Source organism: Pelecanus crispus, chromosome 6 (assembly GCF_030463565.1).
Source record: "Pelecanus crispus isolate bPelCri1 chromosome 6, bPelCri1.pri, whole genome shotgun sequence".
NCBI classification, from domain to species: domain Eukaryota; kingdom Metazoa; phylum Chordata; class Aves; order Pelecaniformes; family Pelecanidae; genus Pelecanus; species Pelecanus crispus.
This window is the reverse complement of record NC_134648.1, coordinates 56,916,372-57,060,550: the sequence shown is the minus strand read 5'-3', so window position 1 is coordinate 57,060,550 and position 144,179 is coordinate 56,916,372. Positions and strand designations below refer to the sequence as shown.

The window sequence follows — 144,179 nt, the reverse complement described above, 5'->3', positions numbered from 1 at the left end:
AAAGCAAGAATGAGAGTAAATAGGAAAATGTTCATATTACCTCATTTTTTCCCTCCCCCTCTGCCCACTTCTGGAAAATGAAAATAAGAAATAATCTCAGTATTTTTGCTTAGTTGTAAATATTGAATATCTGAAATAGAAACCTTTGTAAAAATTGTTGAATCTTTTCTTATCAGAACTGTGAGATTTTCTTATGGAAAACAGTGCAAGTCCGCTTGGTGCCCTGTGGGTTAAAAGCAGTTATTTGAGGGTGGAAATATTATTTCAGCTGAGAGGCTGTTTCCCAGCAATGCTTTTGTAACTTCCCTACAACTGCAAATAAGAACAACCACTCAAAAAAGATTTAAGAGGCAGGCCAGTGATTTCTCAAATAAGCAGTTAAGTTCAAAGTCTTTGTTGAAGATTTATATAGGTTTTGGAAAGGGGCTTAAAGAGTTGGAAGAAAGCTGGAGTGTTGAGCTGATTTGCTCAGGAATGTTAGCTCCATGATGGAACTAGTGGGAGTATTGCAAGAACATGATGATTTAACAGAAAAAGTGAAAACTTTACAGATGTTCAGAAAGCCTGCCATAAAACCAAAGGCAACACAGTGGCCCAGCGGTAGACATCCTGAATCACCCTTGGCTGAAACTGAAATCCTATCAAGAGGAAAACATATCACCCCAGGCCAAGATAACACCAGCAAACTGCAGAACCTTCACATTTTTGGGAGCAACATGGAAAGAAGAGGAGTGGGAGAGTAAAATCTCTCTGAAGAGGACAAGGAACCCTTGGCCACACTTCAACATCCTGATGCTCCTCGTACTTAAGGCATACTGACCCAAGGGAGAGAAAACTTGGAGCCAGCACACGGAATGGACTGCTGATGAGCTGTGCCCCTGCGTTAGCAGGGGATGACTAGCCTTGCCTCATCCTCCACCAGCACAGTACCTGCAGGTAATTAGCTGAAAAACAAGGATGTGGATTTTGATCCTTGATGACTTCCCTTGTCAACCAAAACAGTAGCATCTCCCCTTACTATACAGGAGTATTGGGCGTGCAAAGTATCTGCAAGTACAATGAGGGATAAAACTAGACTGCATTAACTTTACAATGTTTTACCTCCATTTTGCATAGATTTTAACAGACAGGTTTCTCTGTGCCTTCATTAATCACCTATCTTTGCTACTTTTGGTGTAAGTCCCTATCTGAGAAAACAGGCATTACTGAAGTGCTCAGAGATAGCAATGCTGTTGCCAGAGTCAGAAGGAGCCTGACCTGGCACTGCCTACAGTCAGCCGACAGTGGGGATGGAGATTATCTGAGCAGTGGTCATGCTTTTTATTTCCAAACAGTCTGACCTGGCATCCAGCAAAATTAAGGTTTATGAGCAGCAGTAGGGAGCAAACTGGCACATTTGAAAAGTAACATATTGCACTTCAAAGTTACTGTGAACTCTCTCAATTTCTCTGAAATGCACATATTGGAATAATAACCATAAATAACCACCAAATCAGAAAGGGTCAGAAAAAAAAACCCCATGATTTGCCCTTGGCTAACATAAAATTGTATATTAAAAATGTACTACAACAGCTTGTTACATTGGAGTCTTTTTCTGTTCTAGGTCTTTTCAAGTCCCCCTTTTCTATAGGGTTACAGAACCTTTCAGTTTACTAAGGTATCACCTTTACAACTGCCTTGCAAGGAAGGGAATGCATCTGGGGATCTCAGGTCCACATGGGTTAAATGAATTCCTTAAGACTGTGGAGAAGGTCAATGCACCCACCTTGGAGAACCAGGCAATGGGACCCCACCTGGCATGAGTTATTTCTAGCAACACTTGGACCTCCTTGGTGGTTGAGAATTTGAGCAGAGAATTTGAGCAAAGAATTTCTCATGAGCCCTTGGGAAAACTGCTGGCTTAGCCAATAGCTATTCTATGCACAGTTAAGTGGATTTTCTTGACCGCTGTATTTCTTTAAAGATGTGACAGTACAGGAAATGCTGGTGCAGCTTGTAACAAAGGGGCATCATCAGGGTTTTAGTCTTTTAAAACTGTAACTGTTGCTAGCTCTGTTAATGCTTTCCATGAAACTTATTAGTCCTCATTTTTAAATCTGTAAGTCTTTAGGCAAGTACATCACATTTACACCAAAATTTTGCATGCCTGCATGCTGTGTGGAAGTCAATGGGAGCTGTAGATATGTATCGACTGTCTGTACTGCAGGTGGAATTGATTTTAGCATTTAAATATGGCACTGAAAAAGGAAATGGAAACCCACAACTTCCGTCTAATTAAGGAATACAGCCATTCTTTCCAAACCTCTGTGGGGTCTGTGACATTCATTGCATGCACAATGCCTTTGCACCGCTCTTTGTTCAAGTCTCATTCAAGAACAAATTGCCCAAAACTGAGCACTATCTATTCTGTTCTGTGATAGACAGTTTGCAACCCTGGACATTCATCTTAAAACCTAAAAATATCAATAGCTGAAGTGTTGTGACTGTTCAGAAAGTGGTCAAGCTGACCCTTGTGAAGCAGTTTACATGGAAGAAACACATCCCTCCCCAAAATAACAGATGGCATGAGACCAAGCTTGAGATGCTGGTTCCCCAAATGTCCCTGCTCCCCCCTATACAGCCCTGCTGAGGCCCACATGTGCACATGGATGGAAAAGGGAGAAAGCAGCATCAGGATTCACTCTCCCTGGCAGGATCAGTTTTGAACAATTTCATTTCCCATCTTGCAGGATGCTTGGTGTAAGGATGTTTGGTAGTCCATAAGAGTTGTAGACAAGGGGTGAGTCCTGTGAAAGTCCTCCTGTAACTTTTAAATTAGTTGGATAATATCAACAATTCTAAACTAAAAAAACAGTATCTTAAATAAAAACTTTGAGTGCCTGTCACTTTCCCAGCTAGGTCCCTATCTCCTGCATTCCCCATGCTATTACAGAAGGAAAACCACTTAGATATAAGCTAAACATGAGCCAGCCCTCTGGCTCAGCCATTGAACCACATGCTGTAAGGGTTCAGGGGAAGAATTCTCAGTTGCACCAAGGAAACAGAGGGTTTATTCATTTCTATACGTTTCTAAAAATGAAACAGTTTGATCTGGAACTGATCTGAAACACATGCAAGAACCTCAGCATAACAACAGAAACAACTTAGAAAAACAATTTAGAAAACTAGCTTTACTAAAACTGCAGATTTAAAGAAAATCAGTTTCCATTCATTTCACATATTTGCCTTTCACCAGGAATATTACTAGCTAGTAAAACTTTCAGAGCATCAGTAATTATGGTTACTGCTTGGTGAATCCAGGCATCTGGTTACAGGGTAGATATGCCATTGCAGAAATAAGATTCCTGTGGTCAAAAAAAAATTAATTAACTATCTAAACAGAGATTCATTGGATATTTCCTAATGATTTCTCTTCTGCTTCTTTCAGCTTCATTTTCCACTGTTTCTCAAAAGCCTCATGAACAAAGAATTTCATTCTAAAATGACCCGGGATCATGTTTGGTTTTTCCTGATGGCAAAATATCAGTTAAAGCCCAAATGAGGACCAAACTGAGTAAAAATTATAGTGAGCCTCATGAGCACTGAGTGGCTGCCTGCCTGGGTGGTGAAATCCCATAGACATAGTAAATATCTTGTTGTTTATTTTACAGAAAGGAAAATGAAAGAGGCATAGAAGGCCCATTGGAATGAAATGCTATATAAACACAGAAAAAAATTCATTGGAGTACAAATTTTTATCAGTTGCTATGTTTACATACACTTGAGGCCAGAACAGGCCAGAAACCTATGCCTTGACAATGGAAGTGTAGTTTGGTCTCTTGCTTTTCGTACAGTACTAATGGGGCAGTGCATTTCTCAGTCTCCTTGGAAAAAACTCTTTTGCCTCTAAAGATCTTCTTTCTGAGCCCTTTTGCCTCTAAAGGTCTACTCTAGAAGGGAGAAGTGCTCCTTCCCTAGTTTTACTCAGAGCTGGGTGGCCTATATGGGATGGAGGCTTTTTCTTCCAAGGATATTCCTCCCCATGGGCTGCAACATCAAGGTTTGCAGTTCCCTCACAGGTGATAATTTCAGTGTCTGGCACAGCTGGTGGGAAGGGGCAGGGGCAATCATTCCTTTAGCATTTTCCCCAGATCAGTCATGTTGAAGGAGCCATCATGCCCCAACTAAAATAAGACTATTTCCCTCTCTTCATACTGGATCAGAGCCTGCATACTCCTACTCCAGTACGGAAAACTATAAACCCCCCTACTTAACTCCTTCAACACTGTAAGGACCAGTCTCTTGGTGAAATAGTAGTGTTTGGGGGTTCTGTGTTCAAGGGAGACTTTTAAGGAGTGATTAGAGAGATTATCTTAAAATAGGTTTGTGGATCAGTGGATAGGGAGTGAAAAATAAAGTATTTGTTTGGCAGTACAAATGCAAATTATCATAAAGGGCAAATCGGAAATGGGAGTTGACCTCTTCATACTGAACGGGAGATGATAGAAAAGGTGGAGTTTGCAAAGAGCTTGGAAACAAAAGAGAAGCAATTACCAATGCAGTAATAACAAAGAAAACCCAGTGAAATCTTCTAAGGGTCAAAGCCATGGGTCTGAGAGGAGCAAATATGTAGTTGTGAAGCCCAGAGAAAATAAATGTGTGCCCCTCACGTTGTGTTGATTTATTCATTTTCACAACAGCTTGGTTGCTGGCTCCAGGTGGCAATGCCAGCTCAGGCTCCAACTGGGTTGACACAGACACACAGAGGGTATCAAACCAGCAAGCGTATTAACATCGTGGTCAGGCTTGGAAACCATAAAGGCTGTGTGAGGGTAGACACTAACCCAAGCACGATTTAGGTTACATTTTTAATACAGCTGAATTCACAATCATTCATGCACGTGGACACCAAGGTTTCCCAGTCACATACTGAGCTCACTGTAATTAACAACTCTGTGTTCCTCTAACTGAGTATCCGATATAAAGCTCTTTAAAATGACCTGTGTTCTTAACCAGTAAGTACCATCCTGGCTAACAGTTAACATGCCTACTCCTCTGGACTGGTCTTCCTAGACTGGACTCCAAGAGTTTTTACCAAAACTTGCACATAGTTTTACTTTCTGTGAACTCTGGGCTATTTCCTTGAGCTATTCATCATGCTGAGCCCTATGTGATACAGGGATCAAAATTCTTAGGGCTGTTTTAGAGAGGGCACAGTCAGACTAAGTAACTCTAGCAATATCGAGGGTACTAACCATCTTCATTTGTCAATTTACCACTTAAAGACTTCCTACTTAGCCTTAACTGAAGGACAGCTCCTCATGATACCATGTTGCTAACTTTGGTCTAAAGGCTTAATTAATCCTAAAGCCGTAAACTAGGGAAAGTTGTTCAAACACCCAGATAGGAAAGAAAATAAAATAGGCATGATTTGATAAATGTGATCAGCTTCATGTCTGTCATTAAGTTTATTCAAAGAACCACATAAAATATAGTTGGCTTCTACTTTTACTGTAATTATGATTTTAATTAATCTTAAGATTTCTCTAGATTTTGAAATGTAACTGTTTGGGAGGTAAATAATTTTCCATTCTTTGACTGAAATATTACCTCTTTCTAGCAACCAGACACAGGACAGAGAATAAAAGTGACACTTATCTTCAAACAAAGAGGTTGATTTTTCAAGTGTGGGATGCAATTTAGAAAAGATGTCTCAGGAGAAAATGTTGCATCTGTCACATGCAACTAGCACTATGACTTATCAGGATTTCCAGGATTTATTAAGAAAGCAGCTTCACTTGGTATGTCTGAATTTGGAGCCATACTGTTGTTGGCTTTGCTCTGAAGACTCTGAATCAAAAAAGGAGGGGAAGAAGACTATTTACTATAGCCGCTGTCCAAGAGAAGCTGTATGAATACCCCATCACCCTTCATTTCTGGCATGAACCTTTGGAGGCAGCAAGAAACAGCAGAACCATTGGGACCCAGGAGTGCTCAGTAAGTGCTGCTTTTGCTTTCTTGTCCTGACATGCATCATATATTTATCTGTGTCCAGAAGAGCAGTGTTGTCACTGCTTGCTCTACAGCTACTATAATAACTTTATTTGCTCTGTTTAATGTATAACAGTGTGCTCACTGTTTAAGCCTGTTCAAACAATATAAAAACAGTGCAAAAAGCAGTAAAGGTCAGATGCATATGATGGGGTCCTTCTGAAAGTGCTGCAGATACTGTTAGATTTTAGTAGCTAGGAACATTAAGCTCACATTAGCTATCTGCATCATAGATTAACTCATTCAATAGATTAATTCATTCGTGTACACCTGATGCAGCTGACGATGGCAAAGACAATCTACCCTGCACAAAGAAGCTCTTCTTTAGCTAGTTAAGAAGGCAGATGGGGTTTTTTTTCACTGTTGGGAAAATGATTTTTGAATGAAACTTTTAAAGAATCAGCAATGGGGAAAACATGGATCACTGAGCACAAATTAAAGAAAGCTGCAGGATTTTTAGGAAGGACTAGTTCTCGTCATTAATAGATAACTATTATAGGGTATAATAGGGTATCTATTTCTTTGGTACAGAGATGACGGCTCCCTGTACTTCAGCACATAGACACTGTCAGAGCAGAGGTTCCCATAGGCAGAAATAGATTCAGGGTGTCTCACAGCAGAAAACCTGCAGAGAGAATCAGGAAACTCAAAAGCAAATCTGCAGTTTCATATGAATGGACCCCAAAGCAGATATCCTACCTCTGGCTGTTGGTGGGGTGGGAGAGGAGGGATCTGAGTGACATGAAAGGATTGGTGCCAATGTGGAGAAGGATGCTTGGGGCCTTTTCTGTGCAGGTGACTGAGCAGTGGGGAGGGACTGGGGGGAAGAAGGAGGATAGGGTAAATAGACCAGTAAGAAGATAAGAAGGAAGTGGTGATGAAAGCATGCTGAGGATGACAACACAGGGCAACAGAAGGACTTGGCCATTTTGAAAATACACAGGCAGATTCTCATATCCGATGTTATTTACATTATCCAGAGAAGCGAATGGTCCCAGAAGAAAGTGAGCACAATCCTTTTTTGGGGTGTGCTGCTGACCAGACCCCATGCTGCAGCCCCATGTCAGCTCCTATCTGACCACCACAGGGAACAGAAAGAGCAATGTTCCCCAAATGGAGGTGGGGCTGGCATGAAAACCTGGCTTATCCCAAGCAGCCCCCAGCAACAATGACTTTGCATTACATTCTAAAAGCATGCCTTGGCAGAGGCAGGTGACAATGCCATTTTCTTCTCTCCGTTGAGACTCTCCACGGTCTTTGCAATGCTCTCTCAGGGACCAAAATGGCCACATGGAGTCAGTTACACAAAGGTTGGAGGAGCAAGAGATTCATGGAGGTTTTCAGTGTCTCCTCCGGCTACTGAATGACTGTGACAGCAGTTGATGACCAAGCATCACTGCTCCACAAGCTTCTGGATGACGCCCAGAGGTTGTGTGATGCTAACACTATTTCTAGAAACTTCCAGAAAACTTCAGAGGCTGAAAATCAAATCCATGATTACCTGGAGATTAAAAAAAAAAAAAAAAAAAGGCAAATTTTGAAAGAGTACTGAGATGGAAACATTTAAGGGAAAGAGATGCTTTGCCACCTCTGAGAGCATGTAACCCTTCCCAGGAAGACCATCTGACACTGCAGGGGCAGCTCAGGAAAGGGAGGAGAGAGTTTCACTCCCTGGTACACCTTCCCAATATTTCTGCTACAGCTAAGGACTCCTGCCACAGTGCAGCTTTCACCCACTGCCTACCTGCCTAAAAACACACACTGATGCACACATTGTTGTTCTTAATGGTCTTTTTACATGTTTTTTGTGTTCAGGCCCACCAGCCAAATCAATCTTCCTTCTGACCACATCTCTCAGCTCCCTTCTTTCTCATGTCTAGTTCAGAAGTATCCATCCTAAAGCACTTTCCTCTTCACGATGAAAAAGGAAAACTGCTTAGCAAGAACTGCACTTTTCTGGAAGAATTTTGCATATATACATTCACTTTCCACTCCCTCCATTTCTTTCTTCATATACTGTCTGAATTTAGGATCACTAGCTGAGAAGAATTGAGAGTATACAGCACACTTGACTGTATATACACTCGATACATACAGGACACTGCCAAGACAAAAGTCCCAGGAGATTCTATGATTGTGCATGGGGACAGTGCTGGTAGCTGCTTCCTTTGCTATTGTTAACTGATCATCTATAAGTAGCTTTCCATTTTGGGTGACTCCACGTAACACTTCTACTGCAGTAACAATTAGCTGCATTTGGACCCAGAGACCTTCACTCCAAGATGATCACCTTTGCCTAAAGCAGCTCCTATTCCCAACACCTGTGCAATGGTATGCTGACTGGTCAAAACATGCATGGAAGATCCGAGTAGCTTATCTGCAAATATTAAAGAACAGAGAGAAAATAGGAAAGAACAGAGAGAGGCCTCGCTGATGTCACAACGTGCTGGAATAAACACATGGAAATTCATGCTGGAGTTCAAGGTGAAAAGGTTGACTTTGTGGTATCCTCAATACTTGTAAATGCTACTAAGATGTCGCACTCAGCAGTTATTCCTTACATCTTGAGCTTCTGGCAGGGGACCGAGTCGGAGTGAGCAAACAGCACCTACAGGAGGAAGAGGGTTTTGTAACAGAGGCAGCCCTGTGACCCCAAGCCAGAGCAACGTGGTCACCCTGGGATGGCTGGAAGTGAGTCCAAGAATTATGAAACTACTCAGGGAAACAAGCTCTTCTCTTAGACAGAACCAGGAATGAAAAGGAAATTAGGTCCTCCCAAAAGATTCTAGTGCAGGTTTCCAGAAGGCTTTCTGGGGAAATCCTGAGGACCAGAGACCTAAGAAGCTATAGAGGGATTTGAAGGGACAGTTCATTTCCTTATTTCAAATGCTTGTTATTAATCATTTCAGATAACAGTCACTTCTGAGGCAATGAAGGATATCCCTACCTGGTGTCAATGAGCTGCCACTTGGAACAACAGCTCACTAAAAGCGCCTTCTTTCGATTCTGAAACCCTTGTGGCCCACCACCCTTGATTTAAGAGGAAAAAAAAAAAGACATGCTGTGCTCAGCCTTTCTCTTCACTGTCTGTGGTAGTAAAATTGGATTTGCCCATTTTCTTTCAGTGGAAAAGATCCACCAGCCATTGCCCATCGCTTCCCTTCATCTTCCTCCCTGCTGCTGCATGGACTGACACGCACAGCAGCACGGGGAATAGGGATGTGCAGCAGCCACTGCAGGTGTTCATCCACTGAGATGCTCTAGACAATGTTACCATCTGTAACTCAGTCCCTGTGCCTCACAGTTTGCTTTATGCATAGGCAAAAATAGAAAACAGTATAAGATGGCTAAATAGCATCACCAGTAGACATCTATGCTTCTATCTCTACTAATTGTGATAAATGCCTGGCCACTTTTCATTTTCTTTGGCTATTTGGTTGCCAGGTAAGAAGGTACCAGGGGTCCAACATGCTTTTGCTACAAGGGCAAGGCAGCGCTGCATGAACTACAGTCCCACTGGTTCTTCCCTCTCTGTATTGCTCACAACTCACCAACTGCAGGAACAGTACCAGCTGGTAACTACCAGGGATGAGTTGGGATCTTTAACAAAGTGTTACGTTTCAGGTCTAAGGACAAAAGAGGCTATAAATGACATACTTTAGACACCTGCAGATTCCACATTGCAGTTCTTCATCTCATGGGCTATCTGTGGTTTCTTTTTGGTTTTCTTCCACTTCTATTTTACTGGACATTTCCCTTCTTGATCCTGGCCAGAACCACAGCCTTCTTTCTGCAATGTTTTTGCAAATGTGAATGCAATTTATTGAGCAAATAACTGCAAATTTCACCTTGCTAGATCACCCTCCTCTGCTTATACTACTTGAGTCCAAAAGACACAGGGCCTCCTCTGACTGACTGAGGTGATTGATTTCCATCTCAGACCTGGGACCAGCTGCTCTCTCACACCCATCAATATTGTTCTTCTCAAACACACCTGAAGAAAGTAGAAAAAAAGCAAAACTCAAAACAGGTTTCTTAAGAATAATGCTATTAATAATATCTCATAGTAATTGATTATTACCGGAATTTTTCATGCATCATTTCTGTCATGTATTCCTTGTGCTTTCATGGCATCTAGGAGTTTCAGTCACCAGAAGCAGGACTCAGCTGCTGCTGAAGTGAGTGTGCGTGGGATGGGAGCCTTTCCACTTGGAGGCAGGCTGGTGCCTGTTCATAGTCCTCCACACCCTTCCCTAATCCCCACCAGTCTCATCCCCAGATCTTCCCCAAGTGAATCAAACACCATGCCAGAGCAGTGCTAACAACCAGTTTCAAATCTGCTCTTTGAATGAAAAACATTGTCAGAAAACCACTTCTCATTTTCTCAGTAGATGAGCCGAAAGGTTCTCCAAGCAATCAGCATGTTTTGTCTGACCCCAGCTGAAAAGATGCACATTAGTGAGCTGGGGGAGGAATTATAAGAGTCAGATTTGAAAGAAGCTTTTTTAAATACTTTTCCAGTTCAGAACTGTCAAAACTAAATACTTTAGATTTTCATCTAAAAACTATTTGGGGAGAAACTATTCAGTAGATTCAGCAAAAGCTTCAGGAGTTGCTCTGGGCAACCCGACACAACATGTTTGGATGAAGACGAGTTTTGACAGGAGGATTTCACCCTGTCGTAGGCCCTTCTCTCTTCACCGAGCACCTGAGCTCCTTTAGGTGGAAAGTCCCTCAGCATTTGTGGAAAAAAAAAAAAACACAGGCAGTAACTACATTATTTGCTGTTCCTCAGGAATGATTATCTGTCTTTGGTCTGGTTAATGTTTATGATATAGTCTGGGTTTATAACACTGTTCAACAGCAGAAGGAACATGAAGAACAGGACAGACTCAAAGAGCTCTGCTGCTCTGACCTTCTCCCTGTGCATTGGAAATAATTGCAGGCATAAATGTCTGCAATAAATGGCCAAATTTAGAAACAGCTACTGAGCACCAGATCTTCCACAAACTGAAACCTTCAGGAGCCCAAAGGGGCCACCAGTAGTGATGCCCAGCTGTTCCTTTTAGTCTGCCATCTCCAGTCACCTCCATGGCCACCATTCTCCTGAGTGAGTTTCTGAGCTGTTGCAAAGAAAGGTAGAAAGTATAGAGCCAGGAGGCTGAATAAAACCACACAAGTCTTCTCAATATAAGCAAGACAAGGCTAACGACTAAAGTAGGCATGAAAACGCATTTTTACTGAATAAGAGATATCTCAGGCCATTCCTCTTCACCAGAAGACATAGGGTAACTCTTGCCTGGTAATATCAGCACACACTGGTGTTGAGGTTTAGCCTGTGTCGGCAACCAAGCACCACACAGACGCTCACTCACCCTCCCCCCTTGGTGGGATAAGGGAGAGAATCGGAAGGGCAAATGTAAGAAAACTCGTGGGTTGAGATAAGAACAGTTTACTAATTGAAATATAATAATAGTAATAATAATAGTAATAAAAATTGTAATCAAAAGGAGAACAATGAGAGAGAGAAAAAAACCCCAAAACCTAGGGGAAAAAAAAACCCAAGTGATGCAACTGCTCACCACCCACTGACTGATGCCCAGCCAGTCCCCAAGCAGTGATCGCTGCCCCCCAGCCAACTCCCCCCAGCTTATATACTGAGCATCATGTCATATGGTACGGAATAGCCCTTTGGTCAGTTTGCATCAACTATTTTGGCTGTGCCCCCTCCCAGCTTCTTGTGCACCTGGCAGAGCATGGGAAGCTGAAAAGTCTTTGGCTAGTGTCAGTACTACTTAGCAACAACTAAAACATGAGTGTGTTATCAGCATTATCCTCAAACTAAATTGAAATCACAGCATTCTGCCAGCTACTAGGAAGAAAATTAACTCTATCCCAGCCAAAACCAGGACAACTGGGCATTCTTTGGCCATGCTGGATATTGCTTATCTCAAGTATATGAGTATCTGTGGTTGGAAGTGAGACTGAGTTCTCAGAGTGGGTTTTTTTCCAGCTTGTACTCATACCATTTATAGTCACAACTTAGAGTCATGCTGGAAAAACAAAAGTCACGGGTTGTTCAGGCAGCTGATAATGTGGCAGAGGAATATACAGATGGCAGGACGAGCTGAACAGAAATGTAAGAAACATTTTCCCTCAGGACTAGAAAGGCACCTAGACAAAAGCACCCCCCTAGTAAACTAGATTGGGGTGAATTCTACTGGGTGAAGTCCCAGTAGAAAAACAGCATTCATGCTTGTGTAACCCTCCCACATACAACAGTGCAATCTCCAAATGTAGTCCAGATGCCAATAAAAATACCAGGTGACAAGCAAAAAAGATTTAAGTTCAACCATTCTTTTCAGAAAAACCTATATAATTACATCAAAATGTATATTTTTAATGGCTATGGGTATAAACTAACAAAAACTTCACTCAGGCAAATCAAAACAAAATGTTTTCTCTGGTATCAGCTGGCGGCATGTTTCTGCATCCATTTGACCAAGTGCAGTGCATCCCATGACCTGTGGTACCCAGATGAGCTCTTTCTCCCCCTGCACCCCACTGCCAGGGCAGAGTGGTTTCCCTTGGCCCTTCCTGAGGCCGGGTTATCTCTGGGCATCAGGATGCACCACAGACTAGCCAAAACATGGATGGAGAGTAATGGTCTCCCAGGGAGCTGTGAACAGCTCACGCTGAAATGAAGACTTGCCTGGTCTGTGCAAAGCAAAACTCAATTTCCTGTTCTGGGAAAGATTAAATGGCTTTTTTCAGCACACACTGCTAAAACAAAATATGCATTTCCTGACTCTTCTTTCAGTTTTCATTGTAGAAAGAAAGTGTGAAAATGTGATATTTTGTTCTCTTTGGAGACTAAGACAAACATGTAAATACTGAAAACATAAGCTTCTATCTTCTAGCTCCAAATGCTAGAAGCCAACTGAAGAAAAGCTTTGCTGAACTCCCTGAGCAAGAGGATTTTCCTGCAGATCACCAATGTTCGTACTGAATCTTTTCCATACTAAGTTTCACTGAAATTATTTACACGTCTTTCAGACTGAACCTTGCTATTTTTCTCCCCATTCTCTCCCATGTGTGCTTCCATACTTTTCTGTGGGTTTAACAGATCACCACAGTATATTTTAAGCTTGAAGTTGAGGGTAGGGAACTAATAACTTTCACTGCACAGCATTTCTAGAGCAGATGGGTGATTATGTAGTGTGTGTAAGCTGATACTGGTTTACGCATGCCATAAACACAAGGAAATGAAACTAAACTTGTGCCAAAATCTTCACTTGGTTATCCTAATTATGCATACAACTGCCAGATACTGCCACCAGTCTCCTTATCAATACAAACAGCAACTTTTAGTGGTCATGAATAAAGGAAAATGAATGGGACCAAGTATTCATCAAAGCAGCCCAGGCTTGTTGGGAATTACTGGGAAGTGAAACTGCTTTTCCAAGCAGGTGAGCAATGCCTGGATGTACCTCTGGTTACGTCCCATACACACTTTAGGAAGGGTCTGCTTACCTACAAGACATTTCATCAGCCCAGACCCAAGCAATTCCTTCTTGTTTTGATGAAAAATAAGTTAATAATGCACCATTCCTAGCTAAGAACCTTCATATGCTCCAGGGACAACTGCGACCTCTCTCTCTGTGCCTGCTTGGTGTGAGTGTCAACACCAACTCCCACCCCAGCCCTACGCGCAGCTCAACAAGGCAATTCCTGCTGCTGTGCCCATGCAATCCACAGCGCCATCTCTTGGGTTGCTTGGATTAGACCAAGGACAGACTGCCAGAATGAGATTTATTTTAATTTACTTTTTTTTAATTAAAGATGAGAGCAAACCACTATGCCTAAGTTATCCAGCTGTTGGGACAGTGGATGCACAGGACAGGCCTGCCAGTCTGCTTGGACCTCCTGATGGTGCATGGTCTTTCCACCATCTTTCCACAACAGTACTGGGAGAGGTTTTCCTGTGCCAAGAATGCCAGAACAGTCCTGTTTGCTCAGTGAAAAGTGTCCATGATTTGTCTGTTCAGGGGACAATGCTCTTACAAACAGTTCATATCTACAAGTACTTCCTCATAAACCCATTCAAACATTCAAAAGGTGAGGATTACTTCTCATTATTTCACTGCAAGCTGTTCCTAAGACTGTGCTCCACATGGGAGAGATGATGGTTGCTGCAGGAGACACTCACATACATGCAGGAGCAGGATCGGTTCCCCCTTTGGTACAGCTTGTCATCCTCCGCCTCTCTGTTGATAGGCCAACCTGCAGCACTCTAGATCTGGGGTAAACAGTAAATCCTTCAGAAAACTCTATACTTGGCAGTACAATACATACTGTTTACCTTTGATTCATTGATTAAAGTGGGTCAGTAAAGCATGTTCACATCAACAACAGAAGGTGGCTATTAAGGTGTATTTCCACGGTGGTTAATCTGTTACTAATTAAAAACCTTCAGTTGGGGTGGTTAACACTGCCAGCATTGATTATAATGAGTTCTACATAAACACAACTTTGTCCTTACCCTTGTGTGTAATTCCTACTCAAGCAGTAGTCTGGGGAACTGAAGAGAAAAAGTGTGTTTGTGGGGGTCACTCTCACATACATCTCCTTCCATTTACAGCTTTCCCCAGCTCCCCACCTCAGTTACGGACACCCCGTAGCCCCTCTGAGGTCCCCAGATCCTTTCCAGCCCCTGCGAAGGGGCAGAGTAGACTTTGTGCTTCTAAGTGAAAGCAAGACAACATTAAAAAAAAAGAAAAGAGCAATAAATTTTCAGCGTATTTGAAAAGGATAAAAACTATCTTTCTTTTTTAAAAAAAAGAAAAAAAGACTTAGGGAATTATAGGTCACTCAGCCCAACTCCAGTTCTTGGAAAAATGCTGGAATTATTAGTAAAGGATCTAGAAAATAACAAGATGATAAATAGCAAGAAAAAAAACAAGATGACAAAATGAAAATGGTTTTGTCAAAAACAAACCACATCAGACCAACCTAATACCCTCCAATGGCAGAGTAACAAGCCTTGTCATTAGGAAATAGTTGAGCTAAAGTACAGCTTAGCTAAGCAATAGCTAGGTTATATTTAGGTTTAGCAAGACATTATTGTCTTACATGACATATTCTTACATAAGGTACAGAAATATGCACTACAAGATTGGTGCAAGACTGGAAACCATTTTCAAAGGTTTTAGAGATCCAGCATTAAGGAGAATTTGGGCTTTCCCAAGGGTGTGCTCTGGGTGTAGGCTGATTCAATATTTTCATTAACACTGGTATAAAGACACCAGGTGTGACAAGAGGAGGAGGCAGAACACTGCTCAGGGACTGCAGGATGCAGCAGCTGGGTACAGGAACAGAGGGGCTCCAGTTTTGCCTCTGGAGAAATGTAACGTCAAATCAGCATCAACTGAGCAGGATTCCAGCAGTCCCATCTCTGGCCAAAAAACACAGCACAGCCACCTTCATCCTGGCATTTCCTGACTGCAGGAATTTCCACCTTATGTGTCCCACCAAGGTGGCTGGCATGTGACAGCCCATCCAAGAGTCCCAGATTCCATCACATGCAGTATGCTAAGTATGTGATAATCACTACAGACGGTGGATGTGACAAAAAAAAGAGATTCTGGTGAAAGAGAAGACAATGCAAATGCTAGAGCAATCAACCTAACACACAGGTGATGGTAGACTTGGGGGGGTTTAAATCAAGCCAAAGAATAAGCTAGTTTTCAGTCTGCTGGGACAGGTATTTCTGTCTCCAATTTCCCAGCCATTTCAGGGAGAGCTAAAGATGTCCTGGCAGAGGTGATGTGTGTTTTAAGGAGGGATTTGAAAGAAGAAAGTGTTGCCACAGAGCGTGTGCAGAAGTTGGCACCACCTGGGCAGCTTCCAGGGTTTAGATCTTATCTCTTATGGATCACCTGTCTCACAGCGCGGGGCAAGAGGCGTGCAAATATTTTAAACCTGTAGAAACCTAGGGATTTTCTTTGGTGAAAGAACCAAGTGTTATCAAAATAAAGATCTAACACTGAGTATGTTCAGACCACATAATTTTAGAGCATAGAAGCAACAGGTTCACTGAATCTTCCTTTTCTCTACAGTTCTCCAGAGGGAACAATTGCAAACAGACACAGAGAAGAATGAAATTTGCCCAGATAAAAGGTAGACAACTGTCAACATTTGTTCTCAGACCCACTCACTTACATTGTTTATTCATGGCACAAGAAAGCAGAACACAAGTCTACTCAGATAATAAAAAAATGTAAATGTACAAACCAAATTAGCACGCATTTGAACATTTTCCAAACTTTGTTCTTCTGTGCTAAAGGATTTTGTCAATAATCAGAGACAGCTCTCCCCACTGCAATCACACAAGTTCATCTTTGGAGATGCTTTATCTTGTCCTGAGGCTAGAGAGCAAAGAATTGGACCTGTTGAGACACCTGCAGTCAAGCTTCTTGCATCTCTAAGGAAGCAAATGGAGTTAAATCTCACCTGCTTGAATGCCCTACTAAGGACACATCTGAAAAATTGCTATCTTAATGGAGATATGTGAAGGAAAATGACAGTATCAAGTGTTTCTTTGGCAGTAAATTACTTATAATTTTGAAATAGCCCCTTCAAGTTTGCCAGTTTCAAGGTTCACCATTTTCCTTCTCCCCTCCCACATAGGCTTTTAAAAAGGCTATCATTAGCAGGTCTTAATTACAGGCAGATCTAGAGAAATCAAGGCACCTACATGGATCCCTACTGAGAGAGAAAAGTTTTCTTTCTCCTCTGGGGACAAAAGCACAGTCCTGTGCAGTGCTGCAAGCCTGAGCCCAGGTGGCATCACGGAGGGGTACGTGCCAGCTGCCGCCGCTGTGGCGTGCTGGGTGCATGGCAGATGGTCCACCAGATTTGTTTGTTCCCAGTGTGCATACTGTGTGCTGCGCTCTGGCAGAGCCTGCGTCTGGGCAGCCAGGAGGGAGGCTGTCTGCTTGCCTTGTGTTGGCTCTGCTGGGGCATGCCAGAAGATGAGGGAGATGACACCTTGCCAGGGGGCTGAGTGTTTCATGGAAAAGCCTCTGGAGTCATGCAGTGAAAAGCAGAGGGAGGTTTCTCTGCAGGGTGAGGTGCAAACTTGCAGTGCAAGTGAAGATAGGGACTCCTGAGAGCACGGTTTCACAGTCATTCTTTATTAGAAAAGTAGAATAATTCAGGTTGTAAGGCACCTCTGGAGGTCGTCCAATCCCACCACCTGCTCACAGCATCACCAGCCTGGAATCTAGTTCAGGTTGCTCAGGGCTGTGTCCAGCCAGGTTTTGGGTGCCTCCAATTAGAGCAATTCCTCAGCCTCACAGGATTACCTGCCCTTGTGTTTCACCTTCCTGTGGACATTACTTTCCTTATATTTGCATTTACCTTGCTGCAGCTTGCATCCCCTGCCTTGCACACTACCGCTGTGCACCTCTGGCTCCATCTTCTCTCTAATGAGCCCATTATGTAGGGGAGGACAGCAGATACAGCCTTCCCTTTTGCCTTCTCTTCTCCAGGCTGAACAAGCCCAGGTCTCCCAGCCTCTCCCCACTTGTCCTGGGCTCCAGCCACCGACCATCCTGAAGAGATGCGAGGGACGCAGGAAGATGTGACATCTCTGGCAGCAGCGTCCTGCACTTTGGTCAGGTTAAAGCAGTTGTAAAACCACAGCCTGAGAAAAGGAGGAAGAGGACTCAAAGCCAAATTTCAGAAGTGATGGAAAGTAAGAGTCTCCTTGGGACCCAGAAGGTCTTTACTACATTGCAGAAAGAAACTGATGCTAGAGTGAAAGCAAGGGTAGGGACTCACTGTGGTGGCTTGGGGGCCAGTGGTACATGTGCATTCCCTTATCGGGGCTGGAATTAACATCTGAGCAAGACACTCCCCCTTGGAGCGAGCCCGGACCTACTGTGTGTCCTACTGGGACAAGACTAGTGTACAGCATGAAATCAAGGAAGAAGCAATATCTTTGCTTGGAAGGACTGGAGCAGACACTTGACACAGTTGTACCTGATCTGTATTGGTGTTGTGGGTAACTTGTTCCAGCAGGTCACTGCTGAACTGTTTATGTAACCACAAGTGCATTTCCCCTTGAAACACAGCAAGAGACAGAGCTCCACAAATTAAACATAGCCTAGCAGCGGAGAGAAAGATACAGCCTTCACCAGCTCCACTCTATTTAATCTCAGCACTATTGCAGGAGGGACTTATGTGCTCTCTGTGCTCCAGAGGTCATCATCAGGACACCAACAACCCATCATGTTTTAAAGTGGCTTTCAGGGTAATTAGTTAAATATTTAAAAAAGATGAAAGTGTTTCTTTGCCAGAGAAGCAAGCATACAGTTCTTCTAATTTAAATAATTAATTCTTTTTGGACTACAGCCAGCCAGTTTCCAAGGGAATTCATGCTGGATGAGTCTTGTTAATGTTGCTGATTTACTGAAAATGAAATAGCATTAAGATCGTGCAATAATAATAATAATTTAAAACCCCCAAAGTAACTTGGGGTTCAAAGTAATGAGACATCTAATGTTCCAGACCAAGAGGAGTGAATGGAAGGATTTCTAACAGCATTGTTGCTAACGAGCTGTCTTTTAAAATATCAGAGAAGTGGCTACATAAGCCCACTGCCTGCACAAAAAGAGAGCTGCAAGTTCATATGCAACATATTCTGCTATCAAATTTTGAAATAGAATCTCCACAAATTTCGGGATATTTTATATGATTGGATGAAACTGTTGTATACATGAGGGAAAAGAAATTGGGTATCACATTGCATGTAACACTGGAGACTGGCATGGATTAGATTTTATTTCATTCATTTTCCCTCTTGCACTCCAATAGAAACTTCAGCAGGTAAAGGGCGTTCACAATTGCAAGACTAAACTGCTCTTAAATGATGTCATGTTAAGCCAATTGGGGTTTTTTTACACTTTTCTCAGTAACTTTGCTCACAGCTGCACTTTTTTTCCTTAATTATGTTCTCATTTGTCTCTTGGTGTACATATTATTCATCTTCAGTCTGCACATGTTCTAGGTAAGGCTCTGTAACTTCAGAGGCTGTTTTTATTCGTTACTTTAAAGAGAAACAGGCTGTATGTGTCCAGCTGCTATTTTACCAGCTGGTAAACAATTCAAACACATGTTCTAGCAGCCTGGATCAAAACTCATACTGACTGCTCTGCTTACCTTTGCAAGGAGAAAGAGAGGAGAAGCCAGGAAAGAAAGGATTTGCAGCAGCTCCAGCAGCCTTACGTGCATGGAACCCTTGATGCTGCACCTACTGGTAGTTTCACATGTGCAAGGACACATGCTGGTAAACAGAGGAAAATAAATGCTTCTATTTGCTCCTAACCCCTGAGGAATGGTCCAGAGGAAAAGCCCACCAAAACAGTTATCCCATTATTGTAAAGCTTTTCTTTCTGAAAGATTCTTCCCTTGAAGTACACTACAAGAAAAGACATTTTCACTACAAGAAAGATCGGGACTGTGTCCAAAGAGCAAAAAAACTGGTGAAGGGTCTAGAACACAAGACTCATGAGGAATGGCTGAGGAAACTGGAGTTGTTTAGTCTGGAGAAGAGGAGGCTTAGGGGAGACCTTATTGCTCTCTACAGTTACCTGAAAGGAGGTTGTAACAAGGTGAGTGTTGGTCTCTTTTCCCAGGTTACAAGCAATAGGACAAGACAAAATGGCCTCAAGTTGTGCCAGGGGAAGTTTAGATTGGCTATTAGGAAAAATTTCTTCACAGAAAGGATTGTCAAGCACTGGAACAGGCTGCCCAGGGAAGTGGTTGTCCCCCTCCCTGGAGGTATTTAAAAGGCATGTAGATGTAACGCTTAGGGACATGGCTTAGTGGTGGACTTGGCAGTCTTAGGTTAACAGTTGGACTTGATGAACTTAAAGGTCTTTTCCAAACTAAATGATTCTATGAAGTATAGCACCTTTTCTCCTTCAATCCCCTACCTCCCAAGGGGATGCTCCTCCTGGGTGAACGGTGTTCAGCTGGGCACTGACCTGTAAGCTTTTTCCAGTCCCTCAGTTATACCCACATTAGTGCAGCCCCTGTGGTTGCCCATCCAAGGGTGCTGCAGGAACACAGCCTCCTGCATGGAGTTTGGCTTTAAGGAGGGATCATGTAAAACAGGTGGTCCAACCACATGGGCCCACCTCTGTGTGAAAGCATGCTCTGATGTACCAACCTGACACTTCCTTGCTTGTATTTTGGCAGTTCCTGCACTTTGTGCCAGCCCACACTCGTGGAGCACAGGGTAACAGTTTGTCCTTCAATGCATTGCTGCATGAGGTGCCGAGTGACACCAATCTAGCTGGGGTACGCTGCGTACCAGGGGCTCCTGAGTGCCCATCTCTGCCGTCATGTCGCCATCCCTATAGCAACCCTCAGACACTACAAACACCGGTACTACTGCTTTGATTTTAAGTTTATTAATGATGTCCCCAGGAATTGGCCCTTATTAATGGCAATGTAGATAATTAAGAAATAGTGGATCATTTAAAACAAATGTGCCAAATAAAAGCTATTAAAAGTCTGGTGTAGAGGAAGCAAAATATCTCTGTGCATAATACTAAGAAGAAATCTGGCTGCAGCATGCATCCAGCTGTCTTTTCCTTAGGCTCTTGTCTATCATTATGTATGTGTTTAATTTTACTCATTTCAATATTTCTACTGTATGAATTCATGAAGTTTACAGAAGTTAATGACGCATGTGAAGTATTTGCTAGAGTGAGAGGCTGGACTACCAGCAGGAGGATCTGCAGAAATGCAGGAGGACTCTTATGACTGTTGTAAGCAAAGGCAGGGTTTGGCCATGCATATACAGCAAAAATCATGTGCCTCCCCCCAAAATCGTCTTCACTGTTTACTCTGCACCACTCCTAAAGTAATAACATTTGTCTGTCCTGGTTAATGTTTTCTAGAGGACGCTTTGCTTTCATAATGCTATTTAACAGTATAAATAAGAGAGGGAGCTGCAGGATAGTCCTAGTGAAGACAGCAGGATCCTTGGAAGCTTCTGTAAGTAGTGATTTTTTTTTGTTTCGTATAAAGACTTCAAAAGCATATCCTGTTGTTGCATGCAATTGATTTTAAGTCTTTCCTAGGGTTGTATCTTATATTGAAGTCTGTCTTAGCAATTGTTCCAGTGATAAAGAGGCTTTTATTGGGTCAGCTGGATATAAAGGACATAGTCATCACAATTTAGGCATGGAGTTGCCTGCACGTTGTCAGGTGGCTGGCAGGAGGAGTAAGAATCTAAAAGCCAGAGTGGGGTGTCTAGTTGCCTTGCAGGGAAGCAAGGTGGTCTCTGGAGCCAGCAAATCCTAAGTACCTAAAAGCATGTCTTTCCCACATGTGCCTCCTGCTAGAGGAAATAGGCTCTGCTCCATCAAAAGCCTGAGGATGGGTGCTTAGAGCTTTTTTTTTAATGTATTGGTGACTTTTTTTAAGTAATTCTGCTGATTTTTTTATATTCAAGATCTACAAGAAATATCTTTGATTAGGGAATGGGATATCTAAGGTCTGCTTCCCTTTTAGATAAGACTTACTATTGCTCTAATCATTGGATTACAGGATCATTGAGAGGGAAGGAGAGAAAATGGTGTTCTCCACATGCTCAGGGGAGCTAAGATCACAGTGAGGCAAGCATGTTCATGGAGCCAGAGACCAGGCAGTGGTCAGATGCACACTGGAAAGTAGAAAATGGAAACCTGGTCTGATCTGTTCTTGGGACTGCTGCTGCTTTGCAGGGAGAAGAAAATCTCCTCTGCCCCAACTGACTGCCCTAACCACTGCAGTGGTTCTTTTTAATCTTCTTTTTTATCCTCTGGCCTCAGTGATGCTTCATCCTTGAGTACGTGCAGTAACTCAGGTTCAACAGCACATACTGACAGTGGCCTGGTAGAAGAGTGAGAGCTTAAGTTCACCTGTTTCCAGGTAACACAAGGCCTAGAAGTGGGTGATGCCACTCTTGGAGGGTGTGCTTCCCAGGTGAGCTCTCCAATGATAAGCTGTCTTACAGAAGACAGATGACACTGGGAACAGCCCTGTGAAGAGTCACATACATTTCTAAAAGATAGTGTAAACTTGTCTTCCATGTCCCTGCTGCAAAAGGAATTACTTTTAATTAAATACAGTGGTTGGATTCTCTGTAGAGTCCAATGCCCGTGGTTCTTGCTTGCAATCTTCTCAGGGGCCTCAGGCACAGAAGCATCAGAACTCTGAATCACAAGAGAAGTAAACGTCTAGCTGATCAGTCTGAAAAAGTCCCTGATCATGTCCAGGCATATACAATGAGGTACGCAGGGAGCTTTCAGGCCAGCCAGGAAAACATGTGAGCTTGTGGTGCTCCTGTGGGTAGGCGGTCCCGGAGAGTAGGTTTCTGAGGTCTTTTTCTCACACACAGATGTGACTAGTCAAGTCTTTCTTTTGTGACTTTCTTGTGTGCTTGGGTGATTTTTATTGGATATGGCCCTAAGCAGCTGAGATTAGTTCAGCAGACACCACTGATGTTGGGGCCATGTCTTGATGTGCCTGGTGCCCTCACAGTGCAGCTCTCAAGAAACAGATTTCTCAGATTTCTTCCTTTAGAAGCAATCAGGAGGGAAGCAGCACCATCTGGTGAGCAAACAGCTTTTCTATTTCATGCCTGCATATGTTTTTGAGCACTGCAAATTTTCATGTTGTCTAAAATGAGATTATCGGTGAGGACTGCTTATAGGAGTAGCATGGGATGAATATTCATCTTCTGGACTATTACATGGGACTCTAAAGGCAGAAAATTGTCTTCAGAATTGTCTCTCCAAATCACAGAGATAAAAATAAGCCCTAAAGTGTACAAATTAGCTATATCCACAAAGCAGCAAGTTCTGTCAGTCAGAAAACTTAGTCCAGCTCACTTCCAGGTCTTCTGGTGGAATTATTCTAGGGTGACTTCAGCTAATTCCAGTTTTCTCCATTTTCTTTCTAGGATATACTGTCCAAAATAAGTACTGCTGTTCTGGCTTGCATGGTAGGGAAGACTCTGTGATAGGGTAGAGGTAATATATTCAACAAGTGTTATCACCAAATCTATTACAGGTAAATTGCTTAAAGGAACACTGTACTCCAGGTGTTGGCATGCTCTTATGCCATTGTCTGATTTGATTGAAAGCTCTGCATGAAAGCAACCTTTTCTTGAATACCACAAATGGATTGTCATTGTGTAACATAGCCAAAGAGAAGAAAAGAGGCAGAGAGGTAAACAGGTTTCCTTCCAGGCTATTTAACAAAGTGTAGATTTGGAATTAAAATTGAAGAGCTTTTCACTTGTACTCCCATGTTTATGGAAAAACTGTTTTTCTGGAGATTATATGAGGAAAGGTCTTAAGATAGGAAGCTTCCTGCAAAATTAGCTCCTTCAGATAGGGGGCTAATTCCCTAAGGGCTCTTTAGCACAGGTTCTCAGGTCTGTTTTTTGATAAATTGTTAGCAAGTATGCTTGGTGGGAAAATGCCTCAATCATTAAGACCATATGAGAATCTGCATCTTCTTCATACTGAAAGGGTCTCTGTTGTCAGTTTATCACTGGCTGATCACTTGCTAACCTAGAAGCCACAATAATACCAAATGGAATAGTAGATATCAAGTATGAAGTAACAATTCCCAATGATATTCTAAAGGTTTACAGGATGCAAATTCTATTATAAAAGTGCCTTTACATTTCAAAGAAGGGCCTAATAGAGTGGGCCATTTGCATCTTCAAGGCTTAAACAACAAAAAAGACCTCTACAAACTGCAGCTTCTGAGTCTTTTATAATCTTATGATTTTAAAATCAACCATTATCAAGATTTTTGTGAGGGCTGACTCATGCATCTTGACTGTTTGTGATTGGCCAGTACTGAGTAACAGATGGATGATTCAGATTCAGATTGTATTTAATTATCTGTGAATTCAGAGCTGTAATAAAATGAAATTAATTCCATGAAAGCACACACATTAACTACAAAATGCAAACATATCATAGCTACATAGAGCAATAATATCAGGATGGGAAAAAACCTTCAGAATACTGTAACCAATATTTTACAGTACCCTCACAGCAAAACCATGCTATACCCATTAGCCATAATTTTGGGGCCAGGTCAGTTAAATTCCATGTCTACTTTGCATTCCAAATAAATAGAAATTGGCAGTTCAATGTGTTTATAGAAAAGACCATCTATCTGCTGTGTTTTGTAATAAATATTAAATGTGATGAGATAGGGAACAGGTGGTGACTTACGTTTAAAATGAAATGTTTCATTCTTTGGTATTCATTATTCTTAATAAATTATGACTGCAGCTGAGTAAATAGTTCACAGTGAATAATTTATCCAGAGGCAGCTTCTGAATCGGCCTGCTGGATATGTGAAAATAGATTAGGCTTAGCTCTGATGCTTTTATTTGGGAGCTGATTTCTTTTCAAAGACTGACTAATACATTGGCTCACTGATAGCTGGTTTTAAATATTCAGAACTGGAGCTCTTACATTGAGTTACAAGTAGGTAGATATATTGAGAAGTATCATTTCAATGTCAAAATCAGAGGAGGAGGCCAAACTATAATTTAAAACTACTGTGCACAGTAATTGAAAATGTAGTTACCAAGCACTCTTATGGTTCTTCCATTTGTCAGTAACAGAGTAGCTGTTTATTTAGAAATACTTGTATCGAACACCTAAATGTTTGAATATTTAACTATAACTCAAAAATGTTTCATCATTCTTATGCAGGTCTAACTGTAACTGGATATTCAACTACTAATACATATTGCTTCCTCTGATGTTATGGAGAACACAGGACTGTGAGCATAGCACTTTCTGACGACAGTCTCTCCAGTTGAATTATTCCAGAACAGAAAGGTGCAATTGGGTTAATATGCCTCTCCTTGCAGAGGTTTTAGCAAATCTGGCTCGTTAGCTCCCCAAATCCTTTGCAAGTCTCTCACCATTTCTTTGCCCTAGATTCCTCCTCAGAAATGAGGCCCACAGGAACATTCATATCTACATTTCCAGGGTCCCTTCATAAAAATTTATACAGTGCCGAGTGTCAGCTCTGCAAATGAATGTAGATACCACAGCCAAGCATAACAGGTTAAGATAAATGTATTGCCCTTTGACCAGTAGAGAATCTGATAAAAATAAGGTCTTGTTTTTGTTAATGACATTGACTCCTTCTGCTGTGCTGAAAATTAACCCACTCCAAAGGTTTGGTTTGTCTATTAAGAGATAACACATTACTTCAGGTTCTTATTTAAAGTGTTACATCATTTTTATTCAGAAAGAAAGAGCACCTATTCCTTAGAGACATAGGGCTTTATATTCAGTTTGCTACTGAAAAACAGCTGCTGCCATTTGTGCTCTCTTGAAATAGGGTCCCTTATCAATCTGACCAAAAGTTTATTTAAAGATCTCCTTCATGCCTGTTTGCTCAAATTCTGTTTGTATGTAGCTATTGATTGCTGTCCACTTGCATGAATTTCCTCTTTCTTCCTTTACTCACAAAACATCCAGACTTCTTCTGTGATGCTCTTTCCAGGAATTATCTTAGTCCATTAGTGTCAAAAGTACAGTGGTACCGCAGCCCTCCAGTGATTAGCCTGTGTGTTTTCTGATGGGATATGCTCCATTCTCTGGCCTGCTGAGGGTGCTGTGTATTCAGCTAATCCATGCTGAATTTTGTCTTTGCAGGTATTTAGGGTGAAGGTGGCAGAAAGAGTTGGTGGAGACTTGCCAGGAGGCCTGGGAAAATAAAAAAAATCTGGCAAGAGTTGGAGAACATGCAAACTGAGGACAAAAGAAAGACATAAGATTTCTTATTTAGTGAGAATGACAGAATAACTATTTCCACTTAATTAATTTACTTAGCTTAGTAATAGCTTCTCCTTTTTTCCATAGGACTCTAATACAAGAAGATGAAGACCACATTCTACATAAGTTTGCTACTGGCTGGGCTTCATTCTATTGCCCATGGTCAGCTCCCACCCAACCACCACACCGGACATGATCCAAATGAACCTAAATACCACATGCATCATGGAGGTGAAGCGATCGCTTGCCTCAAACTAGTGCCAAACAATGCTGACTTTGCATTTAAATTTTTTAAAGAGATTACATTGGAGGCACCTAATAAGAACATTTTCTTCTCTCCTGTAAGCATCTCCACTGCATTTGCGATGCTGGCCCTTGGGGCTAGATCAACCACTCAGACTCAGATCCTGGAAGGACTCATGTTCAACCTTACAGAGATTCAGGAGAAAGAGATACATGAAGGCTTCCACAATCTTATCCACATGTTGACACATCCCGAGAGTAGGGTCCAGCTCAACATGTGTAATGTCGTCTTTCTAACAGAGAAGATGAAACCTCTGAAAAAGTTTTTAGAGGATGCCAAAGCTCTATATCAGCTGGAGGCTTTTACCACTGACTTTAACAATCCCATGGAGGCTGAGAAGCAGATCAATGATTACACAGAGAGGAAAACACATGGGAAAATTACTAATTTGGTCAAGGACGTGGATCCACAGACTGTAATGCTTCTGGCTAGCTATGTTTTCTTTAAAGGTAAGTCCTCTAGGATGTGCATTCACATTATTCGTTCTTATCAATGGATCTAATGTCAGCTACCTCATTTGGAAATTGCTCTGGGAGAAATTTCAAATGCTCTTTGCTGGGCCAGAAGAGCTCGTAAGGACATACTGAAGGTGGTGAAGAGGTGTCAGGATGCTGCTCAGCACAGGGAGGCAGCCGGGGGCCACACAGGCTTGGTTCTCTCTGTGGCAGCCATGGGAGCTCTGATCCAAGCCTCAGCCTCCCATGCAGCCTGAGCTGGCTTTCATGGGTTTACCCGTAGCTCCGATTGCCCCGTGTTCTTCTAATTTTCAGTGAAGGCACTGAGAAGCACACATGACCTAAACCTTTTCAAGCTTCTCTTTAAAAGTATGCATGATTCAATGGCCTAATTTACTACATACTCTGGTTTTTTTTCCTATAAGAGTCCTTTATGTATATATATTAACATATTTATATGTGGAAGAAGCTAGTGATGAACAGGGGAGGACATTTTAAGGAACAAAGTGGAAACATGATGCATTTCTGATGTGGGTTAGATGATGTGTTCTTAAGCCTGACACAACAGCATTCAGATATCAGATGCGACATTAATTTTATCTACAAATGGAAATTTATGATTAGAGTCAATAGAAATGAAATGCATACCGTATATGAGTACACAGATGATGTCAGGTAAGCCCTTAAATGACAACTTACAGAAAGGCCACTTAGATCACCTGAACAGAAAAGTAATGGTAGGTACAAAGAAAATGCCTAATTAGTTCATTACTGGCATCTGAAAAATAAAGTGAAAATGGAATCTAACACACTCTTTTGACCAGGTAAAAGATTCTTGCCTTACTGTGATACACATTTTAAAATGCTATGTTTGAAAATTCTGAATTTAACAAATGGAGGAACAGGTGAATATTATTACTAGTTATATAAAATTCAATTTATGATGGGATGGGACATGGGATACTCAGTTGCATTATCCTTCTCTGTATCAGGCAACTGGGAAAAGCCTTTTAAACCAGAGCATACTGAAGAAAGGGAGTTCTTTGTGGATGCTGAAACTACCGTGAAAGTCCCTATGATGCACCGGATGGGCAGATTCGACTTCTATTTTCATAAGGAGCTGTCATGCACCGTGGTACGGCTTCATTATAATGGGAGTGCTACTGCATTTCTGGTTCTGCCAGCAAAAGGGAAAATGAAGCAGTTAGAGCAAACTCTGGTCAAGGAAACCATCCAGGAATGGTCAGACCATCTCTTCCAGAGGTAATCTTCTGCCAGCCAGCTGCAGGGGCACCTAGATTTATAGTCTTTTTTCTTTTTTGGGAACGCAAACACTATGAACTTGCTGATTCTGGGAACTGAGTGGGTTATTTTTGGCTTGTGTGCCCTAGCTGTAAAAATCTTGCAGCTGGTTGGTATTTAACTATTCTCTTGTTGATGCCTGAGTGGCTTGCTGCTCCCCTCACCAGAGTGGAGACCATCCTGATGGGCTCCCAGGAGTCCCGAATAGCAAGCCTAGATTGGCGTTTCTAAAACAGTCCATTGACTGAGTGGGAAGGTGGCAATTCTAAGGCAAATCTCCTATACTGAAGTTTCAGCTAGTGTGCTTTACCTCCCATATGTCACTGACACACTGTGACTCAGACGTACGTCTAAACCTTAAATAAACCGTAACTTAAACAGTTTGTAGTAATGCTTACCTATATAATATGTCCTACACAAATATCTTCCTTACAAGTACCATTGCAGCATGCAGTGGTTGTTAGAACAGGCTAGTGATTAATTGTGGGTGTCCTGATTTTCTGGCATTTTGTTTTTGAAACTATAAATGGGTAGCTCCTACCATTGACACTAACATCAGCTAACACGTTTTACAACCCTGTTTGTCTGGGAGGAAAGAGCCTTAGCACCAGTAGATGAGTAATATCAAGTTAATACATCCCTAATTTACAAAGCTCTGCCCTGATTCACAACTAATAAGGCTGTGCGGTTCACACCCATGATTCTTGGTGCATCATTATAGAAATGCCAGCACAGTTAATAAAAACATAATGGGTAGCAAATTGGATATGAGCTAATAATGTGATACCTTAAATATGAAAAATAAAAATGCATAATTCTCAGCTGCAAAATCAGGAAAATCCTTATGTAAATGCATTCTTGGTGCAAGTTCCTTGAAGATCAACACAGGAATAAGTTCTTTATGGGAGAGGCTGTGAGAACCGAATGGCAATTTCAGTTCTACTGTTATGTTGATGCCAGTGCTCATACACTTGGTTCCTTCATCTTCTAGTTCACTTGACAGTATCACATGAAGGCTGCAGCAGTGGGGTTTGGATCCTGTCCATTTTGCTGTTCAACCCAAGCTATCTCTGGGCAAGACAGCGAAAGGCTTGAGCTACTACCTCAAGGGTCATCACTACACTAGGTGACTTGGAGGCTCCAAGGATACCTATACAGTGCATGAAGAGAAATGTAACAGAACGTGTACTAAGCAGGAGCTGCCCTACAGATAGCTCACAGTCAAAGGCAAACTCCATCACGGCCAGCCCACGGGAGGAAGATGATTAGAGGATAAGGTGTCCAAAGGTGCAGACAGCTGGGCACAGACCTTCCCTGGAGCCATGCCAAATGCCACAGCTATGCCAAAACACTGCTTTGCTTTGAAGTGCTCGGGTTTGCCACACTTTCTCCCAGCGGACTCTGTCTGTGCTGCACTTCAGGTCTGTACCTGTTTGAGTGACATAGGCTGCCACCTCTGCACCTCATCTTCTCTGGCTGTAAAGACAGGCTCTCATTACTGTCCTCCTTTGCAGAGTGCTCTCAGATTGCTGAAGCAAAACACCAGATAGATATTGCTACTATTATGATGATGATGATGAATGATAGAGCCTGTATCACCAGAAGAAGCACCACAATTGAATTAGTGCTCATTGTACACTCAGGGCTGGTCCAGCCCCCTAGGGTTTGACACTCATGGGAACTACACAGCTTTCTCACCATCATTTACCTCAGAGAAAGATCCTTCTCACCACCTTCTGTGTTTCTCTTCTACCTAACAGCCTGGCGAGCCTCTACGTCCCCAAATTTTCTATTTCTGGGAGCTATGAAATAATGAACACCCTTAGCAAGATGGGAATTGTGGATGTGTTCACCGACCAAGCAGATCTCTCTGGCATCACTGGCGCCCCACAGCTGAAGGTTTCTAAAGTAAGTCTGTGGCTGTCAGCCCTTTCCTTTCTTTCACAAACATGCAGGAAAACCGCCTGTGGTAGCATCCAGAAACACCAGCTAAATACAGCTCCCAGCTTTCCAGCTTGCCTGCAGCTGGGCTCGCTCTGGCCTCAGCCTGCAAGCTTACAAGAGGAATTTGGCCCTCGGTGACAGTGGAGATCAGATTAGTTTGCTGCACATCTGTTTTTTCCAAGACTGGTATCATCTGAGATCTCTTGGGAGGGGGGCGTATCTGGAACACAGGAGGAACACCCCTGGCTTCTTGAGGGGAGCCATTAACGCTCCCAGGCACACCACAGCTTGTCCTCCCAGCCAGGAGACTCAGTTTTGGAGGTGCAGACAAGCTCTTAGAGGTGGAGCCTCCATCCTTCATCCAATCTTTGGGACAGAGGAAAATTTGTCTGGGACTTTTTTTTTCTTTTTTTTTTTTTTGAGGAGATTTCCGTGGCTCCGTCCTGGTCCTCACTCAAAACAGCCACAACTACAACAGCACAGCTCACATCTCTGCTGCCCTTACTCACTTCTCAGTGGATCCTCCAAAGCAAGGTTGCTTTAAAAGGGTTCATCTCTCAGGTGGCTGTTGTCTGCCCAGAATGACTGTTTTCTTTCTTCCTAGGTTGTTCATAAAGCTGCTCTGGATGTTGATGAGAGAGGTACTGAGGCAGCAGGAGCAACTGCTGCTGAAATAATGACAATGTCTGTTCCTCCAACCATTGAATTCAACCGTCCTTTCCTCATGCTGATTTTCGATAGAGATACAAACTGTACGCTCTTCATGGGAAAAATAGTTAACCCGACTATTACTAGCTGAAGTGACATATGAATTCTGGTTGCTATTACTGATTAAAGAAGATGTGAAACTGTATAACATGATTTATTTCCATTTGTACCAGCTTAGTATATGTTTCCTTTTTAGCAAGGGTTTTCATTCTACACCATTATCAAAAACTGTTGGTATTGACCATGACACTTTGCTTAAGAGGAAGCAACGAAAATGTTTTAAATTCAGCTAGCAAAGAATGCCTTTTTTATTTGACTGAAAGCCAAGGAAAGACCTAAGATTTGCCAGCATTCAGAGAGAGACATTTGTATTACAATGGAAGACTCCTGCTTAATAGGTGGTTGTCAGCCAGAATAGCAGATAAAATGATTAACACTCTTGCAAACAAAGCAGAAGTGGTTGTAATTTACCATGAGTAAGTAAACAAGAGATGGGAAGAGTAGGATCAACAATACAGGGTCATGGGAGACTGAAGCTTCTAACAGAGGCAGCACTGGGAATGTGAAAAGCTGTCTTCAACAGAGAAAGAAGTCTCCTTTCTCCACCAGAAACCTTGTATCATTTTTAGCATTAATCTAGCAGCAAATCTTCCTGAGTTTCTTGCAGCAGAAAACAGAGGGGGAGGATCAAATCTGCTCTTGAACCTGAAGACTTTCAACCACGTATTGCCAATTCAACAGACTGAGATAGCCTGTGCAAGTAGCTGACTTCTCACATGTGTATCCATCAGTGGTCAGAAGGAGGATGTAGCTGGATGGGCAGGTGAGGTATATGGATGGCAACTGCACAAGCATACTGTCAGCTGAGATTTGTGGAAAACGTATAGAGGGTCTAGAAAATTGTAGGTATTTCACGTGCTGTCCTTTTACAGCCAACAAAGTAGATAGGGAGCACCCAACAAGCAGATCGCCTGACCCAGGGTGTGGTGGCAGGCACACGGGTAGGACATAGGGCAGCTTGAGGGCTGGTTGGTAACCACTTTCAACAGATCTGCCTTGGCAACAGGTACCAGAAAGAGCATAGTTGCCCCTTTCTTCTCTACAGTTGTGGTTTTTGGAAGGAGATCAAATGGTGTCACAGCATCAGGAATTGCAACAGGAACAGTCAAATGGCTTCAGAAGCTAACGCAGCCTCAGCAAGGTCTTTTATGCCCTCTGTGAAATTAAGAGCAAGTGTAATTTTATCAGTCTGGTGCAAAGCACTGTCTCCCCTTTAACAGTCAAAAGGAAAGCCTCGTTTCTGCTCTATGTTCCTAGTAAAAAGCTCCTGTTAACTCTCATACATTGTGTGTGATGGTGTTTTTTGACTAAATAGACACAGTCTCTGTATAGAGAATTGTATGAACAACTCACAAGCATCAATGGTAGGACTCCCAGCGAAAGGGATGCATGTGCGCTACATCATCTTCCTGGCTCCTTCCTGCACTCACCTCCATCTGTTTATGTGGCTTCGTGGCCTGACATCCACACAGTGATAATTCATAAGGCACCCTTTCTGACTCTACAGGTTTCTTGTCTTCCTGAAATATGACTGCATGGTGCAGCTTCAACAGGGTCAGTCTTAGCCGTTATCACTCCTACTGTTAACTGCTATTAAAGAATGGGCGTTCAGCAAAGCAACCGTAAAACCTTTAGGGATGAGAGAGCTCAAACAGGTGAGATCCTTACCTATATATTGAATCATAGAATCATAGAATCGTTTAGGTTGGAAAAGACCTTTAAGATCATCCAGTCCAACCATTAACCTACACTACCAAGTCCACTCTAAGCCAATCAAGGGTAGACTAGACTAAACCATGTCCCAAAGTGCCACATCTACCCGTTTTTTGAACACTTCCAGGGATGGTGACTCCACCACCTCTCTGGACAGCCTGTTCCAATTCTCGACCACCCTTTCCATAAAGAAATTTTTCCTAATTTCCAACTTAAACCTCCCCTGGCGCAGCTTAAGCCCATTTCCTCTCGTCCTATCGCTAACTACATGGGAGAAGAGACCAACACCCGCCTCACTACAACCTCATTCCAGGTAGTTGTAGAGAGCTATAAGGTCTCCCCTCAGCCTCCTCTTCTCTAAGCTAAACAACCCCAGTTCCCTCAGCCGCTCCTCACAAGGCCTGTTCTCTAGACCCTTCACCAGCCTTGTTGCCCTTCTCTGGACACGCTCCAGCACCTCAATGTCTTTCTTGTATTGAGGGGCCCAAAACTGGACACAGTATTCCAGGTGTGGCCTCACCAGCGCCGAGTGCAGGGGAACAATCACCTCCCTGCTCCTGCTGGCCACACTATTCCTGATACAAGACAGGATGCTGTTGGCCTTCTTGGCCACCTGGGCACACTGCTGGCTCATGTTCAGCTGGCTGTCTACCAACACCCCCACGTCCTTTTCCGCCAGGCAGCTTTCCAGCCATTCCTCCCCAAGCCTGTAGCGCTGCATGGGGTTGTTGTGCCTGAAGTGCAGGACCTGGCACTTGGCCTTGTTGAACCTCATACAGCTGGCCTCGGCCCATCGCTCCAGCCTGTCCAGGTCTCTCTGCAGGGCCATCCTACCCTCCAGCAGATCGACACTCCCACCCAGTTTAGTGTCATCTGCAAACTTACTGAGGGTGCACTCAATCCCCTCATCCAGATCATCAATAAAGATATTAAACAAGGCTGGCCTCAAAACAGAGCCCTGGGGAACACCGCTCGTGACCGGCTGCCAACTGGACTTAACTCCATTTACAACTACTCTCTGGGCTCGGCCACCCAACCAGTTTTTTACCCAGCGAAGACTATGCCCGTCCAAGCCATGAGCTGCCAGCTTCCCAAGGAGAATATTGTGGGAGACGGTGTCAAAAGCATTGCTAAAGTCCACGTAAATGACATCCACCATTCCATCAACCACCTTTCCATCATCTACCAGGCGGGTCACCAGGTCATAAAAGAAGATCAGGTTGGTCAAGCAGGACCTGCCTTTTATGAACCCATGCTGGCTGGGCCTGATCCCCTGGTTGACCTGCACTTGCCTGTTGAGTTCACTCAAGATGAACCTCTCCATAATCTTTCCCAGCACCGAGGTCAGGCTGACAGGCCTGTAGTTTCCTGGGTCCTCCTTCTGGCCCTTCTTGTAGATGGGCGTCACATTGGGAAGCCTCCAGTCATCAGGGACCTCCCCTGTTAACCAGGACTGCTGATAGATGATGGAAAGTGGCTTGGCAAGCTCCTCTGCCAGCATCCTCAGTACTCTCGGGTGGATCCCATCTGGCCCCATAAACTTGTGAATGCCCTAGAGTCGCACCGATTTGCACCAGTTGAAAAACTGACATAATTGATTTTAGTAGAGTGATCCTCAGTTTACATCAAGAAATGTGGAACAAACAGAGGTCCCAGATGCACAGTTACCTGTGGCAGCTGAAAAACTAAATATTGCTCACTTCCTTGTAAACCATTTTGGAGTGGATGGAGACATATACATAAAAATACAGCATAGTAGGAGGAAGGTTGTCCCCATGTGGTTCTGGGATAAATTTGAAGATCAAGAGAATTCCTCACATCAGCTTTTGCAGGCTTTTAATCCATAGTTTGGGAAGTAGACTCCTTTCTTTCCTACCCTCAGTATCTTGGTGCTCTCACAGACATGTGCCCATTCAGAAGCAGGATGTGGGAATTCTGTTTTCCTCCCATATTCCAGGAAAATAAGCCCACAAGGCTGTAGGAGGGCGGTGCAGTGGCAAATGTGCTGCCACACAGAACTGTCACTCTGCAGCTTGTGCTTCCCCTCTTGCTGCATCTCCTATATGATCTCTCTGTGTTTGTAAAATGTGTTGGGGAGGTTGCAGGCACAGCAGGTGAGTTGGTACCTGTGTGCCAGCCACAGAAAAAGTGAGCAGAGGCGATGAGGGGTGTCTGCCATTCCCACAGGGCATTTCCTGCCAATGCCAAGATCGGCGTCCAGGAGTCGTCTGCCAGGCTTGCTTCATCAGGCAGTAGCTCCTGGTGTATTGACTTCGTGCTGTGATTTTCCACTGCAGGATTTGCCAGAGACAGTGTTGAAGAAGAGGCAGGCACCACACTTAGCACAAAAGAGCAGCAGACAGCTTGCTCCCTGCCTACGTCCGTGCTGTGCTGCACCATTTGTTATATGGCCCATTCTCATTTCTCCCTGCCCCCAACCACCAAGTCCTACTCTGCTAAGCCTGCTCTCGTCGCCGCAAGCAATACCAAACAGATTTTCCCTATTACACTCACTCTTCGCGTTTCCTCTCCGCACCAGATCTTTTTCACAGCCTCCCACTCTCCCTCCTGCAGACTAACATTTTATCCCTCCCACCCACCAGCACCGTTTGTTCATGCGGGAGGTGGATGCTGCTGGCTTGGCTGTAGCGTCTGCTCCTCCAGCAGGTCCTGCTCTCCTCCTTCCCAAGAAATAGAGGGCAGGAGGCAACAGGGCTCCTTGCCTCCCACAGACAACCTCGAGGGCACTCATGGCAGAGCAGGAAAGGCTGGGCAGAAAGGCAGGGCTTCAGGCCACTGAGCTATTCCCATTCAGTGCAATGGGCAATGTGTGGATATAAATGAGCCAGAGGCGCATCTCAGGAGCAATTAATGACCAGGTTCATTAGCTGTTGACACAGCTAATGGGTGTGGAGACAGGACTCACAGCTGCTCTTGTGGTGATCCCAGGTTTGGGTGACCTGGTTGTGCCCTGGCCAGGCAGAAAGCCTGCACCATTGACTGCATTGACTGCACCAGGGCCATGCCACCGACTGTAGCCCAACAGCCTCCAAGTGCTCCAAGTACCACATCCCAAGACTGCAACAGCCTCCCCGTCTCACACACTGTTTCTGGAAGGAGGTGTTTGGGATATATTTTGCTCTTTTCTCACCATCGTCCAAGGCTGTACCTGGAAGAAGGGAACTGAAACACCCCTCACTTCAGACCCCATGTCCTTCAGCCGTCCTACAAAGAAGAGTCAAGGAAGAAACTCCCCATTTACACTTCAGGCAGGTGTAATCTGATAGCCCGTGTTCAGCATGAAGAAAGACATGGGTCAACATAACCTTTAGCCTTCCAAATACAGCAGTGTTGCTGTTTGTAACACAGCTACCTTCTTTGTGTTAAACTAACAGTGCAGGCCTCGGGTCTCTGCACTTGTCAGACTTTGCTCGGACTTGTCCTGGCCTGCCTGGGGTTTTGTTTTAGCTTCTTTGTTTGTAACAGTAATTATCCAGCAATCAGGTGCTATTACTTAATTTTTTTAGATTTTTCCTTAGCTTTGTATGGTTGTATGGTATAACATTTACATATTGTTACAAATATAGATACTTCTCTAACTAGGAGATATTAAGAACAAATACTTATTCCACATAGAGTGCAGTGTCTATGGCCCTAGAATGAAAAATGAAGGAGTACAGGTATGGCAGAATGATAGCAGGGGACTTGGGAGTACAGGCACAGGATGACACTGGAGGCCTCAGGGCTATAAAGAGCTCACCAGCGCTCAGTTCCTGGTCATCAAAGGATTGCAGCCTTGGGACCTGGGTAGAATCATAGAATCATTCAGGTTGGAAAAGACCTTTAAGATCATCCAGTCCAACCATTAACCTACACTACCAAGTCTACTCTAAACCAATCAAGGGTAGACTAGACTAAACCATGTCCCGAAGTGCCACATCTACCCGTTTTTTGAACACCAGTTTGGGGGATGACTAGGAGAACAGAGACTGAGTGCCCAGTGTGTGTAAAACACAGCACAGATAGTAAACTCAGGTGTAATGTGGACCTGTGAACCAATGAAGAAAGAGCAAGGGGTAGAGCATGTAAGCAAATGTATCAAAATGACCCCAAGCAGACCCCAGAGCTCAGAGGTTGCACCCACCACCTTCGTACTCCTGCTTGCAAGGATGCAGGATGTGGCCATCCTGTTGTCCCTTTCCCTTTGGGCTGAAGCCACTGACCTGAGGAACCAGTGGGGCAGAGAAAGGGTGAGCATAACAGCAGAGAATGGGGAAAACACTAAACAGTTTGTGTAAATTAATTTTAACTATACATAATCTGAACTGTAATTCTTATTATTTTAACCAGACTAATAATTCTTCGGTAAAACTGTTATAATTTTAAATATACTACTGATAACTTCTCATCTTTGCATACAAGGCATGAGGTTTTTTCACCATAATAGGATTTTGAGTATAAGAAATTGGTGGGAATTCAAGCCACCTACACTGTTACTTAGATGCAAAACAATTGGTAGTATCAGTGAGACCCCTGCACACCTGGGTAAAGCCAAAGGGCAGAACAGCCTTATTCCTTTCTTTCTTCCTATATGCAATGTGAAAGTACCCCATATAGTGCAAGGTAATCTCTGAAATGAGTGGATTGGGAGGAGGAGCGTGACCTGAGCCCTGCCCTTTTGAGAAGAGACACTGCTACCAGAAAGCATAGCACTAGCCTGACTGAGACTCAAGGTGGGGGTTGTTGCAGGCCACAGACATGAACAAGGATGACTCATATCGCACTTGCTCTCTGTCATCATAATTACGGCAGGATGTTCAAGATACCAAGCAAGACCCCAGGGTTCAGGAAAATGGGAGCTTGCAATGCGGAGGCACCAGCACCCGCTACCCCATAACTGTCTACAGTTTCTCTTCCCTCTGCCAAGCAACACCTGAAGGGCTGACATGCCGCAGGCAATGATGTATCAGTGACAAGAGACCTGTCCAACTAGTCTCTTTGGCAAAAGAGGAAGACAGCAGGTGAGCAGCCCCAGGGCGCACCGAGGCTGCGGCACCACAATTCCCATTTCAGCAGTAAGTCAGAGGATGCCGGCACCCATAGGGAAACAAAGAACGTGGTGCACGCAGTGCCCCAGCCATGGGAGGATGATCCCAGAGGTTACCGAAAAGGGAAGGGGAGCAGAAACCCATGAAATACACAACAGACTCACATGTTGCCACACGCTGGCTCCAGTAAGGGAATGGTAAAGCTGCCCTGGATGCCAGCTTTTGTGGTATTTGTAGCAGGAGCAGGAGTACATCATGGGTTTACCCAGAAGGCAGTGTTTTAGCACAAGATCAGCTACACAGAGTGATACCAGTGTCCCAGAGGTCCCTTCTCCCAGTGCCTAGGTGATGGCACATAAAGAACTGATGTTTTGGAAAGAAAATATCCCCCGCAAAAGCACCGCTTTGCAGTCAATCAGTGAGCTCTGCCAGCTGCTGAGTGCTGAAAACCTTGTGGACCAATATGATGCAAGAGGAGGAAGAGGGGTTAGAGGCAAGGAGACAGCCCTGAGCGGCAGCCAGGTCTCCGTCCTCCTCCAAGGACCTTTGCCTGGCCTGCCCTCCCATCGAGCCCCCTGCCAGGTGTCGGACCACAGGACTTCCAGCTCTTGCCCAGAGCTGGGCAGCAAGACCATAGGGGAAGGCTGGCATGGAGCTGGCCACGTCATGGAGGGATGAGCTCTGGGCAGTCATGGGGAGGAGACCCTGACCGCCCCCACTCGCTCTGGGTGCAAGGGGACAACCCCAGGCAGGAGGCTGTGACCCGCAGCCCAGGGACCTTCTGGGTGACCACTCCAGGACTAACAGGCTCCCCTCCACTCTTTTGAGGTGGTCAGGGGAGACCTGTCCCATGGACAGTATTTCAAACTGCTTCATTAATCTGGAAACTGAGGAAGGCAGTACAACAGGCATCAGTACAACTCCTTTTTCCTTGCCTCCTTATCTTATCTAATACACTGATACTGTTATTCTGTCACTAGATATTTAGCAACTTGACCAAAAGCACCTTTTTTTTTATCCTGAATAGCCATAAGAAATAAGATTTCATCATTATTTGTTCTGTCTTATCTTCAGTAACTGAGCCAGTCAGCTACAGGTTAGTGGAAGGCGTCAGCATGCCTCTACTCACTGGCACGGGACAGCAGCTCACTGAGAGGAGGTGGAATCACAGCTAAAAACTCTAGCAGGTTGCTTTCTTCATGCTTACGTGGAAAAACTATTTAAAAACAAATCTTCCCAGCTGTAAATGACTGCAGCTGTCCCTCTGTGACAGCTACACAGAAGTTGTTGTGGCACAACCCCTGTGTGGTCTTTCACCTGTGTCAAAATCACTTCTCCCAGAGTGCCCAGCCTCTAACCAGAACTGACGTTGAAACATGCAGTCCCCATTGCTGTCAGGGCATTGATGACAGCCAGCATTTTTAAGGACAGTTTGTTGCAGGCCAGGTGTGAATGTGGTTGTGTGGGTTATTGGTTGTAGGAGACCAGCATGAGAATCTGGTTGTGTTTGTGATCGCTCTCCAGGCAGTCTGAAGACATGAATTTGAAGTATTTGTGTTACAGCTTGTTCTAGTTCTATACATTATTTTATACCCCTGGGTCTGCTGTGTTTTTTTTTTACACAGAGAAGCTATTTTTGCTTGCTAAATGATGCAGCTGAGAGATTATTAGACTACCTAGTGTGTTGAAATAGCTGGCTTCAAAGCAAGTGAGATAACTGTGTAACTAACGTAACATGTTTGGCCACAGGTAAAAGTCTATCATGACTTAATGTTAGTATAACATCCAAAACTTTAACAAAAGCTTTAGCAATATATACTAGAGGGATTTATTTTTCATATATTCTAAAAATATATCCTGAGTTCCTCATACAGTAGTGGGCAAAAGATACACTTCTGGAGTGGCTTTGCGGTGGAAATGAGCTCAGCCTGTCACGCTGGGCAGCAAGGGTAATGCCGTCCCATGTAGCCCACCAGCATCAGTCAGGGAAGCCTGGCTGACTCAGCAGTCTTCCCAAACAGACAGGTCTCATATGCATTTTTCATCATGAAGTTGGCTTCCTCTGGCCACAGAAGAAAAACTTTCTAATGGTTCCAGACTTTAGTGAAATACAAACGCAAAGTTCAAGAAACAAAGGGTGTGCTTAATCTGGCAGCTACAGAAAAGCTCAGCCTCCCTGGTTAGCATGGGAGGTTAGCTTCGTCTGCTTCTGCCCACGGCCACCAGAACTGGCAGTGCTGGGGCCGAGCCTGGCTACGTGTGAGGCCACTTGCGTTGAGAAACCAGGAGTATCCCTACGGTGAGGGCTGAGCCTAAACAAGAGTGGGTGGAAGGAGCCATGGGGTTGTGGCTGCCAGCCTCACTGCCAAGCTGACAGCCACTGACTGTGATGCAAGAGCGAAGCCCCAGTGTCACCTGCCCTATGCCCCTGCCTGTGCTGTCCTTCCCCGGCTAGCACAGATGGGGACGGCAGGGGAAAGAAGAGACTTCCATGAAGCTGGAAGTCTGAAGTCAGGAGTATAAGTGTTTGCTGCCACATTCAGAGGCGCAATCTCCCCGCAGAGAAATACCAGCTTCCAAATGTCCCCTTTAACCTGATATGAGCAAACCCCACATTTTTAGGGTATGACAACTGGGATTAACATATCATTGCAGAATCAAAAATACACACTTCAAGGCAGCCAGCACATTTTGTTTCAGCTTAGTTCTGCCTACCATGTGTACCATACTGTAACCAATGCAGGTTACATTTACCAACACAGGGCATATCTCAATGGCTCGTTAAGTGCTTCAAGAAGAGGTGAGCCCCACACCCCATGCAGACAGGGAAGTGAGCAAGACCATACAACAAGGTAGCACAAAATCTGGACATTTTTGAGATTACTGGGAGACTGTGATGACAGCAGTTTATAACAGAGGTTTCTCCTGAGCTCAAATGCATCACACTTGAGATACAGAAGGAATGGTGGTTTGTAGGACTCTGCTCCCTCCTGCCTGCTCCCCTCACCTTTGAGCAGTGCTGATGCTGCTTGACATGCCAGCAGGGCCTCCCTGAGTGGAGTGTGCCCCACGAAGGCATGCTTTCTTCTCAGCGTCCTTCCCCAGCTCTGCTCTCAGATTGACTGCAGTTTGCCACCATTCCTGAGCAAAACCTAACAGGCAAAGGGAAGCAGCCCAGGTCCTGCCAGCTCTACGCCTGTTTGCTTGATGTCCTGGCATTTAGCTATGTTCATTGTCATTGTATTTCTTTCCTACAGATGCATTCACACACAAATGTGCATACACGTGCACATGCACACACAGAGTCATCTTTTTTGTATGTTTTGGGGTCACAAAAGTGTTAACCGCTGTTGTTATAATTAAACCAAATGACTATAGGAGATTGTGGCTAAGACACCTTCAATGCACAGTGGAGATTCTATGAGAAAATGCTTTGCTAGCTTACATCTTTGTTTTCCAGTCTCTCAGGGTAAATTTAAGATAACCCTCATGTTTGCATTGCAGCTAGCATGCTGACTTTGCATACTTCTGCCACCCCCCATGCCCTATTGCTTGATTTTAAGCTAGGAGATAAAACTCTGGGCAAAGACTCCATTGCACAGCTTATTTTTCTTTTCAGCAGGACTGAAAACGAGAAGAGACATTGACATTTCATAACTACTTAGGACCAAATTTCCAGTCTGGCTTCAACTGTTAGAGCTTGTTTGCTTGCAGGCTTTCAGTATCATGCTGCAGACTGGCCTCAACACCTGCATGTATCCCATCTACTTGAACTAGATGTACTGTACCAACATAAACTGCAGCATGTGCATAATTAATTACTAAACTGGTCCTTGCCTGCGCAAGGACAGTTAAACCCACAGCCTGCTCAGTGAAGTAATACAGTTATGTCATTACACAACTGCTTTATATGGAGACTGTTTATGCCACTTCCCCTGAGCAGCACAAGCTGTAGTGCTGTAAGCACAGCTGTACCAGTATAATTGATCCTACAGGGAGTGTCTCACTGGTTCAGCTCTCAGTGAGAACTCAAAACCCATCACACCATGGCACTTCTGGGCACACCTAGGGTAAGAGCTGCTCTGTAAGTCAGGTAAGTATGGGTCACACAGACATGGGGAGGGAAGCAATACATCTGCTCCTGCGGTGCTAGCTAGCAGTGGAAGCCATGAGTTTTGAAAGGCTTCACATGTTGAATTTTGGTCAAAAAGGCAGAAACAGTTGCATTGATTTCCAAAAATCATATTTGATTAATAATTCCACCTTCAAATTAAAATTGTATGCACACAAGAGCAAGGTTCTGCTATGATCTAAAGGATTGATTTAAAGCAATATAGTTCTAGAGTGCAAATTTTCTGTACAGAAACTTTTGTTCTGGTATAAGAAACCCTTTTAAATTTGTCACCTGGCAAAGAGTTTAAGCTCAACCAAGAAGTCACTCTTATACCAGAATGAAAGTCCACACAAGGATTTAGGGTAGTAACATTTTCCCATTACAGTTCCACTGCATTATTTCCTCATGTAGACAGCCCTATGTCAGTTAAATTTTACTGCAACAATGACAAAACAATCCACACAGAAAAGACTGTTAATTTTCCTCTCTTTATTATTGTAATGGTCTGTATCTTATACGTTTCTTTCTTCAGATGAAAAACATCAGTTCTGTGTTTTTCATGTTCTCTCTAGTGCTTGTGATGTGTCTGCTAGCAGACGTCCACTTCTGTAGCCCATCATGTAACACATTACCTGGGAAGAACAATTGGATCTGGTACACAACAGCTGGAGTGTGAGCATCTGAGCGCATTGTCCATACGGTCCACATTACCCTTATACAAGTCTAAGAAGGAGCTGAGACCTGATGTCTGGAGCATGTTAGAAGCAAAGACATTAGCCTATACAGTCCAACCTATATGGAGTACAGACAAGGTGGATTATCACTGGGTCTGACCTACCACAAGTATCAAAGTAGGTCCAATGACTTATTCTTACTATAGAAAGGGACTGCAGAACATCTTTGTGTCCAAGCTTAGATCCTCCAATGCATATTATGGATATGATGTGCCTAAGCTATAACTATGGTCAAGCTGAAGATACGAGTTTGGGTGGTGAGTGTATGAACCATGATGCTAAAGACTAAAGTCTGTTCTCGAGCGCTCTCTTGATACAGAGTCCTTAATTTCATGCTATTTGTGGCATTCACAAGAGCACTTGTTTTCTTGTTGGTCAGAGAGAGCAGTCTTGTTAAATATAGCCACTCGCTCAATAAAATGTAGTTGAAATATCATATTCACCCTACGTTTATCTTCTACTAAATAGAAATGTTGGCTGACAAGAAGTCTGACCACAGGACTGGCTGTCCTTTAGAAGGACAATGACTCGAACTTGAAGACACCACTGCTCACTGAAGAAGAATGGGCGGTGAATTGTAATTTAAACCTCCTGTCAATGCAAATGCTTCCATGCTTTTTACAATGCCAAAAAGAAAAATGAATACCCCCATCAAAGGCAAATTATATGATGCAGAAATCTCACATTCATTCTATAATCAGATGCTGACCAAGGTTACTATCATTCACTATGGAGCGACTTCAGTGGGATCCAAAAACTGTTTCATTATATAGGGAGCAAAATAGGTGCTTTCAATCAAAAATTACTAAGAAGGAACAACTGAAGATGCTAGATGAGGCCTTCTGGGAGGTAAGAAGGGTGTCTTGGATGTCTTCAGTGACTTATTCTGATCTGGCCACAGACCCAGGAAGCGTCTGAAGTAAGACTGCTCCCACGCTGGAGACACCGCTCTCTTTAAAGGAATATATAATACAGTGTATTACAGGCTTTTAAGTACTTCAGTTTGGCACAAAATCCTGACTGTAGGAGACCGGGAATCTTTCCAAGAAAAGGCATATAGAGCTGTGCTGATATTGTGCTTATGGCTGTAGCACAGAAAAGCAAGACTAACCTACAGCTGAATCTTCAGAGTGGTCCTGACGGTGAAGGTGCTTTAAGTTGGCCCATGGTCCAAGTCCTGAAACACAACTTTCTACTCCAGGTGAGTCAGTGTCCAAAGGGACTGCATTGCCAGCACCAACTACATAGCAAAATGCTGTCACTAGCCAAGGAACAGTCCTTTAAAGGCCAGTTATGCTTCATGGACTGATGAAATCTTGGGCCAGGTTTTGAGTGTCTCCAAGGATGGTTACTATTTCTGAGCTCGGTTCAACAAAGTCTCAGCTTCCTGCTACCTTGACTGTCTTCCTTTTCTTCTCGTGTCGTTCCAGCTGTCCTATCACCCTCTAGGTGTAGATACTTATATAAAAACTGCTCAGCATGAACATATCACACTACTGTTCATATATATGTTCATTTAATATCCAGCAAGTGAATATTAAGGTTGCACCTCCAACACACTGATGGGCCTAACTTACCAGCATAAGGATAAATATCCAAAAGCAAACCCATGCACTATTTTTTGTGTATATAAACAGTTATCTGGCCTACAAAATCAGTGAAAACTGGTTTCCACAGCCGCTCGGGTGTGGATTCTCTGATGCCTAGCGAAGACAAGCTCATCAGCTCCTCCCACAATGCAGGCTGTAAAAGTGTCTCTGTCCTACATCAGGTCATTCAACGTCATGAATTTGGTATGAATTTGGTATGTTTCAGACCTTTACATTTTGTCAGATTGGATGCAAAAAAGGAATACTTTCAAAATATATAAAATGGAATGGAGAGAAGGCAAGAGAGAGAATGAGACAGAGAACGTATAACCTGAATTTCCTTAAAAAAATAAGCTGAAAATTCACTGAGTCACATTAGCAAAGGTGGATGGCACGTTAGCCAGAAAATGTCAGGAACTGGGAAGAGCAACCAGTGCTGTAGTGCTCTAAGGAAGCCTCTCAAAAGAACTATAAACTTTTCACCTGGTTCCCATCAGAATTGAAAGACATTCATGCATTTCCTCCATCTCCCAAATCATTTTTCTAATATGTTATTCTCACTAGCAATGTATGTGCATCCTTAAAAAATTCCATTTCAAAAGTGGGTAATGTTGCTAAGTGACATTAGCGCTTAGATCAAGGAAATGAATAATTAACACCTCACATCTGGCACTGCCCACATATTAAATGCAATATTCTTATGAAATATAAATAAAAACGTATTTGAGTCCCCACATAGCTCATAGACAGGGGTTGCTGTCCATTTAACTATTTCACTGTCTAAATATTTTTCCTTATGGGAAGGAAACAACAGAAATATTAGTTACAAATCTTCAACTGATAGTGGATTGTTAGTATAATATGTCTGTTTCTTGAAAATTAATATTATATATGAGATTGAGTGGTAGACACAAGTATCCAATGTCTCTGGTCTTACATTTGAGACTGATCATTATGGATGTCTCTTGTATGTAGCAGTGTGTAATTTATTATCCTTTTAACTCAAACTCACAAGAACTATGCTGTTGCCATATGACAGCTTCATATGGTATTTGAAGAAAATGTTCATGTCTTCTTAAAGATTTGTTAATCTGCCCTTGCTTCTCCACTTTAGTTTTATTGTTTTCAGATAAACTCAGATATTGTCTTTAAAAATCTCAAGAATGGACTGGTCCCAAGACCAGCATGCAGAAACGAATAGAAGCATGTGGATACTGACTTGTCTTGTTGAAGACCAGGTAGAGTAAAGTGCTGAAGCAGTTTAAACAAAGACACCAAGTCCTGTACGAAAACTAACCCCGGCTTAAATAGTTTGTGAAAGCACAGCCAGGTAGATACGTACTTTCTGTAGGAAGAAGAGTTGCTTTTGAATACCCACCACGTACAGCCTACAGGAAGCCCACACTCAAGCCATGAGAGCTGGTACCAGACCTGTAGCAGGTTACTGTATTGATATCCATGTTTAAAAGGAAAAAACAAACAAACAAAACCACCCCACCTCACAATGCAGAGCTCTTTGCCAGCCACTCTGGGCAATGTGGATAACATTAACTTGCACTCATTTAGTACTTAGTAAACCTCAGCACATTCCACAAGTGCAGGCAAGCATCTTTTGCTTGTCTTTTACAGAGGCCAAAGTGCAGAGATTTCTTCATTACATCATGTAACTGCTTCAGGACAAACAGTCAAAGCGTGCAAGTCACAGGAACTTGATTATCACAGCAGTAAGGAGATGCATGCACAGTGCATGTAAACATGGAATTTGGTTAAGGAATAGTGGGAAAATACATCACCAAGTTCAGGTGATCAGAAGTCACTGATATCACTATTTTCTGCCAATTTGAAGATGCAATAATAACTTTTTTCCCCCTTAGATATACCAATCTCTTAAACACTTTGTAATTCCTGAATTTAAAGTTGATTTTTTTCAGGAATTTAAAATAGAAATGCATTTGCATTTCACATCTACTGAGGAAACTTTGAGATGCCCTCCCATGAGAACAGAAGTGTCTTCCAGTGCCAGTTGTTTGTGTCTCCTGCCTGATTAAGTCCTGCCTCACAATACAAACTTAGTAAGGCCCAGAGGACAGATGTCCAAACACAAAATTATCCTTCTTCCCATCAGAGAAGTAAAGGTTCTGATGACACCTGCTGGCTTCACGGGGACTAGGCAAACACCACCCACCCCCTGCTGCAGCTCTTGAATTCTTTTATGTACAAACGCAGGTCAAATAAATCAGTGAGAATGCAAATGTTCCTTTGCTGTGAGTCAGAGACTCACAGGAAACGAGGCTGGGAGTGATTTCAAAAGGTCATATACTCCATCCCCTTGAATAAGGCAGGATTCATGCTACTTCCATCATACCTCACGGATGATTGTCTTACCTGTTACTGAAAATTGATAGTACTTCTCTGGACACACTATTACAGTATTTCATCATTTTTGCATTCCCTTTGAAAGCTTCCATAGTAAGATGTCCTGTTAATAGACAATTATAATTTTACTTGTGTGTTCAAGGACAATTAGGCAGTGCTTGACTGTGAAGTTGAAAATATAAAGGAGATACTTCAGCCCTATGTTAAAATATACTAGAGCTTTACTGCTTTGTCCATCTGGTAGAGTAAGGCACCCAACCCACCCCAAGTAAGACGCAGGAATACATACCTTGCAAAGATGCTTTCACTACAGGAATACTCCCATATGAACAATTGTATAGGTCTAGTTCTCTACAAAAAGGGTCAGTCTTATAAACAGTGTAGGTATGGAGGCATCAGGGTGTTTGCATCCAGCTGATTTCAATTATAATGCTCACTCTTTAAGTGGGAGAAGCAGTAGCCACCTTGATGAATCATCTTGTTGACAAACTAAGTATGTTCAAGAAACTGTATAAAGAGCTGTTTTATAACTGTTGGAGCATGTTAGTTTACGTGTTATGAGTAATTTCACTGTGAGACTTCAGAAGAAATACAGATCCTTGAAAATCATCTCTGCATATCTCCTGCACTACTCCTGGTGCGCTGATATTTTGTTTAGTCTAAGAAACATAGAAGAGGTTAGATCACATTCAGCCCAAATATTTTCCTAAATTAACACTTTTTACCTTAATTTTTCTCATCAGACTCCAGCCTGGACAGTGTTTCTGACTGATCTCAACTAGCTCCATCAAGACGGGGGTAAATACCCTGCATCTACCCTTGAGAAACCAAAAGGGTAGCCACTAGCTGGGGACAGAAATTTGCGGGGCCTTGAGTGAATCGTATCTATTTGGTTACTACCTTGGTTGAGCAAGGCAAGAAACTCAGTTCCAAAAGATCTCTTAGTGGGTGCCTGGTACCGATACACTTAATTAAATTACCAGTTTCCTTCACAGAACCTGATCTCTTGGTACTGCAAGCATGCCCATCATACCTCATAGCCCATTTTGAAGCTCAGCTGTGGTCGAGTTACAAACACTGCTAAAATGGGGCACAGCCTATGAAACAGAAGCATTACCTAAGTAAGCGCTATTGCTGTACCAAGGAGCTTGTAATTGGAAGGAACCACAGTTAGCACGGGGAACCTAAGCCCAAAACAAACCAAATATTTAGATGACTGGTTGCTCCATGGTCACTGAAGGTTTCCTAAACCAGACTGGGGAAAGTAAGAGGAAAAGCAGCCACTGAAGCAGAGGAGTTGCCAGCCCCACAAGAAGAACTGCAAAAGGATGAAAGGAGCTTATAACAGAAATCCTCTGAATATTTGGAACAAGCAGCTGAGCCTGCCTCTGCAGTATCTACCCCCAGGTACCTAAGAGTCACAGGGCCTTTGACAAACAGATTGGTGAGAACCTGGACTACATAATCACTGCCAAGTTTTGCAAAGTTATATATGCATCAAAAAAACCTTTCTATTAGAGAACAGACGGTCTTTAGCTCAACTGCTGACATACCAGTTGCCTATTGCCCAGCCTCAGCACTGTGCTGGCACAAGCTCCGAGCAGAGACGCAACTGGGCAGCAGTACACGTGTATTGCCCTTGCTTGTTCTGGTCTCAGGGGTGGTTTTGTCTTAAACTGTGGAAAAGTGCAATTTTTCCCATGTGACACACCAGCAATCCTCTCCCAGTAAATCACTCTGCAAATATGTATAGTTTGGCAGAGTGTTACCCATATGTTGTGTAGTGTTTTACTGCTCAGAAAGCTCTGTTGAATCCAAGGGGCAACTGACAATATAAATAGTAGTTGGTGGGAGGAATACGTTACTCCCAATAGTGTGTGGAGGATACTCTCAGCAAGGTGTTACCCATCACGAAAAACTAACAAGGGCTTCATGAGTAACTAGAGAGGAAGACAATTCCCTCAGATCTCTGTACACAGCCAATACATCTCATAGCAGCCTTCTTTTTCTTCCAGATAAAATAGGATTGATGTGGGTTTTGTGGTCCAGAAAAGATTTAACTGAGAGATTCAAAGACTTTAAGATATATTCAAACCCTTCCTTTCACTACCATCTACAAACAAGACTTCAGCTTTTGAATATTAAATATCAATATTGTTGCATCTTAACTTAGGCAGGGCTTCCAGTGGTGACCATGCATGTCAGGGTCCTGGTGCGAGGGCTAGGAGGAGGCTTGGTTGCTATTATCATTGCTAATAACAATGCTAATTTGGCCAAGCACAAAAGCTGGATATGGTTTTGTGTGCATCGGGTTTTCCTTGTATTGTCTTCTTGGGCCACAACTATAGTACAGTAGTCTCCAGAAGATGCACAGGTTCAGAGGCATATCACAGTAATGCAGCTTTGTTCGACTGTATCAGATGCAAATTTCTTCCATGTAATGAGAAGATATTTGAATTCAAATCCAGCTGAACTAACCAAAAATAAATATAGGAAGTCAAAAAAAAAATGTCCAGTCATCTGGACAGAGAACTGAAGTTCTGGAGTCACTGGGGCATTCGCAATGGAGCTTTTTATGTTTAGGGAATAGACAGCATGATGTTAGGGCAGGACCTTCATTCAGTAACCCCGTCTTATGTTCCTGTGTTCTTTAATACAAGGCCTATACTTGGGGCCTATTATGACCAGGATTGTTTCTAAAAGGAAGAATATTTTAAAAGAATTTAAACCATGGAAGAATTTAGGTACCTAGAGCCTGCGACCCTTCATGACCCCTCTGTTAAACTTCTTAAGTGCATTAACACCCACAAGTGCCCTCCAGTAATGTGTCCTTGCAATGTGGATACAAACCTGGTGAGACCATGGAGGGGCTACGTTTAGGTCTTAAGTACTTCCTAATCAAACCTTGCACTTTGTAAGCAAACACTGTTGTCACTTTCATAGAAGTAATACTCATCAGCAACAAACAAGAGCCTTTTTGCATTGAGTCCTAGATGCCCAAGTCCTTTATGGGCTTTCTAAAATTTCATCCTTTTCTCTGGCAACACTTCCACTTAGACTGCATATAATAATTTTTTTCACAGAATAGAGACTAGTCCCCTTATCTCAAATTTTAAGGCCAAATTCTTTTTCTTTTACAATCCAAATCAGAATGAAATGTTCTGTTTCATTTGGGAGTATTTTAAAAAGTAATTTAGGAGCATGAGGGGAAGATAGGGAGTTCCACATTTATATTTTATTTGGAATCTGGCCAATGATCAAAATAGTGAAGAGTTTAGATCATGCCCACACTACAGAAATTGCTGAGTAAACTGTATGTCTTAAAGAATGTGCTTTGCCCAACTAATAATGCTCAAGACCCAAAACTGGCCTGTGAAATCTGTCCAAGCAAGACCAATTGAAAATTCAAAAAGTTTATTCTTACTTCCCATAGCTCTGTACAACTTTTGCAGGAATATCAGCTTCCCCCATTTTGTGTTTTATAGGAGAAACATCACTCAGTTCTTTTCAGTCAGTTAATTTTGGCATACTGATATGTTACTGAATAGCTGGCATGCTCTGGAAACAGAGAGTGAAGTCCTGGTCTCTCCCCTAAAAGGAATGCCTGAATTGCAGGGTGAGGAAGCTGACAACACCCCTACAAATGTTCTGTACCTGCTCCCTGCCTCTCTTTTGTTCCCCCCGCCTTGGTGAACAGTGACATATTCTTTTACGAAAGGGGGTATTTTAAGCAGGATTGGATACTGCTTCCACCACCGAGTAGCTCAGAGCCTGCTTGTAAAATAATTCTCATGGGCAATTGGATGTGCGGGGCCAAATCCTGCCGGGGTGCCGAAGGGCTGGATGCAAAGAGTTTACTGTTCTCTTGTTTCTCATGAAAGATACAGTGTATTTACTGGAATATAACCCTCCCTCATTATGCCATTTATGGGAAACACAATACTTGGTGTTTATAAAGCAGTTAATTTATAACTGACAAGACCAGATTATCACTCTTTGGAAGAGCAAATATTTGTTGAAAAACTTCTATATGGGACAGACATCTTCATCTGGCTTTTAAACCTAGTTGATTGAGAAAAGTAACAGAGGAGCTACCTAATAGGTAAGACAAGTTTTATATGAAGCATTTAGATTGTAAAGGGAAGGATTATTACCTTTTTTATATATATATATACACATAATTATATATATTTATCAGCTATTCTCTAAATGTGATGTTTTAAATGGTTCTAAATCTTAATTAGCATTCTAATATATTTGATTTTTCTCTTGCTCCAATGCCTTCAGAAGAAAAATGCGTTTGAGCAAGAAACTTATTTGATATCTGAGACTACTAGAAACAAGTATTTCTTAAAATGGAAAGAATATTAACTTTGCTCTACCAATTATATGTTTATTAATTAACTGTCTACTCTGCATAAAGTGGATTCTCTAAAATTAGCAATAAGCTTCACTCAGGTCTAAAAATACAAGCCTATAATGTGCAAATATACCATTTTATTGTTGCCAGAACTGTCTTTCCTAGTCCTAGAGGACATGCTCTATTTCTGTTACTAAAGGTGTGCAACAAAGCTGCTGTAATAACTTTAAATTGTTGCAATCTTAAACTTGCAGTGAATGCTTAGTGCAGTTGTGAGGTCTGTACTCCTGTGATGTTCCTAACAGCCAAATCAGTAGCATTTATGTATGCCTGAGGATGCAGGACTCTTTTCTTCAGTGTTGAATGGTCTGGGACGTGGCTGTAAACAAGTGCTTCTGCTTTTGCCCTGTCCTTTCAGTCTGCAACCCATTTGTGTTCGGAAGGCAGAGCCCTCTGGAAGGCAGCTCACCGCTTTCCCCATTCAGTCCCTTCACATCTCCTGGTGGGATCTGGTGGCCGTCGTGAGCCAAGTGCTGTCCTAGAGAGTCTCTCAGAGACAGACGTAACAGTGACGTCTGACCCTGTCACATGTTGCACAGGAATTGCACTATCCCCAGAAAAGACGGGGAAGAGCTGGTGCTCTGCAATGTCTAGTGAGCAGTTAGGCCTGCTGCTCTTTTAGAGGTACTGCTGCTGTTGCAGAAAGCCCTTTCTCTGTGACTGAATATGATCAAAAGCAAAATTTTCCAATCCCTGTCTCTATGCTAGAGCTGACTCGGCAGTGTCCAAGGACACCTCTTTGAAGTAGGGATGACTCCCAGGAGAAAGGACCTCCTTTTTTGCTGCCAGGGTAGGCATAGCATTGTGGCAGGAACAGTAATACCTCAGTGCTTATGTTACTTCCCACAGAAGTGGGTCACTACCTAAGGAGCAGAAATGCCTTGCAGTTACTGTAATAGCTCTTAACAGCACTGCTTGCAGTCTGTCAGGGGAGAGTAAGTATCCCAACCCTGTAGAAGACACAGGCACCATTTGTCCAGCAAGGCAGCAGCTGAAGTCAAGTCATTCCCTTCCCTATTCCAGTTCTGCAGAATCCAGACACCGGGAATCTCATTGAAAATAAAGCATGAGTTAATGGGCAAGAAAAATAAAGAAAAAATATTCACAACTACAGTACGCTGCATATTTTACTCCATTCCCTGGCTGCCATGCTCTCAAGAGGAGGCATAGCATTCAGGGATTTCACTGCATCCCGATTAAGTCATTACAGCCCATCTGTGTTGCACCAAGTACAGAACGTGACCTATTATCTCAAAAGAAAATAGCACACCACCTGACTGCCAAAAGCACCCTGTGACTTGGCACCCAAATGTCTCAGTACTCACATCAACATACCTTTTCAGAACTAACTCCCACAGCCTGAATCAGGCAACTGTGAAATTCAGCTGAACTCTGAATAAATGGCAATCAAATAAAACCAGCTTTCCCATATGCCAAATCACAAATTATACAATGACCGTAATTTGATGTTATAGATCCTTAACTTAAAAGGAGTAGTTAATAGTTTCCATGTGTTTTCTAGATTGTGGAATCACTTACTACTTTAATGATGGGCCATATAATCCATCTTTTCATCTCATTTACCCATTGCATGCCACTGCTATACAAAAGGATTCTGTGCAGGCTTGGTGGTCTTGAACATCCTGTTTAATTTACAATGGGAAAATGTGTCTCCAAAGATTGTGACCGTTCAAGATTTCTCCATAAGGTGCAATTCGACACTGCTGTATGGGAGAGAAATTCATATAACGCTTTGATGGAAAGATGAATGATAAGTGTATTTGCATTTTATGCTTGAAAAGTGCGTTTGCACATGCAAAGTTACACAAGCAATGTCTGATGTTAAAGTTTGCCTGAGGCCTTCTGTAAGATGTGTCTAGTTCTCACCAAACATTTTGTTGGACAGATGAGAAACCCTGTATTAACTTTGCTCAGAAATCACAACTTGTGCAAAATACAAGTTTTTTAAGCATAGAACAACTGCATTTTTAAGCACAGAACAACTGTTTCATCCTTGTGCTATTTGACATTGAAACATGGTATTTTCAGGGAGGAGACGCCACTGACAAACCTGCTTCAGCATTTGCTGGACAGTGAAGTATAAAAGAACAGGAAATCCTATGGCATGTGATCAGGAGAATGGCCTGAATGGAGTAATAAACAACCTATAGCAGAAGGATGAAAAGTGAAATGCAATGATGAAAGGCAAGCATTCCTCACAATGACATTGTATGTTCAGTCCTGGGCCCCATAATCTTTTCAGGGCTTGGTAAGTATGGGCAGCAACACAGAAATTGCACATTGACTTACTAGAAACAACAGTACACACCAGGCTCTCAACAGAAGCACACACTATAGTAGCTGCAACACTTTGCTCTGTACAGATACTGAGGTTAGAACTTCAACCCTGTTCTCCTGCTGAGCTAGAGGCTGGCCCTCTTGATGCAGCCATATATTAGGGTGTTATCCCTAGGGATACAAAGGCAGTAGCCGTGATGTCTCCTTGACCACTGCTATGTATGTTGCATACAAAACCTGGTATGTCTTAACAATACCTATCTAGGTTTTCACAAAACTTTGACTTACTTTCTGAGGTTGCTTTTGGCAGTGGAGTGCTGATCGGGTTCACTGGCAAAAATTTCCTATGTCTAAACCATTCCTGATTCTCCAGGGTCACATCAGTACAGTCCTTCACGTTTGTAGAAATGCTTCACCTATTGCTTCTATACTAAGCTCCAGATGTTTTATCAATACTAAAAATGAACTAGACAGAAGGGTTTTTATACTTGTCATAAGAGCATCTGAAGCCCTGCTCTCCAACAATCGACAAGCAGAACATATCAAGGGAAGAGCTGACTGGGCAAGAAGTATAATTACAGATGCCATTAAAATCTGCACTGTGTCTTATTTTTTTCCCAAATGAACATTTCTGGTAAATAAGTGAATCAAAGAGCAAGATACAGTATAAAAGCACTTAACTATGGGTGTCTTTGAGCACAACAACCTTTCAATAATAGTCAGTATCCCTGAAAGAATGTTTGCTTGACAAAGAGCTAGTAGTGCCACATTAAATTAGGATCTTTGTTTCCCTTCACATCTGTGAAAACAGCTCACCTTCACCAGGTGTCATTACTTTGTAGTTCCCTGTTACGCTATGGCTACCTATTTCAAGACTGTGTTTTTTACTTGTTTAGATGAGTGAATGGGTAAAAGTCCCATAGGCACAGATTCTGCCTTGTCTTAGACCAGCTTTGTGCAATCTATATGTCAGCAGAGTTAATCCTGATTTATTCTGATGAGTTTGGCTTAAGGCAGTCTCTAAAAGACAGACTGGTTTTGTCTGATTTTAATTTTCTACATAACCAGAAAAATACACCCTTCTAAAAAAATTTTCTGAGAAAACAAGGCACAAGTCACATGGCAAAACTCTGTTTTTCAAAGTTTGTAAAAGTAATTTGCATTGCAGAACTCCAGCATTCTCTGAGTTACATCTGAAATATTTCAAAAATATTTACATAAATAAATAGTCTTCTGTGTGGTTCTTGGAAGTTACCATTTCTGGAACAAAACCTAGTGGCTGTAGTTTGATTTTTGTGTATAACATACAGGTATTTAAGTGTCTGTTTTAAAAAGACAATTTTTAATACAATATTCTCTAACTCTCAAGACCAGACTGTTTTCTGGGTTGGCATTTATCATACCAGAAAAATCGGACACTTTTTGTGCTTCTCAAGTGTTTTTTTTTTTTTCCCCTAAGGAGTTGAATCTTGTTGATACAGCATGCCACTAATATAAAACACGTCAGGTAACAAATATCAAGGGTCAGCATTTCTACAGAAGGGATGGTAACTGTCAGGCCACTACCATTATCCAGGAAAAGATGGATCCAATAGGAATGGCAACCATGATTAAGACACAAACCACGGAGAACACAATCACACCTGCCAGTGCCAATGAAGTGCAGAAAGGGAGTTACAGGTCTCTCAGCTTTCAGTGGGTTGCCATCCAAATTTTCTAGAATTAGTCAGAGCTCTCCAGGAAAAATGTCATTTCCACCACACGCTGCCTAGAATTCTTGTGCTTATAGATGACATCAACTTCACAGGAGCGAAAGCTGCAGCACAGGCCCAACAAGCTGATTTTTCATCTTTGAGCTGCATATTGTACTTGAAATCTGGGTTTGATTTTGCAAAGGAATTACAAGTTAGCAAGGGAAAAATCAGTGAAATACTTCTGACATGAACCACCAATACCAGAAGATCATGGTATTTCTTCTGGATTCACTTAATGATGTTGGAAACTTCTCACTTTTGCTGATCTAAATTTGACCTTTCAGATAGGAACCAGATCTTAGGTTTAGAGTATATACACTGGAAACACAGAAAGACCAGCTTACTACATCTATGACCTTTTGCATTGTGAATAGAACAACAAACTAAAACTTTTTTTTTTTCCCCCCTCCATTTTCTTTACTAGAAAAAGAAGAGCTCATTTCTGGATGTCAACATGAAAACAGGAATTTACCTACTTCTCTTAAGCGAAATATGTGTTGAAATCAGCACAGCTGGCATCAAACCTAAAACTCCAAAGAAGGAAAAAGAGAATTTCTTGGAAAGAAAGAAAAATGTCAATATTTCTGAAGAGTGGCATCATCATAAAAATATCTCTAAGCCTTTTGAAGAACAAGGTCTCGAAGAGTTCACTCTTTACAACTTCACTGAAAAGACTGCAAATTTTGGATTTAACCTCTACAGAAAAATTGCAGTGACACATGATAACAATGTAATCATCTCTCCCCTTTCTGTAGCAGCTCTCATGACTGCATATATGCTGGCAGCCAAAGGGGAAACACAGAGACAAATAGTAAAAGGTCTAAACTTCCATGCTTTGAAGGACAGAGTGGATCACCATCATTTACCAGCTTTGTTTAAACAACTGAAAGATAACATCACAATGAATGAAGAACTTCTCCTTGTGCAAGGTACTCTTTCTTTTATCCAAAAGGACTTAAGACTCAAGGAGTCTTTCCTCAACTTATCTAAGCAGTACTTTGATATGGAATTCCTGAGAGTGAACTTTCAAAACTTTACACAGGCAAAATTTGTCATAAATCAAAATATTAACAAAAGGACCAAAGGAAAAATCCCAGAGTTTTTGGAAGAGCTTGACCGCCACAATAAACTGCTACTTGTGGACTACATCATCTTTAAAGGTAACTTGTTTTTATTTTGCAAAATTATTATATGTTAGAAGAATCAGAACTCTAACTTCAGCTACATTAGGGGAAGTTTAAATGAATTCAGATGTCCTGTTTTCTCTACATTTCTATCTATATTTACTTTCTTCTATTAGATTTATTTAATGTGAAATGGTTTTTCATGATAGGGACCCAAAATTCTTCTAGGCAATTCTTCCAGGCAATTCTTCCATACAACCGAGTCTCAAAGAGAACAAAAAGACTTGTATTAAACTATCTCAATCCATCTCTGCATCATCCTTCTTTATGACTAAAAAGGATATTTAATTTTCACTCACCAATTAAAATGAAAAAGATTTAATCATTATAGTCTTTTGAATGCTGGATACTGGGCATATAATCATTGTCTGATTTTACATAGTACACAAAATCACGAAAACAAAAGTAATTTTCTATTTCAGTCAAGAATCTTTTTCCCCAGAGGAACCAAAGTGGTGAAGTACCCCATTATACTACCTTACAGGGTGAGGGAAAGAAATGGCTGTGATGCGCAAAGACTTCTGTGTAGAGGTCCTCTACTGCCAAATATCTTACGCTCGTTTTCCTGCTTTTGAGGTCTTTCTGACCACTGGCTTGGAAGATAGATAAGGGACTCCAAAAGGGGGTCCTGGCAATGACAGGGAGCCATAGCCCACCCTTTCCTCTGAAACAGCCATACAGAAGCCAGAGACACACAGTTAGGTAAAAAGCAAAGACAAAGAGCTAGGGCGACAAAGGGCGCGAGACGAATGCTGTGAAGAGAAACCACAGTCACAGGCACTACTCCAGGCCAAAGCACTCAGCAGATGCCATCCACAGAAACCCCACTAAAATAAATGCACACACGAGAACAAAGAAAATTACCCCTCAGCCATACAGCCTCCCTACAGACTAAGTTTATTTTTTCCTATTTACAAAAGTGCAGTTTGTCCAATGCCAAGGTTACTTTCCCTGGCAGAAAATAAGAAAAAAAGACAAAAATAGCTGTGGCTATGTTTAAAGCAATGGGAGAGCTCAGAATCATTAGTATAGGTCACATTCCAGTGCACCTTACAAGTAAGTGCACTGCTGAATCCCCATCCAAAAGATTGTATAATTAATTTAAAAACAGGATGTTGAACAGCTGGTAGAGAATTTCACAGAAGGTGATGTTAATAAAAGACAGATGCTCACATGGCATTCAGTAAACAAAAAAGATATCAGTTCTGTACTTGACTGGCAACTAATCAACCTTAGAAAAAAATTTCCCTTCTTTCCCTGCAAAAGAAGGGGTTTATTTTGTGGATTACTTCCTTTTCCTGCTGTAAAAAATTTTGAAGCGCATACACTAAATATGCTGCAATTGCCATCCACTTATCCCAGACACAACTGAAATCCACTTCAACTAGATACAGAAAATATCCTATACTGGTTTTTAAGGGTTCCTGAACATTTTTCTGAACAAGTCTGAATGCACATAATTATTTAATTTTTTTCTGTCCTCAGGAAAGTGGGTCTATCCATTTAATTCCAAATTCACAGAAATGGAGACCTTCCACATAAACAAATACAGAAGTGTACAGGTACCCATGATGTTCAAGTCAGATACAGTTAATTCAACTTTTGATGACAACTTAAGATGCACTGTGATAAAGCTACCCTACAGAGGGAAAGCCCACATGCTGATTGTCATCCCAGAAAAGGAGGGAGATTACATTTCACTTGAAGACCATTTGACTATGGAGCTTGTGGAATCCTGGCTTGGAAACATGAAAACCAGGTATTGCTTTGACACCCATTGGCCTTATGTCTTTTATGTTTATTGCAACAAAGCAACAAAGCACAAAAAGGATTAGCTGGTCTTCCTAACCCTTTTCACATGCTGGTGTCTGTGTGGCATTAGGTATCTACAGAGTAGAGATCCTTTAATGGCCTACCCACAGCCCAAGTGGCATGTGCAAGCTTCTACTCTAAGGTGACAAGTCTGTGGCTTGTCTCATTTAGAAATGCCTGTCTCTCTGAGGGCACAGTCAACCAAGACTTTCCAAATTCTTCCGTAGGCCTTCCCTTCTCTCTCCTTCAATTTAGCACTGCCAGGCTAAGTGCACAATAAATCTAAATAAGCAGTATATTTATGAAACCCTTCCTATCCCTTTCCTATCAGGAAACCCAGAGTAATGGATAAATTTGAATATGAAAATGTAAACCCAAGTTATTCCTGTGAAATGTGATTCCTGAAGTGACAATTCTTTTCACTGGTCAATAAATTAGTGTGTCACCTTAGCACCAGGGCACTGTAAGTACTGGTAGAAGTATTTCATACAGAGAAGGAAATGATTTCTAGCATCTTCGGCAGAGAACAGGTCAGAGATGATATTCTGCCAACCTAAATTCCAGCAGAGACTCTTTAGTTTTTGCCACTTCTTTTTCTGTGCAAAGCTTAAATCCTGAGTAGCGTGCATTTCAGCAGTCAAGTGATCTACTGTATAGTCCAAGTTTGCATTGAACTTTTTTTTTCCAAACAGAAAAGTGGATATTTCATTTCCAAAGTTCAAACTAGAGCAAAAATACAAAATGAAGAAACTGCTTCATGCTCTTGGAATTAAAAATCTCTTTACACGTATGGCAGATCTTAGTCATCTCACAGATCAAGGATACGTAGCAGTTTCACAGGTAAGCCTTCTAAAATTATTTGCTATTTGGATTATAATAGTATATGACATAGTCTTTTGGCTGGGCCATTTATATATGCTTACAGGGATACTAATAGGAAAGGACCTCATCCGCCAAGTATATGCAATCTGCACACCTTAATCAGTATGGATCCCACTTCAAGTATGAGGTGTGTAGAAGTAAGGGGCGGTTACATTTCATACGTGCTCAACACCTTCCAAAGCTAACCCATCACAGGAGGAAAGCTCTGCCTCACAAAGAATATAGTTGGTAGGGAAGGAATACAATTAAACAAAAACTGTGAACATGAAAGACACTGTAAATGACAGTCAAATGGCAAAAGCCAAGGCAAAAAGGGAACCCAAAGAGGGAATCCTTCAACACACAGTCCAGAAACAGGTATTCTTCTTAACAAATAAAGAACTTCAGAAATTTCAAATAATAAAATCTCAAAAAGGTCACAGTGAGAAAGAAGTCGAAGCAGTCCTGCCTTTCCTTCTGCATACCTTGGCAGAGAAAAAAACAGAACCTCACAGCAAAGCATCAGCACAACACAATCATATTCCAACCCATTCCAATGTTCCATTTCATACACCAAAACTTTTAAAGATCAACACTTAAACAGGCAAAGGCAAGGGTGGTGAATGGCCAAGAGGAACACAGCTCCACTGAAAAAGAGGAGGAGAAGATAACTCAGTACCACTATTTAAGGGAGAGCAAAGATGAATTTCAAAAGAGTGATAGAAAAGAGAGGCAGAAAAGAATGGAAGAGAAAGGACTTGACAGTCACACCAATATCAAGAAGGGAACAGGTCTATGCGACCAGAGATGTCTCATTAAGAAGAAACAGCTAGTCTATAGAAAGACAATTTGGTGATGATAGAAAATGAAGAGGCATGGTCAAACAAAGAAGATAAGAGAGATACCACACAGAGAAACTGGTGACCTCAAGAACGAGAGTGTCTGGAACAAGATGAAATGCAATTAATGCTAAGTACAATTTCATACATTAAAGTAACAAAATTTCTGCAACAAGCTGAATTTATAAACAGTTGAGGAAAACAAGACTCAAATGAGATTAATTTGACATAGGATTTAAAAGCATAGCTTTATAAACCTATGTAAGGAATTTGTATAACGCAACTGCTTCTAGTTGTATAGGCTTGTATAGCGTTGATAACCTAGGACCATAACTCTGGGAGAGACTTCACAGAACCACAGAATGGTTGAGGTTGGAAGGGACCTCTGGAGGTCATCTGGTCCAATCCCCCTGATCAAGCAGGGCCACCTAGAGCCGGTTGCTGAGGACCATGTCCAAGTGGCTTTTGAATATCTCCGAGGAAGGAGACTCCACGACCTCTCTGAGCAACCTGTGCCAGTGCTTGGTCACCCTCACAGTGAAAAAGTGATTCCTGATGTTCAGAGGGAACCTCCTGTGTTTCAGTTTATGCCCACTACCTCTGGTCCTGCCACTGGGCACCACTGAAAAAAGCCTGACTCCATCTTCATCGCACCCTCCCTCCAAGTATTTCGATCCCATCAGAAAGAATCCTTCTAAGCTACTGGTGCTGCTGTTACATGTCTCCCTACACCAACTCTTTACAGAAGCCTTTGTGATTTGCCAAAACTGTTAACAGGTGGTGTGATAAACACTTCTATACAAGTTTCAAAAACTCTAGGCCCTGAACTACAGTTTTCAAAATTGTGCTGACTTAACAAAATAACCCTTCTGGGAAAATGTAACATCCTAAGAATAAATATTTAACAGATAACATTGCACTGATTTTCATTTTGGCATAAACTATTTCATTTTGGGGAAATACAATGGCAATCTGCAGCACTTCTCTCCCTTCGTTTTGATCATATACCTATGCCATGCTGATTCTCAGAAGTTAACTCTACTGCTATGAAAAAATTACACTTGAATAGTAGCTGCTAACTGATATTAAAAGCAATATGTGCATCAGCTACAAAGTGCCAGAGGAGCATCCTGTCCCTGTGAATCATGATTCATTATTAGAAGCTTCATTACTTAAGAATGTTTAGCAGAGACCTCAACACTGCTGAACTCCTTCAACCATCTTCAGGTAAATTATTCCTAGAATTAGGAGTTCGGAAGTTGGGAATGCACTAGCTGAGTAAGCAGTTCACCAATATAGACCCAAATACAGGGGAAGCACTCAGAGCTACATGCAGGCTGAAAGAACAAAAAAGGAAAAGAATCAGATCCTGGCAGGCTGTGATTTCAGTGGGAAGGGAAGGTCCTCAAACCAATCCAGGATTGTACCTCGTTGCTGTACATGTTTACTCTCTGCTACCAAGTGTACAAATTAGAAATATACAGGAAAAAAAACAGGGTTGGTGCATTTGCCTAAGCTCTCACAAAATCAGCTGTGAATGACGTATCCATCCAGTCAGTGTTTGTGACTGATGAAAACACACCTCCCTCTTTGAGAAACTCTCCCTTGTACAGTCAGGTGTCAAAGAGGAGCACTATACAAATGCAATGGTTGCTTCATGCTACCAGCTGCAAGAACAAAATATCTAAGTGAGGCCTATACTCAGAAACATGGAAAAGCACAATGACACCTGAACTAGTGTCCACACTGTAAGTATTGTGGTCACGGTGACTGTACCAACTTGTCTGCTGCTGAAGTAAACAGTGTATGGGTCTACCAGTCTAACAGACAGAGCTAGATTGCACAGACTGACTCATTTTAATCCTTAATAGAAGCCTACTTCAACTGAATGCCTTGCACTTTGCAAAACATTCTTCATGTTAATATTTATTTGTCACATTTTATTTCTGTCACATTATACTTCTACATTGCATTTCAGGTTGTCCAAAAGGCAGTAATTGAAGTGGATGAAGAAGGAACTGAGGCCACAGCAGCCAGTGGGTCAGAAATAATTGCATTCACAGTGCCTCCTGTCATCAAGGTGGACCGACCGTTCCTTTTTATGATTTTTGAAGAAACTTTTAAAACATTACTGTTCATTGGTAGGGTGGCTGATCCAACAGAAATGTGAATAAAGGTAACAGTTTCTATTCTGGGGTATGTAAGAGGCTTTATTTCTATTTTATTAATTTACATTAGAATAAAAAGACAGTGAAATATGAAAATGTGAAAACCTGTTTTGTCTCTCCAGCTAGCAGTAGGTCATCCTATAAATATTTTATTAATGCCCAAGTGACAAGCTAAATTCACTAAGGCACAAAGTGACAAAAATGTGTTTTGTAAAACCTACTATGCAAATTAAAAAATCCCCAGAGAAGTGAATTTTAAAAATTCAACATTTTAGTGATAAGTCTGAATGAAAACCAAAGATTCAAATATTCAGGAAGCTCATTCCCAAACATTGGAGCTTGATATTCCTCAATGTTATCTTCGGTTCTGATGAGACTTAAGAGCCTACTGACCTCAATGTTAGCAGAATATTGCCAAAATGTTTCAGAAAAATATTTCCATGATGTAAATACAATTCACCTTAACCAAGTAGTGCAGTGATTTCAACAGAACAGCAAAATCTTTAACAGTTAGTAAATTTTAATTAGCAGCAGAGTCCTATATATAAAGTTTGAAACAACGCAAAAAGCTACTTCTAGCTATATATAACAGATCTAAGCATTACTCTACTTGCTTATACAGCCTTCACAAAATAGCTGCCCAAAAGGGGGCAGAAGAGTTTTCAAAATCATTTGGCATAGAAGCCTCAAAGGTGTCTATCGGAACACACACATAGATAGATGCATCTGCAGGAGAAGATAAAAAAAGATACATTACAGGGTAAAGCTGGCAAACATCTCTAAAAATCACCTTGCTTACCATTAAGTGTTTACCCACAGCAACCCCGACACTGGTGTAAGCTGCTCACAAAAGGATTTAGCAGGCAGACTGTGGTATCTGACTAGACTACGAAGGTGCATCTAACCTAACTCCACATTGCAGTATGAATGTACCCAGAAAGAAAGAGAATCACTCCTTCGTGCCTCCGAATGATTAATAGGAGGAATGCTGCTATAGAGAACCACCCAATTACTGCTGTATACTTGACCTCCAGCTGTTATTCTGAGTTGCAGGTAAAAACAATGCTGCAAAGGGTTCAAAAGTATTGGTGCTGTCCAACAGAAGCAACCCAGAAGTAAGCAGCCCCAAAAAAGATTGCTGGGATGGAGGTCTGTAGTGTGAAGGACTGATGAAAATATACAAAAGCAGGAGTTTTGTACAAGGAAGATGTGCAGACCAAAAAATGTCTAAACAGAGCATTTAAAGATTACATAGCAGGAATTTAATACATGTAGGGTTATTGAGTGGAGCATGTGTTATCAGCATTAAATAAATTAACCAGTTAAAAATGACAGACAAATGACAGCCAATAAGAAAAAAATGACAGACTGTATACGGAACTCATTACATGCTTATTAACGGGAGAAATAGCTTGGATTCAAGTTTCTGACCTTACTGGCTGTTCTGCATTGCTCTTGTAAAGGCATCTGAGGGTCAAACAGTTTTGAGTCCTGTCCTGCAGCTGGGTACTGCAGATCTGAGTTTGGTCCCTGGCAGAATTCAGACTGAGAATGGCTGAGCAGTCTCCTGCGGCCTGTGGGTGAGCACCTGTAGCTGGCAGGTTGAGTTAGTTGTCCCTGGGGACCTGGGAGTGTCTGCTTTCATTAAAGACAAAAGCAGAAACTGGGAGGAGCCAGCATAGGTCATCTGTATATCTGCATCAACATTGCAGATTGAACATCGTAATACTTGAAGAAGCTTTTAAAGAAATCCGCAGTTTACAAGATCTTACACCAGGCTGCAGAACAAACTGAAAACTTGAATGTTTCCACAGAATCCAAACAATGTCTGTGACTAAAGACAGAGAATACACCTAAATCTAACTGCGGTGTAAGAAGCTTAAGAATTCAGACAGTAAAACACTGCTAAATCCAAAGACACATTTTGTACTTCACACAAAGCAGCATACATCCAGCATTATTACTATTTAAAATAAATACCTTCTATAGGTAAATGCTTTTATTTATTTTAATTATAAAAGATGCCCTGAGAATTTTTTTTTCAAGAACATGCATGTACAGCATTGTCCTAGGTTTTATTTTGAGTAAATCATCATTCATATTTTTACATTATAAAAAGTAACCACACACGCATATGCATTCACAGATCAGATCATCTTTATCATATACCAATAAATTTTAAAAAACACATATTTCTGATATCAATATATTTATGCTGCTTCCATTTTGAAATAGAGAAGCTGACAATAGCTTCATAGGCTGTCTCTCAAGTATTGGCATAAATAGAACTTTTTAAAATAGAATCGCATGTTTCTCCACAAACAAATCTTGATAAAAACATTAGCATTAATACAAACAAATGCAGATGACATCACTGAAGCATGATAGCTTGCAATAGCAGCTGATTAAAAACTAGATTCATCATTATAAATTATTCAAGTGAAAATACAATCTGAAATACTAAAAATTAAAACAAGTATTTATACAACAAAACTTAGGAAATAAAACTTTTTTTTTTAATATCATCTGGAGACATCTGCTTTTAGATTGTTTTGAAACTTACAGAGGATTTTTAGGAACTTTACTTAGTACTTGCACTAGTACTAGTACTTAGTACATTACCTCCAAATTCACAGCACAATGCTACTGAAGTTTATGTTTTTTATAGACTGATCAACGGTTCTGGACTTTGGTCTTAAATTATGTTTGAAGTTTCTTTAAAATGTGGGATTACTTTTTCATATTCATAACAATTCCTCCTCTTTCTTGCATAAAACATGGGTGCTAAGACTTGCTAAAATTGTAAATAAGCCAATTAAGTAATGGATATGTGCATTCTGAATCCAAGAATTTGAACTACAAAGGCATAATTGAAGAAAACAAAATCCCCTCTTTAGCTGCAGCAGTTAAGAGCACAGAGCTGAAGTTGTATTTCATAACATTTCACTACAACATGAGAATTCTGCAACCATTACATTACTTATCGGAACATATTTTACAGCTTGGGATTTTATTTAAACGATAAAAAGTTTTAACATTGCAAGATGCATTTTATTCATTCCAGGCATTAGAGTCCCATCTGCTGCTCCCACCTTATCGCACCAGCACGCTGCTTCCACCAGTCTCTGGTTCCCTTCTTTTTCTGTCAGAAGATCTAAGAGTTTGATTTTCTGTTTTTTCTTCATACAAAAGAAGAAACACACATAATATGTTGTTGCTATATTATTAAATAACGTAACATAATAAACTGCTATTGCATGCAACTTTTTAATATAACTCTTAGCTGCTGTACTTCAAAAATTACAAGCTGCTCTACTGCACCCACTGAAAAAGCCAGATAGACACATTCTGAGGGCATTCTTCACAAGAAGGGTGTATTTCTCCACTAAGTTTTCTACAGCAGGTCCTGTAGAGATCCCTGTAAGTGAGATGGTAAAGGTAGTACAAGCAGTCTACTCATGGCTACAAATAATTGCAGAGGTCTCCAGCTCAACCCATGACAAAATCTGGGGAAAGTGGAGACAGGGAAGAGAGAGAAGCTTAGTGCTCTTTACAATGTTATTTCTAAGTCTTCTGTTGACCATGTTACTTGGGAAATTTCTGCACTTTTCATAGCCTTAATTTTTTAATCTTTAAATATAGTGTTCTTCAGCTTCACAGAGTTGTAGCTATGTCAATTAACAACTGTTTGTAATGGTCAGAGATCTTTGGAAGAACAGGGCTTAATTTTTAGAACTCTGTGGAAATGTTTGCATCCATATTTTACAATATCATTTACAAACAAATCAAGATACTCTGTTTCACCCCTCCAAAATTGCTGATGGAATCTTTCACGGTAATACACCAGTGTTAGGATATCTACTAGCTTCGTCTTAGAAATGGCACCTAAATCACATGCCAGCCCCACTGGACCTCAGAACTCTTACCAGCTTAAACAGCGGAAGGAAAACATGATTAGAAGCTGTAAGTAATCACTCAAAGTGTAGTAGATCAGTGGCAGAACTACTTAATCTTGCACTCAACTTCCTAAAGAATTATATGACTGGATGAAAGACACCACTTTAAGATACTTATGCATATAATTGTTACAACATGGTCACACACCCAGTGTGAATGTCTTAAAGGTCAGTTGTGGACATCTTATAAAATACTGATGTCAATTTATTATTAAGAAATTGATTTCTATGCAACAACAAATCTACTCCCACTTTTTACAGGATGGAAAACCTGTACCCCTCATTCTTGAATTAGGTTTTAATTGAAAGTGTAATAAAAACAGGCACTATCTGTATGTCTATAGGCAAGATGCAAAATTCTTAAATGCTATTTATAAAGCTGGATATTTTTATTGATGGAAGTTCTGGAAAGTATCTGGTTTTAACCAATTGCATATTGAAATCAGTCATATTACAGTAATGTAAACTCAAGCAAAACAGCAATTCTCATCCTAAAAGAAAATATCTTTATCTCATAAAAATGAAAACATTTAAAATAAGACAATAAAGCTACATAGCATAGTAATACAAGATTGGACTACTTGATGGAATGCAGTGTTTATGAATCATGTCAATTTCTGCACTAGGATGATTCATGATCTAACTGGCAACTCTTCAACAGAAAATCATAAAAGCACACTTGCTCTGCAAATTGACTTAAGTAAGGTCTCTTGTGGGATGAAATACTCAACCAGTGCCTACTCCATAAGGTGCTTAACATCAGGTACTCATCTCTTCTGTGATTCAACCATTAAGTTATACAGGTGCATCTTCAGCATAATTCTTGCATTTTCTATTGTCTGAGTATTACCTAAGGTCTAGCAAATGACACCAAAGCTAATGGTCATGTTCTTGTCACTTGCTTGTAAGCACTGGATCAGGATTTACTGAGATTTTCTTTTTCTTGCATCTACATTATTTTTAAAAAAGAGGGACTATTTTAATTGGCATAACTATCTCTGAAATGGGACAAACAAAATGTTTGAAGTCATGAGTGTGGTAAGTAAAGACCTCAGTTCTGCACCAAAGTAACTTTGGGTTTTGAAAACTTCCTGGAACAACATGAATATATGAAATCAGAAATTCCTCATCCCTGCAAACTGCACTATATTGTCAAAAGTGAACATTTGCCAATATTCAGTAGAGCAGTTTTATGGAAAAGATTACACTTAAGCAATTAAATAATATTTTGTCCAAACATACATCACTTTGAAGTAAGACTCATTAATTATATCTGTTGATATTTTAATTATTAAACAACATATTACTGCCCAATCTTCCATTCTTCACAAATGCACATAATTACTTAGAAAAAGAAACATATTAGAAGTTACCTTACTCATGTTGCAAAGCCAATAAACTAAAAGCTAGGCTTGCCAGAATTAAGACAGACAGTGCAATGTTTAATCAGCACATATGTAAATTCACATGACAATATAGTCTAAAGATATACTAAATTATTATTTTCTCACAAGTTTCCTGCCTCAGTGAGTGCATAGATGGTGACATTCATGAGCATCTATTCAATTGCAACTCTCATTGTACAATTTTCAAATTCTTCTCTCAGAGTCATTTCTGTCAACTGCTTATATATTTGGATATTAAATTTTTCCATCATTTAAGTCCGAAAATAATGTTTCCTTGGAACTGACTTTTTTGTATTTTAGTATGTGTATGTTTAGCACCAGGACTGACTTTCTGAACAGAAGAAAGATAAAAGAGGTACACCTAAACATCTCTGTGGTCAACAAGGTTATGCAGATGACCGCTTTACCACCAGCCATTCCTGTATCTGTATCTCTTAATATCTCCTGATAGAGCTGCTCCATTTTTTTATTAAAACAATTAAGTATTGGGCTAGATTACAACAGAGAAATTGAATCTACAGTGCAGCACATGTTATACCAACTTGAGAGAGATGTGTTTTCCCATAAGACCACAGAACATTAAAACTCTTATTCTAAGCTAAATGTAGGTCATCCTAAGCCTGCTCTTCTTTCTCCAAAAATGTTTTTCTTCCCCTAGTATATCCTCTTGGCTTCTGACACTATGCAGTTTAGGGACTTTATGAACGAGACAGAGCATCCAGATCACTGTGTTGGATCAGATACCTACTTTCAAATAGTCTGCTGTTAAGGTATTCACTTGGGAATGGTACATCAAGACTTGAAGCTGAGTCTCTTACATTCCACTTTCCTGTCTAAAGACAAAGGTACACACTGCTGTGCGGGTCTTTTTCTGTCCCTTTGTATGCAAACAAAAGGTATCAGTTTTATTTGAAGTGACAGATAGAAAAACCTTTGAAATTTGGAAATATTTTATGCGATGTAAAAAATACGTCTAACTAATCTTTGCATCTACCTGCTTCATGAATATTAATCCATTTATTTTCCCCAAATCCTTGTGAAACAGATGAGTAATTGGAATTTCCACAATGGTTGCTGAAATAAATTTACAACATTTGAACTAATTTTCTGGTTTTAAAGAGAGGGAACAGAGGTATACAGTGATGAGAGTGAAAGCACATGGTTTTTGAGCACACCTAATTTTTGAAAGTATGTAGCACTGTATGTCAGTTTATGTACTCAAGATACATGTCCCATTTACTTTGCATGTCCCATTTACTTTGCAGACAGCTGAAAATGTCAGCAAGTCTACTAATCTAACTGTTGAGTTTGAAATCATGCACTTTGAAATAAGTGACCACCTAATGATCACCTATAAAAAATCTGAAGTAAGTACTGTGGGTAATATTTAAGAAAATGCATTAGACTCTGGCAAGTCAGGGATAGAGTGCAATTTGACTTGCCACCTAAGGTACTTCTGCTGTGAAACCACTGACTCAACATGAACAGTCCACCTTCATTCACTAATCTTCCAACCTTTTCTACAAAGAAAATGCAGTTTTGAAAACAATATATCATTATGCAAGCTTGATTTTATTCCATAACAACTTTATCTTGTACAGTGAAGGTGGTAAAATTCCAATAGAAAAAAACCTATGTGATCACACAGCAAGAGACTGTATCATAATATAATGTATACAAGTATACAAGTAGCTGAATGCAAGCTGTTCAGAGAACTCTTTTTTACATTTGTTAAACTTTTGAGCTTTTTATTTTACAATTTAGGAACTTTATTAACTTGTATCTGTGAGTAAAGGTCGGTGGGTTGTTTTGGTTTGTTTTTTAAAGGAACCTGAAAATATTGGAAGTGGAAAATGAGAGTTCATACAGATACTTAAGTAAACAGAAAGAACCACTCAAGAGCTATCACTACCATTATTGTTTCCTCTTTATACTTGGCAAACCAGTGTAGGGCGTTTCCTCTTTCCTGTCTGGTGTGGGCTCCATATCTCAGCTCCATTATCTTTGACCAGCAAGTCATAGCCTCACGTTCTGGACAATCCTTTCATTCTTGGTCTCTCACACCTATTCAAACTTCCAAGGCCCAGCTTGCATTTCCCCCAGCTTTTCAGCTTCTAGTTCTAGTTGCTATTACACTTAAGCCTACTTTCCTAAACAACCTCCTTCTCTTGCTATTGCTGGCTCCTTTCCTTTCTCCACTCTGCCTCAGCTAAGAAAGCAAATCTCTGAGAGTACAGAAAAATCTCAGTTTGAGCACCCAAAATTACAGCTAGTCCAATGATAGTAATTTAGAACTACAAGTTATAGTGTAAAAGGAATCTGCAGGGAATTAGCTGCTAGAGTCTATAGAGATTTGGCCAAGTAAGTACACATCACAGCAATTTTCTAAGACTGTTACACTTTTATCACAAGAGAAAACAAATTCATCTTTGATCTTGTTCTTGCAAAACATTGAACAGTTTAGGCTGATGTTTAAAGAAAACCGGCCTGAGGGAGATGCCTAGCGTTGAATTTTTTTTATCTAAATGGTTAAGGTAAGGCAAAGAAGGCAGTCTTAATAACAAGTAGCAGGACCAGTTCATCGTACCTCTCAAAATTCATCATGCAATTGTTACATAATAATACATAAACATATATAAGCACATAAAAAGAAGGAAAAGGAAAAATTAAATCATCTAACAATACATACATCCAATTTCTCCAACTACAGGCAGCAAAGCCACTGTGACTGTAGTTATTATATATCAAATGCACTAACCTTCACTTTGTCCCATTCCACCCTCCTCCTAATGTACCATCTGAACGCAAACACGTGCAGGAGAAACAATGTGAAAGACTAATTAAAAGGGAATGGAATCTTAAAAACACTTGTAATTGCACACATCACATTTCTACCTTAGTATTTCAGTATTTCAAAATCTGGGCGTAGAAGTATCATAAATATAGCCTTAATTTTACACGGCTCTCTGGAGTACCCTTTGAAAATGTTACCTATAAGCTTGACTTAACCTCTTGTCAACCACTTACATGCTCATTTTTCGGGACTGACTCTCCTTATTTCCATTGTTCTTTTGGTCAGCTGAGTTAAATAAGTTGCGAGAAGAACTGGAAGGGAAGGAGGCATTCCCACTATTACCAGTAGAATGAGTCCGGAATGAATCATCTGAAATAAAGAGTTGCACTTTAGACATAGAATTTTGTCTGAAAAAAACCCCAAACAAACAAAAAAACCAAAAAAAATCCCCACAAAGAGTGAACAGAATGAGCTGTTTTTCCTGTGGCAATAGTGGCATATTTCCTATGGCAATAATCCAAAAGTTTAACTTCCTGTAAGGGAATGGTTTCAACTTAACAATTCTTCAAGTATTTTTATGAAAGAATGCTAAATAAAAATAATTAGAAGACACATCTTGGAAGAGAAGATTAATACTTTTACTATATGAAAATAGTGGGATTTAACTGGCCAATCTTTAGTGGCTTAAAATTTAGCTGTTTCATCTAAACTAACTGTCTAGTGTCTATTGGTAGTGAATGGAAAAATACAGGTTCCTCTAGGAAGCAATTAATCTCATTCTAATCTTTAATGATCATCCAAACTCTTCAACAGTAAATGGAGAGAGGGGCATTTCCTGACAGCAGTTTCTCTCCCCAGTTCAGTAGAAGTTATACATAATATCCTTTACCTCACGCAAAATAGGTGGAGTCAAATTGCAAAACCAACCTTTTTATGACATCCAAAATGCCAACCAAGAAATGCCAAACTCATTTTACTTTTACTACTTTTAAATGTAAATTTAAATGAACGTGTAACAAAAAAAAAAAAATCTGAAAAATAGACTAGCAATTAAGTGCTCAAACATATTGCATATCTACTATTCTACATTCTTTAGGAGTATGATATCTTACAGTATGCCTGTTTAATGGGGCCCACAGATTCAGCATCCAGACAAAAAAACTAATGTAAAATATAATAACCTACTTACCACTAAAGGATAACATGCAACTCTTTCCCATTCCTGATACTGAAGATGTATACCCTGTAGCAGAGCTTTTACTTAAAAAACAAACAAAACAAAACCAAATTGCTTATTACAGAAAAGTGTTCTCAATTTTATCATCCTGCTGTTTAATAATATTTGAGGTTATTTCTTAGTTTATACGAAAAAATTAAATGAGAAAGTTATGCTGAAATTTCTTTAAGAAATGTATGAATTTAGATTTAGCAGTTCATATTGAAAAGTATTTTTAATATATGATAAAAGGTGACACACATTAACTTAAAAGCAATTAATAAGAATTTGTAGGCCTCAGCATGCCTTAAAATGGTATTTCTTCCCTCAGTTCAAAACCGCATACCTTAATCAATTAAACAGAAAGCTGAAAATTTAGGTCACAATTCAGTGAGCACGTCACTACTTTTATAGATTCATGTGCATATAATTACATAACAGTTGTCTATTAGGTAAACAGTTGCCTATGAGGTAAGCAATGAAGATAATAAAGGTACTTAGGACACTTGTCTATGTTGCTGTATTTCGGATGTAGTGCTTGAGTACTGAAAGACTGGCTTCGAACCAACTTGGATTTCTTGTCTTCTTTGCCTAAAATTAGAAGTGGCAAAAAATTTTGACATGGATATCATTGCATTTCCTCAGTAACTAAGAAGGCTTTTCAATATAAGTTTCTGTCAACCTGTGCTAGCTGAAGGAACTGATTTCTATACTTCAATAACAACAAATAAACCTTATGTCACCTATTTATGTACTAAAGAATAAAATAATACTAAAAAACATAGAAAACGCATTCAGTTCTAGGAATGGAATCTTTTCCTATGTGTGGTAGATGAAACTCTGGCCCACAAATGCGAACAGCAGCTTTGCTGTGTTTTAACCTGCTGATGTGAGATGAAAGCATTCTAGAAGAGTTTGTAAGGAGTTCTTACCTGCTGATGTACCAGAAGAGCTTCCAGGAACAGAGAGAGTGATACTTTTTGCCAACACTGATGATGTTTTACTGTCTCTACCTAAAGAAAAAGTCTAGTATAAGTACTTCTCTCTTAGAGCTTAACTTTAAATAAAGAAAGAGAACATAACATATCACAGTCCTGGGGTAAACAGTAATAATATCTAATCCAGTGCTAGTAACACTTCAGAAATACCACAGACAAGTACTTACATTACAACCCAAAATGAAAAATACCAGAGAACTAAAAGTGTCATGTATTTTATTAATAAAGCCAAAAGTCTTCATTCTAAAAGTCTTCATTCTAAAATAACGAGGCCATTTTTCATAAATATCTTTAGAAATATTAAAAAGTATTGCCACTTTCTAAAAATCTGCTATTTACTGTATAAAGTGTCTCTTTTCCGCTCCCTTCTCTTCTACCTTTGTAGAAGAATAATGCATGCACAAACAATACACAAATAAACAAACTTACGCTTCTTTTCAAACATTTTATCATTAATATTTGTAGATCTTCCTTCATTTTGCTGCTTCTCTTTTTCTAATTGCTCCTAAAAAAAAAAGAATAATTTTCTTAGGTATTACTCAGAAATAAATAAATAAACTGTGTTTCAGTTAGGGATTTCCTCCAAATCACCAAAATACCAGTTAATTTCTTCTCTCCTGCTATTAGTACAACCCCTAGTGAGTGTCCAGAGAACCAATTAAATAGTACAGAATGAAATCAGGGTACATATCCTATATAAAAATAACACCAAAAAATGTTGACTTGAATTATGAAGCAATCTCAGAGTTGAAGTTCGCATTTATAAATTATAAAAATTATGCCTGGCCTTCTTTTTTTTTAGTTAAAAAGATACAGAAATCGGCAGCTGACAATGTAAAATTTTCGTGCTACACAGATTCTCTGATAATAGAACTGGCAATATTTTTAATTCAAACATACAATTCAATGAAAATTTTTTTCTCAAATGGTAAGGTGCGTCACATATGCTTACACTTTTTAAAGGTCTAAAATTAACATCTACAGTTGATAAGCCTTTATGCAAAACAAAACCAAGTATTACAATTCTTCAAGCTTATGGAATTTATTTGCATTTCCATAATATTAGGTAGCCTTAGAATACCTTTTGAGAGCACATCCACAGACAGAAGACAGTGTTAACACAGCTACATCAATAATTTCAAAAGACAATACATGCTTCAGGATTCTTGGTGAACAGATATCACTCCAACTCCAATACAATATTAGCTTATTTTCCGTACTACGTTCATAATAAAAAGTGTCAAGTGAACCGTAATTGTTCTACTCTATTTTCTCATTTCACTCTAATTACTACCCAAGTTTAAAAAAAAAAAAAAAAAAAAAGAAAAAAAAGAAAAAGAAAAAAAAAGAGGTAATTAATTCAGGTCAAGGTTGGTGGAATATAGTTTCTACTAAGTCAATTACTAAAATTAAGGACACATTAACATATTAAAATCTGTAGCAGTCAGAGACATTTAACTGGGTTCAATGGCTCCTTATCTATTTGGGACTGCAGCATGTCACAATTTACTGTGTACATCTCCAGTTCCTCAAAAGCACGCCTCTCAGAGACAATGCTTAATGAGACCTTTGTGATACAGAAGGTATGCCCATGTCAATGGGATATATCATAAAAATACAGGTGCTCTTCCAAAGTCTAGCTGTGGAAACAGGGTAAAAATTAATGTCACCATACAATACACGATAACACAGAACGCACTGGAAGCTATTTTACCACAGCTCCAAATGCTTTCACTATAAAAACATTAATTGTATCTACCTAAAAACTGCTAAAGCTAAGTTGGAGTCTTTGAATATGTGTATGCAGGTCCTGACAACAAAGCTTGAACCTTTGACTCGAGCTAATGGGAAGTGGCAAGAAGTACATGAGACAGGTATCACAAACTGAGAAAATCAACTGCCCAAGAGAAGGCCTGCAGTACCTATTGACATCAAAGTGGGCCACAAACATAGACTCTGTAGCAGTCCCAAAGAGGAAAAAGTGACATTTTTTGGACAGTCTTGAACCTGTTCTGGTTCTCTACAGAGGAGTTAAATTCCTACAAGTCAGAGGAACTGTGCTAATGAAATTCGGCCTCTTCTAAATCCCATCAGCTTCTTAGCTTCTCCCACCTCAGGCAGGAGAGGAGGCAGCAGAACAGAGGACTGCAGTAATCTAATCTAGGCTTTGTGAAGATGTAGTAGGCTATGTGGTGAAGTGCCTGCTGCAGCTTTTGCTTACACCCATGACTGAAGATAAATAGGTTTATAAGTTGGAAAAGCATTCTGCAGACTTCTCTTCCAAATCCTAAGTAACTTGTAGCTCCTTTTACTCTATACAACCTGCATTATATCTCCCTCCTGCCAGGCAGCAGATTTCAATGGCCTGCCTTTCTTTTTTTCTGGCTGACAGGAAACCTTGTAACACATGGAGCCTCCTTGGCACAAAAAAATTATGACATTAATTTCTTTGCCTATGGAGGGTGTATGTGAATTCTGAGGCATTTCATTATTCAATTTATTATGTTATACATACCTGACAAATAGCTAAGCTCCCTCAAAAAGATTTCATAAAGATGTACTGAAGGGCTTGGGATTTTAGAACTACAGAGCCATCAAGTGTGAGTATTTTTTGAGAAATCCCAGTTACCCTTTCTAATTGATACACCAAAATTAAGGTAGTAAACAAAAGGAAGTTGTATGTTACTTTGAAGGACTTAACCCTACTGACAAAGTGTAAAACAAAACCACACACAGATTATGAACGTACCAGGTCTCTCCATAATATGCGCTTCCCCTACCTTAAAATTATTGGCTCATTAATGTTTAGCTACAAACTATTAAAAAAAGGACAGATTGTACTGATAAAATATACCATTTCCAAAAGGAGATGTTCTTGTCTCTCTTTTTCTTGATCCAATAAATCATTTTCGTAAAATCTTTTCCGAAACTTCAAAATAAAATCAATAAAAATAAAAAATCACTACATGAAAATAGGAATTAAAAGTATTTGGTCAGTATTAAAGTTAGTAAGTACTTACAGCATCTACAGAGATCTCCATTCTGTCCAGTTCTAACACTGTCTATAAAGAAAATCAGAACATTATTCATCCTTACTCAACAGCATGCCACACTTCTAACTAAAAAACTGTCCAGATAAGAAGCTTAGAATAGTGGTATTCAAAATTAAACATGCCTTTTCTTCCTCAACATTTGAAGCCTATGCTTGTATTTTTGTGATACAAATGCAGTTAAAAACTGCCAGAGAGTATTCTCAGAGCCCTGCTGAGACTCACAATGAAGGACCAATAGACTGTCTATACGGAACTCAAAATACACTCAAGGAAAGCACAGAAGCATGAATGGCTGGAGCATGGACCTAGGAAACAAGACTGAAAAAACAACTCAGGAATCTGTGAACAAGCCAGGATGCTCCAGGCAGGTGTTCATCCAATCTCTCCTGCAGACTGGTTCTATAAAGGAAGCCACCTACTTTAGCTACTTCACAGCTTCTTTGAGACTAAGCATGGTCATCCCCTAAAGATGTACTTTTTGGTGAATTTTCACATTACAAAGACATTTGTAACATTTCAAAATCCTGCAAAACCTTTATCAGCATATTGTAAAATAAATAGATTAACAAGATATTTCTACCTCAAAGACTTGATCATTTTTACTAGGGTCAACCTTTAATCCTATCTTTAGTCATCTGCTATTTTTTCACAAATGGTCATGGAGCCAAAATCCTGAATCCCAGTCACTAGAAAATAACTGCAATATAAGTAACCAAGGAAACACCAACTCTCTTAAATTTGACAGAATGCACTATACTACATCTTCTCTTGATTGTTCAAAATTACATAATAGACAATAGAATTCTTTAGTCTCCTGTTCTTACATTAAGAGAATCAACAGAAAGCATAACTTTGATCATCTTAACTTTTAATGATAACCCCAAGACAAAATGCTGCTGGAAAAGAAAAATGCTTACTCTTTTTACAATAGTCAGGACATCTTTGTCTTTCTCTTGACACAGAAGTTTCCTTATACATAATTCCAGCTGCTGAAGTAAATGTTTATCAGTGGGAATCTTCAGAGTAGATTTAACTTTTGGCAACAAATAGCATAGCTTCATTCTACAAAAAAAAGTAAATATTCACCTTTTGATGCAGATATTTAATAATTGTTATTTATTTTTGTATTGCATGCTAGTATTTGACATAATTAAGTTAGTAGGTCTTGGTTTTCAGAAATGATTGTTGCTTATGTGTTGTTTCCAGACTTACTGTAACATTTTCAAAAACTTCTCCATAGATCATAGATCTCCTGTATCTGAAAGTCAATAAAGATTTCTTTGGGTTTGGGTTTTTTTTTAACATAGAAAGATAAGCAGACCTCTAGACTTTTGAAATTATCTACACACCTAACTCTATCAGGTACCTAAATACCCTGGAAATCTGGTCCATCAGAGCCTGTCTCACCAAAAATCATGTGACTGCAGTTCCCTACAACTGCAAGGATGAAGGCACATCAGATGGACTAAAAGGATTTAACTATTTAGTGGCTCCTAAAAGAAATCCCTTCTTCCCCCTACTCTATCTCCCTGCTTCTGTCTGGAGGCTCCCCTGCTTGTGCTGTCTCTGCTACTGGCCACACCTTTCATCAGCTCAGTCAGCCCAACCCTCAACTAACATAGCACAAAACCAACTTACTTGAGAAGGGGAGAACAGAAAAAGGTGGACAGTTTTCTGATGGATTAGTGGGTTTAATCAGCCTAGCCAAAGGTCCAATAAGTGCTCCTCAAGGCAATGGAAGGGGTGGACAGTGTGGTTAGGAATCAGGATGAAAGAAAAGTAGTAACAGGCTGTGATGCTTTCAGAAGCTGTTAGCTGCTCTATTGGCTGATAATGCCATTTTAAATGCAGTAAATTCAGGGAGAAAAATTATTCTTATAAAATAATGAAGAACAGAAACTTCAAACTTATACCTTTCTGCTCTGACGCTATGTGGATATATTTTTGTTACTAGAGTGCCCCTGTGTATCTCAACTTTGCCTGCTTTCAAACTGAATGGCACAAAGTACTTAGATGAACTTAACCATGTATTTTCTGTACTATGGACTGAAATAGTTCTCAGGGTACCCAGCCCCCTGAGATGGAAGATGGGGACAGGGAGCAGAATGAAGCCCCCATAATCCAAGGGGAAATGGTCAGCAACCTGCTACACACACAAGTCTATGGGGCCAGATGGGATCCACCCAAGGGTACCAAGAGAGCTGGCGGAGGTGCTCACCAAGCCACTTTCCATCATTTATCAGCAGTCCTGGCTAAGCGGGGAGGTCCCAGTTGACTGGAGGTTAGCAAATGTGACGCCCATCTACAAGAAGGGCCAGAAGGAGGATCCAGCGAACTACAGGCCTGTCAGCCTGACCTTGGTGCCAAGGAAGGTTATGGAGCAGGTCACCTTGAGCGCCATCACATGGCATGTACAGGACAACCAGGTGATCAGGCCCAGTCAGCATGGGTTTATGAAAGGCAGGTCCTCCTTGATTAACCTGATCTCCTCCTATAACAAGGTGACCCGCTTAATGGATGAGGGAAAGGCTGTGGATGTTGCTTACCTGGACTTCAGTAAAGCATTGACATTGTTTCTCACAGCATTCTCCTGGAGAAACTGGCTGTTCATGGGTTGGATGGGCATACTCTTTGCCGGGTAAAAAACCAGCTGGATGGCCAAGCCCAAAGAGTGGTGGTGAATGGAGTTAAATCTAGTTGGTGACCGGTCACAAGTGGTGTTCCCCAGTGCTCAGTACTGGGGCCAGTTCTGTTTAATATTAATATTTAATCTTTACCAATGATCTGGATGAGGGGATCAAGCGCACCCTCAGTAAGTTTGCTGATGACACCAAGCTGGGTGGGAGTGTTGATCTGCTTGAGGGTAGGAAGGCTCTACAGAGGGACCTGGACAAGCTGGATCAATGGGCCAAGGCCAATTGTATGAGGTTCAACAAGGCCAAGTGCCAGGTCCTGCACTTCGGTCACAACAACCCCGTGCAACACTACAGGCTTGGGGAGGAGTGGCTGGAAAGCTGCCTGGCGGAAAAGGACGTAGGGGTGCTGGTCGGCAGCCGGCTGAACATGAGCCAGCAGTGTGCCCAGGTGGCCAAGAAGGCCAACAGCATCCTGGCTTGTATCAGGAATAGCATGGCCAGCAGGAGCAGGGAAGTGATTGTCCCCCTGTACTTGGCACTGCTGAGGCCGCAGCTTGAATAGTGTGTCCAGTTTTGGGCCCCTCCATACAAGAAAGACATTGAGGTGCTGGAGCGCATCTGAAGAAGGGCAACGAAGCTGAAGAGTCTAGAGAACAAGTCTTATGAGGAGCGGCTGAGGGAACTGCCATTGTTTAGTGTGGAGAAAAGGAGGCTTAGGGGAGACCTTACCGCTCTCTACAATTACATGGAAGGAGGCTGTAACAAGGTGAGTGTCGGTCTCTTTTCCCAGGTTACAAGCAATAGGACAAGACAAAATGGCCTCAAGTTGTGCCAGGAGAGGTTTAGATTGGCTATTAGGAAAAATTTCTTCACGGAAAGGGTGGTCAAGCACTGGAACAGGCTGCCCAGGGAAGTGATTGAGTCCCCATCCCTGGAGGTATTTAAAAGACGTGTAAGTGTGGCACTTAGGGACATGGCTTAGTAGTGGACTTGGTAGTGTTAGGTTAACAGTTGGACTCGATGATCTTAAAGGTCTTTTCCAACCTAAATGATTCTGTGCTAATTGATTTGCCTTGATTGCTAGATACTGTTTCTAAACTGGTTATATAAAAAAAAAAGTGTCCGCTGCTTTTTATATCATTAAGACCAAAATGAAGATTAAATAAAAAAATATTTCATACACTTAAGAAAATAAAAATCACTGCATTTGATCAGGCTGTAATGGCATATAATAGTGAAAAGTTTTAATCTATAGGAATAGATAAAAAAACCTCAAGAACAATATATGGTGATATTCTCTGCTGTTCTCAGATTCCACTGGCTTGTGATCAGAGACAGCCTGTGCCAGAGATGGTAACCTTGTGATTAATAACACTCAAAACATTTTTTTATACAAATTCATCTTACTGTTTTTATACCTTCAAAACATTTTAACCTTCACAACTTCCCATTACAAAGAGTTGCCACAGTGTAGAAAGCTAGAATAATATCTCCCTATGTTTGTTTTAAAATCATGAGCTAACAATAATGTCTGACTTCTAAACTTCAGTCCACCACAGACAGTGCATTCCTTTTGTAAAAAGTCTTAGGGAACAATCCAGAAAAGAATTACGACAAAATTAATTTTAATGTCAGTTAAGAGACTGTAAGTTATTTCAAGTTTCCATTAAATTTTAATACTGTATCAATAATGCTTTTAATTAAAGTGTTTGTTAAAAGCAATAAGCTACTTCAGATTATATATAAATTTAGTTTATTGTTTTAATATAATCCTCTTAACTTAAGGACATGAGACATGAATGTTAACCTCTATAACAAGGCCAAGTGCAAGGTCCCTTCCAACCCAAACCATTCTATGATTCTATGATTCCATATGCACAACATGGCTCGGTTTTTAGGTGTGGGATCCTGCTGAATTGAGACGTGGTAGTTATACTAAACACAAGGTTTATTTAAACAGTTTCACTTGGTAATAAACTGTACTTAGTGAAACTTACTGAATGCACACATGTATGTATGTATGTGCAAATTATGCTGATGTAAATCTCTATGCAGCATCAGTATTAGATGTTCAGACATGTTAATGACGACATGAATTACACACATCAGACATAAGATTAAAAGCATAAAATCACACAAAATACATGACCAAAAAAAAGGAACTATTTTCTTACTTGTAATAACTGCCTGTTCCCTATCTGTTTAGTGAAGAAAAAAATTGACTACAAAAATAACAGAAAAAACACTGTATAAAAGTGAATAACATACCAATTTCCCTTATATTTTTCTGTTCTTTTTCAATTTACTTTAACAATGAAGTAGAAAACTTTTACATAAGGTAAAACCCATGCTAAGTTGTTAAGCTCAGACCACTGGAAGAATTGCTTGTGTGATTTACTTTACATATCGTGATGTTGAAATGGATGGAAATTAATGGAGACTGTGAAGTTATGCTTCTCTCCCTCTCTCCACCCATGAAACAGTGTATTACTTTCTTCTCATCTATTGCTGGCTCCTCTGCCTCAGTGTTCCTTTCTCATTCCCAAAACCTGACACTTTCAGTCAGTTCCCCAAACACTCAGACTGACCTGCTTCTGTGTTTTTCTAACATTATTCCCATAGTCCTCTACACCTTTAATACTGGTCACTCTGAAGGCTCTGTACCTTTTTACTCAAGTCCCATTATTTAAACAAGACATACAACCTGTAACAATATTTCTTAATATATTATTTAACGCTTATTTCCTGTACACTGCTACATACTTTTCTTACAGTACCTCACGTTTGCCACTGGATCATGTGTAAGTTCAAGCACAGGCAGAAAGAAGTATTTACAGAAGAATGATTTTGAAAACAGTTCCATAATGAATTCACAAGTATCTAAAAACCGAAGTCTGTTCCAGTAACTTTTTCCTTGGCCCAGTTCTGAAAAATAATAGATATATCTGTGGATTGTTAAGTTCTCAATGTCAGCTAGAAAACATTTCAAAGGTTAACTTTTGACTCAAAGATGATCATTACACTCAAAGGCACACCTTGTCAGCCTATCTCAATTCTTTCTCTTGGTGAAAGCCTAACCTTCTGAATTCAATGACCATTTCTGCCAGTGAGCATTTTTTTTTTTCAGAAATTCAACCTGTCCCTTTAACTATTTGAAAAAGCAAAAATAGTAAGGGAACTAGCTACTGTGTTGAACAAAGCCCTGTATGCTGTTCAAACCATGTCACAAGTGTAGCAAAATTACTGTGTAAAGATTAAGGATTGCTAATGGGAACTATTCAACCTTCTAACCTATCCTTAAAACACACAGCATAGACCAGAAGGTCAACTAAGGTGACTAACTCACTCATAAACTAAATTCTGAGAATATTTATTCAGCACTTCTTACACTGAAGCCTCTAGAGAATTTTACTTCTATAGAGGAACTCTGCTTTGTATATTGCAGCACCTACAGCTAAGCCATTTTGGATTTGAGTAGAGTTGGAGGTGTCTTGGCATATTATCAATTTCCCATATTGCCTCTTTCCCAATTCCTTTGCATAAGCTTCAGATACATTCCTCGCATATGCACACTATGTTTTTCCTGGTGATAGTGTGAGCAACTGAATGTCTTCTAAGTGTAATCCCACCAATGATGGCAGGAAGTTACACTGAATAAATATAACCATAAACAGATCTTCAGTCAAAATGAACTTGCATCTCTAAGTAATCAAGGAAAAATTATCTTACGTTCAATCAGTTTCTGAATAACTTCATGCCTCTGTTCTTGCTTGCGATTATAACGCAAATAAACGCAGAGAGTTCGAGCAGCTGCTTTTTGGACTGGTAGAACATTCTTGAAAGAAATAAAGGAAACACAATTAAACATACCTGAAGGAATATGACTAAAAACATATAAAAATCCTAGAAGTAGAAAAAATAGCTAAAAATTAGACTAACTTTATAAATTCTGGAATGAATGGAATGAAGCTTGGGGGAAGTTCAGATTGGACATTAGGAAAAGGTTCTTCACTGAGAGGGTGGTCAGTCACTGGAACAGGATCCCTATGGAAGCGGTCACAGCACCAACCCTGTCAGAGTTCAAGGAGTGTCTGGACGATGCTTTTAGTCATGTGGTTTAGTGTTAGGTAGTCCTGCGAGGAGCAAGGATTTGGACTCAATGATCCTTATGGGTCCTTGCCAACTTAAGATATTCCACGATTCTACGATTCTGTGAAATTTTGAAATAACTGGCATAATGTAAGGGAGAATAATGAAGTTTGGCCAGTTTATGAGACACCTACTTCTTTGTTTGTCCAACTTATGAGACACCTACTTCTTTATCCCTTCTACCTAACTTGTTTATTTAACTATTTCATAAATGCCTTTAAGTATTCCATGTTTGGAAGGTACCTTCTGTATTATGGGTATTAGAAAAAAAAACCTTACATCATCTTCTCTCACAACAGGTGGTTTTTCTCTTGAATTAATCAATAAAATTTCAGACCAGTAGCTGTAAATGATCATTCATTTCCAGAATTAAGTGTTCTTTCATAAAGAATGGAACACAATGCAATGTAATCTATGGAATCAGGAAAAAGGCAGCATATCTCAGAGGAAAAAGTTTTGATTTACCTAGAAAGAAACTGATAATGAGCACAAGGAAAGGAAAGAAGCCTTGGGTGGGAGGAAAAACATGACAATCTGCCGATCTAAATTTTGCTCCTCAAACCAGGGTTGTGGGGCGGGATTTCTCAGAGCAATTTCTCACTCTTATATAAAAAACCCCACAGCCTGATATACAATTCAATGAGAAATAGTATTTTAAGATTATATATTATATATAAAGTGCTACACATAGCAAATATCTAGTGCTAATTGTTCTAAATACAGTAAGCAAATGAAAAACAATAGGAAAGAGACAGGCTCACATTTGTCAAAATGATTGTCAACATTCTGTGAAGAAAACGGTAATAAATCTGATCACTTGATATGATATGAGGGAGACATGCATATTTTTGTAGTAACTTCTCGTGAGTCCTCCACTTCAAAGAAGTTGCTGCTCTCTGTTCTGCTGTTGTTAATGCAGGAATCAAGTCAGGAATAGACAATAACTAGAAATAAAAATATAAACATTAAAGTAATTTTACATCTTCTAGCTATATGTCATGTTACTATGCTTAAAAAATACATCATAACAATGTAAGAAGGGAAAGATTTTACGGGGTCAATTAATGCCTCTCCTCAGACAGGATCAGCTATACTCTGACCATTTCCAGTAGATATTAGTCTAACTTGATCTTAAAAAATTGTAATGATCAGGATTAAACAATCTCCCCTAAGCAGTAAATTCCACTTAACTAGTCAAAAAGCTATTCCAGTACCTAACTAAACACACTTTCATTTCCAACTGCTCCTCCTGACAAAGAAAAACTAATCACCATTCTCTTTATAATATCCTTTTACAGATATGAAGACCATTACAACAACCCTCCCCAGTCTTCTCTTTCTCAAACCAAATAAATCCCATTTTCCTCCTAGCCTCTCAAACTTTGCAGTTATTCTTCTCAGCTCCCTAATTAATTTTAGTAGGAATTATACACCTTTTCTCAGTAGGAGGGAAAGACTTTATAGTAGCCAAGCTAACTTCTCTTCAGTACTAAGCAAAATGAAACAGACTGCCACACTTGACATGGCACTTGTTATATGTTATATACATTTACAGCTGTAAACATCTGACAAATCCACATTTTAAATTACAATCTCAACTTTTGTCCATACAAGAAAATAAATTTATTGAGTTCTTATACTGCTGGAATATTTCAATTTCTCTATACATTTAGGAAGTACGCTCAAAACAGCATCTTGAAACAGGAGATGCTCTTTTATGTTCCATTTTACAGGTGACAAGTCTGAATAAACCATCACCCAGAGCCACATACAATTAAATTAGCAAAGTTGGGAGCTGAATACAGATCTCCTAAATCCTAATTCAGTGCCTTTATCTCAGGAAACAGGCATCCTCCTAGCAGAAACTGTGTCTGAAAACAGCAACCATGGGCAGTTGCCACATCAACATAAAAAAAAAATTAGGTATTAGCTATCACTCCTTTAGCATGAAACCAAGTTTGCTTTTAACTTAACAACTGTATTTCAAATTTTGATGTATTTCAGCAAATCTGCGATTAATTAGAAAAAGAACATGGATAAATTGTTCATTTTTATATTAAGTCTAACCTTTCAAACCCCTTTTTTTAATTTTAAAGTTTATAAAGTCAACAATCAAAAAAACACAGAAACTTTGTACCTCTCCAAAGCAGAAACTAATCATGAAAGCCTCTTCATACAATATATGTCTAAACAACTTTGCTACTACCTTAATTTAGAAAGCAAATTAAAAAAACCCATGAGAACACCCACCTTGCTTTCTGATCCACTGTTTTCTCCTCCATTAGTCATTAGTTCAAGGATTTCGGGAAGGTGACCTACCAGGGCATCTAACACCTATTTAAAGAAAGGCTGCATAAATGAGGTCTGTAAATTAACTTGACTCAATTTTTATCTCTCACCAACATACCCCCACTGACATCTCTTACGTTACTGCTCTCTCACATCCACCTTAAAAAAAAAAGTCCAACATTTGCATTGATGAGGACTGTGATTTAAAATTGATGTTTTAATGTAGTAACTAATATATGTATTATAGGTTTCAGTTTAGGAAAACAAACTATAGTTTTGATTTATGTGAATACCACAGTCAATGCTTTCTAAACTATTCACAGCATATGAAATTTTTAAATTAACAGTCATTCTTAAGATAGATCTGTATTTCGTTGACAGTTAAGAGCCTTGACAAACACAAAGAAACTTTTTTTTTTATATCTGTCAGTTGAATCTTAAAAGCAATTTCCCTTGCTTCAAGAAAAACTGCAGTTGATAAATGAAAATAGAATATATAGCCTATATTACTAGAATAACCTGACTTGCAAATGTTGTAATACTTGAAATAAGACTAGAAAACTACATAATTAAATATTTGTTGACACCAATTCTGACTGATGTGGTATATAAGATAAAGGACCAAATATTTTTTATTATTTAGATAACTGCATAGGGATCAAACCACGGAATTTTTCAAAATCACCAGCTGCTTCTGAGTCTCAACTTTCAGGTGTTCAACTTGAGAAATCTTTTAAGATGGGTCAGAATTTCATAAAGTATAAGTAGGTGTTCTACGAACACTTTTAATTTCCTTGAAAATGTCTAACAAAGGGTACCAAAACAAAAAGGAGCACCTGAAAGCAAAATTCATTTTTCCATGCCATATCCAAAGACCCGACAGAGAAAACAAAAAAGGTAACTATTGGAATAACTAGTATCAGAGGAAATGGTGATTTTTTCTCAAACATAAATATTTGTCTTTTTCTATCCAAAAAAGTCTCACTATGTTGTCTGTAATACAGCTGAGTGATTCATGTCTCACAAACACTCACGGATTCTGTACCAGATCTTGGACTGAAACTCTTTCTATACATCTTTATCTTTGAACCATACATAACTTCTTCGTCTCCTCTTCAATTGAATAAATGAAAATAAACCAAAGCAAAACCCTTGAACGCTATCAATGATTATTTTAATGAAGTGTCAAAACCAAATCTTTCCACAGAATTTAAAAGGTAATAATTCATACAGCAATTAAAACAATTTAGAATGAATATTTTTAAAAGCTAATAAATTCCACATGGGTTTACTAAATTCAAACACCTTCCTATTTTCCTCCTTTTTATTCACAGAAGGCTGGCATCTTTATGAAGCGTCTGTGAAACAGAAGTAAAAGATGTTGATCGTTTCAAACAGTTACTGTACTGTCTTATTGCAGAGTTATTAAACATCAACATAATGTGCCTCAATGTAACAAGCAAAAGAAAGTTCCAATAAAACTGTATTACCTCCAGTGACTCATCCTGTAATAGTGTAACCAGTTCTTTATGTATTGTATACACACCAGAATTTAAAAGCTTTGCAACCTAAGAAATGACAATAAGATAGCAAGGTGAAACACTTGTTAGTTCCATGGCAGTACAACTATATTACACGTGCTTACTTTACAGCAAGCATGAAGAAGGGAGGCAGAACAATTTAATATCAGCCTTCTAAAGCTGCGTACTTTCCCATTGATCACATTAAAAATATGCTTATATAAACAATATGAGTCAAGAAACAGGCCTATTACCTAACCATGAAATATGCTTTTCAAATTAACTCTATTTCACATTTACCAAAACTCTTTAAGAATGCACTGCAAGGCTAGAAAAATGCCTTCTGGAATATTCAAATGTTGTACTTCATGCTCTTTAGGAGAGTTAACAGTCAGTCAGCTATAAAATTTACGAAAGATAAAATATAAAAATTGGCTTAGTCTGTTCTAGATTTTAAGTTTCCCCAACCTTCCACCTGAATTTTTCACTCCTTACTTCTTTAGGGTTTTTTACTGTGATTCATAAGTCACATATAAATTCCTAAAAACCACCAAATGTCCATCTCCACACTGTTAAAAAGGTTTTATAGGAAATACGAGAAAAAACTGAGGAATGAGATTTTTGCCATATAGAGTATTTAGATGATGCTTTTTAATGGTTTTCTTTGTTTCTATAAGCCAAGTGAAAATAAGACCTTACCTTCAATCAAGGTAAAGCTTTAGAGAAATGGCTACAGAGAGTTTATTAAAAAAAAAAAAAAAAATAACCCACCTAGCAGTGAATATCATAAATTACTCATTTCTGGCTGTCACATGGTTGCAAAATATGGTGTTAAAAATAAACGAACCATCACTAAATGTATATTCAGACCACAGTATAACTTTACAGGTTTTTTTAAATGAGATAAAATACTTCACTTATATTCAAGGCAGTACCTTAAAAGTGTTACACATCTGACACGAAACATTATGTAGAATTATATGCTAATTTTATAATTTCCTGTATTAGGTTTGCGTGGCAAGGTTTTGGTAGCGGGGGGGGCTACAGGGGTGGCTTCTGTGAGAAGCTGCTAGAAGCTTCCCCTGTGTCCAACAGAGCCAATGCCAGCTGGCTCCAAGATGGACCCGCCACTGGCCAAGGCCAAGGCCAAGCCCATCAGCAACAGTGGTAGCACCTCTGTGGTAACATATTTAAGAAAGGGGAAAAAAACCAGCACAACTGCTGCTGGAGAGGGTTGAGAATATGTGAGAGGAACAACCCTGCAGACGCCAAGGTCAGTGGAGAAGGAGGGGGAGGAGGTGCTGCAGGCACCGCAGCAGAGATTCCCCTGCAGCCCCTGGTGAAGACCATGGTGAGGCAGCTGTGCCCCTGCAGCCCATGGAGGACCCCACAACGGAACAGGGAGATGTGCCCGAAGGAGGCTGTGAGCTCATGGGAAGCCCGCGCTGGAGCAGGCTCCTGGCAGGACTTGTGGCCCCGTGGAGAGGGAGGAGCCCATGCTAGAGCAGGTTTGGTGGCAGCACTTGTGACCCCGTGGGGGACCCACGCTGGAGCAGTTCGTGAAGAACTGTAGCCCGTGGGAAGGACCCACGTTGGAGAAGTTCATGGAGGACTGTCTCCTGTGTGAGGGACCCCACGCTGGAGCAGGGGAAGAGTGTGAGCAGCCCTTCCCCGAGGAGGAAGGAGCGGCAGAGACAACGTGTGATGAACTAACCGCAACCCCCATTCCCCGTCCCCCTGCACCACTCAGAGGGGAGGAGGTACAGAAATCGGGTGTGAGGTTAAGCCCAGGAAAAAGGGAGGGGTGGGGGGAAGGTGTTTTTTCAGATTTGGTTTTATTTCTCATTATCCTACTCTGATTCGATTGGTAATAAATTAAACTGATTTTCCCCAAATTGCATCTGGTTTGCCTGTGACCGTAATTGGTGAATTATCTCTCCCTGTCCTTATCTCGACCCATGAGCCTTTCATTATATTTTCTCTCCCCCATCCAGCTGAGGAGGGGGAGTGATAGCGCGACTTTGGTGGGCATCTGGCGTCCAGCCAGGGTCAACCCACCACATTTCAACAATTACCTTGGATTATCATTTGTTAAGACAAGGCATCAACAAGTAAAGAGAACTGGAAATCCATCCATCTTCCTTAAGATGGTGGAAATAAAGCCACTTTGGCTTCATTTATGCCTATATTAGTGATTTAAATACTTTCAGCAAGCTGCTTAACTTCCCAATTTCCACAGCAACAAAATGGGATAAAAAGCTAGCTCGACTGAAACACAAGATTCTCAGTAAAACACTGTGAAAACCCTGAAGTTCTCCCTATATGGGTTACAACCATCAGGAGAGAGTGTATATTAATTTCTGGAATTCACCCCATATAGCTAATAATATCTATGCAGCTGCACATTTTTGAAGGTTTATGAAAATAATACAGTTAAACTTATGTAAACTGAATGGAATAATAAGAAATCATATGCTTTTACAGCTGCATAAATTTCCAAGTAGTTTCATATTAAATTTGAGCATTTAACTTGAATTTGCTACATATAAATATTCTCCACAGAACACCAGCATAGTAGCAAACCGTACAGTTCTGAAGAAGGTTTTCAAGACTCTAAGTGGCAAGTTCCTTTCTCCTGTTTGTCTCATTATTTTCTAATAGCATTCAAAACCTTAAAAATATTCTAATTAGTATAATTGCCTATGTTTGTGGTACTAGACCAGTTTAAGTTTCTTCCAGCTTATGCTCCTTAAAAGCTCACCTAGCAATAGGCTCTTGCAGCCAAATGTCACACAACTTAAACACTAATGTGTGTATATGGGCTGTATTTACATATTAGAAGGGACTGAACACCTTTGACAAACTAAATTTCAACAAGTTTTCTCAAGTCTTTTTCTTTTGGTTGAACAGTCAGAAATTAAAGAAGAACACAACATAAATCAAAAAAATGTAAATACTAACAAAGTACCTTTGTAGACTTACTTCATAGAAGCTTATGGCCATAGTATATCTGACAGGAACTTCAGGGTCATGACAAAGGCAGAAGAATATAGAATATAGTTCTAAATGGAAGTTCTTTGGATCCACAAAAACAATCATGGCCTGTGGAAAGATAAAGTCTTTTATTAACTGTATAGCTAAAGGATCACACTATCAGAAATTATCAGATGAAAACATTGAGTTACAACCAGCAAGACACTTGGGAGATAACAGGTTGTGATTTTAAAGAGGAAGTGTGGCATTTTTGATGGCTGTGTCAAAACACAGGCATCAGACAAGTTCTAGAGTTGAGAACTAAATTGGATTTACATATTTTCCAGACATGCTGCGGGCTGTTTTTCTTAAGACATAGATTAAAAACACAAGATATAAAACCTTAGTTTTATAAATATTGTTAATGTTTTGATACACTAGTGGAAGCTGCAACTGCAGACTTCAAAAACAAAGTACATTTTAGCAAGCAGCAAAGCAAGCATCTCAATTTCAACATAATTGTGTGTGTACATACCTCATTTTTGCTCAAATAAACCAACAGATGTCTACCTATATACATGGTGCTTGTCTTTAAAAGGCAGAATAAAAATAACTGTCTACTGGCTCTTGGTACAAACATATTTTCTTTAAATATAAACGCAGAATGTCAAAATACAAAGTAGATTTACAGAAACATGAGTGGTAAGTTTGAAGACCTCACATAAACTTGAAAAGACTTTTTGTATTCAAGCAGGAACATGACTAAAACATGAATCTAACCATTCAGATTCAGTCTTCAACTCCCTGTAATGCCACGACACAGCAAATGCAAAAACCTAGCTTTGAGCAGTTTGAAACTGGGGACTCTGTTTCACAGCCATTTTCTCAATGCCTTTGTGCTAAGGGTTTGGAGAAAATGTGTAGGAAAGAATGAGACGGGTGACCTCTTAGAACAGCACTCTTTCAGCCGAAACCTGCCAATAATCTGAGGCTCTGCAAAGAGGAATCTTTCCTGGTAATTCTTTTGGATAACCTCTACTTTAAGCCATTAACTTGAACTTTCCAGGAGAGAGCCAGAATCTAACTAACAATGTGCAATTTGGCAATAACTTCTCTATCATTTAAGCAGTCCTACTTAGTGAACTATATGCATGACACAAATTATTTAACCTTTAAGTTACTTACCGGAAAATTGTAAGCACAGTTCTTCCTCACTGAAATGTATTTCTTTTCCTGTTCCAGAGTTTGAAGTTGTAGTTGGTTGTCGTTATGTCCATTTTCCTGCTGTAAACCCAGCGTGGAAAGCTTCTTATAAAATTCCAAAAACCGTAAGTGCTGTTCAGGAGTAAAAATGCCTGGGGGGGGGGAGTTTACTTTTCTCATTACAAAAGCTGTTAATAATGTCCAAAAACCAAATCTCATTTACAACTCTATCAAATATGCCAATCTTTATTCTCCCTTCCCTCCCATACTGTAAGTCGTGTGTATCATCAGTACAATTTATACAGAAAAAATGATTACAGAAAAATGACAGCTAACTATAATATAGTGAATCCTAATTTCTGTTTACATAATTCTTGAAATACTCCAGATTTTAGCTGCAGGATTGTGAATATATTTCTTTGTTCCACTGATACTGGTTTCTTCTTGATCAACTTTTTAAATCTTTATGGAGCTCAGTCAGATGAAGAATGCATGTCTGCAGCAAGTTGAAAAATTAGACTATGTTGCTACAGATAATAAAGAGATATAAGAACAAAATTAGAATACTCAGAACAAACTGGAAGGCAACTAGCAAGATGACTTCAAAAAGTACATTAGTAATATGAGAATGATCAAGGAAAGACTCAGTTTTTCACTCAAGAGAGAGGGGAAAGCTATCAGTGATTGATACCAAGAAGGTTGAAATGCTTGATGTTTTTATTTTCTTTCTCAAATTCTACTAGTATCGTCAGGCTCAGTCCAATTAATAACAGTGACAAAGATTCAAGCTTTAAGTCGAGAAGGAACAGGTCAGTGAACACTTAAACATGAGAGGTTTTCAAAATGTGCAGGGTCAGATATGCTTCATTCCAGTATTCAAAAGTATTTAAAGCACTAGCTGATGAAATCTTAAACAAGCGAGATACCAGAATGGAAAAGGCCTGGAGTGGTACAGATATTTGGTAGCTGGAGAGGTGAAGAACAAGCCATATAATTACAGACCAGTCAGATTACTTTCAAGTTTTTTAAAAAACTGGAACAAAAAAATCATACAATCTACTTGTAAACACCAAAAAGAAACAAGACTATGAGTAGCAGCCAACATGGCAAAAGCAAAACTTGTCAAACTGATTCCATTTCCTTCTAGTACTGGATAACAGGAACTGTTATCCAGTACTAGATATCCTGACTGAATACAGAACAGGCAGTACAGGTCATGTTTTTCATAAGCAAAATAAAGGATCAGGAAAGAGAGATGAAAAACTATAAAGTTGCTGCAAAACTGCTTGGAAAAGCAGTTAAGAGAAAGTTACCCATGGGTCATTGACAAGATAGGCAACTGTATAAAAAAAGGTCTATTCTAGTCCTGTTACTATGCAATATTTCATTCGTTTTTTGGATGTTGGATTAGAGAATATGCTTATTAAATATTCTGATAACATCCAACTATGAGGGACATTGTTAGTCCTTCAGAAGATAAGAGTTTAAAATGACCTTCAGAAACTAGACAGATGGTCTTAAAACTTTAGACTATTATTCCATTAGGACAGAGGTAAGCCAGATATGCATTGCCTGCACAAGGCCAGGAAAGAGAAAGACTAACTAGGTGATAGTTTTATCAAAATAAAAATAAATCAAACCACAAAAAAACCCCCAGACTTTCGAGCTACTTCTGTTTATAGGCTGCACTTGAACAAATAAGGTCAAACTATTGCAAACTTGCAAAAAAAAAAAAAAAAAGGCAATTTTTCATACTGAAAAATGTAAACACCAATATAGCTTGCAAGACACATGAAGTAACCCTTTCACTTTGTTTAGCTCTCCTAAGGTGTAACACTTCAAGAAAAATGTGAACTTCCCAGACAGAGTTCAGAGGTGAGAGAGATCAGCAATAGAAGTCAGTCAACCTAGAGAAGACTGGGAAGACATGATAAAACCAGGATGGACTATCCTAGCTCTGTGTTTCTGTAAGTAACAGCTTGGCACTGTGGAACAGCCCTTTCAAGTTATTCGTAGTTAAGCAACCGTCACTTTGATATTCTCCAACATGATCAGAAAGGATCATTTTCAAGATCTGTAAGAAAGAGCAAAGGATTTAAGAGTCTAGGGGGAAATTCTCTGTAATGTAAAACCATGATTCTGTGCTGCTCCTCCACAGCCAAGCTCCATGTAGAGGCTATATGATGGACAGAATGATCAAGGAAAGACCTGCTGTGCTCAAGTGCTAAGGTACAGAAAACCACAAAAATTATGGGTACAGATTTGGCCTTGGCTGCAGCTTGGAATCCACATGCTATTAGGTCTCCTTTCTCTCCTGAAGTTCCTTATGGGCCACATTCTGTATTGTGCCTCAAAAAGGGTATCAGGCACCAGGCACAGAAGTGCATGTACACAGTTAACACCATACTGGGTTTTCAAAGGTTTCTAGTTTCAAAAATCCAGTCATCCAACTCACAAGCTCCAGAATATACAAGAAGGAATCAAAATAAGACAGTCAAACCAATAAACACAAACCCCCACATTTCCACCTCTGACCCTGTCTAAACAAAAAACTCTGTCCCTGTCTACACATAAAAAAACCCCAATAAACAGATGGACACCCAAAAAGGAAATTCACAAAATTGAGTATTTGTACAATAGATGATTTCAGACTTTTACTTCCGTATTTCCTAACTATAATTTCATTTGATACATTCAAATCTGGATATTTTCCAAGGGCTTAAAATTCTCCAATCTTGCCTCATTTTTAAGTTTATTTTTAAAAGAACATTAAATCATACCATATAATCCATTACACAGTTTCCCTAAATGGAAAGATAAAGAAACTAGGATAGATTCATCTGTTTTGAAGGATTTTTCACAGAATGATTTCACTAAGGGGAGCACAGTTTGACTCCTATCATCTGAAAAACAAAAGAAATTTTTAAAGTTAGCCATTTGTCAACATCTAGAAAAGAGCACAGATAGTGGACTTCCTTAAAAGTTATGAAAAATATCATTTAACATGCTCAGGAGTATTTTTGCCAGGCACTCACTGGAGGTAGAAAACAAGAGGTATAGAGAATGGCAAACATACTGCCATAATACAGGTCGTAAATTTTAATACCTTACCTGTTCTGTCTGTTTGTTTTTAGGGAAAAGACATCCCCCAGTAAAGGATGAGACAGAGAATAAATGAACAGTCACTAACTTCTCCATTCACCAAGAATACAGGGAGAGAAAGAATACTGCAGTACTCCTACAATAAGATTTCCTACAATAGTAGGAATACAGGGAGATCAAGCCCAAACATCACCATGACAGTAAAAAGAAAAATCTAGATATACTCAAGTGAATTTTTTCAACCTAATGAGAAGAGGTTGAAATTCTTTTGGTAAACAATAATTATTTTGTTTCTCAATGAATTTAAGGGCAGAGGAAACAAATTAAATCATTTAGAATTGAAGTAAAATCCAACCACTCTGCCTCCTTAGAAAATAAAGGAGTAAATGTTCAAAGAAATTTATGTGTTTTGATTTGTTTTAAATAAAACTATTGTATTTTAAAATATACAAGTTTTAAAGGGATTAGGATTTTTTAATGGTAGATCAACACCAAAATTCAGAAAATAATTATGGCTGAAAAAAAAATTTAGGTTGACCTGAAGAAATATTTTGATATTGTGGGAAAGAAACCCTAGGATATAATTTTGGGTCATCTACCTTCAAAATGTTCATTTTCTAGTTCAACCAAAAACTACACAAACCAATTTTCTAGAAAAACATTCCTTACAAACCTGTAAATAATCCCTGATTGCTTTATCTAAGCTTTCTTCAATAGCTAAAAGCAGTAGCTACAGCACCTGGGAGGTGGGGGGAAAAGTGAGTACTAGGAGGTGCAAAGAGAATCCCAGACTTGATAGCATCAATGCAAAGGCTCAATAATTTGAAAATTAAGCTACTATCATACTTACTGATATAAGCACTGACTGCTAAAAAGTCCATTTATGATATTCTCCCCAAAGCTATCTTATTTCTTTATGTACTCCTCCATATGGCTTATATGCAATCATGTATTTTAGTAATTCATCATCAAGTTCTTGTACAGTAAATATTTGCTCCTCACTTATGTATCACGAAGGAGTAGTATAGTCAGTAAGATGGGAGTGGGAGTGGGAAATGTGGAGCAAAATACAGAGCTGCTAATGAAGATAAACAACTGAAGAGTTTGGAAGAAGACAGTATAAAGAGCAAAGTGGCAAATAATGAGCAGTGATCAACAATATAAAATATTTTTTTCATATACACTATAGCAATGATCTGTCATGTACTTTGCTGCTTTGTATGTTTCCGGTTGTAAAGAAAAAAAAAAAAAAACAACCCCAAAAAACCAGCAGAGAGCACAATTGATACAGAGCCAGATTGTCTTCTACATCCCCCTAAAAAAATCAAGACAGAGCAGCTGACTGAGGACAAGCCACAGCAGTTACCCAGAATGTTCCCCATACTGGAGCAGTCACAGTAGCTCTCCTTAAAGATTGCCCCCATCAACGTTGAACTGAGCTTGTGATGAGAACCCAAGAGCCCTGAGTGTAGGTAACCCACCACCACTACGCCAAAAAAACAGTTACAACAGAGAATTTCTCCTTCCTCACATGAAGACACAGACACTCACCCCCACACCTGGGGAAGCATGAAACATGCATGTTGATCAGAGGAAAGATATAGAGCACTGAGAAAAATACAAGCATTTACATTTTCTATTTTAAATACAGAAAAGAGCTTTATAAATACACACACTACCTCATTGCAAAGAAGAAAGCTTTCAGTGCCATATAGCCACAAATTTAAAGGGATTTAAATAGTAATTGCTGATGCTTAATACCTCTAAAACTGATCAGTTGTGCACACTGCAGTTTATGGGACATAAAGAAATATTTTCTGTTCCAAAATCTACAACTGTATTTGACATACAACACTGGATGTTAAAACCCGCAAGGTTTACTGATACACATACAAATACCATACCATTGCCCCGGTCTGGGCTTTTCAGCTCAGAAGGCAGGCTGCAGTCTGTAGTTAGGACTAGCTTCACTTCAGTTAAGAGGCAAAAACCAGTTAACAGAAAAAAAAAAGCACAAGCAATCTGTTGAGCTAACATTTTGTGTTCTGTGTATTGATAGCATTAAGTAAATACTAACAATGCAATATTCCTATCATTTATACAGTAATTTTATTCATTCCATTTAGCCACATTACATTAGAAACTCGGAATATGATAACTGATTTTGTGGACAAGTGGTTCATCTTTCTCAAAACTTGCTATGTATAAAGCACTGCAAGACATTAAATACATAAAGGATTAAACAATAAACAAAATAAAATCAGAAATGTCTGAAGAATGCAGACAGAACAAAAAGCATTTAAATACATTTACAATATGCATTAAAGCATTAAGAACTGGGCTAGTAAGCCTAAATTAAATTCTTACCTGCATCAAACATATCAAGCAGATTCACTAACGTCTCAAAAGCTGCAAGGCGTACACTGCTGCCCTCATCTCTTGCCAGTTCTACTAACTCAGGAAGCACCACAGTTTTTGTTAGTTCTGTCCTGCAAAGTGAGGCAAGCAGTCAAGAGAAAACATACAATGAAATAATATTGCCACAGCAAAACAGAATTCTTCCTTGAAATACTCATTTAGATATTTTTTGGGTGGTCAAGAAGGAAAAATTGACAAAGTTGTAAGGAAATTAAAATTAAATAAAAACCTCCAGTCAATCTCAGGACTTTTTTCTTTGTCAAAGAAACATGCAAGTTTAAAATGTGAAACTTTATCACTAAACAAGCATTCAAATTAGCTCGAAATAAATCAGAAAATGCAGTCTGAAAAAACTCAAAGGAGTCCAGCTACTTCACTGTGTCACTAAGAAAACTCTTCTTATCAAATATGCAGAAACTGCTCAACGTGATGGTCCAAAGCCAAAAATTATTAAATATGAGTCGTGTTGAAGTGTCTGGAAGTCTTATGCTTCAAAGATGAGCCTTCTTTACAGAGGACAGGCAACTACTGCTCAGAGAAAATGCCGTTTCCCAACTAGTCCGAACACTAGCTTTTAGGCTTGTTTTAAAGCAGTAAAGAAAAGGTTCTGCTTGTCTCTTTTTGCCGTGGTAATTACTAGCACTATCTGCGTGTGTGACGGTCCTGGCAACTTGAATCTATACATTGGCAGCAGATTGCTGTATTAGGGACTGACTTAGAAACCAGAGTTTAATCAGAGAGGTGACTGAGAAGGAGTGAAATACTCTTGACAGAGAAACATTTGCACAGTAAGGTGACTGGCATAAGTAAGATGAAAAGAGATTCGCTTCTTGGAGCACAAGTATAGCTTCTGTAGAAGCTACCAACCAGCATAATTTCCCACGTCCCAGTGTATAACTGATTCTTGATTGCTTTAAGAGATTAAAAAGATCTTTTCTGCAGTCCCACTACCAACAAGAACTGGGAAGACACACCCAGTATTTCCACTTCTCTTTTTTTCTGTCATGCTTATTTTTTTATTTATAGTAGTCAAGGTTTCTAGTGTTTGAATTTGCCTGCATTTGAGTTAAGAAGCCCACTGAAAATACTGAAGAACAACTGAAATACACAATGAAGTGAGCCTCTGGCATTCAGTCCAATTTAGCAGAAATCAGAATTTTACCAAATTGAAAAACTGAAATAAAAATGCCCAAAAAAACCCCTTCCAATCAGACTATACAAGTAACAGCTGTCCTTTTTGTAAATCAACATGAACAATAATAATTTCAAATATTTATAATCAACATCAGTGATTTGCACCTTACAGAGTTTACTGTTGGTACCAGAAAATGAAGATGTAGCTTAACAGTATACTTCCAAACAGATGATTAATCATTCATATAAAATTATGAGAAAATGACATGATATCATTTAGTGGTAACATCACTAAATAGTAAAAATAAACATTGGGACTGTTGTCACATTATGCCTTCAACATTTACCTAAAAATGTGTTTATTTCTGTTTATTTAATTGTGTTTATTTTCCCACTACCTGTTCATCCTCAACATGAAACACTGCAATAGTTTACATACCAAAAATACCAACAGTTCACCATTTCTTATGAGATTAAAAACTAAAGCATCTAAATCATTGGGAAGGGACTAGCCAAAAGCCTCAGAGAGAAAACAGTGTATATGGATAGATTAATGCTAAAAATAAAAGTTGGAGAGGAAAATATTAAAGAAAAATATACAGAATGGACCAGTAATTGATAACTATGTATTTAGCCCTACTAAAACACTATTCTAAGGCTGAATAAATTGCCAGTAATACTGTCACTTGCCACTGCGTAACACCTATCTTGTTTTAAGACTTTCAGCTCCCACGTATAATAAATGCAATTTAGTTCATTTTAAAGACACTGAACAAAATGAAGAAAATTTTATTGCCTTTCCAAAGTGGTCACTTATTTAGTATAAGATATAGCCACCTTGTTACAAATGAAAACAACTTTTTTGCTCCTGCTTTCACACTGCTTAGTATACATTGAACTTTTTGGAGGAGTGAAAAAAGAGACACAAATGCTCACATTTAGTTCTTATTTTAACATCTGGCTGTACATATACCTATCTTAAATGTAAAATAAAACTGCTGAAAGCAAATTCACACAGATTCACACAAACCATGAGTGCTTACTAAAGGCTACTACCAAAACCATTTTCTACTTCTCAATAGAATGAGCCACATAACTATATGCATACCCTAGATAAGAGTTATTTTACTCAGAATAACATACATACACTATTTAAAAAAAAAAAAAATCTTTTTCTGTATTGTGTCACAATCATTTTCAAAGCCAAATTCTTATGATTACTTCTCAGCTCTTGAGTATAGCGAGGTTAACTGAGAAGTTCGGAGGAATCCATGGAAATGAAGACAGTATCTCAAATAAGACACCAAAAAAATCTCATGGGATTGAGCAATAACAAATGAGAAAAGAGGAAGGAAGGTGACTGAGATAGACAAGAACACACAGCATAGGAAGGGTCAGGGGAAAGAAGGGTAGGACTACATCCTAAATCAAGACCCAGAAATCGGGGGCAGGGGGAAGGAAAAAAATGCTTTGCAAATATGTTTCTGTGGATTTCCATTTTGGTGGCATCAAAAATATTCAAACTAATATGACAGAACCATCCCTCCCTTCAAAACTCCATAATTATGGAAAAAAAAACCCAACTGGTTACTCCCTGAAGATAAACAGAACCCTCTCTTTCACTCATCTTTAATCTCCCATTAAATAGAATTCAATTTTAAGATACATAAGGGTATATAAGATACAGGCATACAGTAAAAATAAATGCAAGCTCAAATTATTCAGTAATTCAGTTTAGTAAAATGCATGTTAATTTTTTTTTTTTTTTACAAATATCAACAATATCAGCAAATACTACCTTTCTTTTCTGTAATCACAAGTTCTTTTAAATTCAAAGCCATTCATTAGGGAAAATGTTAAAATGATTTACCATGCTAACCTACGATTTGTTATAAAACAAAATAAGTTCAAAAACAAATTAGTAACTTTACTGAGACGAGTAATATTGTGTTTTTACATTATTCACATCCTCTGAACTTCTGCAGGACAAGGACCTTGCAGAAGAGGTACATAAAGCACATATATAAAATTATTTTGTATGCAATAATGACAAGTTTATCTAGGAATCTAGAAATTACTATCCTGCATGACCTTACCAAACAAAGTTAAATTAAGTACATGGCAGTAATGCTTAGTTCTTGCTGTGAATATTCATTCCCTATATCTGCGTAAGCTAAAACCCTGCCTGAACATACACTTTTCCAGTATTCCATGGCTGAGAGGCAAATTGCATTGCTTCAGGAATTTCTGGTGTTTTGGTTTTGTTTTGGTTTTTAAAAAATAACTCAGAATCTAAACCACAACATAATTCTCCATTAAAAAAAAGTAAATCATTCCACAGCCACAGGAATGCTGCTTTTCCACAAACACCAGTACTAACAAAATGAAGAGCATATTTACTGTATTTCAAATTGCATTTCAGTTTCAGCCTCATCCTTGAATTTGCTCATAAATACACAATTTTAAAAGCCAGAGGGACTCTTAAGATCTAATCTATCCCTGCTGTATAACACAGGGCAGGGAACCTTACTTGGTAATTTCTTCAAGTCTGCAGAGAAGTTACTGCTTTTTTTTCTTCCTGACACAATAACAAGTGGACAGGCCTGGAACTTTAAAATATTTGCTCACTCAGAGACCAATCCTGTGTGGGTAGTTAACAAGTTCTATTTATTAAAATATAAGTTCCAGACTTTTTCTATTTCTATATGTTTAAAATTGAAGGTCTTCTAGCTTAGAGTAAAAGATGACACTGAACTGAAATTTGCTTAAAAAAAGACATTTTGCCTTTCACAAAAAACTGCACAGTAATTATTAGAAACTGCTAATACTTGCAATAATCCTCTTCCATTTTTAAATAAGCCCAATGACACAAATGGATAATTGAGATGACTTCAAGAAGCTATAGATGAACTCCTTATTTACAAAAAAACTGTTGTTCAGCAATTTTACTACCAGAGAGAAACAAAAATCTGAAAATGGAAAAGAGCCAACTGCTAACAGCCAATTTCTAAGAACACATCTGTACACTCCAAATTCATTATTGAGTACACATGAATTAAGTTAGAAATCTTAAAAGGAATTTTTAAGTCACCGTTAAATATTTTAGAAGAAGATTTTGCATTTAGAAGCAGTTACGCAAATTGTACTCACCCTATTCCCTGAGCTATATGTTCCAGTTGCCGACACATACAAGTTCTAACTTCATATTCCACATCCTGGCACAGTGATTTTACCAATGGAAGAATCTCTCTTTTAATACTAAAAATGTGAACATTATTTATTAATATACAGAACAAGAATATATAAAATCCACTCTGTAGTATTTAAATTCTACCCATGTATTACTTCTAGTGGCAATTTTTTTTACGCTGATTTATCACACATGGTAAATGATTTTTATGAGAATTTGCAATTATAAAAGAGTACTGTACATCAGACATAAATACGTGCTATAAAGAAACAGAAAAAGGATTATTTATAGTCATTATAATTTCCTCATATTTCATCTATTTCTGTTTTTTTAAGCTACAAAAATAGTAGGTAGGCTCAGAGATGCTGTCTTCCTTTAATAACCATCTTCGGTACAACTTTTGAACAGCCACTGTAAGAATACAAAGAATTATATAAATGGAAGTGCAAATCCCAATTAATTGTCTCTAATACCTCATCTCTGGTATGCATGTTTCACCAAAGAGATATATGGGAAGAAAGCAGAAAAATAATTTTAGATTAAAAGCTTCAATACGGCAATGTCTTTAAGCAAGTAGACCCATGTATTCATGTTAAATCAATGGCAGATACAAAATAACTATTTTGAACTCTATTTAAGTAAAAACACATACTACAACTTGGCAGAATCAGCCATTGTGTTTCCTTTCACTGTCCAAGATGCTGTCATGAGTATTCATAAACTATCTCTCTCCAAATCCTTATGTTGTTGCAAAACTCAAGAGAAATAATATGAAGCCACAGACAAGCAAATTTTCAAGCCAGCTTGCACAGCCTCCACTCATTCCAGTGAAAATTAATTTACATCTTCCAGTAAAATTTGGCCTCAAGTTTCAAAAATTGCACAAAGTCTTGGGAATTTGACATTTAGGATACTCTGAAGTAGGGACTAGTTCCCAAAAAGACTTGTTTTTAACTAGCTGTTGGAACAGAAGGTAGAAAAACTAATGTTCTATTCCAAAGTCAGGACTTTTTCAATACCGTATAAAATAACCTGGGAGTCATGTGAAATACAAAAGAAAGGTTTTTAATTATAGTATAAATTTTATGAGGAAAAATGGTGCCATTCCGAAGAAGCATGTGAAGATATGCTTATATATTGCCTGCTCCTGAGGCCAGACACATCTCCTGACCCTATACCAAGACCTCTCCTGCAAGGGGAATGAGAGTGTGTCATGAATCTTACTCAGCCTGCCACATTCTAAACCTGTGGATCCAGGTCTCGTTACAGCCCTCTGAACTGCACTCAGAGCCCTCCACCAGAGGATCAGTATGTCCCAGAAAATTCTCAGCCATCTTCTTAACATGTAGCTTCTGTAAAGAAATGGTGCTACTATCTGTTCACTGAAATGAGGGGTTTCCTATTTCTGAACCACAAGGAGTCATATTAAAAGAAACCCAACAAAAGAAGGTATCATTATTTGAACTTCTTATGGCTAACACTACTATAATTTCTCATAAGATTCCAAGTGATCTGGAAATTCACTTTATTTTCATGAGAATGTAACATCAAATAAATAAAAGCAATTGTGATTCTGACAGAATTCTACAAATTTTGAAGATAAAGATTCAAAGGCTTTGGTAACATTCTCAAAAAACACTACTTTGCCATGCTCATTAACTTGGGATGTCCAACAAGTGTAGTCTACATAGCAAATGAAGGTGTAGATAACTTCCTTTTGGTTGCTTCTAGTTCATTTTTATGGAAGAAAAAAAAATCATAATTTAAAGAAATTTATTCCTAAATGGCTTGTCATATGGTCCTGTTGTTCATCTTTTCTGTTATGCTGAATTCTTGCATTTTGGGACAGATCAAAATCATTATTAGCAGGGACTTCCTCAGCTAGGCATGGTTTCTGTGCATTTAGTAGCCCTCACTGGATTTCTTTTGTAATGCATAAATCACATCTGGACAATTGCCTGGATAGGAAACACACTTGGTGAAATGGTCCTACTATCATAAGACTGGATAAACTGTCCAAAGAACGTTTGGGCAGATAAATATTCAGATTTACTTTCATCATTGCTTCCCTCTTCTGCACCACTGTCCAAACCCACAGACACTGAATCTAAGAGCTGGATAATATCAGGCAACAACAGTGTCTCCTCATACATCTCTATATAGTTAGGGATAGAAAAAAAAAAAAAATCTAAACATGTCTAGACAAATAAAAAGCTAGGAACAGGATTCTTCTCTTTATGACAAGAAACTCTAAGGTGATAAAGTTGTGTTTTGTCTCTGTAAATTGCAGAGAAATCCACTGTTTGGCTTTTTTCCTAGTAAGAAAAACAATATGGAAGAATGGCATGGAAATGGTACCCATTCAAACCTGTGGAAGAACATACAAACTGAAGTTATAAACTGATGAACATCAGCAAGTCTGAATAGGCCAGTTATGTAATGATCAATTTTTATTATTAATTAATATCCAGATAAAGGGATCTGTAAAAAGAAAGCATTTGATTTTTGCAATAGAAGTCTACTTTTATTGTAGTAATTTTTGCCCACTAACAGAAATACTGCTATATACTGTGGAGTGAAAATATGTACAGTCTACTTACATATGAGCTTCAAATTTGTTAGCTAATTTTCCCATGATTTTACAACTAACTAAGCGGGACTGAAGTGTTTGAGAAAGCTGTGCTTTGGAAACAAGCGGATTCAGGATCTATATGAAAGAAAAAAGAAGAAATGTGAACAGAAGGAATGTGAGCAGTAAATAATGTATTCCCCCTTCTTAAAAAAAAAAAAACAAAAGAACATATCCCAAATGTCATCTATACCTTTCATGGAATTAATCAGTACTAACAATAATAATGCCTACATACATTAACAGTCTATTGGAAACCTATATTTAATATTCCATGCTAATCATAGCATACTAAACCCATATCTTGGCCCAAATAGCAGTTTATGATTGACATCACAGCCACAGTTTTACATATGTCTACTTGTGTCTTTATTTTGAGACTAAGTTGTTGTCGTGGTTTAGCCCCAGCCAGCAACTAAGCACCACATAGCTGCTCACTCACTCCCCCTACCCCAATGGGATGGGGGAGAGAATTGGAGGAGTAAGAGTGAGAAACACTCCTGGATTAGGATAAGAACAGTTTACTAATTGAAATAAAGGAAAATAGTAGTAGTAGTAGTAGTAATAATAATAATAATAATATACAAAGCAAGTGATGCACAATGCAATTGCTCACCACCCGCCGACCGATACCCAGCCAGTCCCCGAGCAGCGATCGCTGCTCCCCAGCCAACCCCCCCCCCCCCAGTTTATATACTGCCCATGACGCCGTATGGTATGGAATAGCCCTTTGGTCAGTTTGCATCAACTATTCTGGCTGTGCCCCCTCCCAGTTTCTTGTGCACCTGGCAGAGCATGGGAAGCGAAAAGTCCTTGACTAGCATAAGCAGTACTTAGCAACAACTAAAACATCAGTGTGTTATCAACATTCTTCTCCTACTAAATCCAAAACACAGCACTATGCCTGCTACTAGGAAGATAATTAACTCTATCCCAGCCAAAACCAGGACAGTTGTGTATGAATATTTATAGCTATTAGCTGGTAATTTTCACAAAAGTTGTTAAATATGTTCCCGCACAAGAAAAAAAAATGCAGAGAAAGGAAAAGGAAGCCTCTGAGGTGCTTTCTCATAAGTTTTCCCAGGAAACGCCACTTCTGATACAAAGTTTTGAGGCAACGATTCCTCTTGATTACGCATACTTTGGGGATCTGTAGGAAAGAGGTTCCATTTCCATACAGATGCAGAAAACTTGCATCTTTATTGGAGCTCTGCTGTCATTTGTTGAAACACCTCTATGGTGCCAGAAACAAACTAAGGCAAGCCTGCAGAACACCCTATTTAGTTATATTTTGCCCAGAAATAATTAGAGAAATCCAGGTGCCAGGCCAAGAGGAACATTACAGAGAGGTATCTCCTGTAATCTGCCACAGTTGCTCAATCTCTTTTGCAGAGCTCCACAAAAGGATAATATACAGGGCAGGAAAGTCCAACAAAATTCTAAAAGCATTTTTCTCCTCCTCTTACCACTGAAATTTTGAGGTAAGGGAATTTTACCACTGTAAGGGCAAATATATCACCCAGACTAGAATTAGTACATAAGGTATGCTTCCAACTATAACATTGCATAAAGAAATGTATCATTAGTTACCAACAAAACTGTATATTACTTATTTGGTCTTTGAACCATGACAGCAAACACACCACGTCTAGTAATACTAACTCCAATTACTAACCTAGACACAGTCTCTCGCTTGAAGTGACCATTGCCAGAGACAGGATACTGGGTTAAGCTGACCTTTGGTCTGACACACACACACCTTTCCTTATGTCCTTGAAATCCATGACTGTCATATGATTTTTACTTACAAAAAACATTAACAACTAGAATATTCCAAGTTTTCTGATACAAAGATCTTTCAAGTAACACGAAAGCCCCTTTTCAGATTCAGGTTTCTGTATAGCTGCTAAATCAACACTGCTTTATCAGTTGTGATCTTCCCAAAGCAAATTTTTGTGGAAACTTTTAAGTGTGTTCCTAGAGGCAAATTAGGGGAGAAACTCCACCATGTTTAAATGGCATATTTAAAATTACATTACAATTAGATTGTGGAGGCGACTAGAATAATTTCTCTTTTTTTCCCAACCTAACTTTTCACCCTTTAGAAGTTTATTTTTTAAACAGTGCTGGATTTCAATTACCCACTAATTTTAATGAGTATTTTTATACTACACAAACAATAATATATTTAAATCTCCATATTGTTTTAATTATAAACACAGTAAAACATGCCTGTGGCAAATCTTTAAAACTTAGCAATGAAATATGAATACTCAAAACAAAACTGAATAAATAGCAGAGTAAAAGGGAGTGACACTATGACTTAGTGACAGATTTTCTTCCTCTTTCTTGAGCTACACAGTGAAAAATTAAGGGTGTCTGCAGGACATTAGGGTTTTGGTACCTCAAGAACAACTGAAATACACAATGAAATGAGTCTCTAGCATTCAGTCCCATTTAGCAGAAATCAGAATTTTAATCCGGTAGCAAACAAATTTTAGTTCTTGCATGAAGACACAGAATGAGACACCACCCTGTAAACTGAAACAGGATACATAAAAACATGTTACTGAAAATACTAAGCGCAGTGAAAGTAAATAGTCTTTATTTGCTGAAGAACACTAAAATTTTTTAAGGTGACCTTCCTGTCTCACCTTTTAGCACATTCCTCTCCTACAGTATGTTCCACAAGCATTACTGTTTTCATAGGCGCAGAACTGCCACAAATCTTACTGAAGTGAACGAGACTTGCAGGGAACTACAATCTTACAAAACATTCTTAATTTGTTGTTAGTATAAATGGGAGATATATATGAGACATATTACCTCATGTCTGATAGTCTCTTTTGGTAAAGCTTCTATTACAGCAAGAAGAGTTTCTAGCCATGCATTGCTGACACCTGTTAGAAAGAAATGGGTTATATGTTACGTTGCACATATAGCGGGTATAACAAAACACACATCAGTTTTACAAAATTAGTTCTCATTTTTTAAACTCATCTCTGCAAGGAGACAGATCTCTAAAAGCCACTAAATTAACATTCAAGACTTCAAACAGTCATTAAGAAGTAGGATAGGTGAGAAGCAAATTCTGTCCCCATTTCTTTTACCTTTTGAATTCTGGTAGAGGAAAATAAGCATCCTGTTTGTTTTGAAAACAGTTTCCCTCATTTAGAAGCATATTCTTTTCTTATGCCCACTGAAACTTTCTAGTTTTACAATAGGCTCTTTTTTCTTTATATCCTAAAAATACTGTCAAAGTTAAGAAAAACTAATCATTACAGAAGAAACCTCAACCATTCTCCCTCTGTCTTCTCAGCCACAGAACTCTGGTACTTCAGTAGAAGCTGGACTCAGTAACAAAGTTGGGATTTAGTCCTTCAGACAAAGTGGGTTTGTTTGCTTCAATCAGAATTACATTTAAATATCAGTATGTAAGTGGTCAGCATGCAAAAGACTTTTCATTCATGCAAGTCTAGATACAAAGTCACAGTGACTGCACTCACTGCTTTACACAGTATTGCCCAGTCACTAAGGAAACAAAACATAGAAGTAATCAGTCATCAGCACAGTTGCACAGCCCTGACCTGCATCTCTGTGTTCCAGGTTCTGGAGAATGATGTGTAGGAAGGAGTGTGAGTATGTATGAATGGACACCGACTCCTCTTGCAGAACAGTCAAAAATGAAACAGCAGCTGTCAACTGCATTTCCACTCCTGCAACATGCAGCACCTCCTGTATAATTACAAATTATATCAATTTAGAGCATCAAGCAGACATAAACTGAAAGAACGTTCAAATTTTTACATTCACTTTTAAGAGTGAATATGCAACAACCTCGGTAAACTACAAAATTGGCAGTACAACTATTTCATCTTAACAGCAATTACTGATATTATAGCATGAACCTTATAAGAAAAATAAATAATATTTTTGTACTTTCAGTTTCATCAATGCATATGTGTGGCTTTTTCAACTTTACCAAATGAGAGGTAAAAACAGGCCAGCCAACAATTGCACTTCTGCTGTTTATGCACATGAATAAAAAAAGAAATATTTCATTCATCCAGTGAGAGATACTAAAATAGCAGAAGGCAATTTAAATTTTGTCCCTTGCCAACTAACATGGAACACAAACGAAAATGAGTATATCTAGAGAAAGTCTTAAGAATAAAGCAAGATGTACTAGAATATTTACCTAGGTAACTCAGCATTTACTAGTACTTAGCTTTAACATATAAGAACATAGTAAATTAGTCTGTCTTTAAAAACATCAATGCAAAAGTTAAACAAAGATAATATCGGAATGAAATATTACTAAATTTTTTGAATACAACAAAAAGGAAATTTAAATTTCAGTTCTATGCAAGTTCAGATTATGCACAAAGAGCTTTCAGGATGTAATCTATGACACAGCATTCATTGTAAGTATGTACATATCTATGAGCTAGGTGAACATTTGTTTACTTCTCCAAACATATCTTTCTCCCATGAGAAAATAAAGTGCATTATTCTACTACTAAAGCATCACAATCATTTTACAAATTATTCCAAACTCTAGTAAGAGTTTAAAGCCCATGCTTCCTATTTAACACTTGATATATGTGGTTTTGTTTCTTTTTTGAAGTGCTTGAGATGAACAGTGTTTTTCAGATCACATATCAAAAATCAATGGTAAGCTTACATTTTAATTTAAAAAAAAAAAATCAGCCTAGACCAGATTAAGAAAATATCCATTATGCACCTAAGTATTATATAGCAGAGGAATTTTGCTGAGAAAACAGTTTGCAGAGAACATCTGAGAAATTATTTAGTAGACTTTTCTTACTTCAAAGTAAAACAAGAAGACGTTTTCATTACACAAACGTCAATCAGCTTGTGTGAGCAAATGTATAATTTTTAGTTTATCTGATTCCAAAGAGAATCATTACTTATGTCTCAACAGCTGTCTCAGTTTACAGCCATGTATATTTGTAACAGCATTCTCTGTGCCCCTGCTCCCCCAAACGAAAAAAAGAAACAGCATCAAAGTGTGATAAAGTATTTGCATTCAAGAGCCATGGAAACCGCCCTCTTGTTATCTCCACAGCCTATCTCTGTCCTTGTTCCTCCATTGTTCTTACAACAGCCACAACCAAGAATAAGGACACCTATCAATTTCATAACTTGAATGTTTCTGGGATTTTGGCTTACACTTGTTCAAAAAAAATTCCCAAAATAATCAAAAGAACTATGTACACACTGTAGATGCTAAGACATCACTGCAGACCAGAACATAATGGAGCTGAATTCAATTTTATGTACGTGTTCACTCCGTACGCAATGCAAACAGGGTTACTTACCATCAACTAACGTTTCCAAATAGTATCCTCCACAGATCCACACAACTCTGGATAATCATGTGTGAGAACACATTCTCTGGATGTGCCTCCTCATGGACCTCGGGAGACATTGAAATGTAAATTTCTAGATTGCTTACACACCTGCCTGCATTGATGTTTGCACTCAGAACTGTACAGTTCCACATATGAAAATGTATGGGTCTCCTCATTCCAATTTCACTGAACTCAAGTTGAGTGACTTAAAGTTACTTAACTTAAATTTATTGATTTAGAAAGTAATGTATTTTTCTATACATGGATCCTCCACAGATTCTCACTCTGGAGATAAAAAGCTTTTCCTGTCTACCTTATTCAGACAAGCGTATTTAATGGAATTTAAGGGTATTAGCATGTTCTTGAACTATCCTAATGTCTAAAAGTTAAACTCAGGCACCAAAACTTGCACAATTTAGAAAGCCTGGCTTATTCCATTAATTGGAAAACAGAAAATTCACCTCTAGTTTAATGCATTTTATGTCCTGCAGCAACAGAATTCTCTTGAAAGAATGCTGTAAGCAGAAACATAGTCAATCGTTTTAGTAACTGTGTTGATATACCAGAAATCTTCATTTAGGACTAGAAAGACACAGAAATAATGAAGATTTCAGAAGCTCAAAGATACAATGAGGATGGACCTTAAAAATCAATGTTAGGTATAGGACAGGGTGAAAATCACCCCACCTCTTCTTAAACTATAAAATCAACTAGGAAAAAAGAAAAGCTTTCAAGAGGAGACTGATATATTAGGAAAATAAGTAACAGTGAAAATGAGTTTGGAACTAATCAGACAGCACTGAATAAGGCTTGATGCATATACTTCAGTAAGAGTATCCATGGTTTCCTGTAATCACAGCATTTGGAAAAATCTCTTATTAGTCAATCAGATAGACACCTGCAATCTCCCTCCACTACTTCTGGTGGCAGTATCCAAGCATGGAAAACAGGGAAAATACTACTAATTATTTGAAAGGAGCCATTTGGTGCACAACAAGAAATGCTGAGAAGAACGTCTAAGCTTTCTCTAAATCTGCATTTCAATGACTTCCAAGGTTCATGAGGAGGTGCATGCAGAAATCCAGAGATTAGGGATCTCTATGCAAAAGAACCCATACAAAGATACCACTTCTTTTTAACTGTAGAATTTTAAAAAATATTTCATAACCTCATTCATACATTAACATCTAAATGATACACAACTTATCTATTTTATTAGCATAACCAAAATACTGACACCCAATTTAATCATTACGTAGATTTGGCATATTTGTTGATGTATGTTTGATTTTGCTCATCTCAGACCTAAAACACTTATGTTAAATATATAAAGGGTCTTTGCTATAATTTTAATTTAATTAGGTTTTAAGGAATGATAAGCAATTTGCATATATCCATTTCTATATTTATTTATAAAAGTAACCAGGTTTAGCAATTTCTCACAAGTGAAATAGAAATTTGTAATGTATCCAGCCAGAAAACTCCTTGCATTTATTTCTTCCTGTATCTGTTTTATCCTCAGCTCTAATAAAAACAGTATTTATTTTTGCTTTTGGGTTTCTGCAAGTATGCTAAATAAGTAGACTGGTTTCCTAGCCAGTTATATGATGACAATACTTTCAGATCAATAGCACCCTGAAGCTCATTCTTCATGTGCAAATTTGAATTCACAAATTATTTTTCCCAATCTACAGAAGTGAAACCAAGTGCAGTAATTTAAGTCAGATTATTTCCCTGCAATGCCAGACTACATTTGCAAGACTTGAATCATAGCTGAGTTTGATTATTCCTTTATAACAGTTTCCATCTAATGGTCAGGACTATTCCTCCAATAAAAACAAGGATAAGGAAAAAAAAAAAAAAAAAAAACAAAACAGGTCAAGGGCTTAATGATGCCAATTACTGTTTTGCAGTTAAAAGTGCAGTGAACATGGGTACAACAGAACTGTTCTATTACAAATTAAATAAATATTAGATAACAGAGCACCATGGAAGACCCTGCTCTATAAGAGGATAGCCACAGAAAGAAATTTAACTCATATACATTCCAGAAAGTTTTAATTTATAAAGCTTAAACCTGAAAGGAACACTTAGATTTAGACTGGCCTCATTGTATTTCAGTATTTTACCTCTGCCTTGAGCCCATTAACATAAGTTTCATTTAATTTATCATCTAGGAAGGCATTCAGTTTGGATTTAAATGACAGTGCAAGATGAAAACCACTACTTTCTCAGTTATTTGCTCAAAGATTGATTGGATTTATTATTAAAATTATCTGCATCATTTCTAATATTTCTGTCTTCAATTCCTAACTCTTTTCCTTCATACACTGTTTTCAGTTGAATGTCCTTTAATATTATGCAGGAAGATACTTTTACAAAGTAATTAAGTACCGCCTGACCTAAACACACTGAGCTCCAACTCCCACCGTACAAATATTTTCCAGGCCCCAGGCCCTGATCATGCTAACAATCATCCTTTTAATTTTTTTCTCCATCGCTATATAAAAAACCTAAGACTAGAATCAAAAACTATTCTCATATTAGACTTTTTGTTAAAGACAAAGAGGCAAAGACTACCACTTCATATCCTGGCAAATAAGGGTAAAAAAACCCCGGAGTTTCTTATTACTCCTTCATTTCCAGAAGAACTCTGCTCTCAAAGCAGAGACATGAGAGACAAAAATGGATTCAGTATGTTAAACAGAAAATTAAAAAAAACTTTTCTTGAAGCCAGTAGGTTGGTTTAGGAAAGAATGCATTATAAATTTCAGAAAAATATGTGGTAGTAACTGCAGAAACTTGGTGTAAGTTAAAGGGGTTTCAATTACTTTTTAACTCTTAGTCATTCTTTTTCTCAAAGCATTTTTTTATACACACATATATATTTAAACAAAATGCCTACTGACCTGCATCATACAGCACAGAACATGATAACTAGAAGTACTTTATTGTTTTCTAAACAATCTGTCAGTCTGTACTAGTCCTCAGTTCTGAGGACAGCTATTTCTTGGCCATTTGCTGAATTTAAATAATCAGACAAAAGTTGGAACAGCTCCTCTTCAGAAATAGGAGTCTCTTGGGATCACAGAAGTTTCAGCAGATAATACAAAGTTGAAAAGTGATGTCTGATATTCACAGAATCCCAGAATGGTTGAGACTGGAACAGTCCTCTGGAGGTCATTTTGTCCAATCCCCCTGCTCAAGTAGGGCCAACTAGAGCCAGAACATGTCCAGACAGCTTTTGAATACCTCCAAGGAGGAAGACCACAACCTTTCTGCACAACCTGTGCCAGTGCTCGGTCACCCTCACAGCTGAAAAGTCTTTCCTGATATTCACAGGGAACCTCCTGTGTTTCAGTTTGTGTCTACTGCCTCTTGCCCTGCCACTGGGTACCACTGAAAAGAGCCTGGCTCTGTCCTCTTTGCATCCTCCCTTCAGGTATTTATATACATTGATAAGATCCCCTCCAAGCCTTCTCTTCTACAGGCTGAACAGTCTCAGCCCTCTCAGCCTTTCCTCATAGAAGAGATGCTTCAGTCCCTTAATCCTCTTCATGGCCCTTCACTGTACTCTCTTCAGTATGTCCATGTCTCTCTTGTACCAGGGAGCCCAGAACTGGACACAGTGCCCCACGTGTAGTAGAGTAGAAGGTGGAGTAGAGGGTGGAGTAGAGGGGAAGGATCACCTTTCTTGAACTGCTGGCAATGTTTTGTGTGATGCAGTCCAGGATGCTTTGTGGCAAGGGGCACATTGCTGGCTCATGTTCAACTTCGTGTCTACTAGGACCCCCTTGTCCTTTTCTGCAAAGTTGCTTTCCAGCTGGGTGGCCCCCAGCATATATCAGTGCATGGAATATTACTGAGTACATCTACCACATGGAACCTAAGACTCCTCTGCAGTAGGGCTTGCATTTAAATATCCTACGGAAGAATATTTGCTAAGTAATCATGCTGATGACCACATACATATTTGTTCCTCATCTTTCAGTCAATCAAATCACAACAAATGAGCAGAATGTAACCTATTAAATTAATTTTTCACAAATACTGAATTGCCTCCTGAGCAGCCTCTTTCTTAAGATTAGGAGGCAGAGGGAGGATTCAGTTTAAGACCAATTCCACACACAGCAAGAAATACACCAAGTAAGTTTTCATAACATGGTATTTTCTCTGGAATTCGTTTACTAATATAATGCTAAGGTATCTGCCTTAAAAGTAAAAAAAAAACCACCAAAAAACAAAAACCTGAGAGATATATAGCCACACAGCTTTTCAATAACAGAAGCAATTCATTTCTTCAAAACTTCAGTAAAGAAAACAATGAAATATAAATGAGAATTTACTAGAACTAACAGGTGTAATTTTTGCATGGGCCCACTTTGCTGTTTAGTAGTCACCTCCTCGGTAGACAGAAAACTGTATAATGCAAGCATGTTACTCAGCCATGTCACCTTTGTTGCTAATGTTATTATACACTTTCTTAAAGCTGGCAATGAGAATCTGATACAGATATAGCAAGAAAACTCACAGCAGCTACTACAGAACTTTTTCTTCTCATCCCTAAAGCGCTTGAGATAGAGAGGACAAGGTAGCTGAGGAGATTCTTAACATAACTCAAACTTTCAATGTATTTTAGATAATCAATTCATATTTAGCTTGAATCAGTAATTAGTTAAGCTCTTTCTGTCTTTCTGAAATGATCTAAATACTCTTCTTAAGCATTAGTTGTTTGCAACAAGAAAATAACATTCCTGTTGGCAAGTGGTGTTAAAAAGGCAAAGAATTTTAAATTATACGGGGGAAAAAAACCCTAAATTCTACAATGCATCCTGGTAAAATCATGACTGAATCATACTACTGAAAATGTCAAACATATCTTTAAAAATGTATGGGGAAACTGAGTCTGTCCATAAAATTATGAACACAATTCAGTTCTTTGAAAATAAAATTTCTACAAGAAACCCTTGTGACTTTTCCCTCTTTTCCCATAGAGAGCACGTACATTCAAACAGCTACTAACAAATACAATGTTCCTTTAGCTGATAATTTGTATAAATTAGGACCAGGTTAACATCAAAGTGATCAATTGCATGAGACCAGGACAGAGACTATTCTAAATCAAAACTTTGATTTAATCACATAAAAACTGTGAATGGTATCAGTAGAAGACTGGCAATACACTGCTCCAATAAAAAAACCCTCAGAAATTTGCTGTTACCAAAATAAACTTTCAGATATTTTGATAGCCAAAACCAATGTATTCTTCCACTCAGCTGGTAGCCTTAAAAATCAATGAAAACCACTCTAACAGGCAGGCTAACATAAAGTCTTAATTCCTGCTGTAGCCTTACATAGAGTTATTAGACTTATTTAGTGTTATTTAGCTTTAGAGTTATGAGGCTTTGCATTTGTGTTTGTGATGCAGTTTGTTCTTATTTGGCTGAAGCTGTTCCTTAAACCACACCTTAAATGAACTTTTTCATTTCTTCTAGGCAAGGGGTCATACCTGGGGCAGAGTGGAAATACAGAGATATTTATCTTCCTTAATATCATAGAATAGTTTGGGTTAGAAGGGACCTTTAAAGGACATCTAGCCCAACCACCCTACAATGAGGCAGGGACATCTTCAACTAGATCAGGTTGCTCAGAGCCCCATCCAACCTGACCTTGAATGCTTCCAGGGATTGGGGCATCTACCACCTCTCCGGGCAGCCTGTGCCAGTGTTTCACGACCCTTATTGTAAAAAATTTCTTCCTTACATCTAATGTGAATCTATCTTCTTTTAGTTTAAAACCATTACCCCTTGTCTTATTGCTACAGGCCCTGCTAAAAAGTCTGTACCCATCTTTCTTATAAGCCCCCTTTAAGTATTGAAAGGCTGCAATAAGGTGTCCCCAGAGCCTTCTCTTCTCCAGGCTTAACAACCCAAATATCCTTTATACAAACATATCTGTATATAAAATTACTGTGTAACATTACGTGGCCAGTATGCATCTACTACAGCTAGCAGTGGCTTACTAAAAATGTGGAGGGCAGCACACGGAACTTCAGACAGCTAAAAGCAAAGTATACTTTTCTGGATAGCAGCACGAAAATCTTAAGTGTTTGGATGGAAGGAGATTGAGAATGTCAAAATGAACCATTATGACTGGCTGGTTCTCAAAAAGTTCTCAAAAAGCTGTCAAACTACTGGTAAATCTTTAGAATATGTAAATATCATTAATTCTGCTTTCTTCTCCTGTTGTAACGTTTTTCAAAAAATATATAATACCTGCAATACTTTGTAAATTCAGTGAATTAATGTGGAAGAACTACTGGACATACCTCTCCTAGAGAGTGAGCTTGCAATAAAAATGGGATTTTTTTTGCCTTTGTTAAAATACTTATACTGGCAGAAAAAGATACATTCAAACCTCATTAAACACAACTTACTCTGATTTTTGGTAAAACTCGACGAAGTGTTTCTGCAGGGTTCTGTCGCATCAGGACTGGAAGATTTGCCACCACACTTGTTCCTTGGATATCCTGTCCAGAACTTACAAAAATATATACATACAATACATTACTCTCTGTGATGGTTACTAGCTCACAGCTTTCATTTCAAAAAAAAAAAAAGAAAAAACACACCGAAATAACAAATAGCCCAAACCCAAATTACCCAGGTTATTCATATAATAAGTTAAGAGGCATTACTTTTTTTTATACAATATGTAATAGAAAACATTAAAATATGAACCATAAAATCTGTTATGTATAATTTCTAATATGGAATGTTCTAATTTTTAGTGTAGCTTTGGAAAAAAATATAAAATGTTTGAACGATCTTTTCAAACTGGATGATCAAGGCAGTGGTTTTGTGGAAGCTTCTGTATTTTAACAATACAAGTAATAAAGCATAGAAAGGAGACAAATAGAAGATATACATGAAAACTACACTCAACATACAACATTTTAACAGAAATCTACCATTTTTTCCTTTTTGCAGGGAAAACAGTCAGATGTATAATCAGATGTATATTGACAAACATGATTAAAGAAGGATTCAAAACTTGTTTAGATTAAAGATCTTGTACATTTCTCCTCATCCTTTCTCTCTCAGTGGTATCCCACAACTGAAAAAGGAAAAAAAAAAAAAAAGCAGGATGGAAGGGAAAGTGGAGGCAGCGATGAAGAAAAGGCATGAGACAAAAACTACCCAAGTGGATAAACTTCTAGAACGGAATCAGAAAGAGAAAGGTTCTGGATGCCAAAACTAAAAACAAAACTAAACATCAACACATCCTTTTTCCTGTTTAAATGCATAAAATCCATTTTGCTAAACAAATTCAGATTTGTTCCAGCAGCTAAGCAGCTCATTTTTAAATATGCATGCAAAGCTCTACTGTACACATGCAAGCATTTTTCTTAGTGTGACGTTACAATTAAGTGTACAATATGATTATACACATAATTTAAAAAAAAAAATCCATAGTAAAACTACTTTTAAATACTTCCACATACCACTTCCCATCCCATCATCATTCCAAGTTTTTTTAGTGAAACACACAAGCTCAGGAAGGGGACTAGATAGATAAATTGGTCACAGGACAATAGATTTGCACAACGACCTTCTAGTTTTGTTCTGCCTCTGAGGTATATTAGGGAATTCACAGTTAAGATGCAAAGCCTTCCTGCAGCATTTAGAGCTGAAAAGACCTTTACACATTCCATTAGTGCTCTACATCATCCTCAACACTCATGTCTTTCAGAAGATCAAATGAAATTATAGATACAGTCAAGCAGGACAATTTAGATCTATTTTGTTAAATGCATACATAAGTGCTTTTAAAAATCAGGATATGCTTGTAAAATAAGCAAGAAGCAAAAGCTTTGGTTAAAATCAACAGAAACTAAAATAGCCCAATAGAAATATTGTAATATCCTACTGTAAAGATTTTTTTTCTTTGCATTCTATACTTTCCCAGTGAAAATATTCAAACAACAATTAGATATCACCAAAATTAATCATGTTTAGCAAACTGCAATTTCATTGTATTTTTGAAAGTATTCTTCACTATCCTTGCAAACATAATTTTCCATGTTAGAAGGCAGTACATTCTGGAAGATTACGTAAAGGCTGGAATACAGGAATTCAGGAGTTCAGTCCTCTTTGCAAGGTGGAGAGTCACACACACCCCAGTTCACTTCTGTGTTAGGTTTCCATTCTGCAGATGGGCGTAATTACCTAACTAGGACATTGAGGTGCTGGAGCATGTCCAGAGAAGGGCAACAAAGCTGGTGAAGGGTCTGGAGCACAAGTCTTATGAGGAGCGGCTGAGGCAACTGGGCTTGTTTAGCCTAGAGAAGAGGAGGCTGAGGGGAGACCTTATCACTCTCTACAACTACCTGAAAGGAGGGTGTAGTGAGGTGGGTGTTGGTCTCTTCTCCCATGTAGTTAGCGATAGGATGAGAGGAAATGGGCTCAAGCAGCACCAGGGGAGATTTAGATTGGATATTAGGAAAAATTTCTTCACGGAAAGAGTAGTCAAGCATTGGAACAGGCTGCCCAGGGAGGTGGTGGAGTCACCATCCCTGGAAGTGTTTAAAAAATGGGTAGACATGGCACTTTGGGACATGGTTTAGTGGACATGGTGGTGTTGGGTTGACGGTTGGACTGATGATCTCAGAGGTCCTTTCCAACCTGAATGATTCCTAGTTTTTACTTTCATTAAAAATAATCCAGCCACCAAGCCAGGAAAAATGAAATTGCTACTCTACCCTTAATTGGTTTAGTGGTGGACTTGGTAATGTTAGGTTAATGGTTGGACTGGATGATCTTAAAGGTCTTTTCCAACCTAAACGATTCTATGATTCTAACTCACCAACTACAAACTCACTCTGTATAAGGGTCTCAACACAGGAAAACCTCTGCCCCAACAAAACATTCCCATTCCAGAAAGAGGAAAACTTGCTATGGCAGGTATGTCTCATTTTTTGTACAGAATAACACAAAGCACCTGTAATTTGAAAGCATGTGTCTAAAGCATATATGATGGAATTAACCTAATCTTAGATTGTGTGTGTCTGCCTCTAAGACCATTTCCCTTTAAAATCAAGAGAGAAGTAGGACTCAATAAAGAACAATTTATCTCAGCCTAAATAGATGAGATGGACAGTGCCATTGAAGTACCTGTTTCCCTCTACTGCCTACAAAGGCAGACACAAAGACTAGCTCTCCTGCATGTACCTGTATTGTAATTAAATGATGGCTCCCACCCACAGAAACACATTACAAGCCTTAGTCCTACAGGCATTCATGTTTATGCGTAACTTCACCACTGCAAGCAGTCCCATTGATTTCTCACCTAGTAATATACTAACATCTTTAGAAATGCTTGTGTGATTATAGCACCTAACTAATACAATTAATCTGGGACTAAATAAAACATTCCTACTTCCCTGAGTTCCCGAGCAATCAAGAAGGATCCATCATAAACTTAGTCATGGCAATAACTCTTCTAAACAGGTGCTATACACCATGAATGACAGGAACCAGTATTTTTGTCTTTTTTTTTTAAGAAGACCATATACACCTTAAATATTAAGGTAAGAACCCACATAGAAGAGTTACCACAAATTCTAAGATAAGTAAGAAGTGAGCAGAAAGCTGTGAGCGCTGTACTGAGGTTATCACACATTGCTGATATCAGGGCTGCAACATCCTGACCCACTGAGCAAAATCTGGGAATCATTCCCAGAGCAGAGACTTCACCTTTATTGTGCCTATACATTTACAATAATAAAGAGTGAACAAAAAGCACAGCCAGGGATGGAGGTTGACACAGATGGAAAAAAAAGAAAACCAAAAAGTGAAATTCACAGTATCAGAATGTAATAACAAAAATATTTATAAACAAAATTTAACAAGCTGAAAACAGGACAAATTTAAGATAAATAATTTTAAGGTCAAGAAGAAAAGGTTTGACACAGCATAAAACCAATCACCATTTCCTGTATCTTTTTAATATGGGTTATCTTTTTCTCTTGGAATCTATCTTACTCTAGGAATACAGGAAATTACTAATCCAATACTGTATTTTTTTAAAATATTGCATTTTTTTAAACACAGTGTGTATTCCAGCTGAGAAAATGTATTAGTATTTTTAGTTTTTTGATTCTCTGTTAACACTATTACTGGTGTAAAATTAAGCTAATGCAATTTTCTTAAAAAGTATTAGGAACCAATTTTCTGGCTAGTTACCACATACACCACTCTACATTTTTAACTGTTGTCTGTAAACACAAGAATGTTGACAAGTTTTGACAGGGCAAAGCTACACCAAAGCCCTTTTTAATACAATTCAAAAACAGCAAGAACGGATAAAAGTACAGATTTTCAGACTGATTTTAATATTAGTATCCTTGCAATCTTATTTGGTAAACATGTATGAGCTCTCTCTATAAAAACACGTCTCCAAGTAACATCTAAACTCAGTGAAAGGACAGTATTCTGCCACCTACTGAAAATGGACTTAAATTAATATCTGATCTATTTACAGCTTGCAATATTTTTGCATTATTTTGCATTTTATTATCTAATTTAAAGCCATCAATATTAAAGCCTTTCATGTTCATGGCAGATTGCTCTCAGTATCACATAACTAATTCCAAAAAAGCTTTAAAGCAGAACTGAGAAATCTAGAGCTCCCAGAGTTGAAAAGGATCACAGGGTGGATGAGGTCCACAACTTCTTAGGACACAACTTGCAAGGTGCATACCTTCATATTATACAGCAATAATGCAAGAGGTCAAGGTAACTCGGAAAAGCTATTTAATTGAAAATTTTATTCATGTTGTATCAAGATGGAAGAAATCCTAACTGCTAAAAAATGGAACCAAAATGAAACCCTTTATCCATCAGATATTTAAAGGGGAGTATTTCCCTTTAAAACAAAAATGCTTAGTATCTGGCTTGCTGCCAATTAAGAATGTGAAGCAGGAGGCATCTCAACACCTACACAGCCTGTAATTTTCCAACTGCAGAAGATTTTTTCTCCTATTTCTACCAAAGAAGCTGCACCATAGATTTTCTTTAAATATTAAAGACTTCAGGATTATAGTGAACTATTGCTAAATACTCAGATTTAGACATTTTTGTACTAATAAATATATTAAAATAAATGCTAAATCTTTTTCTTCAGTCACAGTAAGCTCAATGTAATGAAGGTGCTATTCCTTTATTAACAGTGCTAACTATAGAAGAACTCAACAGAGCCCTATACTTAGAAGCAATTTAGCTCAACCTCTTTTGTGCAAGCAAAATCCACATAGATGGTATCATTTAAATATAAAACTTCAGGACTCATCTTCTGAGTTCATCCGACAGGAGATCCCAGTGACTTTACAATGCTGGGAATCCTCAACCAGGGGGAAAAGCTCTCACACCTGAACACTTCTGCCCTCATACTCACTGCCTCTGCAACACCAGCTGCTCACTGCCAGCCAGCGATACCAGAGCTGGTGTTGCTACAAGGCTCATTGAAGAGCTGATACTTCTCAAGAGCAAGTGCAGCACTAAGCCTCTCCCTCTAGCCTCTGTATTTTTTACTTGGTTTTTCTACCCTCATAAAATGAAGTCTACATTATCTTTGGGACTGACTTGAGACTGGAGCAAATCCTCCTAGAAACCATTTACAAACATACAAAGGACAAAAGAAAGTGACGGAGTAGGCAGCCTGGAGTTGTGAAGGGGAAAACATGCCTGACCAACCAACTTGACAGCCTTCTACAAGATCACTGGCTTAGATAGTGGAAGTTGTTTATCGTATTTTAGCAAGGCTTTTGACACCAATATTCTTATAAATAAATTGATGAGGTACAAGCTAGGTAAATAGAAAGTGGTGTGGACTGAAAACTGGCTGAACTATCGAGCTTAATGGATTGTGATCAGTGGCAAGGCAGCCAGCTGGAAGCCAGCCACGAGTGGTTTACCTCAGGGGTCTACACTGGGGGCAATACTGTTGAACATCTTCATTAATGACCTGGATGATGGAACAGAATGCATCCTCGGGTAGTATGCAGATAACACAAAACCAGGAGGAGGGGTTGATAGACCAGATGGTTGTGCTGCCTCAACAAGCTGGAGAAACAAACCAACAGGGATCTTAGGAAGTTCAACAATGCGAAATGCAAGCCCTGCAGCTGTGGAGGAACAACCCCATGCACCAGTACAGGCTGGGGGCCAGCCAACTGGAAAGTAGCTTGGCAGGAAAGGACCTGGAGGTTCCAACGGACACCAAGCTGACCAGGAGCCAGCAATGTGTCCTTGTGGCAAAGGCAGCTGACAGCATCCTGGGCTGCACTAGGAAAAGCAGCAGCAGCAGCTCAAGGGAGCCGATTATTCTTCTCTATTCAGCACAAGAAACTCATAGTCAGACAGAAGCAAGTCCATCAAAGCACCACTAAAATGATTATGAGATTACAGCACCTAATATTTGAGCAGAAGCTTAGACAACAGGGATTTTTAGTCTCGAGAAAAGAAGGCTTGGGGTCCTTATTTAATATGTATAAAATCTGATGTGAGGCAGTAAAGATGACTGAAGCAGATTCTTCCCAGTGGCACCCAGGATGAGAGAGGATGAGAGGCAATTTCAATACACAGGAAATTGCACTTAAACCCTAAAAAAAAGCTCTTCTAAGACAGAGTGCTCAAACATTGGAATGAATTGCCCAGACAGGTGGTAGACTCTCCAACCTTAGGATGCAAAATCCCGAGTTCAGGACAAGAGCTTGAATATATTGTTCTAATTGACACTGCTTTGAGCAGGGAGATGGACTAGATGATCTCCAGAGGTCCCTTCCCACCACAACTATACTATGATTCTATGATTATATTCAGGATAGGTGTTTCCAGGTTTGCAAACTTTCAGCAAGCTCAAGGAAGACAGTAAGATTTCTTACAGTTAAAATAACTACTTCAAATGGATGCTTAAAAATTCAATTTGAGTTTAATTTTTAAAGCATTTTTAGAAACAGATTCTGCAAAATAAGAACAAAACAGTTCAAAAAGTCCCTGGTTACCCAGTTAGGAACATTTTTATCTGGAAAGGCACTGAAGGACTACAGCTCCTTCTACAGTATGAAGAAAGATTAGTCACTGAATGTTCCACAAAAGAATATTACCACAAAGGAGTTTGAAAAAGAGAAGATAATATTACATCTCTCTCTCTCCTTCATTTGCACTAGCCTGCAAAACACAATGACAGGAGCAGAATACAGCACTGTAAAGATGACTGAGGTACAAAGTTTACCCAGGCTCTACCTAAAGCACTGTGTTTACGAATGGACTTTTCTTTAACACTGGGGCTAACTGTAACAGTTCACCAAAAATTATTTGCTAAATAGTCATTGTTGAATCAACCACTGAAGTCTGTGCTTTGTGCAACTTAGTTTTACAAAGCTAGAAGTTCTGATGGATGGCTGCAGGGGATTACAGTGATAACATCCCGTAAGTGACACTATTTTCAGTGCAAGATTCCAAAATGCTTTGTATTGGCCTAAATCTGCATTTCTTGAAAACGGAAGTAAAAATTTACCAACTTCAATGAGTGAGGGATTAGAATAACATGATAAAAAATGAATCAAGTATTCAATAACTAATTAGGTAATAGGAAAAAGAAATTCACAAAGAACATTGTCAAACATTGAAAAAGGGTGCCCAGAGGCTGGGGGATCCTTGGAGACATTCAAAACTCATCTGGACAATGTCTTGAGCAACCTGATCTAACACCAAATTACATTAGACTTGGCACTTGGCCCTGCTTTGAGCCAGGCATTGGAGCAAATGACCTCCAGAGGTCCCCAACCACCTAAACTATTCTGTGACTATGATTCGTAAATCCTAAACTTAATTTCCTTTTTATATAAAAGTTGCGTATCTGACAGGATTTATCCTATTCAGAATGATTCAATACCAATTCTCCTTCCAGGATTTCTGTTCTCCAAGGCAAACTACAAATCCAGATAAATATTTCTGTCAATAACATAAAAGTGCTTGGCCCATACGACTTTCTTAGAGAATCTTTTATTGTGAAGATTTTTATATAGCAATCTTTCCTATGCAGATGGGGAGACACAGACTTAAAATTTATTAAACTGTATTCTATGTATCACTCTTGCTAAGTAAAAATAACACTTTTACAAGTTTTATTTTTTAATTTTATCTTTGAATGTATAATTTCAGGTTTTTGGTAACAAAAAGGGGAAAAAATTCTAGAACGTAGAAAAATGTCTTGAAATCACAAATATTGATGAGTGATTTTAAGACTAATTTTCATTTTATTTCAAGGTGAATACTCCTTTGATAAAATACAACCTGGTACTTTTACAGAAAGTACAGTCCTTTCTTAACACTGGTGTAAAGCAGTAACATGTATGCTTACATTTTAAGTACACTTCTGTAAACATAAATTATATAACACGAGTGTGTGAACATCTATTTTACATATATTGTAATAAGTATATTATAAACAGACCCAGTCCCATGCAAGGGTCTGTCAAATAACTTCCTTTAAGAGCCTCAGTTGAACAAAGACTGAGAAGCATGAGCTGTACAAATATTAACACAGTCCTGAAACTATGTACTACAAGGGAGATTTTACAGACCGTCCGTCAGTGCCGTACAAAATTGTTTGTACATGATCCTCTACCATGTTGCAAATGACAAATAAAAGTATCTGGAATCAAAATGATGTTGTATCTGATAAATTGCCCTACAATTTGAAACTGCAAAGATACATGAGATATTTGGGATATAGCTTTAAAATCAGATATCTGATGTATCAAACTGCTTACATTTCTGGCATTGTACAGTAACTGCTAAAAGAAGAGGCTTGCTTCTCAAGAAAGCTAGTACAAGAATTTAAAAAACATTACTCATTTAGACACACACATATACATAACTACAGACCTATGTATCATATTAACTATTTTATATATTATAACTCAATCTTATGTATTAAAATACAGTATGAGAGCTCCTAAGCTGTATGCTGCACCTTCTTCACTGTCAGAACACCTTTTGAAGACCACAGTTAGCTGGGCACCACAGGTAACAACCTTAAAACTAATTTAAATTGTCCTAGAAGCCAATGGCCTTTTTCTGTATGTACTAATACACTACAACATGTATGTATGCAAGCCTTCATATATATTACATTTATGATAATATGCAAGATTTTAGAATAGGGATATAAATCACACTGTAACTAAGTCCAAGACTGTGATGGGGCCAAAGAAGAATTAAGCAGCTTTGTCCTTTAACCCTTTCCTCCCTCCCTCTGTTACCTGTCTAGCCAGAGCAAATAAAGAGAAGAAACTTTATTTTCAGGCTTCTATAATTTTGCTGAAAATAAGATAGACTAAAATTAATCTGAAAATGTAACACTGATTAATATCAATTTTCAAGAAGTCAAAAGTCCTGATAATATCACAGTATGAACATCTCCTTGCAATTGACATTGTAACCATTTTCTATTAAAATCTCATTTTCAAAACCACTTTCTCATCCTGATCTTGTACTTCAGATATATGTGCCCATGGTCATTTTACAGCACATCTGAATAAAATCTACATGATCTGTATATTAAATAAAGAAGAAATTAATCTGATCTTAGTACATATCTGAACACGCACCACTACACATGAAACTTCTAGTGCAATAAAAGTAAGAATGGAAAACCCAGTTGTAGCTGCACAATAGTTTTGTATTCATAGTAACCTTGTTTACCAGGATCAGCTTGGTCAACTGAAGTTTCTTATTTCTGTTTCCTTGCTGAACAACTGTCAAAGAGAGAAAGGATTTCTAATTCATACAACTACTCCTTTCCGTTCCTAAGCCAAAACAAATATACTATAATGACACAGTAACTTCATTCTTCCTAATATCATCAGTTTCTGTGAGTTTAGACACTAATTACTATGAGGAAACATTAAGCTTTTCTCCCTTGAATTTTAAGAAAAGTTTCAAGAATATAAAAAGAGCCTCAAAGGATCCCATTTTTCCTCTCAAATATTACCCCAGTATCAATTGTACTATATCCTAGAAGACAAGTGTTTCCTCTTCCTTAAATGACTTAGAACACATACTGTATTTGTATGGTCTCTAGGTAGAATTCATCTTGATCTTTTTTATTTTGAGTCTAAATTTTAAAAGTAAACACAGTCTTCTCACTCCAAGATCAAGATAATGCAATTTCCAATTCCTAGGTAATATAGCAAAAATGAGCTAGTAGCTGATATAATTTTTCCCTCTGCCCAGTCCTCATTTACTGACTTAAAATTTATAATTTTCACTTTCAACAAGATTTGTCATTTCACAGCATGAATGATAGGACATAAGAAGTCTTCTGAAAAAGTACAAGGCCTGTAATTTTTCCACACAGAAAGTGAGGAAAAAAAAGAAATCACAGATGCTAACCAAATTCTAGAAGGGTAAATTACTTTTGCTGACCTAAATTTATCTTATAGTCTAATTTAGAAACAGGATCTCTTTTCATTCTCCAGTCTTATTTTTTGTATCAGTATATTTCATCCACAGAGTTAGCTATTTGTGGCATGAAAGAGATGAATACTTCAAATGACCTCACAAGTACTCAAATCTACTTAAGAGTCGTCTTCAACTCATGGGTCTTAGAAGTGTGGGGCATTATACACAATAGGTTCAAAAGCTCCCACTTTATTACTTATCTGTGTGTCTTTCTAACGTGCACTCTCATCCTTTCTGACCATAACATATTCCATATTGTATCAGTTCCATTTTTTTTTTCATGACAACTCTAATCTAATAGTTGTGGAAGTTGATGAGAATCTTCTCAGAAATATTTAAAGGTTCTTGATCCAGAAAGCAGTATCCGTACATTTCAACCTCTCCTTTAGAAAATGGACTCACAGGTCTAAAAAACTTTTTTCAAGATGTATTGACAGCTCTAACAGAAGATAATCACTTCCCTTCACCTCAACCCTTGCTATAAGTCTCTTCAATCATTTAAAACAGAACTATGTTATATTAATTCCATTGGAAAAAACTCTGCATACCATTAGGAAAAGCCCTAGGTTTTTGGGGTTAGGTTAGGAAAGGTTAGGAAAGCAACTGTTACTGGCCTATTTGTCTATATCTGCACTGCTTCATAAAAAAACCTTTTCTGTATAAGCAAGAGTTTGTTTTATACTGAAGACCATGATAAAAGCCTGAAATAACCATAACCTTCTAACACTTAAAGATGACTTTGAATCATCTTCCAAAAAAATCACACTTTTAGAATAGGCCTGTAAGATCCAGAACAACAAAATCTAAGTTGCTGCATCAACCACTGTAACATAGACAAATGGTACATAAAACATACTTTGTACACGAGTTGACCATCCATTTTCAAAATCATACAGACTGGATCAAAAGAAAATGCAAATGTAAAAGATCAGTAGAGACACTGTAAAGAACGCTGAGTACAGAATGAAAGTACAGTGTATGAGTACAGTGAATGAATGAAAAGCCACAAGGAAAAGAAAAATAAAAAAGGGTAAATAGACTGAACCCAAGGGTTTGAAGCTATTGCTCACAGCATTTTCCCCCATATGCAAGAGAAATACATCTATGTATGTATAGAGATATTGTAAGTAGATTTATATAAAATAAACTGAACTCATGTTTCAATTGTTTATACATGCAAAATATATCTGAAATTTTAGAAACTCTTTTGAAGCTTTAGCTGTAGAAGCATATCTTTTTTCCCAACCAAGGACATCTGACTGACCTCAGAATGACTTCAAACAGTTAACACTAAATTTCTACCAAGTTATTGCTGTCATACTCAAAGGGCCTGGTGACTCAAAAGAAAAAAATAATTAGAAAATGAACACAAAACTATGAACTGCCTCCTCATATAAGCTAGCTTTTAGACAGCTCAGAAGTGGAAAGCCTTGCTTGTTAGCCTTCTGTTCATTATTCAAATATTTTCAAGTAGTATTGGACGTCTACTAAAGACTGCTGCAGTTACATGCATCAGCAATACTATGTCAAACAGCTAACTCTAGTGCTGTTTTCTCATCCATCAGAAGCAACCATAGATCAAAGGCAGCTTTCTGAGGTAAACATGCAAATCACTAAAAATTACTTCAATTCCAAGCTGTTGCCGATTCACGTTCTGTCAAACCAAAAAGTGCTTTCTTGATTCATGTTCACTTTGGAAAGTAGGATGAAATTCAGCTGCTAAATTAAAATGAAGAAAGAGTCAGAGTCATGTGTCTCAGAAATATATGAGATTTGTTCCATTGACGGCATACATCTTGGAGTGGACAGATATCAAACCAGATAATACAAGTAACGTAATAAACAAATGGAAGCGATGACACAAATCTTACAAATTTCCAGCTCTCTGGCAGAATAATTTCAAGCAGTAGACAAAAATTAGTATTATATATACAGATAATTCATCTGTATTTTATTTCCTGTTAACATCATTACAAGCACACCATCAGAATCCTCCTGCCTACCCAACTAGGTTTCGGTAATTATAATCCACATAACGTTCTCTACCTTCAAAATCACTACAATGATCTTAAACAGCCTTTTGTTAGACTATTTTTTCCTCACATACTCATATTTTAACTTACTTCTAATGGTACAATTATCCCCAAAAGAGTTTGACATTCTGCAATGGAAAGAATAAATAAAGCATTTACCAGTAATTCCACCCACATTTACTAAAATTAGTTCAGAATCATCTCTGGAAGAAAAGAATATCTTTCCTTTGAATGCATGTCAAATATGCTCAACTGCATAGATCCTTCACAGCATACCAATGTTAACCACCAGAATATCTGGCTTATCTATTTACTATGTTAGTATCAATATCTTTCTATGGAAGCAAAAGTAACATGGAAAAAGAAAAATTACAGTAAAAGGCAACCATTGATACAATACCATTTGCACGCCACTTTCTTCCCCCTGCTGGTTTGTTTGTTACTGAAAATGACCGGAATTAACTGATCACTAAAAGGTGTGGGACAGTAAATTTTTAGTCTAAACTCATTGTGGAATATTAACACAATGTATTATTTTCATGAATAATACTTTTATTAGGTACCTGATATGGCATCCATGCAAATGGATGGTAGAATTTACAGGTAGAATTTACCTTTAAAAAGAGCACACAGTGCTTAGAATATCAATGTCATTTCAGTGTATCCAGAACTCCAAAGTTCTGTATGAGTATCACAGGTCCAACACAGTTCCTACAGGTGTCACACAAACTACCTCAACTGGTATTCAGTGTGTGGTCTCCTGAAGATAGTGAGCTTAAGGCAAAGTACTTGCATCCTTCACCAAAAAGCAAGTAAAGCGAGTCATGAACACCTCAAATGACCTAACAAGTACTAAAATCTACTTAGAATCTTCCACTCATTTGTCTTATAGGTGTGAGGCATTATATACAATAGATCCAAAAGCTGCCACTTTCCAATTGTTCATTTGGAAAAAAAAAAAAAAAATCCTCCTCTCCATTTAATTGTGAAGATGAGGCACTGGAAAAGTAACTACTTAAAGCCTTCAGAATTGGCAATAAATAAGATACAAAGATCTGGATATTAATTTTATTGATCTCTCTACTCTCTAACACATCGCTTTCAAATAGGTGGGATGGTTCAAGTGATCAAAGCGCAAGAGTATTTATCTGCCCTTAAGGGTTGTTTTTCCCATACCAGTATGCACCTAATCATTTATTACAAACTCATGGTGCAAGTATTTTCTTCATGTATAATGCAACAGGCATGCAAGGTTCAAAAGAATTTACAAGTAACCCTTAAAGTGCACTTACAGTTGGGCTTACATGGTGATACGAATAAGAGGAAATAGACATACTCTTGGGTTAAAACCTGTACTAAAGAAGCAGGTTAATTTTAAGTAGTTGTCATTCTTTTCTCCACTGATTTAGTGGTTAGCACCTGATGCAGTTCTAAAAAGCAAAAATAAAAATAAATCTTGTGCTGAAGACTATATCCTGAATAATTTCTAGCTCCCAAAATGGCTGAAAAATAGGTATCCTAATGCTTAGCTTTTAAATGAAATTACATAAAGGAGATTAACTGTTTATAAGAGAAGAATTTTGGTGCAAGCAGCAACGAGGCTGTGACTCATGTTTTGCTATTTAATATGGACATAAATCCTCCTCCTCAAAAAGCTCAGTTACAATTTCAGCAGTGAAAATGGCATCTTTTCTGTTTCTCCCTTTAAAGCCAGCATTTTTATATCTAGGCTTGCACAACAACGTAAGTAATATTACCATGTAAATATGTATATTAAAGCAGATGCCCTTTGCATTTCTCTTTTACACGTTTATTCTGTCAGAGACAATATAATCAATTCATATTCACAACAAAAACATAGTTAGCATTTTTAAAGCATTTCTTTACTGTCCCTAGTATAGCCTTCTCAATACACTCTTGGGAAGAGAAGTTACCAAGCAATTTCACTGGGGGGGCGCGGGGAGGGTAGAAAAAGAAATAAAAAAGAGACTATATACTACTTCAGAAAGTCAGACCACAAGCTGGTCAGCTGCACTTCTCATGCAGCACAGGCAAACAGTAAATCATCCTATTTTGCAGACATAACCCCTTGCAAGCAAAATGTATTGGTATTACTGAGTGCAACAGTGCTTCTCCTACTGTGCATCTCTGTTTATATCAATTGAGTTATCAATACTTTGACCCAGCTTGAATCTAACTTTCTTGCTCTTCTCCAGCTGGTAAAGAGAAGTGTGTTGGAGTTATACAGGCAGCTTTGAACAACTTCTATTTAATCTTAGCATAAACTGATGGTTCCAGTGCTTAATGTTGTTCTTTGTTGTTCCACAATAGTCATTGGGGGGGAAAGCTAATTGATACCTACCCAAATTAATTCACTGTTTTTACTTCAAGAAATGTGGACTCAAAGCTTTTCACTAGGGGCATAATTGACAATTTGTATGCAAGCTATTCTCATAAGCAAAAAAAAAGGGGCTCGAAGACTTTCTGCTTATACCCTTCCCCACACTCCCGGACTGCCACAGAAAACCCTGTAGCAACTTTTGCAATTTTATTTGAAGTTACAGTGCATTTCCATTTAAAAAAATGAAAACAAATTATACCATTCTGATTTAAGATACACTGAGGAAAGAAAAAAAAAAAAACACACACCTGTGGGTTTTTTTTCACAATCAAGTGTAATATTTAACTTTAAAAACCTATGAGGAAAATGCATTGAGAAAAAATGTCTGTATTGATCTCTTTGCAAAGCCAGAAGAATTACCTTAAAACTGGACAATTACTGAAAAATGGATAAGGACGAGAAAAATGGATAAATTACCTTTTTTTTTTTCCCCATTAGAAAGAATGTAAGACTACGCTCTTTGAGGCTTCAGTCTTTCTTCATAATTATACATTATTTGGTGATGCTGGTCACCTTTATTTATATAATCTTATAGAAAATGTAAATTTTAAAAAATGTCTGAAGACCTACAGATACCTTCCCGGCTACTCTAAGTAGATAAAGTCAATAAAACAAGACCCCTAGTTACTATACTGAGCTTGGGCTCATACACACTTAAAATGATGCAGTTCCATTCAAATCAGTTCATCTATCCCTGCTTGCACACAGCCTGCATCTGACTTTCTTACGCTACAGTAAATTTAAGAACAGTAGAAGAACAGGGAAGTAGGAATTACAGAGAAACACTGGGACTAAAAATCACACTGTAGCACGTTTCTGTAAACAGAGAGTGGGTAATTTTGGAATTATACAATGACTAAGAAGTATTGTCTGTCCATAGAGCCTGTTAGGAAAGGGGTAGGTATCTAAAATCCATTAGTAAGGGGTAGATAGGCAAGTTGTTTCCAACAATAGTTAACAAGTTCACGAAAGCACAGCAATTCCCCTCAGTCCTGCTGTGAATTGATACAACTGACAAGGAATGACTCAGCTAATCTGCACATGAGAGTTGTACACATTTTCAGAACCCACAGCCATGCAACAACATGGAATAAAGAAAACTGCTCCTGAAACAACTGCTACCAAGATACGGAGGAATGTATCCAGAGCCTGATATTTTTATTCCTTAACATTAACCCCTCGTAGGGTAATGCTTTGCAAAAAGAAACATGCAGAAACATTTATTTGAATGCAAAAGCCGCTAAAAGGTAGAATTTAAATAAGAATATCTGCATCATCAAGGGTCCATTCAAATAATAACATGGATATGGAATACCTGGTACATTTTCCTGCTTGTATAAAAGTATCAGGCAGAGGCAATAAAGCATGCCTCAGACAGATCTATCTAAGAGATCTAGCAGAAGTTTCCAAGTGGTTCTTTGTCTCTTTTCTCATTCTGTTTTATTATGACTCATAAAGCAGAAAGACATTTTTCTTCCGTAGACCGGGATGTTCATCTGATAGGCTATAGGGAATTAACAGTCAATGGGAAAGACTCCATCTTGTCAAAAAAATGTCTCCATGAGACCAGCAAGGTTATTCATGGAGAGAGGAGCGACCTCAAGAACTGCAGTGAATGTGATAGCCATGTAAAACTAGTTTTAACAGACTCTGGCATTAGAGTTAGAGAACCCTTATTTTCAAAGCCTGCAAAGGATACTGTTACTGTTCAGACTGGACAGACCCATACACAACCTGATCTAGGAAGGTAATTATACATTTAATGGGGTGGGGGGTGGAATCAAGATGTAAGAATGCCAGTGACATGGTAATTCTCAAAGTGTGAGTTTCAAGAACAACTCAAGTAAGTAGCATTCCCATCACTATCATGTCCAAATGAAAAGATTCTTGCTACTTTTGTATCACTAGCCTATCTTTAAAAATCTTTCCCTGAGGGCATAACTCTGCCTTTGGCTAGAGATGCCACTTTTGGCATCAGTTTTGGAATCTGAAGCAACCTTCTTTTTCAGGCACAGAGTCCTATAACTGTGCATAATTTAAACAGAAATCCTCACTACAGAAATCACTTCCAATTTCCTTTTCAGTTTGTCTTCAAGACCTAAAGAGAACTTTTCTTACACAAAAAGCTGCCCCTGAAAGATTAAATAAGACGCCCCTACCAAAGCAGAACTTCTCAATGAATAATGGAGACCTTGAATTGCTCAAGAATTGTCTACATTCCCATTCTGTTTTCCTGGTGTAAAAATTTCTGTTTAAGTGATGAAATAATCCTGGTTTCTTTCATGTGACATAAAGCTTTGGGCTCTGAGGCTTAATAAAGATCCAGTATAACTTTACCACAGTGTTGGCATTTAGACTACCAGCTGGTGGAACAAAGACAAAAACATTAATATTGCTAAAGTGAACTCTAAAAATAACAAAATAAAACAGTTCTACAAGTATACCCCAGAGAACAGGATTAATATTAAATCTCAGTGAAGATACTTCTTGTCTCATTCCAAATTATTCCTGTCATAGCATATCAGCTGAGGCACAGCCACAGGCCCAAGCCTGCAGTCCTAGTTCCTGAAGTCCTAGTTCCTGAAGTCCTTAAATTATAATCAGAATTTCACCTCAATACAACAACCCCCCTTCACATAAAGTTTACAAAGCACAGCAATGTGAGCCAATACATAATGGAGTGTTATCTGCCTTGCTTTGTGGAGATGCAGAGAAGTATCTGAAAGAGCTCCAAATGTAAAAATATGTGGTGTGTCAGCACTAAGAATCATTATTCTGAAGAGTCTCAGAGTAGTCAGATTTTTGGGGCAGGTAATGGTGCATGCTACTATCCTGATACTCACAAAACTGAAATGTCTACTACTGCTTTTTAGGGAAGAGTAGCTGGACCAGTACTAACTGCTGCTGCTTCTCTCTGTCAGCAACAAATTAAGTAGAATCAGAGTACAGGGCCATGGAAGCATCACATCATGACATGTGAAGGGCTCCCTGTGCCTACAGCAAAGTAGTCCTCAAAACACCAGGAGTTTTCAAGAAATTCCGCTAGATACTTGATTCCGTCACTAGCATATGACATTCATTATATTACAGGGCACCATTGTGTGAAAGTGTTGTCAGACTTGCCATAAACGGACAGCTTGACCTACTCTTTGAGGAGTCTGTACATTTGATATATTCTAACACAAAACATTACATTTTCCCATCTACATCCTCAAGCAGTTTCCATTGGATGCATCTCCAGGTCCTGACAAACTAGTGCAATACTATTATCTCTTGCCAAACGAGGCAAAGGATACAAACATAAATTAGTAATATTGAGCAAGCATGAGGATAAAAGCTCCTTGCAAGTACAAAATGTTGTTATAAACACTTGGAGCTTTCTAAGGAAGGTGATATAAAAGAGAATTATTATACTTACACATTAATTACGTGCCATCTTAAAATGAACTGTGCAGCTGTTAAAGTTATTTGTTAAATGCCAGTGCTCATCTAAACAAAAACAAAACAAACTCGGCCTCCTGCTGGGCAACATGCTATTCCTGTATGGGATTTGTCATGTAGAAAGAAAGAAACATTGCAAATATTTAGGTGGGTATTCCTATGTAGATCTTTTCTAGGAGAGCATGTTAAGGTTTTCCCAGGGTAACAACAATTTTTGTAAGTTAAGAAAACCCACAGTTCTTTCAACTGTGTTTACTATTAAAAAAGGCATCCACACAGCTGCCTAGTTTCTCCGTATGTGGTGGTCATGCACAAAGATGCTCTGAAACATAAATATAATTGACATCTCCAGAGGACAATTTGACAATGCATAAGGAAGAGCTACCACTGATCTCACTCATCGCAGCTCTCATGTAGACTTCCAGAAGTCCATTTAATGTCAAAGGGCTCATTAAATACACTGCAGCTGATACTTCATACTCTCATCATTTCAACCAGTATTTGACTTCACAGATTCAAAGTACAGATTCAAGATTAGCGTAACCTGAACTAAGTCTGTTCTGCTATTGAGGAGAGTAATCTACCAGCTGTGACATCTTCTCTGCTCATGCTCCCGCTTATAGTAGCACAAGCAGTCATGCAGTTGCACATTTTGTTGGAAGCAAGTACCTGAAAAATTTGTTAGAATTAGCATCAGCTCCTTAATCTGACCGCAACTGCATGGTGCAAATGTATCAGAACATGCAGTCATGTAAGGAAAGGAGAGAAGAGCTACTCTCTCTGATACAGGAAGAGCTTCATTCAGCTTAATTTGACTGTGAAACCATACACCAGGAAACCTTAGCTTCATGAATACCATAAGCCAGCCAAACATAGTACTAAGTCTCAAAGCCATTTGACCCACTCCCAAGCCCTGTTCCCATGCTGCTGCTGCACACCTCTTGTGCTGGCACAGGGCTTTTTTCAGGTGCACGAAGTCCTGGATCACACAGTTGATCTGTTTTAAAACTAACCATTATTTTCACGGTTTGACTTAGATAAATTCCCCAACGTGCTGTGCACGCACAAAGACAAACACTGCACAAACGCTAGAATAGGGAGAGGACTGGCACTGCCATCTCCCTGCACTGACCGTGGCCTGAGAAAGAAAACAGAAATGAAGATTTTTCTCTCTTTATTTTTTTTTTGAGGTTTCTCAGAGCACTATATTAACACTGCTCTGTATATTTTCAGCTGGTTCCTCAGCTGCAGTTTCAACTCAGCAAATATGATCAACAGAAGTATTTGCACAAATCTAAATTTTAATAAAAATATGTGACTTAGCATTATTTCAGAATATTACAGGTACACCTTTCACTTGAAGGTGAAAGAATCAATTTCATATACGTTAATTTATTTGCATAACAGAGTCAAGGTCAAGCAAATAATCTGTCCATCCAACTAAGGGAATCAGGAATGAAAGTTTTATAAAATTTAAGTTGTAATTTACAAAACAAAAGACACTATTAAATTATGCCGCGGGGGGGGGGGGGGGGGGGGGGGGGGGAGGTGTCAAAAAAAAAGAAGAAATACTTTTTATGTTAGTATTTATAGCTTGCCAGCACAGTTGGAAGAATTATTTTCCAAGGTGCTTAGCATGACAGCTGGATCTTTCAGTATACTATGTATGCATCAGGATGATAAATTCAGAAGCTGTATAATCTGACTAGAGTAGCCAGTTCTCACGATTATGTAACAAAAAAATTTCACACAAGGTTTATATTAGAAAAGCTGCTCCTAAAGGTACATTTAAATGAAAGCTTTCATTTAAATTCAAAGGTGAGTTGCCTGCACCTACAGAGAAAAAAATCTCCAAAACTAACACGATGAAGACTAAAAACTAAAAGGAAAATAAAAACTGCCAGAAAAAAAATCTTTTAAAGAGTAATGGTTTTGACACAATTAACAACATATACCGTGTAAAAAGATGTTTAGAATTTGAGAATACTCTAGCTAATCAAAGATGGCTACAATAAAGTACAACTTTTTTTTTTAAGACATGCTAAGTTTATAGGCATTGAATTCTTTCCAATCTAGATAAAGAATCTATTGTGTCTTCAAAAACTGTGCTAAATGTTTTGGAGGGGCATTGTGTTGTTTCCTGAACTGAGAGATAGGATCACTCCAAAACCAAAGTACAGTATGTACCCAAAAGGGTGAATAATTCAATCTTCCACCTTGATAACTCATTATTACCCTGTTATTTTGAGTATGACAGAAATGTCAAGGCCTGGAAGCTTTAACACTAAGCAGGCACAATAAACAAAAAGTAGCTGAATACGAAATAATACAGTACACACAACAATGTAAAAACCCCTCGGGAAATCTATCAGAAAAGTCCTCAGAAAACAAACCATGCTACAGCGTGCATGCCAGTAAGCATCCTTGTATCCAAACCAGATTCACATCAGGCAAAGAATACATATTTTGCTATTGGCTGTATGCCATAAAAGGGTGAGCTACAGTAAGACAAATAAAAATAAGTAGTAAGATCAATGAAACATCAGCAAACATGGAAACTAAGACTACAGGCAAAAGTTCATAGCAGGAATAAAAATTACTGTCCCCGAGCTGCTTATTGCCACTGTCCTGGTAGAGGTCAGGATGCCTTGAAGTGGAATGCAAATTATTCGGTAGCTTCAGTGAAAAGTCTGGCAGCTTGTCTCAATCTGCTGGCAGTTTTATGATAAACCATCAATCTTGACACTGACATGGTTGAGATGCACGTAGCTATTTTGTTCTCCTTGTTCTTCTGTTAGGCCAGCAACATCCAAAATACAGTCAGAATACAGGTCTTCAGTGATTCCAGTTAGACCCTCCAGAAATCCCCAAGCACTCAGGCTGAAGCTCTAAAACACAGATCCTAGACGCTCAGATGCCTCTCCCCCTTTAGAAGATTTTGACTTCCATGGCAAGTTCATAAACATCCCTGACAACCCGGTCTAAGGAAGCCCAGTTCCTCAACCAGAATCACAGTTAATTGAGATTACAGCAAATGACAGTCCAATTTGCTGCTGCATTCTTATTGAATTAGAATTTGCTCAGTCTAATTGCAGAATGTTACCTAATTAAAACTGAGCAACAAAGATCTAAAGCTGAAGTTCACCCATGCTTATGTCATATTAAAGTGACTCTGGCCACCAGGAGAGCTACTGAGTCCTTTCCTTTTGCTTGCACAACTGTTTCTGCATCCACATGATGAGACAAATCAAGGAATTAATGTAGCTGAAAACTAATCTGACCAAAAATGATCAGCTTTAGCTAGATCATCTTGTCAATCTACCTCATTATATAGTTACCTGAAGTACTGGCAGAAAAGGGGAGACTGAAAGCAAAGTCATCCCCTAAAAATAATTAAATACATATATATAAAAAAAAAAACTTGTTAGGATTATCAAAATTACAATTAGCACTTTAGAATGTAAAACCAAACTATGATAGGTAACAACAGAAAACCAATTAAAATGAAGCCACATTCCCGTGAAAGTGAGGCTTCAAACAGGATTAATGTGTTAATGTACTCACTGTATGCTAAGAACATTTGTAGACATATATTTATGTCATACTTATGAGAAGACAACGAACCGAAATTTACAAAATCTATGACAATACATCATGGCTAGATACAGACAGACAAGACATTGCAGAAATACAAAATAATCATTAGATGGATACAAATACATAATAGATGAGCGAAACAAATAACTTTACAATATCAAGAAGTAAACAAGCATGCCAGAAACTCCATAGTATTACTGCTAAATGAGAAATAATACAAGAGCTGAAAAAAAGAAGAATGAACTGATGAAACTGATGAGAGTTGGGAAATTAATACCTCCTCACATACACAGTATAGCAAGAATCAGTTACGGGGGGGGGGGGGGGGAGAGTGGGTGGGATGACAAAGAAAAAAAAAAAAACCCAAACCAAACAAAAAACACTATTCAGGGACAAAAAAAACTTAGACAGTAAAAGTCTTTACTATTCTCTCCAACTAGGATGTCCATGTACCTGTTTTCAGACAACAGTAGAAGACTTCAGAAGCAGTGATCTAGAAAAAGCAAGTATCTACTAAACATATATCTCTGCATATAAGCAGACCGGAGTATCCAAGTTCAAGGGTGGGGAGGAGAAGTTGATGGCAGGTTTTGGAGGGAAGAAAGTGGCTGGGCTTTTTTGTTCAGAATGAAAGCCAGTAAAACGTGAGGACTCTTTGGACTTTCACAGAAAATAATTACTAAACATTAGCTTTGCTGTATCATACAAAGGTTTCACTCAGTATTAGTCAGCTCCACGTACTGTACAAGCAACACTAAAGATATCCTCCTCAGTAAATTAAAAATCTCCAACTTGCAGATTAGGGTTACATAAATAAGTGACAATATAAAAGACAATGTGATACAACATTAAGTATCTTGATACTACCTGTAGATATTTAAGCTAAGACATTTGCTTTCTATTATTGTTCTTGCATATTTTTTAATGTATTTCGAGATAGCATCATCTTTTCCCAATGGAGCACAACACAGACATCATTAACAATTCATTTCAATCTCACCAAAGCAATTTTTACAGTGGGATTTTCAGAAAAGGCAGTGTCTTTTTGGGTAACATCAAGGATAATCCCACATAAGGGACAACCTGAAGGGCAGCAAATAATGCATCTGTGTGAGAAAATGAGGCATGAAAAGACCAGACTGACATTACTGTCAAACAGGAACAGGCAGGGGTATTATAATATAATAGATTAAAAAATGCCAGACAAGCCAAAAATACATACCTTTGTACATTATATAAAGCATACTGCCTGTGTTACAGGCAGCTTTTCGATTCTGTTTGCTCATACTGCACTCAGTACAGGGAATGTAATATACTATTGAACAGCAAAGGCTTCCACTGGATTATTGTATTAACATACCTCAACAATCACAGCAAGTGATTGCCTTACAAAAAGCTTATCAAGCGGAGATGAAGCTACCTTTCAGTAATGAGGACAATGCAGAGGCAAAACCGAAAACTTCATCACAAGGAAAAAAATATGTCCCCAGAACAGCTGCTCAAGTAGAGAGAGAGCAGATGAAGATGTCAGGAGAAGTTCAAGGCCAGGTTGAAAAGCAATTAGTGAAAGATACAAAGTGGAACCTTTTACCCTTTAACAAGGCAATGATCCAGTAAAGACATATTGCTTGAAACATGATCTTTAATTGGGAAAAGAGCAAAGAAATTTGCTGCCACACAGGGAAAGAAAAAAAAAAAAAGTCAACTATGCTGATTGCTGTGAGGTAAAAACCAAAACTGATATGCATCCTTTGCAATGATATGTACCACATGCAAACTGTTTCCTCTGAATTTCCCTAGAGTCAACAGACTGCTTTGATTACAGGAACTATTAGCAAAGCAAGTTTTAAAATCCACTATTTAACAACGTTCAGTGTTAAAAAAACATAAACAAAATTCAGTATCAAAAGCAGTATCAGTGGACAAAAATGGTTACCTAAAAATAATGCCACATGCCCCAAAAAGAGAAAATTAAGGCACTGAGAATATGTACTCTAAACATTGAAGACAGGCATAGACTAGAAGAGCACTTAAAATAGCAGAATAAGCAAACTGAGAGGGAGCTGCAGCTGGTTCTCCAATTACTAGGTATTGTTTAAAAATGCATATTCAAATCAAAATCCTTCGGAACATTTGTACTCGCAAAGATGACTTACACAGTAGTTGAAAGATCTGTATTTTAAACTATCAAAATTTAAGTTATTCAAGTAGCTGCTAATAAATAAAGAACAGGAAGAAGTAGGTAAAATGAAAAACCAGAACACAGTGAAGTATTAATATAGTATCTTCTACAGTATTTCCTAAGGACAATAAAACTAATCTCTCAAGTCTTGTCTTCTGAAAGACAAGACATACACAGTATGCTTGAACAGCTCTGTTATCAGTCTGTGGTAACTGCTCATGCCTTAGAGTGAATATGAAGTCACTGGATGACTGGTGTTGTTAACGTTAACACTCAGGGAATCTTGCAAAATCGACTGCAGGGGAACAGAAGATGAAGTACAACTCAGCGTTGGTGAGGACCGTATTAGAAACTCAGAAAAGAAGTGTTTATACATGTACACAGGCATTCTATTCTATGCATTAAAAAAAAAAAAATTACAGCATGTATTTTTACCTTGTCTATACCTTTTAATGTAGCAGAAAGTAAAACACTACTACTGAAAGACAGAAAATAAAAGGAGTGAAGAGCAAAGCACTAAAAAAGCTGTATGTAAGCACGATGGTCAGCAATGTTTCACAGTAATATTTTAGGAAATACCTGAGTAGATAAACAGCCCTTTCAATATCACTGAGTTCTTCATCAACTGTCAATCTTTCTATTTCTTCGGGTGTCTGTCAAGCGTGAAATAGAGATTATGAGTTTACGATGCCTTACTATTTCCTAATTCTAATCTTCTTAAAACAACCCCTTCCTCCCCACATCCAGAGATAGTTTCATGGGTAACTTGCATGTAATCCTTGAAATCTCTAGCCAACACTTCAAATTCAATCAAATAAATCTTTCACCAGGAAAACATGGGATGTAAGAGAAGTACAGTTCCACATCAGACACTACCGCTATTAATCCCTTAAAGTATAAACAAGTCACATATAAATTAATCTAGAGACCTAAGTTAGTCCATTTTTTTTCCAGCTTAATATCCTTATACTGAAAATATTAAGTCCCTGCTATACAGAATTCGAGACTGTCTTCAGTCATTTCGGAATAAACAATTTGTAGTATCCTGGTGCTGTAAAAACAAACTGCCTGTTCCGTTAGCTGTGCATAAATAAACCAGACACAATTTCAAATGGATTTTAAAGCATCGTTCTGTTTTGGAGTATATACCTTCAGGCTCCTGCGTACTGGCCTCTCTATAATAGTTAGTTCCTGCAGGTCTTCTATGTATCCAAACAAATTGCTCTGACTAAAATCCATTTTGGAGAAGAAGATTATTGGATGCATGTAACAACTAACGCCTGTGGCAACCGATGCTCTCCCCGCGTCTCACATCGCACCGAAGGAGGCCGGACCGACGCCGCGCAACACCCCCTCCGAGGGCGCCAGCCGCCGGGAGGCCGCCGCCGCCGCCGCCGCCGCCAGCCTCGCCCGGGCGCACACACTGCGGCAGCGGCCGCCCGCCGCCGCTCGCCCCCGCCGAGCCTCCCGCCGGGAAACTTTCTCCGGCCCCGCCGCGCCGCTTGGCCCGGGCAGGCGCGGAGCGGGGCCGGCGCCCGCAGACCCTGGCGCCGGGAGGCCGGTGCGGCCGCCGGTTCCTCGGCGGGGGCGGGGGGGGCGAGTTTCGAGCCGAGTTTCCCCTCTTCGCGGGCCGCCCCCCGTCGGCGGGGCGGGGGGGCGCGGGGGCCGGGCTGCCTCCGGGCGCGGGGAGGGGGCGGCGGAGCCTCTCCGCGCTGTGCCCGGGCTGCGGGGGCTCGCTCCTCACCGGCGGGGCAGGGCGCGGAGCGGCGCCCCCCCCGCCACCGTGCCCGGGTGCCGCCTGTGCTTCTCCCGCCCCGGGAGGAGGGACGGTCGCTGCGGTGCAGTGACGCTCCCCGCCCCCGTCCCGCTCCCGCGGCGCAGCCCCCCAGGCGCCCTCCCCGGCAGCGCGGGGGCGAGCGCCGCGGCACCCGGGCCGGGACAGCCCCGCGGCCCGCACGGCGCCGGCACCCGCGGCGGGGCCGCCCCAGCACGGCCGAGCCCGGTCGCCGGGGCAACGCGGCGCCGCAGCGGCCTGCGCGGGGCCAAACGGCTCCCGCGCGCGGCAGCCTCCGAGCGCGCGGGGCGCGCCGCCGCCGCCCCCCCCCTCAGCGGCCGGTACCCGCGCGCGCGGGGCCGCGCCCCCCGGGGCGCTGCCGCCCGCCGCAGGGCCGGGCCCGCCGCCCCGCACCGCCCAGCCCAGCCCGCCCCGCCGGGCTCCTGCCGGGCCCGCCGCCCCGCACCGCCCAGCCGAGCCCGCCCCCCCCGCACCGCCGGGCCCCTCTCCCAGAGCTGCGGCCGCCCGCGGGCCTCTCCTCCCACAGCTGCGGCCTCCCGCGGGGCGCTCCTCGTCCGCTGCCGCCGTCCCCTCAGCTCGGGTAGCGTCCCTTCCCCGCTGTCCGAGGCCACCTCAGCAGCGCCCTGCCCCGCCAACACAGCCATTTCGAAGCAGAAGTACACACTAGAAACCTATAAACGTGCTGATCTTCACGAAAAGTCCAAAGCGGCTTCCTTCCCCAATGAATGCTTTTAATCTAAAAAAACCAAACACAAAGAAAAACCTTCGACATCCTTGGCAGCACATTGTGAATCTACACCAAAGGCATCAGGTCCACTCTTTGTAACTTGTCGCTCTTCGCCTTTACAGACCCTTCCCTGACTCCGGTTACGCACCGCTCATACTTAGAGCAGGGCAGATTTCAGTATGGATATTCTCTCTGATACACGCAGTTACGCCTTGGATGCTGCAGGATTTATCATTCTGGCTCGCAAATACGGAGTCCATTGGGGCTACAAGGAAGGGTATTTATTTCAAAATAAAGGTATGCCATTTTTTGCCCTGACTGGTGGACAAATGAGCATGGAAAATGCTGTCTTTTTTCAAAATTTAGTGAGACAGCCTCTTTTGGGGTGGGTTAGTGATGCAAAATGCAGGCAGGACAAGAATCACACAGCTGTGCTTGGCATTTTCTGAGCTAAGTAATTCTCCAGGCCTCAAGACAGTGGCCTTTGCAATGATTATATGGCACACAACTAAGCAATCACCTCACACCAGGAGTTAAAAAAACCCTGTAAATATTGTACAAGGGCTTAATGTGAGCGGATGCCACGTTTCACTATTGCCGTAAAATGCCCACATGACCCACTAAGTTTTGTTGATAAAGTATAAAAATTATTCCAGAAATTGTAAGGATTAGATAACACTATCTAGTACATTTCCCAGAATTTAATTAACTTTTCTTTTATGATTGGTAAGTACCTCAGCTTTTAGTTAGCAAAAAATAAATGTGGTCCTTTGTGCGTTACTTCTCTGTATACTAGTGAGGCCAAATCCTGTGCTCAGTTAAACCAGTAAAACAGTAACAAATTAAAGCATCTCTGTTAATTTCAAATGTACAATGCAATTACTAGCGCAAAAATCTAATCCAAAGTACATATAAATAATTAAACTGTTATGTAATAGAAAACCAAAACCATTTGGAGTTTTCAAGGCAGGATGATGAATTAAAATGAGAAACATCTCCTTTGCATTATCCTTTTAACCAGGGAACATCATCAGACAGCAAATACAATAATTACAACTGAACCTAAGTCCTCTTTGAGTAGTTAACTAAATAGCTCCACAAGGGGGGGAAAAAAAAAAGTTTTATAAAATGTTATCTTCTCAAATTCAGAATCCTGACATGCGGGCTTCTGCCAATGGTAAGTATTAAGAAAACATACTGAAATCCCAATCTTAATTAGTTAGGAAAATCCTTTTGCAAGTTCTTTCACAGCCATTTTGTGGTTATTTCACCTTGCAAATACTTCTCACAAATCTTGAAGATCTTATGAGACCAAAGACATTTTCTTTCATGTGCCTTGAGTTAGGAACTCATTGCAGTTTTCAAATCAGGTATTTCGTAACTCAGTTTTAAATACTGAAGAATGTGGAGTTTAGATATACAATTAGGCTGATTTATCAGATTACATTTTACATAAATTTTGTAAGCCACTAAAGAAGAAGGGTTTTTATAAACATGTAAACAGCTCCCTTAATGCCTTTAAAAATCTGTCCTTATAACTCAGTCCAGGAAACACTGTGCAGTGACTCCCATTAATTTTAAAATCAGTAGATATGTCAAAGAGATCTACAAATATCCTGGAAATGTGAAAAGCAGAATAAAAGTAAGATTATTTTTTTCTGTAAATTGAATACTGGACCAGAATAAAGATCACAGAAGGAATTAGCTTGCCCAGATTCAATATAAACACATCTTTTGACCCAGATATTTGCCAGGTAGAAAAAAAAAGCTTGCATCTTTTGTTCCAAAACCACATTATAAAAATTCATCCCCTCCGATAGTAAATCTGCAGGCATATTCTCCCCAAGTGGCCTGTCATTCTCATCTGTGATGACTTCCCTTCCACTGCTGTTGCTTTCAGCTCCTCCCTTTTCCACTACTCTCTTCTCCCAAATAAAGCTCTACTTTCAGCTTCATTCTAACCTTGTCATAGCTATTGTAATAGAATGAAAAGCTATTTCACACTGCTTTTGTGAAATCCAGCGTGAATTGGAACCTCCATTTCAACACAGGAGCTTTGCAAGCTTGCGAAGCCAAAACAGGGCTGATTTTAAATAATCCTTCATTGATGGAGACAGCTGCAGAGCACCTGCGAAAATGGCACTCATACCTAGGGGAAAAAGGGAAATAGCATTATTTGTGCCTTCTAAAGCAATAAACTCTAAATGCAATACAGACTAAGATCAAAAACCCACAAAATAGATGGGAGGACTTTGTACCAGGATTCTTCACGTACACTGACTCAACCTAAGGACTCTTGCGTGAAGGGATATGTCATGTTGCACAGACGTACAGTTCTCATTTGCTGCCCAGCAGTTAGGTGTCTGCCTTCTGGAAATTGCTCTAAAAAGCTTGTGATTCTTACTTTACCTGTTACACGTTCCCAAAGAATTAACCTGTAAATCAAATTATTTGCAGAGAAGTTGAAAATTTAGGAAGTCTCAGCATGTATGGCAATGCCTGAATCAGATGGAATATGAAGGAACTGGTTTGGGGGATATAGGAGGACATGCCAAGAAAAGCTTTCAGGCAAAATGTGTGCACTCTAGATTAAAACCCAAAATTTCTTATGCAATGGCCAAACCAAAAAATGAGGAAGAATTCAGCAGAATGTTTTTGGATTATGTTGGGAGGGGGGGAAGGCAATACATTTTGTGTCAACTTGAAAGTAATGCTTTCTTTTGGGGGGTTTTTTGGCTTCCCCCCCCCCCCCCCCCCCCCAAATTTAGAGTACTGAATAGTTTCCATAAAGGTCAAAATTAAATTAAACATTTCCTTCTTCTTTTCCCCTTTTTTCTGTTAATGTTCCACAAAAATAAATACGCTTTCATCATGTACACTATATAGATTATGCACTGCGTAATCGCAGTTCTGCTCAAGACTCAGCACCTAAACTGTGCAGAAGTTCAATTCAGTGTGTTCACCACCACTGAGACATGGCCAGAGCTGGATTGCACTGTCGCTCACCATTTCCAAATGAGCAGTCTCTGACTGGAATGGTTTGGGGGTTTTTTTGGCAGTGGTTTGTTTTTTGTTTTTTTTTTTACAGTTCACCAAACCCTTAAAAAGTGCAGCTTTAATATACAATCTAATGCCTTAGCCTTACAAAACAAGATTTTTTATTCTATTTGTCCTCCCAGTAAGAACCTCCATGAACAGTGGTTCTTCAGAAAAACTCCATGTCAAGGCAAACCTGTAAGAATATTAATCTAAAAGAACCACACACAAAAATCTGAGTCTACTTCAGAACAATGCTTGGAACATAGCATACACAAACCTCAGCAGCAAAAAACATTATTTAGCATATTTTCCAGTTTGTTGCTAAGAAACCATTGCTTCATTTTACTATTGTCATTTGCAGAAAATTTCTGATTGTTCTTTTGCCATTTCGGTCATCTTGTTGTAACAGGTATATCATTAAAAGGGGTATAAAGGAAAAAACACTGGAATGAACTCACTGTGCTTTCATTGTCTGTAAACTGGTCTCCCATCTTCTCTCCTGTAACTTAGTACCCTCTAGTAAGATCTAAAAAACCAAAAAGATTATTTTACAAGAACACAGAAAAGATCCTTAATTTTGTTTTTATGTAATATATAAAATTTGTAAGATTGCAATCACAGCATTCTTTGTGTCTTTCTGTAAGAACTAATGTTCTCCTCCTACAGTGTCTAATCTGCTACCCTCTGTCCAAAAGTAGTTAATAGCACACGCGCAAAGTCAGAATAACAACAGAGCAAACAGAAAGTGCCATTTTTTCCTTGTATTTTCCAGCTATTTGTAGGACTTTTGACCTGAGATCC

At 39.2% G+C, this 144,179-nt stretch overlaps 3 protein-coding genes across 3 annotated transcripts; 2 read left to right on the top strand and 1 right to left on the bottom strand.

Annotated features, from left to right (window-relative positions):
- The first annotated feature begins 26,014 nt into the window (after positions 1-26,014).
- Positions 26,015-30,714, top strand: LOC104028620 (alpha-1-antiproteinase 2). The gene is made up of 4 exons (XM_009479699.2): positions 26,015-26,663; positions 27,662-27,932; positions 29,732-29,879; positions 30,520-30,714. Exons 1-4 carry the CDS (start codon positions 26,015-26,017, stop codon positions 30,712-30,714), a joined length of 1,263 nt encoding a protein of 420 aa, XP_009477974.1.
- A 24,445-nt stretch (positions 30,715-55,159) lies between these two features.
- SERPINA10 (serpin family A member 10) lies at positions 55,160-61,595 on the top strand. The gene is made up of 4 exons (XM_009480240.2): positions 55,160-55,889; positions 57,399-57,672; positions 58,418-58,565; positions 61,404-61,595. Exons 1-4 carry the CDS (start codon positions 55,184-55,186, stop codon positions 61,593-61,595), a joined length of 1,320 nt encoding a protein of 439 aa, XP_009478515.1. The 5' UTR covers positions 55,160-55,183.
- Positions 61,596-64,747: 3,152 nt separating this feature from the next.
- PPP4R4 (protein phosphatase 4 regulatory subunit 4) lies at positions 64,748-139,083 on the bottom strand. Its single transcript, XM_075712712.1, has 25 exons — positions 138,967-139,083; positions 138,397-138,470; positions 114,071-114,173; positions 105,847-105,994; positions 105,086-105,159; positions 102,231-102,337; positions 99,591-99,698; positions 95,256-95,377; positions 92,567-92,689; positions 89,769-89,938; positions 88,593-88,712; positions 85,581-85,658; positions 84,052-84,135; positions 82,563-82,745; positions 81,382-81,487; positions 80,430-80,577; positions 75,934-76,078; positions 74,984-75,025; positions 74,818-74,892; positions 72,393-72,468; positions 71,898-71,978; positions 71,463-71,556; positions 70,939-71,009; positions 69,983-70,118; positions 64,748-64,772 (listed from the first exon to the last, which is right to left on the bottom strand). Exons 1-25 carry the CDS (start codon positions 139,081-139,083, stop codon positions 64,748-64,750), a joined length of 2,610 nt encoding a protein of 869 aa, XP_075568827.1.
- Between the last annotated feature and the right edge of the window lie 5,096 nt (positions 139,084-144,179).

Excerpts from the sequence above, each read along its gene's own strand:
- LOC104028620 (XM_009479699.2), top strand. The coding sequence starts at position 26,015 with ATGAAGACCACATTCTACATAAGTTTGCTACTGGCTGGGCTTCATTCT. Across the intron at positions 27,933-29,731 it reads TCAGACCATCTCTTCCAGAG|CCTGGCGAGCCTCTACGTCC; the intron begins GTAATCTTCTGC and ends TCTACCTAACAG. Across the intron at positions 29,880-30,519 it reads CACAGCTGAAGGTTTCTAAA|GTTGTTCATAAAGCTGCTCT; the intron begins GTAAGTCTGTGG and ends CTTTCTTCCTAG.
- PPP4R4 (XM_075712712.1), bottom strand. The coding sequence starts at position 139,083 with ATGCATCCAATAATCTTCTTCTCCAAAATGGATTTTAGTCAGAGCAAT. Across the intron at positions 84,136-85,580 it reads TACAGGATGAGTCACTGGAG|GTGTTAGATGCCCTGGTAGG; the intron begins GTAATACAGTTT and ends TTCTTTAAATAG. Across the intron at positions 71,979-72,392 it reads TAAAATGTTTGAAAAGAAGC|GTAGAGACAGTAAAACATCA; the intron begins GTAAGTTTGTTT and ends CTTTTTCTTTAG.
- SERPINA10 (XM_009480240.2), top strand. The coding sequence starts at position 55,184 with ATGAAAACAGGAATTTACCTACTTCTCTTAAGCGAAATATGTGTTGAA. Across the intron at positions 55,890-57,398 it reads GGACTACATCATCTTTAAAG|GAAAGTGGGTCTATCCATTT; the intron begins GTAACTTGTTTT and ends TTCTGTCCTCAG. Across the intron at positions 57,673-58,417 it reads CTTGGAAACATGAAAACCAG|AAAAGTGGATATTTCATTTC; the intron begins GTATTGCTTTGA and ends TTTTCCAAACAG.